Genomic DNA, 121,896 nt, shown 5'->3' with positions numbered 1-121,896 from the left:
GAGGAATCAGAATGGTCCTCTTTTAAAGCCTCATCCCCCCCCCCCCCGCCAAGTATTCATTATTTAACCTAATGGATCACCGGAAGACCTTCCTCCGAAGACTCGTCCTTATTTGAACTGACCAGGAGCTCCTCTAGTGCTAAAAAAAATCTCTTCTTGAGGGCATTGGCCAAAAACACTCACTGGAAAGTGTTTGGGGTGGGGGATGCCTAAGGCAAAAGGTAGCCCTTAGGGAGATTTACCAGATTAACCAAAATGCTTAACAGAATCGGCTGGGCCACCACAGTCCACAGGAGCTTTGAAAAGTTGGGACATATCCCTGTCAATCTAGAAGGCCAAGTACATGCTCAAGAAAGGGTGAGGGAGCCCCAACTTCCCGACTCTGGCTGACCTTGAGGCTAGTGAAGGTTAATACAGACGTGTAAACTGCCTGACTGAATGACGAAAGCCACACACACACTGAGCCTCTCGGAAATGACTGGGACACTGATGTGTTCCAGGCATTGAAGGAAATCTCTGTCCACCATTAGCTGACCACTAACTAAGCGAAGACTTCATTGGCCATCTATGGAAAGCAATAGACTTTGCTGAGTTTATTCAGAGAAGTCCTAAATGAACGGCAACTACAACACGCAGCAACAATGGAGACTGCCAGGAGGGGAATCTAACTTCCAGAGTTGCCACGTTATGATATTCAAACTTTCCGGTTTTTTCAATAAAATTTTACGAGGCACATGAAGAATCTAGAAAGTACGGCCCATGTATGGGGGCGGGAGCAATCAGAACTGTCCCCAAGGAAGCATAGGCATTGGAATTACTAGAGAAAGACTTTTATCAGATATGTCCCAAGAGCTAAAAGGAAACAATGCCTAGAATCCAAAGGAAGGCTTCTATTCTAACACGTAAAGGGCTCGCAAGTCATCACTCCCATCTTCCCAACAAGGAAACACAAAAACCAATGACTCTTTCGGGATACGTCAGAGAACTGAGCTCCTGGGATGAACTGTACCCCAAACCTGGAGGAATCAGGGATTCTAGAGCCCATGGGTTACCGTGAACTCAACAAACCTGAGGCAGGAACTTACATGGCAGCTTCCCTGAGCTGGGAGGGTAGGGGGTGCCGAGCACGGACTGGCTTGAGAGTTAGAAACTCCCGGGGGGGCCCATCTAAGGCAGCCCCTCCCTCCACAATCACCGTGTTTACCCCTAGAATCCTCACCAGGTCTCCTTGGTAATGCTCAGAGCAAAAACTGCCTCCTGGTGGGCCAGGGAGAGACGAGAGGTAACCATTTTGAAGGAAGCCAAAAGCGCTTTCCACAAGAAAGGCCTACCCAGCAAGGGAGAAGCCTTCCTGGACTTGGGGCAAGGGAGATTTCCCAAACTTCAGGCTCCCTGTGGCCTTCCTTCTTCTCATAAGGTGGGGAAGAAAGCTGAGAAACACCGGAGAAGGTCCCAGCCCGGGGGGTTGGGGGGTTGGGTGGGGACAGGTACACCGAACACCTGAGACTAATCCCTGGATTACAGGCTGCTTCTCCTCAGTCCTGACCTGAGCGAACTTTAACAGGGCTCCTGCCTAGTGATGGTGGGTTACTGCTCAGGGAGAGTCAAGGCTCAGACTCTCCTGAAGAAGGGTTTTCTAGGGAAAGGAAAGATATTGGGGGACAAAAACCAAAGACACTCGTGGAAACTGAATCCTCTGACACTACATATGCAGGAAAAGAGTAAATACAGCAGACCTCCTAGCCAGATAAAAATAAACGTCATATGGAAGGCCGGTGTACTTCCTGACACCTGATAATTCTGGACTGGCTTTCAACAACGACAAACGTTACATGACACGAGAAGAGAGAAGAAACGATCTGAAGAGACACAGCAGGCATCAGAACCAGGTTCAGATATGGCAGGAGTGTGAAGTCCTCAGACAGGAAATTAAAAAGAAGTATGATTCATATGCTAAGGGCTTTATGGAAAAACTGGACAACACGCAAGAACGGACAGATAGTGTACTGATAACAGACAGAAACCCCAAGAAAGAATAGAAAGGAAATACCAGAACAGAAAACACTGTAACAGAAATAAAGTCTACATCATCCGATGGACGAGTCAGGCGATTGGAAAAGGGCTGGGGACAGAATCCGAGCACTTGAAGATCTGTCGATAGAAACTTCCCAAACTGGGTTGTAGAGAGAAAAAATAATAAAAATTGGGACAGAATATCTACTAACTGTGAGGTGATCGATCACCAAAAGTATAGCAGATGTGTGAAGACACTGTCAAAAGCAGAAGAAAGAGAAAAGGCAACTATTTGACATAATAATGGCTGGGATTTTTCTAAAATCCATGACAGAAACCACACCACAAACCTAGGAATCTCAGAGAACACCAAGCAGAATAGATGCCGATACACATACACACACACGCATGCGCGCACACACACACACACACACAGGCGCACACGCACTCACACTACGCAGATCATGTTCAAATTGCATAAAGCCAAGGGAAAATCTCTTAAAAAGTCAGAGAAGAAAAACACCTTACTTAGGGAGAAACAAAGGTAAGAATTACGTCGGACTTACTTCAAAAATCATGCAAGCAAGGAGGGTAACGTGAAATATTTAAAGGGTTGAAAACAAAAACCCACCAACCAAGGAGTCTATATCCGGAAAAACCATCCTTCAGAAGTAAGGGAAAATAAAGACTGTTGGTGCAGTAGTTTGCTAGGGCCGCCAAAACAAAACACCACAAACGGGGGACTCAAACAACAACAAAATTAATTTCTCTCGGTTCCGGAGACTGAAAGTCAAAGATCAAGGCGCTTTCAGTGCTGCCTTTTGGAGGCCTCTCCGCTTGGCTTGGAGCTGGCTGTCTTCTCGCGTGGCCTTACCTCCGTGCATGCACGGGCCCGTCCCTGGTGTCTCTTCCTTTTCTTACAAGGACACCAGTCAAACTGCAGCCAGGCCCCACCCTTATCACCATGGTGGACATGCATCACCTCTCTAAAGGCCCCGTCTCCAATTACAGTCATGTCGGGAGTTATGGCTTCAACATATCAACTTTGGAGGGGAACCCAATTCAGTCCGTGACACTCAGGCTAACGGAACAGAGAGAACTGTTGTTGCCAGTAAGTGTTAAAAGCTACTCTTCAGAGACAAGGGACACGGTGTTGGTCAGAAACCTGGATCTACGCAGCGAAAGGAAAGGTGTCACAGAATAAGTGGAGATTAAAGTCGCATATTTTTATTTTTCTTATTCTTATTTAATCTAACGGGCGACTGTTGAAAGGAATACCGGCCACAACGTACTGGGTGCTAACAGCAGGTAGGTCAGTGAGATAAACTGTAGCAGTGTTAGGACAGGATGGGAGTGAGAAGCTGGGAAGTCTGGTACGCTCACACTGCAATGGTATCTGAGGGTGGACCTGGATTGGTTGTGAATTTATGTTGCGCAGTCCAGGTCTAGGGAAACCACCAAAAAGTTAAAGAGAAATATAACTGATACGCTGAGAGAGAAGAGAAAGTGGAATAATAAAAAATGCTCAATTAAGAGAGAAGGCAGAAACAGGAAGATTAAAAAGAACACAAAGAATAAGTGCAGCAGGTACAACACTTTTACGAACATGGTGGATGTAAATCCAACTATGTCAGCGATCACTTAAAAGGGGAGCGGTCTACACACGCCCACTGCAAGAAGAGACTGCAAGGGCAGATGAAAAACGATACCCGGCTATGTGATGTCTATAAGAAACCCAATTTAAACACAAAAACACATAGATTACAATAAAAGAGTGGGGAAAGAAGTACTGGACTGGCACAAATCAAAAGAAAGCTGGAGTAGCTCTGTGAATTTCAGACCAAAAAAGGCATTAGAATAAGGAAACTTACCAGGGGTAAAAGAGGGTATTACATAACAAGGGGGTCAATTCTCCAAGAAGACACAATAATCTCTGAAATATACGCACTTTACAACAAAGCGTCAAAATGCAAGAGGCAAAAACGGATAAAAATGCAGAAGAGAAACAGATAATCCGCTATTAACGTGAAGGATTTCAATACTCCCTCTATTAGTAACTGACAGATCCAGTAGACAGAAAATCAGTAAGGATATAGTTCAACTCAACAGAACCATCAATCGATGGGTCTGACACTGTATTTTTAATTTTTCCCAGCTTTAATTATAACGGACAGATAAAACTGTATACACTCAAAGTGTGCGACACGATTTGATATATGCAGACACTAAAATGATCGCAATTAAGTTAATTTTTATGCATCTGTCACTTCACACAGTTACCTTTTCCGTGTGTAGCAAGAGGGCTTAAGATCTATTCTCTCGGCACCTGTGCCTTGCAGATTCGTTCTTCTCTCCTTCTAGATCCGAGGTGTCCGCTGCCACCACGTTCTGCCAGATCTTTGACAATGTTCCAAGAAGCAGCCAAGCCTGATCCCCCCTATGTATTTAGTGGAGCTAGAGGTACTGGGGCTCCTGTAGGCCTTGCACCTGATATTTATTCAATCCAGAAACCCGGAACACACAGGGTCCCAATAATCAATACAGGTTCCACTCCGTGAACGTCGATTACGGCAAGCTGAAGAAAGAAGGTCCAGACTTCGAAATGAAAGGTTTCACTATAAAGCTAATTAAAGTGAAGGTTTTCCAGAAGACAGCTGCACAATTTTCCACTTATCCAGGAAATATGTCCCCTCTAAATGCACGGAATCCTTAAATATCTGAAACTAGGAAAAAAGAAAAAAATACACTCTCAGCAAATGTCAAGTATATAATACAGTATTATTAACTGTAGTCACAACACCAAACCTTACATCCCCAGAACTTCTTTATCTTTTGACCAACATTCCCTGATTTCCTCCACACCCCCCAGCCCTGGCAATCACCATTCAACTCTGTTTCTGTCAGTTCGACTTAAATTTTTTAGATTCTACATATGAATGAGATCCTATAGTATTTGTCTTTCTCTGTCTGGCTTATTTCACTTGGCATAATATCCTCCAGTTTTATCCATGTTGTCACAGATGACAGCAGATATATATATCTCATGTTACACATCTCTCTTGCGTTATATATGTGTATATATATATATATATATCTCACGTTATACATCTCACATTATATATGTGTATATATATCTCACATCATACATCTTTCTCACTATATATATATAGAGAGAATATATGTATCTATATAGTTCTATCTAAATAACTTCTAAGGGAAGGAAAGCCATTCATGGGAAGATGAAAACGCATAAATGTTTGGGAAACAAATATTTGTGGAGCCATAAAGAAACAACAGGAGGCAGAAAGAAATTTTAACAAACAGGCTTTGCTAGGTTGCTCCCTGCCAGCCACACCTACTTTGCATTACACTGTAATGACAGGGATGGTGGCTCTTTTCCTGGAAGAAGTCCTCTATCTAAAGTCTTTTAGGCGATTAAAAAAAGAGGCAAAAAGAAAAATCTCGTGAGTCTTCTGTGTCTTAAAAATAACCTAAATTACTCCTCATGCCAAAGAGGCACATTTTGGGGTGGCAAATTTTGCTCCCCTAGAAGGTAGTATCTCATTGTGGTTTTGATTTTGCATTTCCCTCATGATGAGCAATGCCGAGAACCCATTCATGCACCTATTAGCCATATGCATGTCTTCTCTGTAAAACTGTCGTTCCAGGTCCTCTGCTTTTTTTTTTTTTTTTTTTGAGAGAGCACACACACAAGCAGGGAAGGGACAGAGAATCCCAAGCAGGTTCTGCCCTGTCAGCACAGAGCCCAACATGGGGCTTGAACTCACAAACTGTGAAATCATGACCTGAGCGGAAATCAAGAGTTGGACGCCAACTGAGCCACCCAGGCACCCCTGCCCAATTTTTAACCAGTTACTTGTTTGCTCGCTTGCATTATGTAAGTTCCTTATATATTTTAGACATTAACCTCTTATCAAGATACACGGTTTGCAAATATTTTCTCCTTTTCATTCTGTTGATGGTTCCCCTCGCTGTGCAGAAGCTTTTTAGTTTGATGTAGTCCCCCTTGTTTATATCGGCCTTGTTGAATGTGATTTTGGTGTTGTGGTAGGGTCCCCTGCCTAAGGAAAGAAAAAAAACCTCAAGGCAACCTGGCTATATACATAGGTGACAACATCCCTCACGACCTTGTAACATGGGACTACTTAATCAGACTGCATGTTTGTGTGTTACCATATATGGGAGACAAAGAAGTAAAAAATATATAAAAACTACGCCATGTGGTGTTTAGGGCTCAGTTCTTCGGGTATGAACCCAACTGAGCAGTGCCGGCCTGAATAAAGTTGCTTCCTGGGAAGAAAAGCCTCAGTGTCACAACTCTGTGCGAGAATCCTGCTACATTACTTGGGGGCTCGTCTGGGATTCAGAGACGGTGTATTTCCACCTCCTTTGCCACAGGGATACGAACCTCAGAGTGCTGGGAGAAGTAACCTCGCCTGGTGCCAGCAGACCCCTTGATCTGCATGAGACAAGCCCTCCCAGCGTGCCGGAGTGAGAACCCCATGTGCGCCAATGGAACCCGTGAGGCCCAGGATACAGCTCAGGGAGCGCTGCCCGTCAGACTGGTAAGAGCCCGGGTTCATTTCTGCAGACCTGATCTAAGGGGCAGAGGGGAGCCTGATCGCCCCCCACCCCCAGAGTTGTCCTAGTAGTTCCACAAGGGACAAGGAACGAAGCTGCAACTCTAAGGCCCTGGGCGGCAGGTTGGAGTCGCTGTGTGACTGTGTGTGGGGACTTGTCTCTCGTTCATTTCCTAGGTCAGTGACTATGATAATTAGAGCCACCTGTCTCTGGCTGCGCTACCTCAGAACAGGGAATTTAAAGAATATTCCCAAGCAGATGCCGAAACTCCCTTTGTTTTGGGGAAATTCCCTGACTTCTCAGACTGACATGGACTGCCTATTTCCACTGGTGGAGAATAAAACAACGCAAAGGAAACCTGGAGTCTGCTCCTCTGTCTGAGCTGACAAGACTGAAAACTGGGAATTGTCTTTCTTTGCCTTCTGCTGGCACCTCACTCTTCTGCCTTCCCTTCCTCCTACTGTTTCTGTACCACCTGGGGGGCGGGGGGCAGCGGCCTGCATAACTGGCTCCTCAAGGCCTAGGGCACCATCAGCTCCTCCTACCCTTGGGGTCCTGGAGGAAGACCACAGACTTCAGATTTCCCCACCAATGTTCCAGGTAAAAACTAACCATGGGGAACAAACTGTCTTAAGTGGACCCAATAAAATGTATTCAGTATTTAAGCTAATTTAAGTTTGTTGAGTTTGAGATAGACAATGTTTATCAACATTAAAAAAAAAAAACATTTTTTCTACCTAGATTTGCTGAAGGTCAAATAAGCTCATGTTCCAACGTGTTAGCAAAAAGATGACTTGGTTAGCTTTGTCTCATAGTTTTCATGGGTAATTGTTAAGATAGCTTTCAAAGTCTTTGGTAACCTAAAATGTTAAAAGTTTTTGCTTGCATAATAAATCAGGATTAAATTCACTGGATATCTAACAAGCTAAGAGGCTAATGCAATAATTAACTGTGCTTTTGAAAAAAACAAGAATATGTGGATGTGTTGAAAAACATGCTTTGTGCTTAATTGATTCATAAGTTTGTACCTAAGAAATTCTAAATGTAACAGTTCACAATTGGTTACTACTTAGTTTTCACTGGAGACTAAGGTTTCTAAGAGTTAAAATTCTATTAAATGTAGTTAAGATTAATAAAACTTAAAAAAACACAACTCTACATGTAAAAGAGTAGATATATTAAAACATATAAGAAATGGAAATACTTTTTTTGTTACAGGTTAAAAAAAAAAGGAGTAACTTTGTCCTAAATGAGACTGGATTGTTAAAAAAAAAAAAAAAAGGCTTAGATAAAAATCTAAAAGCAAAGTTGTAAAAAGTTTGTAAAAAGAATCTTTAAAAAAATTTTATATATGGTCAGGAGGTCTAAGGTTAAGCCTTTAAATTACACTAAATCAGCCACTATCTTACAGACCCAAAGTAAAACCCTGGTGGCCTTCCAGGAAAGTTTAAGGAAGGCTCTCATTTAAATATACGATTATTATTCCCTAACACCCCTGAGGCTGAGATGGTTCTAAAATACAAATTTATCACTAGATTGGGCCCAGATATTCAGAGAAAACTGCAAAAACTGGCTGTTGGTTCGGAAGGGGCCCTAGAGGAGCTCTTACGAACTGTCAATTAGGTATATTACAGCCAAGATCAAGAGGAGAATAAGAATATTAAAAAAAAAAAAAAAAAAAACAGCAGAAAAGGAGGCTTAAAAAAAATCTGAGGCCTTAGTTGTGGCTTTATGTACTATGTCAGACCAGACTTCCCGAGGTCCTGGCACCAAGTGCCATGTATATGGCCGTTCAGAGCACTAAAATGAGAACGTCCTCAGAAGGGACCACTAAAATGAAAACCCCATAAGCCATGCCGCTTATGTGGTGAATCACTGGAGATCTGAATGCCCTCGGACCTCTATGTGTGAGGGCTTAGATAACCCATGTCTCTGGAAGGGACTAGCCAGGGCCTGGGAGCTCTGCATGGTGGCTCCCCTAAACCGACTGTCTATCAGAAACCTCGAGCCTCAGGTAACTGTAAATATAGAAGGAAAACTGGCTGGGGGCGCCTGGGTGGCTTAGTCGGTTAAGCGTCCGACTTTCGCTTGGGTCATGATCTCGCGGTTCGTGGGTTCGAGCCCCGCGTCGGGCTCTGTGCTGACTGCCAGCTCAGAGCCTGGAGCCTGTTTCAGTCTGTGACACCCTCTCTCTCTGACCCTCCCCTACTCATGCTGTCTCTCTCTCTCTCCTAGAAATAAATAAAACATTTAAAAAAAAAAAAAAAGAAGGAAAACTGGCTGATTTCCCTCTTAACACCAGAGCTCCCTTTTCTGTCCTCCTCTCCGCTCCAGGCCAACTATGCAAACGTAGCCTGACAGTCAGAGGCCTCTCGGGAAAACTTCCAATTGAATTTTTCTCTCAGCCCCTGGGACACATATGGAAAAAACTAATTTTTTCTCATTCTTTTTTGATAATACCAGAGAGCCTTACTCCCTGGCTAGGAAGGCACATTATAACTACAGTAGAGACTATAGTGCTACTACCTCCTGAACAAATAAACAGTTGTATGAGTTTTGGAAAATTACTGGATATTGTAGGCTGTCGATACCAAGGCTCAGGAAAATAGTTTGCTGCCATATCAATTATTAAAGGAGACTCAATCCTACCGACTCTCCCCCCCCCAAAATAAACTGGGGTCTGGTTCCTAGACACTGTCTCTAGCCCTTGAAATGGTTACGAACAGAGCAAGGCAATTACTATTACCAAGCTCACAGAGCTTAAACGATCATTAAAACACAACATGAGTCCTTTCATTTAGGGAGGGACAAAACTTCTCAAGTGGCCCAAAGGATGTTTACTAGAAAAAAACTTGTTGGGGCGCCTGGGTGGCTCAGTCGGTTAAGCGTCTGACTTCGGCTCAGGTCATGATCTCACGGTTCATGGGTTCGAGGCCCACACTGGGCTCTGTGCTGACAGCTAGCTCAGAGCATGGAGCCTGTTTCAGATTCTGTGTCTCCCTCTCTCTGACCCTCTCCTGTTCACACTGTCTCTCTCTTAGAAATAAATAAAACATTTAAAAATTTTTGTATAAGAAAAAAACCTTGTCAAGGACAGTTCTGAAAGAGGTATCAGCCTGTGAGGTATGTCTTAGAAATAATCCTTTCAACCACAAACTTACTCTTCCAGACAATCAAGGAACTGGAGGCTGTCCAGGAAAGACTAACCAATAGGTCTCAGATGCCAAGGTCAAAGGAATCCCAACATCTGTGGGTATGGATTGATACTTTTACTAATTGGGTAAAAGTCTCCTCCAAGACAAAAAAGGTACAAAAAGTAATAAAAGTACTGCTTTATAAAATGATACCCAGGTTTGGCTTACCTAAAAAATTGCAAATTAATAATGGTAAATGGCTGTCTTGACTCTTTCTCTTGTAGAACTCCTGACTCTTGGGAAAGTTTTACACCTCAAAATAAATGAGACTGCCTGCTTATACTCAGCAAAACTCACAACCATTAGAGGCTTTAAAATTTTTTTTAATTAAGTTGGGGCCAAACTCTTGGAAAGAAAGCCACCACCGATTACTTACTGCTCCTGCTCCTCTGTCACCTGGGTTATGAGAGATTCCCTGATGTATGCTGATTCAATGTCAGGGTCTCTCCTAGGTTGTTTGACAAGTTTGGAACCTGGGAACATTATCTTAAGATACCATCCTGTTGGTCGGTATAATCTTTATTTCGTATTTTTCTCTGTGTGTCTGCTAATGTCTATGCCGCCTCATGCCTGCCAACCTTCTGGCAGAACCACACTGTGGGCCACTGGCCCGACCCTGGGGTAGACTCTGCCTGCTGTACCCCTGCACCATCCCTTATCAGCATGAAGAAGCCAGAACGGTCATCGTCCCTGCTCCCAAAGAGCAGTTACAGGCCCTGTTCCAGGGGAGAAATAAATAGGAAGAGGGATAACATTAGGCAAGGAGAGATAAGGGACCTCTAAGGAGGCAGACTGCAGCTGCAGGTAGGAGGCTAAGGAAGTAGATAGGGCTCTCCCCTTATGAGATCCTTAATGGGCGCCCTCCCATTATCAAGGGCATAAGGGGGATTTAAATGAGATAGACAGTCTAACCCTAAGACAACAGATGCGGGCCCTTGGCTCTACCCTAACCGCCTTACACCACTGGGTTAGGGAGCGATTGTCTGTGAGTCTGACCACAGCGCTCACTCCTTTAAATCAGGAGACGCTGTATGGGTGAAGGAGTGGAATGTCCGACCCCTCCAACTCCTCTGGAGGGGCCTGTTCACTGTCATTTTGTCCCCCCCTACTGCAGTAAAGGTGGCTGAGGTGGGTCCCCGGATTCACCACAGCAGAGTGAAGCCGGCGTCTGGGAACCGGGAGCGCATTCCTGGTCCGTCCACGCCGGGCGAGCTGCCCACACGGAAGGTGCGATCTGCGACTGCAGAGGCTCTGTGAGACCACGGGCCCTGCCGGAGTCACCCCGGAAGTGGACTCATCTATGCCTGGAAGGAGTTTGAGGACTCGCTGGGCCGGTGGAACAAATGGACTCTCTTTGTTTTCTACATCTGTGTCCTTATTGTGATGCACTGTCACCCCTTGTTTCTCGCCTTTATTGTGATTCTGGCTCTACTCTTTGCTGTAGGATTGGCCGAGGCCGCCCCGGCCGGCTGGGACTGTGGTGAGGGGCTTCTCACACGCACCTTCCCTTTGTGGCCAGAATGCTTCGCTGGTACCAACATGGGGAAACAATGGCCATAAGAGACTAGAAAATTAGATCCCCACAAACTTTATAGTAAAACAAAATACCCCAGTCCTACTCCTGGGGTTTGGCTCCTTCAAAGCTCAATTATTGGGAAGAATGGTCTTGCCCAGTGGGGAAAAAGTTCATCGTCATCTCTGTTAAAAACTTAACATGCCTAGGCCAAAGATTTTTATAACTCAACCACCCGGAAAGCCAAATGGTGGGGGGCCCCAGATCGCCTTGAGCCAGATCCCCACCCATTGTCTAACCTCCCTCATCTCTAAGAGGCCTGGGAGAATGTCGACGCAGCCATCGAATGGCAGGCCCCAGGTGGGCTGTACTGGATATGTGGAAGCACAGCCTATCCAGTGCTCCACCCAGGCTGGTCACGGTCATGTGTGCTAGGAAGTATCTGTCCATCTTTCTTCCTGCTCCCGCTTGCCAGAGGGAAATATCTGGGATTCCAAGTGTATGGGGACAAGGAGACTCAAAAAAAGCGGTGTGCTTACAAATTGGCAATGAAAAAGATGATGAGTGGCCTCCCAAGCATATAATCCAATATTATGGCCCCGTCACCTGGGCAGAGGATGGGTCCTAGGGCCACCGCACTCCCATTTACATGCTAAACCGCATAACCAGGCTGCAAGCAGTTATAAAAATTATAACCAATAAAACCGCCAGGACTCTTACCTTACTAAGCAAGCAGCAAGCCAAAATGCACAATGCTATCTATCAAAATCGCTTCGCCTTAGATTACCTGCTGGCTCCTGAGGGAGGAGTTTGTAAAAACTTTAACTTAAGCAACTGCTGCCAACAGATAGATAATAATTTTTTAAAAAGTCATAGATGAGATCACAAATCAAATGAAAACAACTGCCCATGTCCCCATCCAGAGCTGGAATGGTTAAAACCCCGGGAAGTTATTTGGAAGATGTTTTTCAACTTTTGAGGGGTTCAAAACTCTCATAAAAATTATCCTAATTCTGGGAGGGTGCTTAATCCTACCTTGCTTAGCTCCCCTGGTTGTACAGTCTGTCTCCAGTCTCACTGAGGCTGGAATTTTAAAAAAAAGACGGCCATTCATGTAATGTTATAAAAATATAAACCTCTAAACCAAGATGGTGCTCTTTGACCCAAAATAGAGGGGTCTGAACATCAAAGAGCAGAATGTGGTAGGGCCCTCTCCCTAAGGAAAAAAAACAAACAAACCTCAATGCAACCTGGCTATACGCATATGTGACAACGTCCCTCATGACCTTGTAACATGAGACCACTAAATCAGACTACAGGTTTATATGTTCCCATACGTGGGAGACAACGAAGTAAAAAACATAAAAAATGACACCACCTGGCGTTCGGGGCTCAGTTCTTTGGGTACCAACCCAGCTGAGTGGTGTCAGCAAAATAAAGTTGCTTCCTGGAAAGAAAAGCCTCGGTGTGAGAATCCTGAGACAGCATCGTGTCCAATAAATCACTGTCAGAACCGACATCAAGGAGCTTCTTCCCTATGTCTTCTACAGACAGCAGAGGCAGTCCACACACGTAGGCCCAGTCGAGGATGGTTTCTGATGTGGGGCCAAGGACAGGCCACCGAAAATGTGCCACTTTGGCATATTGATAAATGAGATAAAAGTTAAGAAACAGAGGCGCTTGAGTGGCTCAGTCAGTTAAGCGTCTGACTTCAGCTCAGGTCATGATCTCGCGGTCTATGAGTTCAAGCCCCACATCGGGCTCTGTGCTGACAGCTCAGAGCCTGGAGCCTGCTTCGGATTCTGGGTCTCCCTCTGCCCTTCCCCAGCTCATGCTCTCTCCCTCTCAAAAATAAATAAACATTAAAAAATTTTTTTGAAAAGTTAAGAAACATTCGATGTGAGGACACTCAGACCATCCTGTCCCCAAGAAAGCAGGAAACAAATCTCCCCTATGAAAAATACCCTCCTTGTTCTAAGAGGTAAAAATCAAAACAAAAACAAAAAAACAAAAACAAAAACAAAAAAACATTGTTATGACCTGAGATAGGGACTTCAGAGCAGAGAAAGCTGTAGAAACAAACCTTGGGGTTTCTTCCTAATCTACTACCTCAGCCTAAATTCCACTTGGATTTCCCTACTAATTAAAGCTCCTGAACACCTGCTTTCTTTATCCTGTCAATTCTTCACAAGTTTCTTGTCTCTTTGTCTAAATAGTATAAATACTGCCTGCCTTGGTCATTTCCTGATGTCTCCATTTCATCACTGGGCCTCTGGGCCCACATGACACTGGCTGTTTCTCCTATTAATCTGTCCCATGTAAATTTAGGTTAGTCCCGCTGGAAGACCTTGAAGGGCAGAGAAAGCCTTATTCCTACCCTACACTGAATTCCCTCTTGGCCATCCTCTTGTGGACCCCGGAGGCACATCTGCTCCCTCTGGGGTAAATGAGACACTTCGGCCGCCATGCTTAGTTGACAAGCACAGTCTGCTCCTTTGTGACGTTCCCCTTGTTGGCGTAGGGGACTTTCTGGCAAGCATCCACATGAGTCCCAAGAAGCAGAACTGATTTTTACCCAAATGCCTCGTCCCCACAGGGAGGCTTGTTCCACACGTCAATTTGCGTCTTGCCAGAGGCCTGAAAAAATGTCGAGGCCATTAGCCACCGTCCGTCAGTTGGTGGAAATACCGAAGCCTCCTTTGTTGAGGCGGCCTGAAGCACTGCCCGTTACACTGAGGGCCTCTTACCGCACCTGGCCAGGGGAGAGGTCCCCCTCAGCTGGGGTGGCAGCTGTAGCCTGTTCCTGCTGAGCAGCAGTTAACCAGGAGGAGCGGACAGTGAGCCAGGCCTGTCTGTGGTCCAGGAAGCCTTCATACGTGGGTCCTCACTGGGCCAGTGGCAGCAGCTCCTTGGGCAATACGTCAGGGAATCAGACAGACGCTCATCTGATCTTTTCGTGGAAAGTTAGTGGAGTTAGGAGACCTCATGTGGGCTGAGTTTTGTTCATTCCGGTGTGGACCACTTATATTTTAGTACGGAAGACTCTGGAACCACCTCCACCAGGTGATTTGACACATCTGCAGGATCTGTGATACGAGTAGGATTTCTGATCTTAAGATTACTTCACAGCCACTGATCATGTACTCGGTATCCACCAGAGCCCAATGGCAGGACAGTACTTGTGTCCTGAACTAAGACACTGAGACGCTGGGGCTCTCTGATTCTCACCATTCACCAGGAGAGGCAGAGGGCTATCACCATGCAGACCACAGTGGGGCCATCTATCAAGTCCCCCAGGACCTGGTACCAGCCCAGAGGTCCTTAGTGGGGAGCACACCAATCTCCTCCTTAGAGGACTGAGTGGGGAGCCCTCCTGGAGCCCTCCTTTGAGGACTGAGTGACCGGGCCCAGAGCTGTCTTTGGAAAAAGCTCTTGCTATTTTTGCAGCAGCCACTTTTTCAGTGCCCAGACATTTCTCAGTAAAGATCCAGACTGTGTTGCTGACCAAGTGGCCTAACCACATTTTGAGGTTTAATTGGGTGGAGGGTTTTTTTTAATTAACAAATTAATGTATTGTTTAATTTACATCCAAGTTATGTAGCATATGGTGCAACAATGATGTCAGGAGTAGATGCCTTAATGCCCCTCACCCATTTAGCCCAGCCCTCCTCCCACAACCCCTCCAGCAACCCTCTGTCTGTTCTCCATATTTAAGAGTCTCTTATGTTTTGTCCCCCTTCCTGTTTTTATATTGTTTTTGCTTCCCTTCCCTTATGTTCATCTGTTTTGTGTCTTAAAGTCCTCCTACGAGTGAAGTCATACGATATTTGTATTTCTCTGACTAACTGAAAAAATATGGAACGCTTCACGAATTTGCGTGTCATCCTTGCACAGGGGCCATGCTAGTCTCTGTACAGTTTCGATTTCAGTTTATGTGCTGCCAAAGCGAGCACTGTGTGGGGGTTTAACTGGCTGCAATAACCAGCGGGAGCAACATGAACAAACCTAAAAATCTGTGTCTGGTGAACAATCTCATCATATACCGCTCCTGTACCCTCTGCGAAGCCAGAAACGACCAGGGTGGGTCACAGGGCCTCCACGGCTTCTGCAAGGCTGCTCCCGATGAGTTTATTAACAGAGTACTCATCATGTGTGGGCCAAGTCGGTCAGAGTCCAAAGAGTACCGGCTGAGGAAGAAGAGGGTCTCCGGAATTCCTGCCCTCTTGTCTCTCCCTTCTACTTCCTCTTTAGGCAAAGTGGATACCGGTGCGGCGCTCTGGGGGAAGGGGTCTGTAGTGATGCACCTTGCTACGAGCCACTTCCCCTCATACAGGTTCCCGAGATTACCTCTTTCATCACGGAGCCAAACTGGTTAAGTTACTAAGGTCTCCTCAGGCCACTGGACACAGCAATCTCAAAGAGCTCTTACATTCTTAGTAGAAGACGACGTCTCGACAACACAATGCACAGCGGGTTGTCCGCTGGCACCAGGGCCCTGCTTAGATCTACAGTCACTGGGTGCGACTCGGTTTGCAGGCTCTGACAACTTCTGGTCCCAGCATCAGAGAATAGTGAATGGTAGCGAGGGAACCGCTTCCCCTGCTTTCTCACAGTCCCTCTTTCGGTTTAATTGGACCCACCCACCAATTTCGGCCAGGGTGTTGGGAGCTAAAGAGAAGGACCAGTGGTCCACGTTGGAACCCAAATGCTTCTATAACATGGTCGCAAGTCATCTGCAAGAGTCAGGGGATCCCACGGGGCACCTGGCCCATGTGTTAGGAGGTGGCAGCAGAAGCCACGGGCATTATTGGAGGATGACAGCAAAGTGTTTATACAAGCGTTCTGGTTCCAACGTGGGCTCTTTCCAACGTCCCGGCTTCTTTATGCTGCCTGCTGTGGTCCATCTCTTCACCATCATGACTAGGCGACCTAATGTTTACCAAAGACCCACAGCAAGCCAGCCCTTGTTCTGGGCGCTCGGCACGAATCCATCTTCATTTCACCTTGTTTACAGCCTTGTGAACTCCTATTAAGATCCATGCTACAGGGGCGCCTGGGTGGCTCAGTTGGTTAAGCGTCCGACTTCGGCTCAAGGCATGATCCCACAGTTCATGGGTTCAAGCCCTGCCCTCTGAGCTGTGAGCTCAGAGCCTGAAGCCTGCTTTGGATTCTGTGTCTCCCTCTCTCTCTGTCCCTCCCCAACTCATGCTCTGTTTCTGTCTCAAAAATAAACATTAAAAAAAAAATCTGTGTTATAGAGGACGCCTCAGATTGCTGTAGTCACCGAGCCAGTGGGTGGCAGATCTGTGGTCGGAAACCCTCTGAGTCCCAAGTATGTCTTCGCCCCGGGAAGCCACACTGCCATCCACACTTCCTCCCACTCGCTCCCACGTCTCACCTCTCTAGGCCGCCTCAGCAGCACAGTCTCTGCGCCACGGTCCTGGTCCCGGGGGTGTGTGGCGTCTTCCAGGCAGCAAGCTCAGCACTGCTTCCTGAATAGAGAGGACATTTAGCAAAGTACTCTCCTTTCTTTGTGGGGACCGTGACCAGGCACCTGTTCCACATGAGAACTCCATCGCTCCACATACAAAGCACGGTGGTTAAGGGCAGGGGCTCCCAGCCTTGGAGATTCCACGGACTGAATGATAAACCGGGTTCTGACATAAATCGTGATCTTTTTATTTCGCCAACAAAGACCATTTAAAAGAATATCAGTTATACTCCTACTACTAATACTAACAAACAACAGGAAGAAACATTGAAACCTCAAAGAGAAAGGCTACAATGTACCTGGTACTGTTCTCAATCTTATAATGAATTATTTGATTTAATCCTCAGAAAAATCCTACTCAATAGGCATTACTGCTATCTCCATTTTATAGGCAAGGAAATTTGGGGGGAAAAATAAGCACTACATATGGGGCGCCTGGGTGGCTGGGTCAGTTAAGCGTCTGACTCTTGATCTCAGCTCAGGTCTTGATCTCAGGGTTGTGAGTTCAAGCCCCGCAGTGGGCTCCGTGCTGGGCACGGAATGTACTAAAAAAAAAAAAAAAAGCGCTATGCAAACTACTCCTGATTCTGCACTGATAATCATTACAGTATACTCTCTTCTCCTGTGTTTCATAAAAAGTATCTTTAAGGTTTTTTTAAAAAATAGACTTCACTTTTGGGGGGCACCTAGGTGGCTAATCAGTTAAGTGTCTAACTCTTGATTTCGGCTCAGGTCACAATCTCACGATTTGTGAGATTGAGTCCCACACTGGGCTCTGGGCTGATGGCGCAGAGCCTGCTTGGGATTCTCTCTCTCTCTCTTTCTCAAAATAAATACACATTTTTTAAAAACAGACTTTGTTGTTGTTGTTTTTTAAAGTAGTCTCCGTGCACAACGCAGGGCTTGAACTCATGATCCCAAGGAGCAAGTGTCGCATGCTCTATCAACTGAGCCAGCCAGGTGCCCCCGTCGTTAAAGGAAATGGTCAAGCGTGCAACAGGGGCCCTGATCTCAGAATCTAGGAATAACCAGGCAAAAACACAGAAGCTCTGGGTTCGAGTCTTGGCCAAGTTAGCGCTCTTCATCCCTGTTGTCTGAAATTTAATATGAAGCTACTGATGTCTGTTGTGAGAAGTAAATGGCCTAACACACACTGAGCCCCTAACCCGGTGCCCGGCGAACAGGAAGGACCCTGATACATACCAGCCATGAGGCTGATCCTCTGTCTTCATCTCGGCACAGCCCCACACACTCACCTCCTGCTGGAAAGAAACAGGATATGAATACTGGAGACTGGTCCTGTTACTGAGGTCAGATTCTAGGACTGACCGTCCTCTCACTCCCTCAGCGGTCTCCCATTTTCCCCTCCTCGGCAGAGCGGGAGCAGGCAGAGATGTTTCGGCTCTACTTCCCACTGGCTGAAGCCGGTTCCTACAGCAGCACCCACAGACTCCCCTTCTGCGAAGTCCGGGGAACACAGGCTGAAAGACTTCTTCCAGGGCTCCTGTAGCTGCTCCCAGCAAACATCCGGTCCCTTGGGCATCAGGGACTGTTAGGTCAGGGGTGCGGTGGCGCACAGCAAGGCCCTGCAGTGCCTTCCCCCCACTGATCGCCTGGACCCCAGACTTTGCCACAGCCCTGACGGTCCCTGCCCACTGTGCCCAGCCGGCCCATTGTTAGGGAGGCCAAGGGAGGAAGGGACTGGGAAAGGCCACGGAAAGGGAAACTCAAGAGTGATTTGTCCCCAGTTAGGTGACCATAAAATCCCAGGATTCTCATGATAAAGCACCAGTTTCCGTGAAGTTCTAATAAGGATCTTTCAGTGGATAAAGATGCTGTGTCATTTGCTTGGTGTTAGAAGTCACAGATTGGGCTCCAAGTCAATTCATCGAGAGCCACTGTACCAAAAGCCAAGTCACAGAATGACCAAGTAAACAAGTGGGCCATTCTCTGAAGGATCAACTTACCATAGGATTAATTCACCAAAGCTTAGCAAATGTACCAGTGTACCCAAAACTCTGTTTTCTTTCCTTCAGTTTCACAGAAGTATGTGTAACCATAAAAAATGCACATATTTGAAGTATACATTTTGACGAATTTGGACATATGTATACACTGCAGTGTTGTTTTATTTTTGTTTTTTAAAAATATTTATTTATTTTCGAGATAGAGAGTGCCCATGAGTAAGAGAGGGGCAGAAAGAGGGGGAGAGAGAATCCCAAGCAGACAGATGCTCAGCACAGAGCCCAACTTGGGGCTCAATCTTACAACCCTGGGATCATGACCTGAGCTGAAATCAAGAGTCAGACACTCAGCCAACGGAGCCACCCAGCGGCCTGCAATGTTGTTTTTAAATAGTCTACTGCCGGGGCGCCTGGGTGGCTTAGTCGGTTAAGCATCCGACTTTCGCTTAGGTCATGATCTCGCGGTTCGTGGGTTCGAGCCCCGCGTCGGGCTCTGTGCTGACTGCCAGCTCAGAGCCTGGAGCCTGTTTCAGTCTGTGACTCCCTCTCTCTCTGACCCTCCCCTGCTCACGCTGTCTCTCTCTCTCTCTCTCTCTCTCTCTCCCCTAGAAATAAAATAAAACATTTAAAAAAATATTTAAAATAAAAAAAATAGTCTACTGCCATTTAGTGGTTGTGGAGAGCCAGTTCTAGGTTTTATACCTTTAGACATACCCCTGTCCCTGTTCTTTAGTCTCTCCTCAGCCTGGGAAGACTATTCTACCCCCAGCAGATGACCCCCTCCTCCACCCTCAACTGCCAGCTACAGCAACAGGAGCTTAGCTGAGGGCTGAGGGCTTCCTCACCGTGTCCTTTCTTCCATGTGTGGGTGTGTGTATGTGCCACTGTGTGTGTGTAGAGATCAAACTCTCCCGTGTCTCTCCTTTTTTTAAAAAAAAAAAAGTTTATTCATTTTTGAGAAAGACAGAGATAGCATGAGGATACAAAGTAGGTTCCATGCCACCAGCACAGAGTCTGACATGGAGCTTCAACTCATGAAACCATGAGATCATGACCTGAGCCGAAACCAAGAGTCGGGCGCTTAACCGCCTGAGCCCACGAGGACCCCATCATGTCTCTTCTTATAAAGATAATAATCCTATTGGATCAGGACTCTATCCTTATGACCTCTTTTAACCTATACTAACTCCTTGTAGGCCTTATATCCAAATACAGACCAATTGAGTGTCAGGGCTTACTGTATCCCCTTTAAATTCGTACTTTGAAGCCCTAATCCCCAATGTGATGATATTTGAAGATGAGGCCTTTGGGAAGTAATTAGGTTTAAATGAAGGCATGAGGGTGGGGACCTCACGATGTGATTAGTGCCCTTAAAAAAGAGACACCAGACAGCTCAAGCTCTCTCTCCCTCCATCCCTCTCTCCACCCCTGCACCCTGTGTGGCTAAGCAAGCGGGCAACCACCTACAAGCCACAAGAGAGCATTCACCAGAACCTGCTCACACTCGCACCTTGATCACAGACTTCCCAACTCCAGCAGTGTGAGAAATACGTTTCTCTTGTTGAAGCCACCAAGCCCATGATACAGTGTCGTGGCAGCCCTTGATGATGAGCAAGGCTAGGCTTCAACACAGGAATTCGGGGCAAACACAATCCAGTCCACAGCACACATGTAAACTAACGCCAAGTGATTCAAGGTGGTTGAAAAGTCTGCTTGAAAAGTCTTTGGATGCGTTGAAAATCTAATCATCTGCTTCCCAGAGCGGGAAAATGTGAGTGCAACTCCGACCTTCCCCAACTCCCTGATTTTTTTTCCTTTTTTTTTTTAAGCTTTTCTGAGCATCTCCTGAAACCCAAGAGCTTTAGGGATGGTAGCAGAAGGACAAAAATGGGTGAGCAGGAGTGGATGGAGTGATACTGACTCTACCAAATAGAAGCACCTGATTTTCAGAAAGCTGTCTTCTATGTTTTGGATGTCACCAAGAAAGGGACCAAGCCCAGGCCTCCGAAACTTTATTGGCCTCACAGAAAGTTAGAGGCAGAGTGAAACTAGGTCAGCCTAAAGAGAAGCCTCTGCACAACTTTCACTTAGCCACTGAATGGTACAAAGAGAGTTGAACCCCATTGGTAAAGAAGGATGAGGGGCCACTGAGAGATTTGCAAAATGATCCACCACAGATATGCTCTTGTACGGGAAGACCAGCATATGTGTAACATATGACAATTTGAGACAAATAATTTTCTGATTTTAACACAGTTTCAATTAAAATGGAAAAAATAAGCAAGAAAACAAAAGAGCAGTCTAATAAGTATGTAAGTAGGAGACTCAACTGACCCCATTATTTATTATAGCAAGCTACAAAACACCAATCGTCAAGACTATTGCTGGCTTAAAAGGGAAATACTTATCGGTGAAATGGAGGGGATATATTAGAGTAGCTACTGGCATGCATGACATTAACGAATGCCAAAATGTACCATAAGATGTTGCAGAATTTTTCTTTACTTTTAATATTTTTATCATTTATTATTTTAAAACATTTTTTATTCCAGTATAGTTAACACAGTGTTATAATAGTTTCAGGTGTACAATATAGTGATTCTACAATTCTGTATATAACTCAGTGCTCATCCTAAGTGTACTCTTAACCCCCTTCATCTGTTTTACCCAACCCCTACCCCCCTCCCTTCTTACGACCATCTGTTTATTCTCTATAATTAAGAGTCTGTGTTTTGGTTTGTCTTTTTTATTTTCCTTTGTTCATTTGGTTTCTTAAATTATACATGTGAGTGAAATCCTATGGTGTTTGTGTTTCTCTGATTGAGTTATTTCACTTAGCTTAATTCCTTCTGGTCCCTTTCATGTTGTCACACGTGGCAAGATTTCATTATAGTTTATAGCTGAATAATACTCCATCGTCACACACACACACAAAACATCTTTTTTTTACATTAAAAAACATTTTAAGCTTATTTATTCATTTTGAGATAGAAAGAGAGCATGAGTGGGGAAGGGACAGAGAGAGAGAGGGAGAGAGAGAATCCCAAGCGGGGAAATCAATGCCAGGCTCAACCTCAGGAACCATGAGATCATGACGTGAGCTGAAATCAAGAGTTGGACGCTTAACTGACTGAGCCACCCAGGAGCCCCTATATCATATCTTCTTTACCTATTTATCCATCAATGGACACTTGGGCTGCTTCAGTAATTTGGCTATTATAAATCATGCTGCAATAAACACAGGGGTGCAAGTATCCTTTCAAATAATTGTTTTCATATTCTTTGGGTAAATACCTGTTAGTGTGATTACTGGGTCATATGGTAGTTCTATTTTTAATTCTTTGAGAAACCTCCACATTGTTTTCCACATTGGCTGCACCAGTTTGCATTCAATGGGGAAAATGTTTATTGTTCCTCTTGCTTCAAAAAAGAAAGAACTTCTGAATACAGGTATACAAAATTATAGGAAATACTCTATATTTATTTGTTAAACCATACCAATAAACCGAAACATTCACCAAAATAGGCATACCTTGGAAATATTAAATTCAAATGAGCAGAGATGCTGGCCACATTCAAGTTTTGATCTTGTCTTGCTATTTATTTATTTGAGAGAGACAGAGAAAGAGAGAGAATGAAGCATAAGCAGGGGAGGGGGCAGAGGGAGAGAGGAACTCTTAAGCAGCTCCCACCCCCTGAGATCATGACCTCAGCCAAAATCAAGAGTTGGTCACTCAAACGACTCAGCCACTCAGGGTCCCCTTGTCTTGCTTTTTAGTGTATAAGACTTCTAAACTGCAATGATGTTGTGTGTCCACAGACTGACTACCATTCACTCAGGAAAGGGAGATTGGCTTTCTCTTTTTAACAAAAATTTTCATCTTTCCTTTCTTATTGTATTATGTTTATCTTATATGTTATATGTTCCCTTACATTCTAAGACAGACAATAAATGGATGGGTGACAGTTTCAGAAAGGAAAAAAAGAGCAGCTTGAAGCATGGACAAGGGAATCAATTTTTTTTAACTTTTAATGTGTTTTAAAATTTATTTTTGAGACAGAGACACAAAGAGCTGAGCGGGAGAGGGGCAGAGAGAGCGGGAGACACAGAATCCGAGGCAGGCTCCAGGCTCTGAGCTGTCAGCACAGAGCTCCACATGGGCCTTGAATTCAGGAATAGCGACATAATGACCTGAGCCCAAGTCGGATGCTTAACAGACTGAGCCACCCAGGCGTCCCCAAGGGACTCTATTAAAATGATGTATATAGAAAAACAAAAGAAAAATCTCTAGCACATACCCAATGGTTTATTCTGCTAAATCTTTATCCAGAAATATTGATTTTTTTTCTTTGCTTTACTGCCTTTTGCAGTTGTTGTGTTTTTTGTTTTGTTGGTTTTTGGGGTTTTTTTGGTTTTGTTTTGGTTTTACAAATTAACGGTTTATGGCAACCCTATGTTGAGCAAGTCTATTGGCACCATGTTTCTAACAGCATTTCCTCACTTTTGTCTCTGTGTCACACCTGGGTAATTCTCACAATCGTTCATGCCTTTTTATTACTATTCTTATATCTGCTATAGTGATCTATGAGTAGTGACTGTGACTCGCTGAAAGCTCAGATCACGGTCAGCAGTTTTTCACAAGAAAGTATTTTTTAATTAAGATATGCACATTTTTTAGACATGATGCTACTGCACAGTTAACAGACTACGGTATAGTGTAAACCTACCTTTTATATGCACTGGTAAGCCACGAAATTATTCTTTCTTTATTGTGATAGTTGCTTTACTGCACTGGTCTGGGACTACACCTGCGATATCTCCAAGATACGCTCGCATATTTAAAGTACATCCTTAACCCAATCGAATGCCCCAGAAATAGGTTTATCCTGGCTAATGGAATGTTCCAAAGAACTGAAAATAAACAAGAAAACCATGTTTTCATTTATTTTCTCATTTGCTATTGAAGAGATATGTGAAAACGCGCACGCAGCCAGTTTCTTCTCAAACGGAGGGTCTGGTGGCCTGAATGGAACATGTGATGAATAAATTCCACGGAACCACTTGTCAGCTGCGTGATCTGGGCAAATTACTGACCTCTCCCTGTCTTTGTCTCATCTGGAAAAGAGCAAATACTCCTAAGTCATGCGGAGTGCCCAGCACAGTACCTGGCCCACCATAGGCTTGCCAGAGCTCCGAGCTGTTGCGCTAATCACTGCTTGTTCTTCACTATACGTAGAGCACCACCGCAGCTTCGGTAAGGAAACAAGAAAAGTGGGACGCCCAATCTGAAAAGTCAAGTGCTCCTAGGGCAGGCAGGGAACATCAGAACAACACCCACAAAGCCGGTCTCGGTGGGAAGCCAGAAGTCAGGCCCATAAGGCTGGGCCAGGGGGAGATAACTGGGCAGGTCAGGTTGAAAAAGGGAAGGAAGAGGAAGGAGGTGAGTGAAAGGAGGCAGAAAATGCGAGAGGAAACTAGGCAAGACCTAAATGGTGGAGCCAGATGAGGAAGGGGTGGGGAGGGGAGGAGCGCAAGCAAGATGGAGTGTCAGAAATGAGTGCCGCATGTTCTGAGCTCAAACTTCACTTGCCATGACTGTAGCTGAAAACGATAGACGCTGTGAGACAACGTGTGCTGAGCCCCAGGACTGCCTCTAGACAGATGCGCAAAACACAACACAATGCAAACAGCGGCTTAAAAAAGAAAAACACTCAGCAAAGGAAAAATGATTTTTGTGGCGATTTGCCTTTTCCTGCAATAAGTATATGATCCTGATGAACAGAAGTTCTCTTTGAGTGTGATTCTGTCCAACTGAGGCATCAATGTACAATATTACAAGGCTACCAGTTGTGAGACAGAATAAGCCAGGTTGTGTACAGTGCCTGAAAATATCGAGAGGGTATTAACAGTCATTCAAAATTATATTTTTATTTTGCCTATGGAGTGAGTCTTTCCCATGTTTCACAGGGTGAAGAAGAGGACGGTGAGGTGAATGGACATGACTTACAGCCTTGGCTGTGCTCGCTACTCTTGGATAGCAACTCAGTGACTGTGAAGATGACCTTCTCATCCCTTCCCATCCCACACGTTGACCAGGATTCACAGCTGGTAGCTAGCCTCCTTGCTTCCAGTTCAGAATGAATAAACACTGAACACTCACTTGATTGGAGACATGAGCAAAGCTTTGAGACTATAGAATCTATTCATCTAAGAGTTTGGCCATGGCGAAAGTCCAATGTCTAAATTTCTATATTAAATTTTTTTTTTAACATTTTGAGAGAGAAAGAGAGAGAGACAGAACTTGAAGCAGGCTCCAGGTTCCGAGCTGTGAGCACAGAGCCTGAGACAGGGCTCAAACCTACAAACCCCAAGATCATGATCTGAGCTGAAGTCTGAAGCTTAACCAACTGAGCCACCCAGGGGCCCCTAAGTTTTATATTATTAAATAAATACGAGAAGAACCGATTTAGCCTCTTATAATAATATTTCTGTCTGACTCCCTACAGGAGTTGAGGTTTTGACATGGGTCTATAGAATTCGTGAGATGTCCTTGGGAATTTCTTCTGATTAGGTGAAGAAATAGAACCATCCTTTTTATGTTTCTTGGGGTATTAAGGCTGAGGACCTTGGCCAGGGAAAATCACATTGTAAAACCTCCTCTGAGGGATGTCTGGGTGGCTCAGTCGATTAAGCGTCCAAATTCGGCTCAGGTTATGATCTCCTGGTTTGTGAATTCAAGCCCCACATTGGGCTCTGTGCTCTGTCCCCCTCTCTCTGCCCCTCCCCTGCTCGCATTCTCAGTCTCTCTCAAAAATAAACAAACATTTGGGGCGCCTGGGTGGCTTAGTCAGTTAAGCGTCCGACTTTCGCTTAGGTCATGATCTCGCGGTTCGTGGGTTCGAGCCCCGCGTCCGGCTCTGTGCTGACAGCTCAGAGCCTGGAGCCTGTTTCCAATTCTGTGTCTCCTCTCCCTCTCTCTTCGACCCCTGTCTCTCTCTCTCTCTCTCTCCCTCTCTCTCCTAAAAATAAATAAAACATTTAAAAAATAAACAAACATTTAAAAAAAACCCAACTTCCTCTCAGTCCAGACTTTCCTTCATTCTTCATGTATATTTTAATCCAAATGAAACCTATTTAGGATGACCAGCTGAGCACCCTCTAGCTTGGCTTTCTGATGGGAACTGTGGGAGGGGTGTTAGGGGCTAATTTACATATTAATCTGAATTTACATACAAATCGACAGTTTACATATGAATCTGTTTCCCAGGGCGGGTTTTCCTTCCTAAAGCCCAGCAGACTAGAGCTACCTGCTCCCACCCCACTAGCTTCTTGGGGGGGGGAGGGGGCGGTACCCACCTGTAGGCCCCCACTTACCACCTATGTTCTCACACCTCGAGGCCAGGTCTGGGCTCAGCCACCGCCATGGACTTCTTTCTCCCCTAGGTCTCCACAACCTTCTCTTCCACTCAAAACATCCTTTGTTTCTCCTCCTCCTCCTCCTCCTCCTCCTCCTCCTCCTCCCCCTCCCCCCCCCCTCCTCCTCCTCCTCCTTCTTCTTCTTCTTTTGGTCTCCCTTATTCAAGGGGTACCAGACAGAGACTCCTCCCTGTTCTCTGCCGGATCTCTATTATTTTTCTTAGGCCAAGATTCTTGACCTTGAAATAGAAAATTATGATCCAACTCTGCCATTCTCATAAGGGCCCTAGTTCTTTCTGGTGGCTGCGCTTCAGAGGGGGAGAGGTGTACCAATTATGCCATCTTTACCGGAATCTGAAATCGCTTGTGTCTCTTGTGTAACCAGACCGAACATGCTTTCAGGAGGAGTCTGTTGTTTTTCTGGATTCTAAAATATTAGTACAACAGCTTCCAAGCTATGGGCCTGCTTTTCAAAGAATGTAAATTCACTGTAAGTGCACAGCATAGCTGCTGTGTGCTGTGTAGCCCGTTGGCAGGTGCATGTTTGTAAGAAGATTGGGAGGCAGGAGAGTTGTAATGGAATCACACTTGGCCTTTTGTAAGAAGAGTCTAAACTGTAACGTTCTGTCAAGGCCTGCAAAAACTCCAAGGCCTACAGGCCCTCGCGTAAGCCGTTTAAGTAAAAGAGTTCTGGGCAGGACGGTGTGGGGAGTGCTCAGGGTATGAACCTGGGCTGGTGGACACTGCCCGGAAGTGAACGATCTCGGACACAGAAAAGAGGACAAGGCCACCCGGAGGCCGGCCTTCTCTGGGTTGAGCTCTTGGGGGGATGCTCCCGCTCCACTGCTCTGGGCCTGCATTCCCCATCTGACCAATGAAGGGAACTGTGAGGGCCCCCTGCAGTGCTGTATAAAAGACAGGGTCCAGAGCAGGTCACAGCCACAACTCATTTCAGGGGCATTCAAAGGTACCACCGGCCAAATATCCTGGCCCTCTTTTACAGGCCATTTCTCTACTGTAGTCCTGGGTTCCCTCACTCAGTGAAAGGAATAAACTTGATACCCTCAAAAGTCCTCTCCAGTGCTTGACCGACACTTCCTCCAGGAAGGACTCCCCCGCCAACACAGACAGGATGGGGAAGCAACGCATGGGTTGATCCCCTTAGCTGGCTCTGTGACCGGAAGGCCCGGCCAGAGGACAAGCACGGGGGGTGGGATATGTAAATGAGAAACAGCCTAGGTAAGTGAGCCCGGCCAGGCCTCTAGCAAACCTCTGCCATTCTTTTCCAGCCTCTCCATTCACCAAACCAACCAGCGGCTAAGAACATGGAATTTGTCATCAGATGCCCTTGAGCTCAAATCATGGCCCTGCCGCTGCATCACCTTGGCAGGTCACCCAGAGCAGGTGACACACGTGGCTTACCACATCTCCTCAGCCATATGCACTTGGCCCAACGTCCAACTGCCTCACGTTTCCTCTGCAGTCCGCAGGCCCTCTGCCTGTGTGGGGAAAGCTGGGAGTGCTAGGGAACAGAGGCTCCCGGAACAGCCACAGCCACTGACCATGGGGAGCTGGTGTGCACACGCCCCGCCTGATGCTGTCAAAGAGCCCTCAGAATGCTCCGAGCACCTGCCAACTGAGAATCCTACGGGGAGCAAAGCCCTCTCTCAGACATTAAGGCAAAGATCTTCCCACTTAAACAAAAATGGAGAGAACTGGTTGCTTTCACACTGAGCGTCCCTGGGGCATAACGGCCTCTTTGGTTCTCAGTGCACTTTTCTCGGCAACGAGAAGAAATGTCTCAAGAGCTGGCTCTGATGTCCCCAAGACTGGGGGAGCACGAGGGTGAGGCAAGAGCTTGCTAGAACGTGATGAATTCAGACAGTCACTGCCTCTTTCTGGAACTCAGTTTACTGCTTGTAAAATGAGCGGGTCTGTCCTCCATAAGGACTTCAGACCCCAAGTGCTCAGGGGCCTTATGGGAAGAAGAGGAATCCTTGAGCCTTTCCTAGGACTACTGGAAGATATTAACAGAGTACTGACTACGTGCCAGGCACTGTTTAAGTACTGCACGCTGTCCGCTAGGAGGGAGACCAATTCAACGAGAGGGCAAAGGACCAAACACTGTGGGGGTGAGGGCTTTTAGCTCAGGGGCTCAGAGAGGGCTTTACAGACGGTGGTATCTAAGCAGAGTTATGAAAGCTGTGAAGAAGGCAGCCACATGGAGACCAGGAGGAGAGCATTCCAGGCAGAGAGAACAGCCAGTGAAAAGGACCCAAGATGGCAATAAGCTTGGTGTGTGTTTGTTTGTTTGTTTACTTGTTTACTAAGAAAGAAAGAGTGAGGGAGAGAGGCCAAGGGAAGAAGGGAGAAAGAGAGAGAGAGAGAGAGAGAGAGACTATCTTAAGCAGGCTCCACACTAAGCACAGAGCTTGACACGGGGCTCAATCCCACAACGCTGGGATTATGACCTGAGTTGAAATCAAGAGTCGGATGTTCAACCAACTGAGCCCCCCAGGAGCCCCGAGCTTGGTGTGTTTTGAAGGCCTTTGTGACCAGAACCCAAAGACTGAGTGGTGACCAGGAGCCAATAGAAGTGAAGGCAGAACCGGTCTATAGGGGGTTGTTTGATCCTTGACCCCCAATCCCAGAAATCTAAATGGTAATCAGTTCATTTCCTTGTCTGTCCTGGGGACTAGGCCATCCAGAGGGGTAGGGCCTGGCTGGTCTCACCTCTGCTAACCCCAGTGTCTAGCACAGTTCCTGGCACACAATAGATATGCAAACAATGCCTGATGAATAAATGAATGGATGAATGAGTGAATGCAGGTATCTAGCAGTGTTAACTCACAGTTCGACCTTGACGAAGTGTATTTTCCTATCTGGACTTCAATTTCACTACCTCTACGATGCCCCGTGATGCCTGCTGAGTATTAATTCTCTAAAGTCGGAATTCTCCCACAAATGGGATGGCTGGCACGGAGAAGGCCCTCTTTGAAACCGGCTCATTCTTCTTCCCCACAGACTGCCAGGAAAGCATCAGATCACCTCCTCTGGGCATAATGCAAACACATGTGCACTTCAGTGAGGCAGTCAGCAGCGACCTGGAGTCCCACAAGCTCTGACCACCATGCAGGGCCTCCCAGGAAGTACCCCATATACTCACCTCCCCCATTTCCTCCCTTTTCTTTTCCCTCTACTCTCAATCCTGCAGAACCTATTTGCCCAGATGAGCACCACGCTCCAACCACAGTCCCCGAGACTCTGGCAGCTCAAGGTACGGGGTACTAGGAACCCTCTATGTGCTGGGCAGGTAGCAGCCCCTGGAAGGGGAGTACAAGAGTCCCGACCTAGGCTCCTGACTCCCACAGTGACTGGCCACTGTCAGACCCTGTCCCACCCCATCTGATTCTTCAGGCCCCAAAGGTCCCCAGCAGTCACCTTCTAGCCAAACCCACTGGCTTCCAGTTCCCCACTGTTAAGGGAAGGACCATGTCTGCCCACAGGGTAGGGCACTGGCTTGAGGGAGGAGGGCACTGAGTGGAGGAGGAGGTGAAGAGGCCGAAGAGGCCAAGGCACCGTGTGTCCAGTGTACACGTTGGCTTCACAGCCTCTGCGGATGGAGAAGCAGAAGGATGCCCAGGCCCTTGGCTGCTGGGATACGAGATGAGGACCAACTCGGGGACACTGTGTGGGATGGAAAGGAATCCAGACCCAGGGAGCACCCGGCCTGACGGCCAGTATGAGAAATGAAGTCACGGAAAATTTGGAAGTTTAGTTTCCTCCCCAGCGGCCATCCATGCGGAGGGCCAACTAACCAGCAGTATGGCACCCAGTAGGAGCTTTATAAGGCAGATCTATTTCCAGCCCGAGGGATCTCTGCAAACAGATCCCAGAGAGGCAAAGCCACAGGAGTAGGAGGCACATGGAGTCTGCGCACAAAACGAGCTCTACTACTTAATAACTCACAGCCTGCAGCACCTTACTGAACCTTTTCTTTTTAAAATTGAAGTACAGTTGACACGTAATATTATATTAGCTTTCAATGTACAACACAGTGATTTGACATTTTACAAAATGTTCACCACAGTATTTGTCACCATATGACGTTCTTACAGTGTGATTAACTACATTCCCCATGCTGTGCTTATCATCCCTGTGACATTTCTAACTGGAAGTTTGTATCTCTTTTTTTTTTTTTTAAAGTTTACTTATTTTGAGAGAGAGCACGAGCAGGGGAGAGGCAGAGAGAAAGAGAGAGTGAAAGGGAGAGAGCATCTCCAGCAGGCTCTCTGCTGTCAGCACAGAGCCTGGCATGGGGCTCCAACTCACAAACCATGAGATTATCCAAGAGTCAGACGCTTGACCAACTGAGCCCTGGAATTCTGTACCTCTTAATCCCCTTTACCCATTCCACCCATCCCCCTACAACCTCCTCTCTGGCAACCACCGGTGTGTTCTCAGTATTTATGAGTTTGTTTCTGTTTTGTTTTTTTTAATTGTGTTTGATATCACTCCTGTCTTCTTAAATTTAATGAAACTTGTTTTGTGGCCTAAAATATGAACTATTCTGGGAAGTGTTCCAAGTGTATTTAAAAAGAATGTGCACTCTGCTGCTTTGGGGATGGAATGTTCTGTATGTACCTATTAAGTCTACCTGGTCTTAAGTGTCATTCGAAGACACTGTTTACTTACTGATTTTCTGTCTGGAAGCTCTATCCACTGATGTAAGTGGGGCATTAAAATTCCCTACTATTATTGTCAATTATCCCTCTATATCTGTTAATATTTGCTTTATATATTTAGGTACGCCTATGTTGGGTACACAGATGTTTATAACTGCTACTCCAGCTTTTTTGTTTGTTTCCATTTTCATGAAATATCTTTATCCACCCCTTCACTTTCCTTCTATATGTGTCTTTAGGTCTGAAGTGAGCTCCCCGTAGGCAGCATATAGATGGGTCTTGTTTCTTCTATCCATTCAGGCACCCTATGTCTTTTGATTGGAACATGTAGTCTGTTTACATTTAAAGTAATTATTTTTTAAAATGTTTACTTATTTTGGAGAAAGAGACAGAAAGTGCATGAGCAATGGCGGTGCAGAGAGAGAGGGAGAGACAGGATCCAAAGCTCCACGCTGACAGCAAGGAGCCCGCAAAGAGCCCAATGCGGGGCTCAAACTCACCAACCACGAGATTGTGACCTGAGCCGAGGTTGGACACTTAACCGACTGAGCCACCCAGGTGTCCCATTTAAAGTAATTGTTGCTAGGAGAGAGGGCAAGATGGCGGAGAAGTAAGGAGCTCCGTACTTGCACTCGCGCCCATACATCACACAGAAAAGATCTGAAGCCATTGGAAACCTTACAAAACCTGAGAGATTGGGAGAAAAAAGACGCAGAATCCACTGAGAGAGCCTTCTAACGTAAGTGCGAACCGGGGAAGATAAAATCGGGCCGGGATCGGAGACTCCAGGGTGGGAGGCGATCCCCCTCTACCCTCTACGGGGAGTGAGAGGGGAAAAGGAGAGAGTCCGAAACAGAATAACCTCCGCACGGGGGAGAAAAACCTCCGTTTGAAAGACCGTACTTGCCAAATACCTGCACACCAGGTCCCCTCGCGCCAACTGGTCCTGGAGGGGGCTGAGCAAACAAACTGCTTCTTTGTGCTGCTCCTGGAGGCTAAAGTAATTATTGCTAAGTGTGTACTTATAGTGACTTTGTTCATGTTTTCTGGCTATTTTGTAGTACTTCCGTGTTCCTTTCTTGCTTTCTTCCCTTGTGGTGGGGTGGATTTCTTTAGTGTTATACTTGGATTCCTTTATTTTTTTGTGTATCTATTATAGGTTCTTCGTTTCTGGTTACAAGAGTTTCATCTACAACACCCCATGGATACAGCAGTCTATACGAAGTTGTTACTTACATCTGAACACATTCTAAAAGCACTACATTTTTACACCCCACTCCACGTTCTATGTAAATCATGTCATACTTTACATCATTTTGTGTATCCTTTCACTAATATTTTTTGTAAATTTTTATTTGCAGTAAATAAGGAGACCATTGGGAAGAACTTCCAACGTCATGACTCCTATTTCTTGATTTATTTTTGTAGATAGAATTGATTTTCCTACTTTTGTGCTTTAACCTTCATACTAGCTTTGTAAGTGATTGATCTACTGCCTTGACTACCTTACTCATGTTTGTTTTTACCAATCTTTTCCTCCCATAATTTTCTTACTTCTAGTTATAGCCTTTTCTTTTCTACTTAAACGAGTCCTTTTAACATTTCTTGTAAGGCTGGTTGAGTGGTGATGAATTCTTTAAACTTTTATTTGTCTGGGATTCTCCTTCAATCCTGAATGATGACCTTGCTGGGTAGTGTATTCTTGGCTGTAGGCTTTTCCTTTCAGCACTTTGCAGTCAAATGCTCTTCCCCTAGGCTATGCCCTTACTTGGAGTCTCTATCAGGCCTCTCCCTTCTGGCCTACAAAGTTTCTGCTAAAAAATCAGCTTATGAACTTCTGGGTGTTCTCTTATATGCAACTAATTATTTTTCTTTTCTTCTTTTAAAAAATTTTTAATGCTTATTTATTTTTGAGAGAGACAGACAGACAGAATGTGAACAGGGGGAGGAGCAGAGAAAGAGAGGGAGACACAGAAGCTGAAGCAGGCTCCAGGCTCTGAGCTGTCAGCACAGAGCCTGATGCAGGGCTCGAACCCACGAATCGTGAAATCATGACCTGAGCCAAAGTCAAGCGCTTAACTGACTGAGCCACTCAGGTGCTCCATGCAACTAATTATTTTTCTTTTGCTGCTTTTAAGATTCTCTCATCAGCTTTAATTTCTGGCTTTTTAAAATTTATTTATTTTGAGAGAGAGAGCTTGAGTCGAGGAAGGGCAGAGACAGAGAAAGAAGGGGAGAATCCCAAGCAGGCTCTGCATGATCAGTGCACAGACCCCAACACAGGGTTTCACACCACGAAACCATGAAATCATGACCTGAGCGAAAATCAAGAGTTGGACACTTTACCGACAGTCACCCAAGTGTTCCTAATTTTTGACATTTAACTATCATGTGTCTTGGTGAGGACTCAATATACTTTAAATTAAAATCACATAAAGTATATCTCAGATCACAATGGCATGGAAATGCAAATTAAAAAAAAAGAAATTTGAGCAAACGTATGTGAAAATTAAAGTACACTATAACCAACAGATCAAAGAAAAAAATCACAATGGAAATGAGATGGATTTTGAGATGAAATTTGATCAGAGAAATTTGAGATGAATGAAAATGACAACAAGACATACCAAAACATTAAATGCAGCTAAAGCAGTATTTAGAGGGAAACTTATAGCTGTAAATGCCCACATTAATGGCAAATCAACAATCTATTTTTTAATTTTTTTAAAATTTATTTATTTTGAGAGAAAGACAGAGAGAGCAAGTGTGGGAGGAGCAGAGAGAGAGGGAGAGCAAGAATCCCAAGCAGGCTGTGTGCTGTCAGTGCAGAGCCTGACATGGGGCTCATACTCACAAACTGAACCACCCCGGCACCCCAAGTTAAAAATCTTCTTAAGAAACCAGAGTAAAAAGAGCAAACTCAACCCAGAGAAGCCAGAAAAGGAAATACAGGTTAGAGCAGAAATGAAATAAAAAATTAAAAAACAGAGAAAACCAATAAAACCCAAAGTTGGTTCTCTGAAAATATCAACAAAATTGACATTTAGCTAGACTGAGCCAAAGAGAGAAAGAGAGAGAGAAAACAGGAGTTACCAAAATCAGAAGTGAACAATGGATGATTACTAATAATTTTATAAAAATAAGAAAGAATTGTAAGGGAATAGTATGAACAGCTGTATGCCAACAAATTAGATAACTGAGATGAAACGTACAAATTCCTAGAATGACACAAACTAGTGAAACTGACTCAAGAATAAATAGAGTATGTGAAAGACTATAAGACGTAAAGAGAGTGGGGTGCCTGGGTGGCTACTTAGTAGGTTGAGCATCCAACTCTTGATTTCAACTCAGGTCATGATTGCAGGGTCATGGGATGCAGCCCTACATCGGGCTCCACGCTAAGAGTGGAGCCTGCTTTAGATTCTCCCTCTCTCTCCCTCTCTCCCACTTGTGTGCTCTCTCTCTCTTTCTAACACACACACACACACACACACACACACACACACACACGAAGTAAAGAGAGTGATGGGGTGCCTAGCTGGCTCAGTCAAGAGAGCATCTGACTCTTGATCTCAGGGTGGTGAGTTCAAGCCCCATGTTGGGTGTAGAGATTATTTAAAAAGAGAGAGAGAGAGAGAGAGAGAAAAGAAAACAGTGAATTAAGTGAATTAATAACAAAGAAAGTTTCAATCATGAAAAGCCCAGAACCAGGTCAATTAATACCAAATCTTCACAAATTCTACCATAGAGTAGAAAGGAGGGAACACATTTCAACACATTCTATGAGGACAGTATTCCCTCAACACCAAATGCAGATCAAGGTTTCTAGAGAACACTACCAACCAATATCTCTTATTAATATAGACACAAAAATCCTCATCAAAATGCTAACATGTTGAATCCACCAGTATATAAACAGGGTTGTATACCGTGACCACGTAGGAATCTATCCCAGCAGTAATGTAAGGTTAATAATGCAAAGTTCTTAATGTATTATGCAATGCAAGTTAGCTTAACAACTGTAATGTGAGGTTAGTTTAGCATCTGAAAATTAATGTAATACAGCAAATCAATAGAAAAATGAATAAAAACCACATTTTTTTTAAATTTCTGACAGAAAGACAGCGTGAGCAGGGGAGGGTCAGAGAGAGAGGGAGACACAGAATCCGAAACAGGCTCCAGGCTCTGGGCTGGCTGTCAGCACAGAGCCTGATGCGGGGCTCGAGCCGACGACCTATGAGCTCATGACCCGAGCCCAAGCTGGCCGCCCAACTGACTGAGCCACCCAGGCGCCCCCATATGATTTTCTTTAGTAGATGCAGAAGGAACATTTGACAGAATTCAGCAGCCCTTCATAGTTAAAACATACAACAAACTAGGAATAAAAAAAGAACTTCCTTGAGGTGCCTAGCTGGCTCAAATGGAAGAGCATGCAACTCTTGATCTTGGGGTTTTGAGTCTGAGCCGCATTGTTGGCTTGGGTGTAGAGATTACCTAAAAACAAAAACAAAACAAAACAAAAAAAGGAATTTCTTCAACATGATAAAGGGCATCTACCAAAATCCCACAACAAACATCACACTTACTGGTGAAAGACTGAATGCTTACCCAGTAAGATAAAAAATAAGACAAGGATGCTTACTCTTGCCAACTCTTGCCATTTCTTTTCAACACTGTAATGGAGATGAACAAGAAAGAAGTAAATGGGGTAAGAAAAGAAGTAAAAAGCATCCAGTGGGAAAGGAAGAAGTAAAACTATCTCTACTTGCAGATGACATTATTTTCTAATTTCCTTTGTATTTTCTAATTTGACCCATTGTTCGTTTAACTGTGTGGGTTTTTTTTCCACATGGTAGCAGCCAAGAGTAGGCCACCCCAAGATGTGACTCTTTGGCAGGAAGATTATTTTGCGCTGGAAATAATCAAGACCTAAAACGACACCGGAAGAAAATTTGACCTTCCCCCTAACTGCCTAAAAAAACTTAGATAGAGGACTCTTTCAGAAAGAGAGAATAAGCCATATAGATGACTATATTATGACACACAGGGAGGAACCCAGCAAGACCTGTTTGATCCAAGTCTTCCTGGTGACCCATTCTTTCCAGATGGTCCAGCAAACATTTATTCACCAAACATTTACTCCTTTTCATATTCCTGTGAATTGCTTTCCTTCACTTTCAAGTCCCAGACTCCATCCCCTTCTCCATAGTTCTGGATGACACATCTACCTCTTTCTGCCTGACTATCTGGAATCTTGTGTCTGTGGATTCCCTGGATGTTTGTAATTAAATTTGATTTTTTCCTGTTAATAGGTCTCATGTCAGTTTCATTGTTAGGCCAACTAGAAGGGTAAGAATTTTACCCTTGGCAGAAGCTTCCACTGGATATTTGCTCCCCAAATTCAGCAGCTTAGAGATCTTGGGCATCTGACATACAGCCAGAAGAAGGGAAGATTTCTGAGCATGTCAGCCTTGTAGAATTTCCGTCTGTGGAGGCCAGTGAAGCAAGAGTGATGAGAGCCTTCTATAGATATAGATATAGATACAGATATAGATACAGATATAGATATAGATGTGTGTATATATATGTATGTGTGTGTATAGACACACATATACATACACATTTAGGTTAGCAGGAAAACATATTTGTGGCTTAGGGACTCAGTAAATTTGGTAGAGTACTTATTGATCCATTTCTTCCCAGACGATGGTCTTTGTCTTTCTTTGCCTTTGTTTGTTGTGTCATTTGTCATAAGGAGGAAAAACCAGAGGGTAAGAATGCACGCATAGACCCTAATAAGCCTGCCATTTGAGGCAGGCTCCCAGACCGGCAAGTGCACATGTCTCTTTAAGCCAAACTCTGCTGTGGGTTAATGTGCACATGAGGTAAAGGCAGTTGCTAATGGACATCTTGAAAGTCAAAGCTGCAAAATTAGTGGGCATGGGTAAAGCCCTTTTTATTTTTTTAAAAATTTTTAATGTTTTATTTATTTCTGAGAAAGAGAGAGAGAGACAGCATGAGGTACACATACCGTAAAACGCACCATCCCCAAGACTGCACCACGTACCTCCAAAGTATTAGCTTGGCTCTCAGAGATCCAAGGCTCAGCTAAAACTATTCTGTGCATATGAGAAAAAAACAGAGGAGGTTTTCCTTTCAGCTTTTTCTATGTTCTGAGAGCTTGGCTTTATGACCAGTGAGAATATTCTCTCTGGTCTCTACCGACTGGAAAACGCATATACCAGAGATGCTGTTTTTACAAGATCCTTACCACACGTACGACAAAGGCCTCTGCTTTCTTAGACTAACATTGGGAAGTGAACTTTCTGCAGTTTGTTTAGGCTGCATTTATTTTTTTTACGCTGTCTTTGGGTATGCCTCTTGCATCCCTCGTTAAGCCATAAAAAGAGCTATTGGTTTAAGTCACTATTAAGATTAATAGATCCTACTTGTCAATGACCAGACAATGGATTCTTTAAATTGGTTATATTTGGGGTGCCTGGGTGGCTCAGTCGGCTGGGCAGCCAACTTCGGTTCAGGTCATGATCTCGCGGTCCGTGAGTTTGAGCCCCGCACCAGGCTCTGTGCTGACAGCTCAGAGCCTGGAGCCTGCTTCGGATTCTGGGATTCCCTCTCTCTCTGCCCCTCCCCCACTCAAGCTCTGTCCTCTGTCTCAAAAAAAAAATAAAATAAACATTAAAAAAATTTTAAATTGGTTATATTTGAAAGAAAAAACTAGGGGCACCTAGGGTGGCTCAGTCGGTCAAGCCTCTAACTTTGGCTCAGGTCATGATCTCTTGGTGTAGGAATTTGAGTCTTGTGTCAGACTCTATGCAGACAGCTCAGGGCCTGGAACCTGCTTCGGATTCTGTGCCTCCCTCTCTCTCTGTCCCTCCCCTGCTCATGCTCTGTCTCTCTCAAAAATAAACATTAAAAAATTTAAAAATTTTTAAAGAAAAATGTATAGAGAATGTAGAAACTAATTTGACAATAAACTATTTGTAAAAAAAAAATAAATAAAAAATAAAGTAAAACATATGTTTTATATATATTTAGAATATTGAAATAAAAACATATATTTAAATTTAAAAAAAAAAAAAAAGAAAAATGTATAGAGAATTCTCAATTATCTTATTAGAACAGCTGGCCTTAGGGGCTCCCTTGTCAAGATGAAAGAACAGAAATCAGACCGATAGTAAAAATTAATGTCTACGTCCAACTTAAATTCCCGTTCTTAAAAATCCAGCCCCATCTTCCTATTTTAACTTTCCTTCCCCTGTAAAATTTAGACAGCCACCAGCCTAATGTCAAGACCCAAAGCATACAAGTTGCTCCTGTAAATGCTAAAAGCCAGGAAATGAGTTCAACAAAAGCACTGGAGACTGGCAGTAAGGCTCACTCAGCTCCTGCTTCCAGGGCTCTGTATTCAAGGCCGGCCAGGCTCAGGCACTCCTACATACACAGTATCCTTTGCAGATGCATCCCAGACCCCCACAGAATTTCATATGCCCTGGAAGGCAGCAGATCTTTTAAATTACAAAGCTCTTTAACTTCCACTTTTGAGAAGATTCTACCAAATTTCGAGAGGAATCAGATTAGTGACCATTGACTACCCCCACCCCACGCCATCACAGCAGAACAAAATTTCTCTTAGGTCGGCCTGCAAGTGATCAGCTAAAGGTCAATATTCAGGGGCTAACAGAAGCTGAAGCTGAACTGCATATTCAGAAAGAAGCATTTTATTAACATGCTTTATACAGATATTACGAAGGCATAAATCTTTTAATTCCCATTTTAGTTAAAAATCTCCCAGATGGGAGCAACTTTAGTTAAAAAAGTAGGTCAGCACCCTAGGGAGGCAGTCTGTAATCCAGTTCTTTGGGGGAATTAGAAACTGTCTTTCTCTTGCAAATCTATACAAACCCGGAAATGCTCCTCTTGAAACAAAACCCACATCTCACCTATTCCTCTCAAGATACTTCTAGATAATATAAAGATAGGATATTAGATTAGAACAAAACTGCTCAGTAGTTATGAAAAAAGAATGAAAATATTAAATAGCAATTACCTTCCAACTCTCAGAAAAGAATTTGCAATAGATCTTATTATGATTTTGAAATGTAGACACAGCACAGAATCACCTGAGACTGAAGAATTATGGGGAAGCCTCCCCGTCCCACTCGTACATGCATGCACAAACTCTCTCTCTCAAAAATAAACATTAATGAGAAACTATTTAATTGGCTTATAGGAAATTAAACGCTTATATAGATTTAGTATTCATAAAAATGCCCAACAATAAAATAAAGACCTAATCCAAATGAATTTCAGGTTCGTGTGATCTTGGAAAATATTCAGTACTAAAGCTAATTTAATGTTGTTGGTTTAATTAAAATAGACATGTCTTTAGAGTCAGCATTAAATATAAAACTTTTATTCTGCTTGGGTTTACTTAAAGGGAAATAAATTCAAGTTATCTCTGTGGCAAAATTTGTCAGCAAAAACTAATGGTTGACTTTGTCTCATGTCTAATGATGTTTTTGTGGGTAACCTAAACATGAATGTTAAGAACAAGTAAATTGAGGGCCGCCTGGGTGGCTCAGTCAGTTAAGTGTCCGACTTCAGCTTGGGTCATGATCTCCCAGTCTGTGAGTTCAAGCCCCATGTTGGGCTCTGTGCTGACAGCTAGCTCAGAGCCTGGAGCCTGCTTAGGATTCTGTGTCTCCCTCTCTCTCTGCCCCTCCCTCGCTCATACTCTGTCTCTCTCTTTCTCTCAAAAAATAAACATTAAACAAATTAAGAAAAAAAAGAACAAGTAAATTGAGAGCGGTGTAAATAAAAATAGGTTTGTAGATAAACCTTTTAAATCCACAAATCATTTTGGTAACCTGAAATCTCAAACTTTTGATAAGTGAGGTTAAGTAAGGTGTTCAGTTCATTAAATATCTACATCATTTCTGGAGCACCTGGGTGGCTCAGTTTGTTGGGCGTCCGACTCGATTTCAGCCCAGGTCATGATCTCATGGCTCATGAGTTCAAGCCCTGCATCAGGCTCCACGCCGATAGTCCAGAGTCAGCCTGTGATTCTCTTTCTCGGCCCCTTCAATGCCCTTTCTCTCTCTATCAAAATAAATAAACTTAAAAAAAAATCTACATCATTTCTAAATAAGATAAAATAATAAAACATTCATTACTGAACATAGGTTTATCTACTTTGGTCTCCCAATTACAGAGAAACTAAAGATAAATTTGGGCCTGTTAATGAATATTTTCATGCTTTATTGAAAGGTCATACTATAGAGAAGCACATGTTTATAGAAATTATGAAATGTATTGGTGAATTTGCCAATGTAAAGAATGCTGCTGTACCAAACAGTTCACATTTGCTTACGACTTTGTTTTCACTAGGAATAAAGGTTTCTAAGGGTTAAGAATTCCAATTAACATATGTGGCTAGAGGCACCTTAAGGCTCAGTTTGTTAAGACTCTGACTCTTGATCTCTGCTCAGGTCATGATCTCACCGTCCTAAGATCTAGCCCTGCGTCGGGCACCATGCTGAGTGTGGAGCCTGCTTAAGATCCTCTCCCTCCCTCTCCCTCTCTTCTCCGCTTGCACATGCAAGCACTCTCTCTCACAAAAAATAAAAATAAATAGAGGCACCTGGGTGGCTCAGTCAGTTAAGCGTCTCTTGATTTTGGCTCAGGTCATGATTTCATGGTTCATGAGTTCAAGCCCCACATTGCCCTCTGTGCTGACACTGTGGAGCCTGCTTGGGATTCTCTCTCCCCCTGTCTCATCCCCTCTCCCATGCATGCACACTCTCTCTCAAAATAAATAAACTTAAAAAAATAAATTAATTAAAAGATTTTATTCTTCTTTTTAAGGAATTTTTTCTCCTAAGCAAACTATGACTTAACAACAATTTGATAAATTATATTTTTACAGGAAGAACTGAAACATTTATCCTTTTCTCCTTAATCTCTCCAGAACTTGGAAAGTCTTGGTGAGTATTCTTCTATTTTCATGGCAATATGTTTATTTGCATAAATTAAATAAGAATCTGTTCTTGTAACATTACACAATTGGAAACATCAGTTATACTACCAATGGTTTGACTGGAATGTCCCATTCCAAAGAGATGTACATAGCCTCACATATAACTAGACAACTTCAGGGACTTTATGGACCAATAATAAAGCCCCTTGGAAAAACAGTCTGATACCTTCCTTACAGGGTTTCGCAGCAGCCTTACCAGGTGAAGGTCACTGGTAAGAAGGTCACTTCTTGGCGGGTGTAGGAATCTCGGGGTTTTTGGAGGGCCTTAAGAAGAAAGGAATGACCAAATCTATAGGTACTGCAGGCCTAGTCTGAAGACACATACCCAGCTTGGCTTCATGGCCTCAAGAGGCTTTTAAAAGTCCAATCTGGAGATTCCTTATGAAAAGTTCCATCAAAGTGGATGTAAAAGAGCCTATATCATCCACTGCTATTCTTGCTGTCTTTCTGTAAACAACCAGGCCAGGTTTTACAAACAAATTAGTCTTATTTTGGCTCTCTTTGGCAATGAGGATGATTTTGAGAGAAAAATTATGTTTTGGCAATGCCCCTTTGTGAATGTTAGAATGTAGTTCTGTTCATTGTCTTTGAGGTTTGTTTTTCTACTTGTAAACTAGACTAGATCCTATATTCTTCTAGTTTCCATCGATGTCTGGCTACAGCTCTTCAAGCTAACATTTCCAATTTTTCCCATCCTTTTGTCTTGGGATCATTTGAGAACTAAAATTATCCTTTTTCCTGAAGTCCTGAAAATTGAGTATTAACAACTTGCTATAAACTTCAGAAAATCACCACGATTGCTCATATACAGACCATCTTCATGCCTGTTGCTATGTGGGCCACTCACGAGATCACCAGAGACATTGGAAGTACAAACCAGGAAAATCTATCAGAATGCTACTCCCTGCTTTCGCTCTATATAAAGATGCTTCATCCCTAACATCTAGAAATCTTCTCAACTGGCTACCCTCAGAGCTCAGAAACTGGTTTATAATTTGCTCCAATCATTAACCATTGCTTTTCTTTTATTTCCATAGAAATTCCTCTCATTTCACACATTATTACCTGAACCATAGGCCTAACTGAGAATACATGCATTACTACCTCCTAAAATGACTAACTGAACTGATCCATTGTCAGGACTAAGGAAATGATTCACAGAAATGAAACAATCCACCAGTGGAACTTTTAATGTGTGAAACATCCAGGGACGTTTCAGAGAAGGGGACTGCAGTGACCAAGGGCAGCCCATCCTAAGATGTACCACTTGCGTACAAAGATTATTACAGACTAAAAACAATCAAGATAATTATGAAAAATTATGTGATAAATTTGTAGAAACACAACCTTCCAAGATGGAATGAGAAATTAAAATAGAGAATCTAAACAGAACAATTACAAGTGATAAAATCAGTAATTTGAATCGGTAAAAAAAAAACTTCCCACAAAGTTCAGGACCAGATGGCTTCACAGGCAAATTCTACAAAACATTTAAAGAAGAGTTAATACCCATCTTTCCCAAACCATTCCCCAAAACAGAAGAGGAAAGAACACTTCCAAATTCATTCTACAGAGGAGTTAATTATCCAATACCTGAATGAATAAATAAACAAACTTTAAAAAATTAAACAAACAAACAAACATAGGGGCTCAGTTGGTTAAGCATCTGACTTTGGCTCAGGGCATGATCTCACGGTTTGTCAGTTCAAGCCCCATGTCAGGCTCTATACTGACAGCTCAGAGCCTGGAGCCTGCTTTGGATTCTGTGTCTCTCTCTGTTCTTCCCCCATATGCACTCTGTCTCTCTCTTTCTCTCTCAAAAATAAAGATTAAAAAAATTTTTTTTTAACTTAGGAAGTGGGGTGCCTGCCTGGTTCAATAAGTAGAGTATGCAACTCTTGATTTTGGGGTAGTGAGTTGAAGCCCCATGTTGGGTGGAGAGATCACTTAAAAATAAAATCTTAGAAAAGAAAACAAAGGTAGTAAGCTTTTAGATATTAGTCTTAGCAATATTTTTTGGTTCTGTCTACCTGTGAAGGGAAATAAAGTAAACAATTTGGACTTCATCAAAATGTTTTTTGCACAGCAAAGGGGAACATCAACAAAACAAAAAGGCAATCTAGTTAATCACAGAAGAAGACTGTTTGCAAATGATATATCTGATTAGGGGCTAATTTCCAAAATATATAAAGTACCCATACAACTCAACACGAAAAAAATAATGTGATTAAAAAATGAGAAAAAGACCTGGCGTGCCTAGGGGCTCCTGAGTGGTTTAGTCGGTTGAGTGTCCGGCTTCGGCTCAGTCAGAATATCATGGCTTGGGAGTTCGAGTCCCACGTGGGGCTCTGTGCTGACAGCTCAGAGCCTGGAACTTGCTTCGGATTCCGTGTCTCCCTCTCTCTCTGCCCCTCCCCCACTTGCTCTCTCAAAAATAAATAAAAACATTAAAAATAATAATAAAAAAAAACACCTGGCACGCCTAGTGGGCTCAGTTGGGAGAACATGCGACTCTTCATCTCAGGGTCATGAGTTCAAGCCTCATGTTGGGTGCAGAGATTATTTTTAAAAATTAATTAATAAAAAAGAGAGAAATAGGTAAAAGACCTGAATAAACATGTTTTCCAAAGAAATATAGAGACACATGCAAAGAAACTCAACACCACTCATCACCAGGGAAATCCAAATCAAAACCACAATGAGATCTCACCTCACACCTGTCAAAATGGCTACTATCAGAAAGACAAGGAATTACAAGAGTTAGCGAGAACATGGAGAAAAGGGAACCTTCGAACACTATGAAAATGTAAATTGGTATAACCACTGTGCGAAACAGTATGGAGGTTCCTCAAAAAAAAAAAATAAGTAAAAGCAGAAATGCCATACGAACCAGCAATACCACCTCTGGGCATTTATCCAACAAAAATGAAAAAAGCTAATTTGAAAAGATACTTGAAACCCTATGCTCGTTGCAGTATTATTTACAAAAACCAAAATATAGACACAAACCAAAATATAGACACAACCTACGTGTCCATCAATACCTGAATGGATAAAGAGGATGTGGTATATACACACAAGAGAATATTACTCGGCCACAAAATACAATGACATCTTACCATACACAACCACACAGATGAGAACAGAAGGTAATACGTAAAGTGCAATAAATTAGTCTGAGAAAGACAAATACCGTCTTACACTGCTTCCCTTATATGTGAAATCCAAAAAACAAAACATAGACAACAAAAAAAAAGGCAGAAACAGAGCAATAAATACCGAAAATAAACCAATGAGAGGAAGATGAGAGGAAGGTGGCAGAATGGGCAGAACGGGCGAAGGGAAGTGGGGGTTACAGGCTTCCAGTTATGGAAGGAATAAGTCATGGCAATGAAAGGTGCAACACAGGAAATACAGTCAATGGTGTTCCAATAGCACTGTGCGGGGACAGCTACACTTGCGGTGAACACAGCGTAGCATATAGTGCACAGAATTGTTGAATCCCTCTGCTGTACACCTGAAACTAATGTAATATTGTGTGTCAACTATAACTCCATTTTAAAAAATTTTTAAATGTTTATTTATTTTTGATAGAAAGAGAAAGAGAGACAGAATGCAGGAAGGGGAGGGGCGGAGAGAAAGGGAGACACAGAATCCGAAGCAGGCTCCAGGCTCTGAGTTGTCAGCACAGAGCCCGACACAGGGCTCGAACTCATGGACTGTGTGAGATCATGACCTGAGCTGAAGTTGTATGCTCAACTGACTGAGCCACTCAGGCGCCCCAACTATACCTCAATTTTAAAAATTCAAAAAAACGACACATGTACATACATACGTAGCTCTCTGAAGACCTTGGGGCAATTAGCTCCAGCCTCCGTAAAGGCAAAATCTCAACTGTCAGCAACAGCATAGTAGTTTCCGACAAGTGCACTCTAGCAACGGGAGACCCTTACTTTTTCACTTGCAGCTGGACACTGGCTTTCGGAAGACTAAGCAGTCTCTTCCCAGTACCCACTCTGCTAAAGGCACACCTCAGCTAAGTGTGGGCTTCATACTTTCCACTTTCACGTGCCCGGAACCACAGTGTGTGAATCTATCGTGTATTTGAGTGTGTTTTTTCTTTACTGGCTAATTAAGAGACATTATCCTGTACGCTACTGGCTTGTGAAATTCCCACAGTGAACCTACGTTAAATAAATTGCTGGCAAAGACAAACTAAGTCTCTCAATATTAATTTGTCTCCCAAACAAAAATAATTAGTGTCTTTGGCAACCCAACCCAAAGTAATAAGAGTTAAAATTGGTCAGTACTGTGAAGTATGTCATATTTCATGACAAATTTGAAATAGAGGTTGAGGGGCGTCTGTGTGGCTCAGTTGGTTAAGCATCCAACTTTGGCTCAGGTCATGATCTCACAGTTCATGAGTTTGAGTCCCGCCAGAGCTCTACTCTGTGCACAGCCTGCTTCGGATTCTGTATCTCCCTCTTTCTCTGCTCCTCCCCTGCTCGCTCGCTCTCTCTCTCTCAGAAATAAATAAAACATGAAAAAAAGAACGCAATGGTCCAAACGCTTGAGGATGCTGCAAAAGCAGTTCTCTCTCTCTCTTTTTTTTTTTTTTTTTTAATTTAACCCCAAGTTACTTACATCGTGTAGTAATGGTCTCAGGGTAGAATTTAGCGATTCATCACTTACCTATAAGACCCAATGCTCGTCCCAGCAAGTGCCCCCCTTGATGTCCCTCACCCATTGAGCCCATGTCCCCCTCCTACCTCCCCTCCAGCAACCTGTTTGTTCTCTGTATTTAAGAGTCTCTTCTGGTTTGAGCCAAAGCAGCTCTAAGGGACATTTATACCAATACAGGCCTCCTTCAAGGAGAAAGAAAAATCTCAAACAAACAACCTGACCTTACACCCAAAGGAGCTAGGAAAAGAACAACAAACAAAGCCTAAAACCAGTAAAAGGAAGGAAATAATAAACATTAGAGCAGAAATAAATGATATAGACACTAAAAAAAATAACAGATCAATGAAACCAGGAGCTGGTTCTTTGAAAAAAGAAATCAATGAAATTGATAAACCTCTAGCCACACTTACCAAGAAAAAAAGAAAGGATCCAAATAAATAAAATAACAGAAGAGAGAGGAGAAATAACAACGAATGCCACAAAAACACAAAAGGTTGAAAGAGAGTATTATGAAAAATGATAGGCCACCATATTGGAAAACCTAGAAGAAATGAGTAAATTCTTAGAAACATACAAACAACCAAAATTGAGGGGCGCCTGGGTGGCTCCGCCAGTTAAGTGTCTGACTCTTCATCTTGGCTCAGGTCATGATCTCACAGTTCATGGGTTCAGGCCCCGCGTCAGGCTCCGTGCTGACAGCACAAAGCCTGCTTGGGGTTCTCCCTCTCCCTCTCTCCCTGCCCCTACCCCACTTGTTCGTTCTCTCTCTCCCTCTCTCTCTCTGACTCTTCTCTCTTCTCTCTCTCTCAAAATAAATAAATATTTTAAGAAATTTATTGGGGCGCCTGGGTGGCTTAGTCGGTTAAACGTCCGACTTTCGCTTAGGTCATGATCTCGCGGTTCGTGGGTTCAAGCCCCGCGTCCGGCTCTGTGCTGACTGCCAGCTCGGAGCCTGGAGCCTGTTTCAGTCTGTGACTCCCTCTCTCTCTGACCCTCCCCTGCTCACACTGTCTCTCTCTATCCTAGAAATAAATAAAACATTAAAAAAAAAGAAATTTACCAAAAAAGCTACCAAAACTGAGAGGAAGGAACAGAAAATATGAACAGACCAGTAACCAGCAAAGAAACTGAGTCACATCAAAAAACTCCCAACACACAACATTCCAGTACCAGACAGCTTCACATATGAATTCTACCAAGTATTTGAAGAGTTAATACCTATTCTTCTCAAACTATTTCAAAAATTAGAAAAGGTGGGGCGCCTGGGTGGCTTAGTTGGTTAAGCGTCCGACTTTCGCTTGGGTCATGATCTCGTGGTTCGTGGGTTCGAGCCCCGCGTCGGGCTCTGTGCTGACTGCCAGCTCGGAGCCTGGAGCGTATTTCAGAGTCTGTATCTCCCTCTCTCTCTGACCCTCCCCTGCTCATGCTCTCTCTCTCTCTCTCTCTCCTAGAAATAAATAAAACATTTTTTAAAAAATTAGAAAAGGAAAGAAAACTTCCAAATTCATTCTATGCAGCCAACATTGCTCTGATGTCAACACCGGGTAAAGACACCACAAAAAAGGGAACTACAAGCCAGTATCTCTGCAAAAATCCTCAACAAAATACCACTGAACAGAATCCAAGAGTGCCTTAAAACAATCGTTCACTAGGATCAATTAGGATTCATTCCTGGGTTGCAAGGTTGGTCAAATATATGTAAATCAATTGTGATACATCACATCAATAAGAGAAAGGATAGGAACCATTATGATCATTTCAACAGACACAGAAAAGCACTGGACAAAGCACAACATCCATTCATGATAAAAGCCCTCAACAAAGTAGGTTTAGAGGCAACATACCTCAATGTAATAAAGGCCATATATGAAAAACCCACAGCTAACATCACCCTTAATATGAAAAACTGAGAGCTTGCCCCCTAATATCAGGAACTAGACTAGCACGTCTACTCCCACCACTTTTATTCAACATAGAACTGGAAGTCCCAGTGACAGCAATCAGACCAAAAAAGGAAACCAAAGTCATCCAAATCAGTAAGGAAGAAGTAAATCTTTCACTATCTACAGATGATATTATATATAGAAAAACCTGAAAAACTCCACCAAAAAAACTGCTAGGGGGCACCTGGGTGGCTCAGTCGGTTAAGCGTCCAACCTCAGCTCAGGTCATGATCTCACAGTTCACAAGTTCAAGCCCCGCGTCGGGCTCTGTGCTAACAGCTCAGAGCCTGGAGCCTGCCTTGGATTCTGTGTCTGTCTCTCTCTCTCTGACCCTTCCCTGCTCATTCTCTGTCTCTCTGTCTCTCAAAAATAAAACATTTTTTAAAAATTTTAAAAAACTGCTAGAAATGATAAATTCAGTAAAGTCACAGGAGACAAACCAACGTACAGAAATCTGCTACATTCCTATACACCAATAATAAAGCAGATGAAAGAAAAATTAAGAAAACAATCCCATTTACAAGTGCAGCAAAAATAGTAAGACACCCAGGAATAAACCTAACCAAAGAGGTGAAAGAACTGTACTCTCAAAACTATAAAATACTGATGATATTGTAATAACCTATGGTTACAAATGGTGACAACACTTACCGAGGTGAGCACTGAATATCAACATACAGAACTGTCAGATCACTGTGTAGTACCCCAGAAACTGATATAGCGTGGTATGTGAACTATACTTCAATAACAGATTTTTAAAAAGAAAAAAATGAAGTATATGACCTGAGTTAAATTTGACAGGTTAAGAACAAACATATTTTTGGAGCGCCTGGGTGGCTCAGTCAGTTAAGCATCCAACTCCTGGTTTTGGCCCGGGTCATGATGTCATGGTTTTGTGGGTTCGGGCCCCACGCTGGGCTCTCCACTGCGGAGTCTGCTCAGAATTATCTGTCTCTCTCTCTCTGTCCCTCCTCCACGCCTGCTGTCTCTCTCGAAATAAATAAATAAACTTAAAACAAACATATTTTTGGATAAGTATCAAAAGGGCAGAAAACTTTTCCCTTCTTCCCTTCTAGGTTTTTCAGCTGCTCTAATAATTAAATTGGTATAAGACAGATAAACAGAATAAACCCCCCCCCAAAAAAACATGAGAATCTCTGGCAGTGCAGTACATGAGGCTTGTGGACCATAGCTGACTAAGGACAAGGAGGTAGAGGTCTAGGGTTTCAAATGCGAAAAAGACAATTCACAGGGGGATGAGAAAGACAAACATTTGGTAAACAAATGTTTACCAGAACACGCAGACGAGTCTTTCTGATATTAAAAGTCATCTCTACTCGTAGGCAGCCTCTTCTTACAGGCCACGTATCTAAATCCTTTTAGGCAAAAAAAAGCTCTTCCTTGGTCTACTGGGCCCCGGGGTCTCCAGCTCCAAAGGATCCACATGCCAAAGTGACACTCTCTGAGGTGGGTTCTTCTCCCTCTGCACAAAACAACTTCCCTTTAAGAAGGCTTGCAGAACTTCAAGTTTGTAGAAGTGAGACTACAGTAGCTGCGGCCAGCCAGGCTGAGGGCCAGCCCGATCCGCGAGCCCTCACGCAGCATTGTGGCTCAGCCACGGCAGGCAGGTGCACGCAGCCCACACCGGCGATAACCTCCGGAGCACACGGACTCTAGTGACCAGTAGGAATTCCACTGTCGGGCACCACAGGATGCCTTACACATCAGGCCAATACTTATAAGACCAGGACACATAGCTGACCTACTTACCACATAGGACCAAACACAAAGAGTAGCACAAAATGAGAAGACAGAGGAATGGGTTCCAAAAGAAAGAACAAGAAAAAAAATCACAGGAAAGTATCTTAGTGAAACAAAGATATGAATCTACCTGATAAAGAGTTCAAAGTAATGGTCATAAAGATGCTCACTGGACTTGAGAGAACAATGCATGAACTCAGAAACTCAAAGGGATAGAAAATATAAAAAAGAACCAATCAAGGGCACCTGGGTAGCTCAGTCAGTTAAGGGTCTGACTCTTGATTTCAGCTCAGGTCATGCTCTCATGGTTCGTTAGTTTGGGCCCCACATCAAGCTCTGTGCTGGTGGTGCTGCACATCAAGCTCTGTGCTGGTGGTGCTGAGCCTGCTTGGAATTCTCTCGCCCTCCCGCTCTGTCTGCCTGTCCCCCGCTTACACTGTCTGTCTCTCTCTCACAAAATAAATAAACCAAGTTAAAAAAAAAAAAAGGAACCAATTAGGCCTGAAGAATGCAATAACTGAACTGAAAAATATACTATAGAGGGACCAGGCAGCAAGCTGGAGGATGCAGAAGAATGCATCAGCAAGCTGGAAGACAGGGCAATAGACAGCCCTGTGGCCAAAAGAAAACAGGATTTTGAAAAATGAGGCTAGGTTAAGAAACCTTTGTGACAACATCACACATAGTACCATTTGCACGATGGGACTCCTGGAAGGAGATGAGGGAAAGAAGGCAGAAAACTAATTGGAAGAAATAATCGCTGAAAACTTCATCTGGGGAAGAAAAACAGACATCAAGGTTCAGCAAGCACAGACAGCCCCAAACAAGGGAGTCCACACCAAGACACGCAATTAGTAAGATGTCAAAACTAAAGATAAAGAGAGAAGCTTAAAGCAGCAAGAGAAAAGCGCTTACGTGCAAGGGAAACCCAGTAAGGCCACCAGCTGACTTTTCAGCAGTAACTGCGCAGGCCCAAAGAGGGTGACAAGATGTACCCAAAAATTCTCTCCTGGCAAGGTCATCGTTCAGAATTGAAGGAGAGGCAAAGAGTTTCACAGACAAACAAAACTTAAAACAGCTCGTCACTATGAAAACATCTATATGAGAAATGTTAAATGGACACATTTAAGCAGAAAACACAAAAGGCCATAACTAGAAGAAAATTATGAAAGGAAAAATTTCACTGGTGAAAGCAAACATATAGTAGAGAAAGGAGGTTCGTCATTTATTTAGACAGCATGAAGGATAAAAAATAAAAGTCACAATATCAATTATATCTAAACAATTAGTCAAGGAATACACAAAATGAAAACCTGTAAAATATGACATCCTTCATATAAAACTTGGAAGGTGGGGTACAAATGTTGTGCTTTCAGAATCTATTCAAATTTAAGTAACCACCAACTTAATATAGATTGCTACATGCATAAAAAGTTATGAATGGGGGCACCTGGGTGGCTCAGTCGGTTAAGCTCGGGTCATGATCTTGCAGTCCGTGAGTTCGAGTCCTACATCGGGCTCTGTGCTGACAGCTCAGTGCCTGGAGCCTGCTTTGGATCTGAGTCTCCCTTACGTGCATGCATGTGCATGCACGCACTCTCTCTTCCTCTCTCTATATCAAAAGTAAATAAACATTGAAAAAAATTTTTTAAAGTTATGAATGAACATCATGGTAACGACAAACCAGAAACCTACAATAGACACACAATAAATAAACACAAAGGATTCCAAGCACTAACACTAAAGAAATTCATTAAACATCAAGGGAACAGAGCAAGAACAGAAAGAAAACACAGCTACAGAAACAACCAGAAGACAATAAACAAAATAGCAATAAGTACATACATATCAAGAAGTATTCTGAATGTAAATGAAGTAAATGCTCCAATGAAAAGATATATGGTGGGGGAAAAAAAAGAGTGACTGAATTGATTTAAAGAAAAAAAAGATCCATCTATATGGTGCCTACGAGAGACTCACTTCAGACCTAAAAGGAGACTGGAAGTGAAGGAATAAACAAAGATATTCTATGCAAATGGAAGCAAAAAGTAAGAAACAAAACAAAACAAAAACCTGGGTAGCAATGGTAGCAATGATTATATCAGATGAATTACTATGAAAACAAAGACGGTAGCTCAACATCACTAAATATCAGGAAAATGCAAATCAAAACCACAATGAGATACCACCTCACACCTGTCAGAGTGGCTAACATCAAAAACACAAGAAACAACAGATGTTGGTGAAGATGTGAAGATAAAGGAACCCTCATGCAATGTTGATGGGAATGCAAAGTGGTGCAGCCACTGTGGAAAACAGTATGGAGGTTCCTCAAAAATCTAAAAATAAAATTATCATATGATCCAGAAACTCCACTACTGGGTATTTACCCAAAGAATACAAAAACACTAATTTGAAAAGATATATGTACCCCTTTGTTTACTGCAACATTATTTTTTTAAACAAATAGTTTATTGTCAAGTTGGTTTCCATATAACCCCCAGTGCTCATCCCCACAAGTGCCCTCCTCCATGCCCATCACCCATTTTCCCCTTTCCTCCACCCCCCAATCAACCCTCAGTTTGTTCTCAGTCTTTAAGAGTCTATTATGGTTTGCCTCCCTCCCTCTCCTTAAGTATTTTTTTCCCCTTTCCCTCCCCTACGGTCCTCTGTTAAGTTTCTCCTGTTCCACATATGAGTGAAAACATAACGTTATCTGTCTTTCTCTGCCTGACTTATTTTGCTCAGCATAACACCCTCAAGTTCCATCCACATTGCTACTTTTGGCCAGATTTCATTCTTTCTCATTGTCATGTAGTTTTCCATTGTATAGATAATCCACATCTTCTTGATCCATTTGTCAGTTGATGGACATTTAGGCTCTTTCCATGATTTGGCTATTGTTGAAAATGCTATTGCAGCATTATTTACAATAGTCAAATTATGGAAGCAGCCCAAGGGAACAGCAATGGATGAATGGATTAAAAAGAAGTGGTGTCCAATCCAGATGGCCAACAGACACATGAAATGATGCTCAGCGTCACTCATCATCAGGGAAATACAAATCAAAACCACACTGAGACACCACCCCATGCCAGTCAGAGCGGCTAAAATGAACAAATCAGGAGACTACAGATGCTGACGAGGATGTGGAGAAATGGGCACCCTCCTACTCTGTTGGTGGAAATGTCAACTGGTGCAGCCCCTCTGGAAAACAGTGTGGAGGTTCCTCAAAAAATTAACAATAGAACCCCCCCTAGGACCCAGCAATAGCACTGCTGGGAATTTATCCAAGGGATACAGGAGTGCTGATACAAAGGGGCACATGTACCCCAATGTTCATAGCAGCACTCTCCACAATAGCCAAAACATGGAAAGAGCCTAAGTGTCCCTCAACTGAAGAATAGATCAAGAAGATGTGGTTTATCTCTACAATGGAATACTACATGGCAATGAGAAAGAATGAAATCTGGCCATTTGTAGCAATGTGGATAGAACTCGAGGGTGTTATGCTGAGCAAAATAAGTCAGGCAGAGAAGGACAGATACTGTATGTTCACTCATAAATGGAACAGGAGAAACTTAACAGAGGACCATGGGGGAGGAGAAGGGGAAAAATACTTAAGGAGAGGGAGGGAGGCAAACCATGAGAGACTCTTGAATACTGAGAACAAACTGAGGGCTGATGGGGGGCAGGAAGGGGGGTGATGGGCATGGAGGAGGGCACTTGTGGGGATGAGCACTGGGGGTTATATGGAAACCAACTTGACAATAAACTATAAAAATAAATATATATATAAATAAATAAATAAAAAGAAGTGGTGTCCAGATGCCTGGCCAGCTCAGTCAGTAGAGCATGTGACTCGATCTCCAGCTCATGAGTTCAAGCCCCACACTGGGCGCAAAAATTACTTTAAATATAATAAATATATTATTAAATATATATATTTAAAGTACATATAGAGTAAGTAAGTATATTTATAGTATATAGGGGTGCCTGGGTGGCTCAGTCAGTTGAGCGTCTAACTTCAGCTCAGGCCATGATCTCATGGTTCCTGAGTTCAAGCCCTGCATCAGGCTTGCTGTGGTCAGCACAGAACTGGCTTCTGATCCTCTGTCCCCTTTTCTCTCTGCCCCTCCCCAGCTCATGCTCTCTGTCTCAAAAAAGAAACATTTAAGAAAAAAAATGTGTATGTAAATGCACAAATATAAATATATATAAAGTAGTTTGTATATATACACACACAGAGACACACAATGGAGTATTGCTAGGCCATGAAAAAGCATGAAATAGTACAATTTGCAATACTATGAACGGATCTAGAGAGTACAATGCTAAATGAAATAAGTCAGTAAGAGAAGGACAAATACCACATGATTTAATTCACATATGGAATTGGAAAAACAAAACAAAGAAAAAAAGACAAACCAAAAATCAGACTTTTACCTACAGAGAACAAACTGATGGCTACCAGAGGGGAGGTGGGTGAGAGAGATGGGTAAAATAGGTGAGGGAATTAAGAGTACACTTACCATGATGAGCAATGAGTAATGTATAGAACTGCTGGATCACTATATTGTACACTTGAAACTATACTGGAATTTAAATCAACCAATCAATCAACCAAAGACTGTAATAAGTGAGAAGGAAGGGCATCACATAAATCCAACAGAAAAGATATAACATTTGTAAATATCTATATACCTAATATAGGAGCACCTAATTAAATAAAGCAAATAATAACAGACATAAAGGGAGAAATAGGCAGCAAACAATAATAAAAGTCTTTAACATCCCACTTACATCAATGATGGAATATCCAGACAGAAAAGTGATAATGAAACAGCGGCTTTTTTTTTTTTTAACATTTCTTTTTGAGAGACAGAGAAAGACTGTGAGCGGAGAAGAGGCAGAGAGAGAGGGAGACACAGAATCCAAAGCAGGCTCCAGGCTCTGAGCTGTCAGAACAAAGCCTGACATGGGGCTTAAAAACTCATGAACACGAGAGCACAACCCGAGCCAAAGTAAGACGCTCAACCGACTGAGTCACCCAGGTGCCCCTGAAACAGTGGCTTTCAATGACACACTGAGCAAGATGGACTTAACAGAGATGTATGGAACATTCCGTTCAAAAAGCAGGGGGCACCTGAGTGGGTTAAGCAGCTGACTCTTTGATTTCAGCTCAGGTCATGATCTCACGGTTCAAGGGTTCGAGCCCACGTTGGGCTCTGTAATGACAGTGTGGAGCCTGTTTGAGAGTTCCCTCTCTCTCTCTCCCTCTCTCTCTCTGTCCTCCTCCCCACATGCTCTTGCGTTCTTTGTCTAAATAAACAAACTTAAAAAAAAGAAAGATGAAAACATGGGATCATCTCAACAGATGCAGAAAAAACATTTCACAAAATTCAGCATCCCTTCATGAGAACCACTCCCAACAAAGCTGGTATAAAAGGAACACACCTCCATGCGATAAAGGCCATATATGACAAACAACAAACACTGTACTCAATATTAAAAGGCTGAGAGGTTCTCTTCTAAGATCAGGAAGGCAAGGATACTTTTTTATTTAATATGGTATTGTAAGTTCTAGCACAGAAATCGGACAAAAAGAATACATCAATGGCATCCAAATCGTTAAGGAGGAAGTCAAACGGTCACTATTTGCATATGATGGGACACTATACAATACAGACTACGTATAAAAAGCCCTATACAGTATACTCTGTATAAAAAAACCCAAAAAGCTCCTAGAATAAATAAATTCGGTAAACACGCAAGATACAAAATCAATATACAGAAATCTATTGTGTTTTGACACAATAATGACAAAATATCAGAAAGAAAATTAAGAAAACAATCCCATTTACAATCACATCAGAAAAAAATTGCTTAGGCATAAATTTAACCAAGGAGTTGAAAGGCCTGTAATCTGAAAACCATAAAACACTGATTTAAAAAAAATTGAACACAACAGAAATAAATCGATCAGAAAAATTAATATTGTTAAAATGTCCATTACTACCCAAACCAGTCTACAGATTCTATGCAATGCCTATCAAAATACCAATAGTATTTTTCACAAAATTAGAACAAATGATGCCAACATTTGTATGAACTACAAAAGATCCCAAATAGCCAAAAGCAACCCTGAGCAAGAACAATGCTGGACGTATCACAATCCCAGATTTCAAATGATACTACAAAGCTATTGTAATTCAAACAGTACATTTTTCCAAACAACACATACCGATGGTAAATACTTAGCATCACTAGTTCACAAGAAACGTAAACCAAAACATCAGGGGATATAACCTCACATCAGTCAAAATAGCTAATATCAAAAAGTCAAGAAGCAACTGTTGGTGAGGATATAGAGACAAGGAAACCCACGTGCACTATTTGTGGAAACGTAAATTGGTGCAACCACTGTGTAAAACACTATGAAAGTTCCTCAAGGAATTAAAAACAGAAAATACGGTATGGTCCAGGGGCGCCTGGGTGGCTCAGTCAGTTAAGGGTCTGATTCTTGATTTCGGCTCAGGTCATGATCTCACGGTTTGTGAGATCGAGCCCCACGTCGGGCTCTGCATTGAAGCATGGGGCCTGCTTGGGATTCTCTCTCCTCTCTCCCTGCCTCTCCCCCTACTCATGCTCTCTTCCTCAAAATAAATAAATAAAGATTAAAACAAAAGTAAAGACCGCATAATCCAGTAATTCCATTACTGGGTATACACTCAAAGAATGCAAACCACTCATTTAAGAAGATATATGCATCCCTATCTTTATTCCAGGATTATTTATGGAGGCAAGACATTGAAGCAACCTGTGTCCATTGATAGATGAATAAAGATGTGAAATGTATTCAATGGAACATTACTCAGCCATAAAAAAAGAATGAAATCGGGGGGCCTGGGTGGCTCAGTGGGTTAAACATCTGACTCTTGATTTTGGATCAGGTAATGATCTCATGGTTCAGAAGATCAAGCCCTGAGTCAGGGTACGCATGACAGCGCAGTTTGCTTGGGATTCTCTCTCTCCCCCTCTCTCTGGTCTCCCCGGCTCATGCTCCCCCCTACATTTTCTCTCTCAAAATAAATAAAAATTAAAAAGAATGAAATTTTGCCATTCACAAAAATATGGGTGGACCTTAAGGGTATTATGTTCCATGAGATAAGTCAGACAGAGAAAGACAAATACCATATGATTTCACCAATATGTGGATTCTAAGAAACAAAACAAATTCATAAACAAACCCCCCCCCAAAAACACCAGAAGCAGACTTATAAACACAGAGAACAAACTGGTGGTTGCCAGAAGAAAGGGGGTAAGGGATAGACTAGGCAAAATAGGTGAAGGGAATTAGGAAGAAGCTCCTGGGGCGCCTGGGTGGCTCAACTGGTTAAGCTTCCAACTTCGACTCAGGTCAAGATCTGGTGGTTCATGAGTTTGAGCCCCACGATGAGCACTCTGCTGACAGCTGCGAGCCTGGAACTTGCTTCAGGTTCTGTCTCTCTCTCTCTGCCCCTCCCTGGCTGACACACCATCTCTCTTTCTCTCTCTCAAAAATAAACATTTAACAATTTTTTTAAAAAAGAGGAACAAACTTGCCATTTTAAAATAAATGTCACAGAGATGAAAAGTAGAGCATAGAAAATATAATCAATAATATTGTAGTATGTGTGGCGTCAGATGGTAATTATACTTACGTGATGAGCATTACATAATGCATTAGGTAGAGAAGTCTCCAATCACCAAGCTGTATACCTGAGACTGGTAACATTGTATGTCGACTACTTCAATAAGCGAAATGTAAAAAAAAATTAATTAAAAAAGAAATTGAAGAGGAAACAAATAGCAAGACATACTATGATCAGAGATCGGAAATATTAATATAGTTAAAATGTCAATAATGTTTAACAATCTATATTGTTAAAATGTCTATAACACAAAACAACACACAGGTTTAATGCCATCGCAATGAAAATACCATAGGGTGTTTTGTTAAGTTTTATTTTAATTCCAGTATAGTCAACATGCAGTGTTATGTTAGTTTCAGGTGGACCATATAATGATTCTGCAATTACATACGCCACCCAGTGCTCAACAAAACAAGTGCAGTCTTGGGGCGCCTGGGTGGCTTAGTCGGTTAAGCGTCCGACTTTCGCTTAGGTCATGATCTCGCGGTTTGTGGGTTCGAGCCCCGCATCGGGCTCTGTGCTGACTGCCAGCCTGGAGCCTGTTTCAGTCTGTGACTCCCTCTCTCTCTGACCCTCCCCTGCTTACGCTGTCCCTCTCTCTCTCCTAGAAATAAATAAAACATTAAAAAAAAAAAGTGCAGTCTTTTATCTCCATCACCTATTTCACCCATCCCTCCACCCACCTCGCCTCTGGTGACCAACAGTTTGCTCTTTACACTCAATCGTCCATTTCTTGTTTTTTTTTCCCCCTCTCTCTTTTTTTCATTTGCTCATTTGTTTTGTTTCTTAAATTCTGCATATGAGTATATATATAGCATTATATATATATGTCGTTGTAAATCGATTCAGAATTAGAACAAATGAACCCAAAATTTCCTTGGAACCACAAAAGAATCAGACTAGCCAAAGCAACTTTAAGAACAAATCTGGAGGTATCACAACCCCAGATTTCAAACTACGCTACAAAGCAATGGTAATTAAAGCAAAGCAGTACTGGCAAAAACATAGGCACATCGGTCACAGGGCATAACGGCCCAGAAGTAAATCCAAGCTTAGATGGTCAATTAATCTGTGACAAAGGAGACAAGAATATACAATGGGGGGAAAAACAGTCTCTTCAATAAATGGCTGGGAAAATGAAAAGCTACATGCAAAAGAATGAAACTGGAGCACTTCCTTGCACAATACACAAAAATAAACTAAAAATAAATTAAAGCCCTAGATCTAAGATCTGAAACCATAAAACTCCTAAAAAAAAAAAGTAGTAAATTTACAAACGTTAGCCATAGCAGTATCTTTATGGATATGTCACCTCAGGCACCGGAAATAAAAACAAAAATAAATAAGTGGGACTACATCAAACTGAAAAGCTTTTGTACAGCAATGGAAATCATCAACAACAAAAAAGGCAACCTCCAGAATAGAGAAAATATTTGCAAATTATATATCTCATAAGGGGTTAATATTCAAAATTTATGATCAACGCATACAACCGAACACCAAAGCAAAAATCCAATCAAAAAAGGGGAAGAAACCCTAAATGAACATTTTTCTCAAAAAAAAAAAAACATGACCAAAGGGCACATTAAAAGATGCTCGACATCATTAAATATCAGGAAAATGCAATTAAAACGTCGATATCGCCTGCCACCAGCCAGAATGGCCAGTGTCGCAAACAGAAAAAACAAGCAATACATGGGCATGATTAGGGAAGGGAAGCCTTGTGCAATGTTGGTAGGAATGTAAATTGATGCATCCACTATGGAAAACAGTGTGGAGGTTCCTCAAAACACTAAAAATGCAATACAGTAATTCTACTTCTGGGCATTTACCCAAAAGAAAACAAAAACACTAATAGGAAAAAACATATTCACTATTATGTTTATTGCGTCACTATTTACAATAACGAAGACAAGGAATCAATTTAAGTGTCCCTCTATGGATGCATGGTGAAAGAAAATGTGGTATGTATACACAATGGAATATTTACTGAGCCATACTTAAGAATGAAACCTTACCATTAGAGTCAACATGGATGCATGGAGAGGGTATTATGCTAAGCAAATTCACACAGAGAAACACAAATACCATATGATTTCTTTTATAAGTCAAATCTAAGGGAAAAAAATCCACAAACAAAACAGAAAGAGAACCAAAAATATAGAGAACTAACGAAATTCCTAGAAGGGAAGAAATGGGGGGATGGGCAAAATAGGTGAAGGGGAATAAGGGGTGCAAACTTCTAGGTAAAAATATGAATACGTCTCCAAGATGAAAAGTATAGATTAGGAAATATACTTAATAATATAAAAATAATTTCGTACAGTGACAGATGGTTAACTCCGCTCCCATGGCTGGCATTTGCAAATGCGTATTGCTGTCGACTCACTACGCTCGGTATTTGAAATTAATATTTTAGATCAAGTGTACCTGAATTAAAATTTCTTGAAAAAAAAAAACAAAAATAGACACTCAAAAATTAAAATAATAAATTAAACAAAATAATGATAAAATATAATCTAATACTCACTGCGAAATAAAATTTAATATGCACAAAATATAAGAAATATATAACAAAGGCAAAGAAGGTAACATAGAAAACCGTAGACTATTAAATGAATAAATAAAATTTAAAAAAAATACTCAGGATCCCTCCAGCGTCTGGCACTGTTAAAACGTACAAATAAAAGAAATAGCACGGTACCAATCAAGATACATACCAGAACCGGTTTCAAAACCTGCTATTCACAACACGCCAGGATCCTGGAGTCAGAACCGAAGATGGTACCCAGACCGCTCCCGAAAACACACCTGGACGGGGAGACGTCGGATTGGCCTCCGGAGCCCGGGTGGAGGCCCACAGAGAGAGGCTGAGGCCGTGCGGGTCTCCGCTGGGAGGAAGAAGGTGAGTCACAGCGGTGGCTACGCAGATCGCCCGCGGCTTGGCGGCGCTGGGGGAGGGGCCTGGGGGCGGGGGACCGGCCTCCGAGGGAGGCTACGCTTCCGCCAACCGGAGGCGAGAGCCTGGAACCATCGCTACAGCGGGAGGCTGGGGGGGGGGGGGCACCCGATGTCCAATGCAGGAGATGGGCGACGCCTCGGCTCACAGACCCCGCTGCGGCGCCACAGCCCAAACCTGGGGGACCGGGGGAGACATTTTGGGTGCACCGGCAAAACTCTTCCCCGGGGCTGGGGTCGTCCCGGCAACCAGAAGGGCTGCGTGTGCCAGTGTAAATAACCCGATCGGGCAACAGGTACACGGTCTCGGTTCCGCAGGAGCTCCTCCGCCACCCCAAGGCCGAGGGGACAAAACCCCAGGTCCTTTCTCGGCCGCGGACTGGAAACGACTGCACGCGACGACCGCGGGCCACAGGACCGATTTCGCGGGGACGTGCCGGGCAGCTGCGAGCTGGGGGCCGAGCGATGGCGGGCCCCGCGCCCCTGGGGAGTGGGCGACAGGCGAGAGCGCCAGCCCAGCGCCGGCCTCCAAGGGGGGGTCTCGACTCGCGGTACGAGCGCAGGCGCCGGACTCTCCGGCTGCACGGGCGCGGCCGGGTGGCGTCCGCCCGCGGGGCAGGCACCGGACACCACGTGGAGAGCACCAGATGCGCGCCCGGCTGCCGCTCCTCCGGGAGCCCAGTGAGTAGCCCCTCGCGAGTCTCCCTCCCAGGGCTCGCTGGTGCCCCAGCTGCGCACGGAGGGGGTGGGGTGGGGTCAGCCCCGCCCGGAAGCCCACGGGCCCCTCCTTAGGGGCTGACGCCACCCGGTCCTGCACCTCCGGGCGGTCGGGTTTGGGCGCGGGCCGGGAGGATGCGGTGGCAGAGGAGAGGGTGGGTCTCTGTCAACCTGCCGCGGGCACGTGGGCAGCTTCGGGGATGTGCCTGGCCTGCGGATGGTGGCTCGGGGACAGTACTGCGGGAGGACAGGCGTCCTCGCCCTTCCGTATGAGTGGCGTTGCCCATGCAACTGACCCCACACCACACACAAAACAAATATAGAGAATTCACAAGTTTATTGAAAATGTAAAAAGTGTAAAATAGAAGGTCAGTGAATTTGACTTCTCTTTAATACATTCAGCACATACTTAGTCAACTATTCTTTATGGCGACAAATACAGAAACTTGAATCTGGGTCAAAAGCACCTTGGGGAAAAAAAACTGTCGCAGAACCCATTCTTTGGGAAAAGGGGTTACAGAAGAACCACTGGTGGCCTAGGATGGGCCATAGGAGGAATGGGTGGACGAGGGTAGCCACAGGGAGGGAAAGGTGGAGGATAGCCATGGGGAGGCAAAGGCAGAGGGTAGCCACAGGGAGGGAGATATTGAGGGTAGCCATAGTTAGGGATAGGTGGAGGGCAGCCACAGGGAGCCACAGGGCAGCCACAGGGAGCCACAGGGCAGCCACAGGGAGCCACAGGACAGCCACAGGGAGGGACGGGTGGACGGAACCAGCCAGGAGGAGGCAGGAACATAGGAGGAAAGGGCTGCATGGGCGGGCCAGGTGGCCTCGGCATCGCTGGCATCGCTGGCATCGCTGGCTCCTGAGGCATCTGCACACAACCAGGCTGCCGAACCAAGACTCCACGGTAGGCTCGACCCAAGTTAATGATGACAGGGGGACCCATGGGCATGGGGACCATGTTTCTGAGCCTCAGTGCCCTCTGCTGTCTCCTCAGCTTGGCTCTCTTATTCTTGAACCAAACCTTCAATCAGAGAGAAAAAGGGATCATTTTAGTATGTTGCGCACTGACTGTCATACATGGAAAAAAGCCCAGCAGGATAGTCTCTACGCCCTTACGGTTTTAAACTGCATCAGGGGAGCTACTTCCCTCTTGCTAACATACCTTAGGAGAGTTACCACCACGGGGCCTCCCTTCAGCTCACCCTCAGACAGCACCCACGCTGTGCCAGGCTCTGGGGTGGCTTCTCGCTTTCGCTCCTTCCTCCCACCTTGCGTATTCTTTCTCCCTGCCCTGACAAGCAGGTGTAGCTGAGGAATGGCACTCCATCCCTGCGGTTACTCTTACACCTGGCGGGCCTGTGTCCTGACAGCCGGCCCTCAGCTGTGTAGCTGCCACTAACTCCTAACCACTAGGCAAGTGGCCCCCTGCTCGTGGGGAAGCTCAGCATAAAGTCCTGCTGGGGCAACAACCCCCATTTTGAAAAGCCCATCTTCAATGTACAGCAAATACTCAACAGGAACGTGTTGGATTTTCACACCAAAGCGTTCCTTGAAGGATGACTAAAGCATCACTCATCTTCTGAAACCTCTTCGTAGTTGGAAGGATGGCATGGGGAGCGAGGCTTGGGCTTGGAGGGCCCGGGAGTCTGTGGCTGGTCATGCTGGTCCGCAAGGAAGCTGCAGCACTGGACGCCACCTGAGTGTCTTACACTTCGGGGGTGATGGAGGTTTAGGCTGACTAGGGCCGCATCTACTCAGGGTCTTAAAATCTTGGCCCCACCAACATTTTGGGGGGAAAGAGGCACACCACTGTTGTCAACTCTGCACCCTCCACCCTGCCCCACCCTCCACACTTTCCCGGGATCAGCACCTGGTCATCTCTCTCTGCTCTGGCTACAATTCCAGGACCCTTGACAGGAGCCACTGCTGCCCAGCAGGGCAGGGCCCCCTACACCCCTCTCCTTAACCAGGATAGCCCCATCCCTCCCCTTCTTTTTTTTTTTCCCCAATCACAGCTTAGGTGACATAGAATAGAATAGTAGTTTCAGGTGTACAACATAGTGATTCGTCATTTCTCTACCCTACAAAACGCTCACCACGATGAGTGTAAACACCTTCATCACCATACAAAGTCATTGCTGGATTTTGACTATATTCCTTCTGCTGTACTTTTCATCCCCGTGACTGATGTACTTTATGACTGGAACGTGGTACCTCCTAACCCACGTCGCTTATTTTGCCCATCCCTCTCCCCCCCATCCCCGCAACCTCCAGTTTCTTCTGCGTATTACAGTCTGCTTCTGTTGTTTGTTCGTTTGTTTCAAGATTCCACACATAAGTGAAACCATATGGTATTCCCAAGGCAAGAAGGTGAAACTGATCTTTTAGGAAGACAACTAATAACCATGTGGGAGAGGAGTCTCAAAGTGACTCCTCCCTCCTATCTGCCAACTATGAACAGTACTTATAAAATCTGTCCTTTGGACTCCACTGGCCTCTCCACATCGTAGTCCATGGAATTTTGTTGTATTTAATATTTGTAGACATTCCCATTTGCAAATCTTACTTGAGACTAAGGGCCTCTAGTCTCTCTGTTGCTTCATTTTCCCTCTCCCCATCTTTGTATTTGGTCTTTCTGCTGCTTGAATGTGAAGTCTAGCAAAACCAGTGTTGGGAGCTCATTTTGGGGAATCCAAGTTTACCAGAGGCCAAATCTACCTACATGCAAAGCAGCCTAACTGAGGTATACACTGATACTAGTTCCATATTTCTAATACTGGATTCACAAAACAACTCTTAACTATAGTCACAAAATAGTTGAGGGGACATCCATTAAAATGTTCTTTACACAAATACTTTATGATCTCAGCTATATGTGGAATCTAAAAGAATAACAACAACAACAAACTCAGGGGAAAAAGATCAGATTCGGGAGTACTAGAGGGGTGGATGGAGTGGAGGACGTGCCTGGAGTTGGTCAAAAGGTAAAAACTTCCAGTTTTAAGATAAATGCGTGCCAGGAAGGTAATGTAACATAACGGCTAGACTTAACACTGCCACGTGGTACCTATGACAGTGAGGAGATTCAATTTTTTAATGTTTATTTTATACTTGAGAGAGCGTGAGCAGGGAAGGTGGGGGGGCAGACAGAGAGGGAGACAGAGGATCCCAAGAGGGCTCCATGCTGACAGGGCAGGCTGGGAGCCCCTCTCCTGCTCTTGTGCCCTTCCTCTCACCCTCTCCCCAAATAATAAAGAAACTTAAAAAAAGGGAAGATAAAAAGCTCAGGTGTTAGACATTCCTCAAAAGAATGTTCACTAATGCATTAGGTGCTCTCACAAACTTGAAGGCGAGCGATCTCCCCAAGGCAGAATTCTCCCCTTATCCTTCCACCTGGGTAGATTGGCTTCCACCCTTGTTGCATCGATAGAATCTTGTTTGAAATTGTTGTTTTAGTTTATCTGGGCTGAGGCAGGCTTCAAAGGTTGTGACTACCCCCCCACGTTTATAATAGTGCACAATCTACTATTTAATACTGTTTTCAGACAGACAGATCAAAGAATTCTGGAAAATTAAAATGGAGGCCTGTCACTCTCCACACCTCCTTACCAAACACTTAAACATAATCGCTCCAAAACGGAATTAATTAGATTTAGAAGTGTTCAAATAAAATAAATTTTTAAATTAAAATATAATGTTGCCTTACTCTGAATCCCAAAGCAACAAGTCATATATATGAAAAACAAAAAACAAAAACCAAAACCCAACAGCAAGAAACTCAGGCACTTTAACGAAAAGCAATAGCAGTGAAAATAAAAATATTTTTGAAATTGTTAAATAAAATTTTAAAAATAAATCAAAATAATCTTTTAGAATTAAAAATTAAAATTACATTAGTCTGAATCCTAGAACAAAAGATCATATTCAAAAGGAAAACCATCACATGGGGCGCCTGGGTGGCTCAGCTGGTTAAGTGTCTGGCTCTACATTTCCGCTCAGGTCATTATCTCAGGGTTCGGGGGATGGAGTCCCCATGTCAGGGCCTGTGCTGACAGCTTACCACCTGCCTAGGATTCTCTCTCTGCCTCTCCGCGCTCACACACCCTCTCTCTCTCTCACAAAATAAATAAACCTAAGAAAAGAATATACTTTTAATATAATACATATTTGTTATATGTAATTTATATATTAAATATAGATTCTACATTAGATAAATATCATATAAGCATTATTCTATGAATTAAATGCATTTTATATATTATATAAATTATATTTATCTTTACTACATTACACATATATTTTTATATTTATAATACATATAAAATACATATATAATTATGTTAGCATCTAAGTATATATTACATATAAAAATAATACATATACTAGATATGTGATATATAATTATAGCTATGTAAATATATGTATTATAGGTCTAATTCAGTGACCTGTGAAAGTACGTATATAAAGCATAGTTTACACAAAGGTGTATAATATATATGTATACAAGGGACACTATACTATACTAATTTTTTCACTCCCTTAGGAAATCATGTTCCCTCTGGGAATGGGCAATTTCCAACATCTGGGCTTTATGTAGCCCACCTTCCCCTCCCCGAAACCCAAAAGTTCATCACTTATTTCCCAAACCTAGAAAAGGCAACAGAAACACAGAAACGTGAGAAAGTAAGTCTATGACAAAGGTGTCCCAAGCCCAGAAACAGGCATAAAATGGCTTGCGCCCAAATTGTCTTTTTCAGTTTTACTGACCTGCACTCTGGCTACAGGCACATCCATGAATCTCGCGAGTTCCTGGCTGAGGGGAGAAAATGGCAAGTACTCAGTGTACGGAGTTGGCGGTGAGTTAAAATACAGGATTTTTCATCCATCTTCTGAAAAATTGTTTTCAGAGAAATGTCAGTGACATTGTATGAACCAGTTTCTGCACTTGGAAAAGTCCACCATTTCAGGATTTACGGTCAGGTTCGGTTGACAAAGAATTTAAGGAAAGCCAAGTCTCGTGGGTAAAGGAGGCACACGGTCCCCCAAAACACATGACCTTCTAACTCAGTTTCTTTTAGTGTTATCAACTTCAAAATGAAAGAGAATCTGACTGAGGAACTATCTGTATGGACTTTCAGTCATTGCTCTTACCCATTTTATGGGTTAAATTAGAGCTCTAAAACATGCTGTCTCTCTCTTTCTGCCCCCCAACCCCTCCCTTCCCACCCCACCCCGTATCTCTCTTTATCTATCAGTAATGAACAAGTTGGAGTGCATTCCTACTAGAGGCTAAAGGATGACACAGACTGCTGTTTATTCCCTGGTCATGGTTTTTTATATTTTTCTATCATTAATTTCCCCCTGCCATCCACCATCCACTATCCACCCCCCAACACACACCCATGGACACCCCTCCTCCCTCCCTCCTCCCACTAGTCTGTGAGGGCTAGCTTGAGCCTTCCATTGGGGGCAGTTTTTCCGCCAGCACGATTTAATTTTAATTTTTTTTACAATTTTATTATTTTTTCTTTTTTTTTAAATGTCTATTTATATTTGAGACAGAGCAGAGGCAGGCAAGCGTGGAAGGGGCAGGCAGGGGGAGAGACAGAATCCAAAACGCTGTCAGGCAAAGCCAGAGGTGGGTCTGGAACCCAAGAACCCTGAGATCTTGACCTGATCCGAAGTGGGACGCTCAATCCACTGAGCCCCCAGGCTCATTTACAGTTTTAATAAGTGGGCTATTCACCCCAAATGGGGCTTGAACTCAGACTCCAAGATCAAAAGTCACATGCTCTACCCACTGAGCCAGCCGCATCCCTTTTCTTCTTTTTTAAATTTTAATTTATTTAGAATGACCTCCAGCAAAGTTTAAGGGAATGCAGAACATTTCACTAATCGAGATCATTTTCCAGTGCAGTATTTAAAAATATAAAAATCAGTGCAGAGCCACCTGGCAGATTCGGTTGGATGAGCCTGCGACTCTTGTTCTTGGGGTTTTTGAGCTCCAGCCCTACGTTGGGTGCACTTAAAATACACAAACTGGGCTTACTTAAAGTGAATTGGGATTACATAAGATACATAATTTTTTTTAATTTTTATTTTTTAATGTTTTTTTTTTAATTTCTAGGAGACAGAGAGAGAGCGTGAGCAGGGGAGGGTCAGAGAGAGAGGGAGTCACAGACTGAAACAGGCTCCAGGCTCTGAGGTGGCAGTCAGCACAGAGCCCGACGCGGGGCTCGAACCCACGAACCGCGAGATCATGACCTAAGCGAAAGTCGGACGCTTAACCAACTAAGCCACCCAGGCGCCCCTATAGTTTTAAAATAACACTAAACATCGGTGCCGAAATCATCCACGACTAGCAGATTTCTGACGATTTTAAACAAAGGTAGGATCCTACTAGCCCCCGGGATCCTACTGGACGCGGGTTGCTCCCGCTTCTCAGACCTCTCGTCCTCGCCCCCGCCCACCGCGCTTCCAGTAGGACTTTTTTCAGGTAGCGGCAGCGGACAGTTTCCAGGCTCCAGGCATTCGATCCACCTGCAAGTTCTCCTTGGTCCCCACCCGCAGAGCCCTCAGCTCCCACCTAAACCTAAAGTGTGGCCTGCGACCCGGAGCCTACACGGCCTGGTGGCTTTTTTACTTTGGCCAAGAGGAGAAAGAAGCCTGAGAAAAGCCACTACCCCTCCCCCGCCACCATCGTCCCCCCCCCTTCCTGCCTCGCCAATCGTCCCCGGCCCCCCTCCCCCCCACCCCACCCCCACCCGCGCGGTCCCCGCCGCTGCCAGCCCCACTCACTACCCCCGAACCCGGGCACTGGCTCCTGGCGCAGCGGCCTACTTACCGCGTGGTGGCGTTGGGATACGGAGTGCGCTGGAACAAGCTCTCCAGATGGTACACCTGCAGCTGGTTGAACACCATGCGGGGGCCCGCATACTGCCTCCGCTGCGCGGGACCCTGGACTGCGACTTCAGGCATCTGTCCCTCCTGCCTCGGCACCTGTGGCTCCAACTGACGTGGGCTGCGGCCGCAGCACACATCGCGGGTTTCGGGACCCGCGGGCCACAGATATCCAGCACCCAAGTCGCCGGCCCTCTCCTCGCCGATTTTGTGGTCTTCGCTGTCGCTGTTTCCTTCCACCTTGACTTGTATGCCTATCTCCGCCTGCTCAGGTGCGAACTCGGCCCCCACGTCTCCCGCCGCTCCGTCTCTGGTAGGCGACATCTCCTCTTGCTTGGGTTCTGCAAAATAAGAAATCCAGAGACAATTATTGGCCTCAGAGCCCGACTGTGGGGAGGAGGCGAGGGGAGGCGCCTGAGGGGTGGCCAGACAATTCCCCTCGCCCAGAGGCCGTTCATTTCTGGGACGTGGCCAGGACGCTCGTCTCAAGGGGCACAGACCACGCGGCTCTTTCGGGTCCTCTTCGTTTCTCGTGCTGGGGGAGCCCGTGACCTCGCGCTTGAAAGGCTCCATGGTATCCGCCTGTCGCCTTGGGTGGATTCTGCGTCGGGACCTGCTGGATCGCTGGGTCACGCACAAGTGGCTGCCGGCATTCGTGCTCCCACAGCGCGGTCCCGCAGTCGAGTTCTGTGAGGAGCAGCTGGCTGGGCGCTCTATATATACCACCCGCGACGGAGGTTGGGCTCGCCCGCCGAAGTACCAGGTGCGCATGCGGCTGGGCTTTGCTGGGCTAATGTCTCAATCGGGCGCGTGGGCAGGTACTACTGCAGAGAGGGCTCGGGTGGGGAGCGCCTGTCGGAAGACATCGGAAGGGACTATGGGTAACCAGAGCTGGCTGCTAGGGTTGTAACTTAGTTCACGCCCCCCAAACTGGCGGCGTGTCTCCCCCGCTCTGCGAGGAAGGGACTGTGCCCATTGTGTATGCCGATTTCCGTAGGGTGGGAGACAGACCTCCCCCTAGCTCTGGAGACCTGCCAGAAATGTTGGGACAGTCTCTCTTGGGCCGCCCCCCACCCCCGCAACCCCCGGATCCTGCAGCTAGTACTAAGCAGGGAATAGCCGTCAAACGAATGCGATCAGCTCTGAGGTGGCACACTCCGAGTTTTTTGAACGAGATGCTGACCTCATAGCCCGCCAAATCCCCGGTTCCCCGGGAACAGGAGCTTGCGCTTGGGGTTGCTGACCGTGCCTGGTGCTCAGATGCACCATGCAGATAAATCCAAACGTGCCCCTGTGAAAGTCCCGTGCCTCCAGAATTGTAGTGATGTAGCCACATCTCAGTACCGGGCTGCAAACCAGCACAGTGCGTCCAAGACTGCGTCAGGTGCACAAAGCTCCCGCTTGTTTGTTTTTTTCCCAATTTTTCTTGTTCACATATTTGTTTCTTTGTCTCATTATAACCACGTATCCTGAAAACACATGCCTGCACAGCGCCTATGCCTCTGGCTATAGATTCTCTATACAAGCATGCGTGTCCATTAATGGTTGGGACCTTTCGGACCTGGGTAATCTCCTGCCGCCATTTCTCCCTTACTTCCCTCAGCCTCTTGGTTTTTCTAGAAAGATCTTTCGGAGCCCTGCTGAGGAATAAATAAAGGTTTTATTCTTTTCTTTTTAAGCTTATTTATTTTGAGAGACAGCGAAAGCGGGGGAGTGACGAGGGCGGGACTGACAGAGGATCTCAAGCGGGCTCTGTGCCCAAGGCAGAGAGCCTGATGGGGGACTGGAACTCACGAACCCAGAGATCATGAAGTGAGCCAAACCCAGACGCTTACTGACTGAGCCACCAGGCACCCCTAAATAAATTTTGTTTCTTGTTGGTTGTTTTCTTTTCCTTTTTTTTTTTTTTCTTATAGCAGGGGTACATTTTTATTGGTTGCAGACTTTGGTTTATTGGTTGGAGGCTTTATTTGGTTTCTTCAGATGAGTACAATAAAGAGACAAGGGAGATGAGATTTGGGGTACAGCTAGGAATCCATGATAAAAGGTGACTGTAGAGTTTTACATAGGTTGCCAACACTCAAGAAATGTATATTTGAGATTTGTGCATCCTTCTGTATGTCACTTTTACATCCACAGACGGAAAGTGTAAGCAAATACTGATCTCCACTTAATGGTATGCACGCTTATTTCTTGTCAAATAGAAGGGAGCAGATCAGATCCAAGGCTCTGTGGTGTTTTCCCTTCCAGAACTGTTTTATTGATGTTCCAAGACTCGTTAATATCCTAAATATTGAAAGCAGTTTCCCACAATGGGCCTTAGGCTCGACAATGTGCTCGATTTATCCCTTGTTTACCCCACTGCCATTCTCATCAGCCGCATTTGAATTCAGACACTGCGTCGTTTCCATGGGCTCCTGACTGCACCGAGGGCCCCAGTCAGCTCACTCAGCGCGTCTGCGGGGTCGGGACCCCTGCCTCAGGCTCCCGGAGGATGCGTAGGAAAGTAACTATGATAGGGCTGTGGACCGATTCACCTTCAAGGAGGTGGTAAGGGATGCAAGGTGACTATGTCCTCCTGACTTTAACCACATGTTTCCTCCTGGGGTGGCCCTTGTTGAATGCAGCAGGCACCTCCCCCGCCTCAGCAGGATACCCCGTGCCCAGTTTTGGCTTGAGATTCATTATGGCGTGAGAGACCTACAAGGGCCTTCATCTGTGTTAGACTATTTGTGTTAGGCTGGCTGCCATGGTCTGTGACCGCTCAGGTGTCGTGTTCTCTCGTGTCCCCCGTTTCCGGAGAGCATCCCTGCTTACTCTGTTTCAGCCCCTCCTGTGACCCGAGACAAATATCGCCCTGCCCTGGCATCAGTTGTGGTAGTGTTCATTCAACACTTTTTCTTCAATACCTTCACACTTTGCAAACTTTGAGAACTGAATGGAGCCTCGGCCTAAGCACACACAGCCCCGGCTCCTAGTTCGGGGCGCCAGGTTCATGGCAGTGGGGGCTCTGGAGCCAGCGAGCCGGGGTCTGTATCCCGGCCTCCTCAGCCCCCGCTGGCTGGCTAACCTGTTGAGTTGCTTCTTCTCACGTCGCCCAGGTGTCCTCATCTGTATCATGAGGACAGCAGTAGCTGCTCCCTCACCAGGGTGCTTGCGGGAGTGATTGTGATGACAACGATGAAATATTTCCGGTGGCTGCACCGCGTAGTCTTGCATCTCTGATTTCAAGTTTGTGTTTCTTCATTCACAAGGGTCCGTGAGAGAAGAGGGTGCTGGTTATTCTCTGGCAGTTGACCATGAGGACAGAAGGTTTTCTTGTGACCATCAGGTCTCCATGTCACTTGGGGGTTTTGTTTTGTTAACTCTTTTTTTCAGTGATCTCTACACCCAACCGTGGGGCTCCAATCCATGACCCTGAGATCAAGAGTCACACGCTCCCCCAACTGAGCCGGCCGGGCCCCCCGCTACACGTCTTTGTGCACCCACCTAGGCGCGGGTCACTAAACCTCGTGGGCTGCCGTGTTTACAGGGCCCTATGCCACGTAGTGTGGGCAGTGTCTCCAGTCCAGCCTCAGCCGTTATGGCCTGGGTTCTCCCAGTCTGAGCAGAGGGATCAGCCCCCGTGAGAGAAAGAAACCAAAAATGATGGCGCCGCACCCCCACTGAATTGCTCTGTGGCCCAGGTGAATCCGTGACATCCCCGCACCTCCCGTGCCGCTTCTGTAGAATGGGGACCACCATGGTACCCTCTCTCCTGGGCTGTGAAATTTACACACAGTAATAGAGGCCAGGCCCAGCGGATGGGCTCAGAGGACCGCAGCTGATGCTGGGCATAAGTTGTCAGGGCTGCATGGGTTCAGGCTGTACTCGGACCCTCACTGTGATTGAAGGTGCCAGACATGGAGCCTGACCCCTGCTCCTGGGTGGACGTGCGAGCCTGTCGAGTAAACGGGGCTGTGCTTGCTCCTGCTGGTGACCTCCTGTGGGTGCTCGCTGTGCATCAGGGCCCGGCTGATGAGCGTTGCACTGTCCAGGGGGCCGAGTCTGGGGAGAGTGGTGGGAGGCCTCACTATTTCTTTCTTAACCAAGACAGTGGAGGCCTGGAGAGGTTTGGTGACTTTCCCAAGGTTACACAGCTTGGTGGAAGTGGGCCAGCATCCAAACTCTGAAGACTGTTCTAGCAGCCCATGGTGGAAGCAGAGTTGGCTTTTTGGGAGTAGTGGGGTTTCCTTTACACCTCAGAGTGAGCCAAAGGTTGGTAAATGCTAACAGGCAGTGCACGGAACTCCAGTTAAAGGTGGGAGTAGAAGGGGCGCTTGGGCGGACTCTAAGCGACGGACTCGATACAGGCTCAGGTCATGATCTCATGGTTGGGAGACCAAGCCCCGTATGGGGCTCCAGCTCAGCTTGGGTCCTGCTTGGGATTCTCTCTCTCCTGCTCTCTGCCCCTACCCCACTCATGCATGCATGCTCTCTAAATTCATAAACAAACATACAAACAAAGAAATACAGAGAGGGCATTATGAGCAACCCCAGGAAGGAGGAAGTATAGAGCTGATCTCAGGGAACTCGGACACAGCCAGGGTGGCTGTGGAGTGTGGCCTGGAAGGGGAGCTAGAGAGGAGTCTGCGGAGTACTCTGTATTCACCAGGGAAATAAAGTTGAGCTATTCCATCGGGTTTGAACTCAAGGAAGGTGTTGGTCTATGTGCATTTAGAATGATAGAAGCCTGTATGTTTGCAGCAAGCGAAACTCATGACAACAGGGTTTTAGGAGCGCACGCCTCTGGTTTCAGGGCACAGCCGTGTTCTTCTGCTTCCATGGTATATTCTCACTACACGACACGGGCGAGCCTTCCTGTCTCTGTGCCTCGGTTTCCCCATCTGGAAATAGGGCTACTCTTCCTATTCCTACCACTGTTTACTAAACTGATGATAGCTCACAGAATTCTTATGAAGTCAGAATGATGTATGGAAAAATAGTTTTATTCTTTCTCCTTCCTTCTCTCCTGCCCTCTCCTTCCCTCTCTCCTGCCCTCTCTTCCCACCCTCCTTCCCCTCCCCTACTTCCATTCCATCTTCCTTTTCTTCCTACCTCTCTTCCTTTCTCTTTCCTTCCTCCAGCTTCTCCTCCCTCCCTCCCTATGTCCATTCTTTCCTTTTATTCTCCTCTCCTCCGTTCATTCTTCTCTTCTTGCTGTGATAATTTAAAAGAAACTCAAGGGGCACCCAGCTGACTCAGTTGGTGAAGCATGCGACTTGATCTCAGGGTTGTGAGTTCTAGCTCCACATTGGGTGTAGAGATTACTTTAAAATTTTTTTATAAATCTTAAAAAAAAATAAGGTCTCCTGGGTGGCTCAGTCAGTTAGGAGTCTGACTTCGACTGTGGCTCTGGCCATGATCTCGCAGTTCATGAGTTCGAGCCCCGTGACGGGCTCATTGCTGACAGCCCAGAACCTGGAGCCTGCTTTGGATTCTGTGTCTCCCTCTCTCTCTGCCCCTCCCTGCTCATGCCCTGTTTCAAAAATAAATAAACATTTTAAAAAAGGGGCGCCTGAGTGGCTCAGTCATTTAAGCAACCAACTGAGGCTCAGGTCATGATCTCACAGTTTGTGATTTCAAGCTCCATGTTGGGCTCTGTGTAGACAGCTCAGAGCCTGTAGTCTGCTTTAGATTCTGTGTGTCTCTCTCTCCCCTGCTCATTTTCTGTCTCTCTCTCTCTCTCTCAAAAATAGATAAATATTAAAAGGAAAATAAATTTATTTAACAAAAAAGTTTTTAAAAATCTTTTAAAAACATAAGAGAAACTCAAGACAATATGTGTTTTCACTTCTATATCTTTATGTGCATGGACTTTCCAAAAAATCATAGGCAATTCTCCTACATATGCACAGTGCCACCCAAGCCCCTGAATGGCCACAATAATTTCTTGGGACCATAGCCCAGTTGCCTACATTGAGATTTCCCTGATTGCCTGGAAAAGTTTAGAACTTACACTTTGTTGTGTCTGCAGTGATGAAATAAAGAACTCATGGGAGCTATTTGCATGTAGAATTCTTATGTAGAATTCTAGCCTTAGAGAGAGGAGGAGGAGGGGCACCTGACTGACTCAGTGGGAAGAGCATGTGACTCTGGATCTCGGGGTCACGAGTTGGAGCCCCACATGGGGTGTAGAGATTACTAAAAAAAAATAAACTTGAAAATAAAAAAAAAAGAATGAAGAGGAGGACATTATAGACAGACCCAGGGAATATGGGTGGCTGAGTCGGCTCAGCCTCTGGCTCTTGATTGTGGCTCATGATCCCAGGGTCATGGGATCCAGCTCTGAGATGGGCTCAGCACTGAGCATGGAGCCTTCTTCAGATTCTCTCTCTCTCTCCCTTGCTTCCTCTCTCCCTGTCCTCCGCTGCCCCGCTCACACATGCGCTCTCTCTAAAGAAATAAATATGAAATAAACAAATAATACTAAAAATAATTATTTAAAAAATAATTTTAAAATAACTTTAAAAAATAAGACAGACCCCACCCAGTTAACTATTACTGCTGATGGCTGCATGTGACAATAATAGCATGGCAGGAGCTCCTGGGTGGCTCAGGTTTGTGAGTTGGAGCCCTGCATTTGCATTTGGCTCTCTGCTGTCAGCATAGAGCAGGCTTGAGATCCTCTGTCTCCCTCTCTCTCTGCCCCCTCCCCCACTTATTCTGTCTCAAAAATAAAGATTTTTTTTATTTATTTTTTTTAAATGTTTTATTTATTTCTAGGAGAGAGAGAGAGAGACAGCGTGAGCAGGGGAGAGTCAGAGAGAGATGGAGTCACAGACTGAAACAGACTCCAGGCTCCGAGCTGGCAGTCAGCACAGAGCCCGACGCGGGGCTCAAACCCACAAACCACGAGATCATGACCTAAGCGAAAGTCGGACGCTTAACCGACTAAGCCACCCACGCGCCCCATATTTTTTTTAAAAAGCTATGCAGATTTTGTGTTCACTGCCCTAAGGGACACCATGGGCTCTTGAGGTTTGTTCCAGGAAGCTGTATCATTTGCACACTAATTTCCAGCCTAGTGCTTGGTACACATGTCCCTCTGCTGTAATCTGATGTTAAGAGTAAAATTCCATGATTTTTCTTTAAATTGTGTCTGATATATTAGACCATTATGACCCGGAAACTTGTAGAACAACCACTGTTCATGACTCCATGCGGTGAAATTAATACATGTGTGTGTATGTGTATTTACATATATATGTAAATGTGTGTATAAAAATATATGTGTGTATAAAAATATATGTGTATCTTACATAAAAATATGAGGTGTACCACTTAGCCTTAAAAAATTAGGGAAAGCCATTTGCAACAACTTGGATGAAACTAGAGGGCATTATGCTAAATGAAATAATCCAGGGGGCACCTGGGGGGGCTCTGTCAGGTAAGCATCTGACTCCAGCTCAGGTCATGATCTCACAGTTCCCGAGTTCCAGCCCCCCCATGGGACTTGGTGCTGTCAACACAGAGCCCACTTTGGATACTGTTTTCCTTTCTCTCTGCCTCTTCCCTGCTGGTTCTCTTTCTCTATCTCAAAATAAATAAATAAACTTAAGAAAGAAAGAAGAGAAGAAAGAAAGAAGTCAAACACAGAAAGATAAATACTACATGATCTCACTTATATGTGGAACCTAAAAGACTTCAACTCATAGAAACAGACATTAGAATGGGGGTTTTCCAAAGCTGGGGTTTGGGGAAATGGGGAGACATTGGACAAAGGGTGCAAAATTTTAACTATGCAAGATTAATAAGTTCTGGAGACTGTACAGCATGGTGAGTACATTAACAACATCATATTGATACTTGAAATTTGGTAAGAAGATAGGTTTTTTTTAAGATACAAATGTCAGGGGCACCTGGGTGGCTCAGTCAGTTAAGCATCAGACTCTGGATTTCAGCTCAGGTCATGATATCCCAGTTCCTGAGTTTGAGCCCCACGTCGGGCTCTGTGCTGACGGTACAGAGGCTGCTTGGATTTCCTCTCTATCTCCCTCTCTCTCTGCCCCTTCCCTGCTCATGTTCTCTCTCTGTCTCTCAAAATAAATAAATAAACATTAAAAAAAATCATAAGGGTGCCTGGGTGGCTCAGTCAGTTATGAGTCCAGCTTCGGCTCAGGTCATGATCTCAAGGTTCATGGTTTTGAGCCCTGCATCGGGCTCTGCGCTGACAGTTCAGAACCTAGAGCCTGTTTTGGATTCCATGTCTCTCTCTCTCTCTGCCTCTCCCCCGCTCACACTCTTTCTGTCTGTCTGTCTGTCTCTCTCAAAAATAAACATTAAAATTTTTTAAATAAATAAATAGAAATGTCAAATCCTTTTTTTAAAATGTTTATTTTTGAGAGAGAGAGAACAGGGGAGGGGCAGAGAGAGAGGGGGACAGCGGACCCAAAGCGGGCTCTGCATGGACAACAGAGCTCATCTTGGGGCTCGAACCCATGAACTGAGCCAAAATCAAGAGTCTGACCCTTAACCGACTGAGCCACCCAGGCACCCCAAGAAGGTAGACTTTAAGTGTTCTTATCAGAAATAAAAGGCAACTATGTGAGATAACGGATATGTTAATTACCTTGATTTTGGCAATCATTTCACAATGTACACACACATATATCAGAATATCAAATAGTAAAAAACAATCAAGTTGTACTTCTTATATGTATGGAATCTTTACTTGTCCATTATACCTCAATAAAGCTGAAAAACCTAAGGTAGAATAAAACAGACACAAATAGAAGAGCAGGAAGAAGAAACTGGTAAAGAACACCAGGTAAGGACATTTAAAAGAGCAGCATCTGCAACGACAATAATAGGAAAATAATTCACCATCATATCGGAACAATAGCCAAGTATTAAAGAGCACTTAGGATGGTCTTTTTGTTTTCCTCTCCTACTTTTAACCCTTTTTCTCCACTCTCCCCAACTCCCAACAAAGAACTTGCACTTACAGATCCTGTTATTATCTCAAACTAAAGCTGTTTGTCATCCCAAAAGCAGTGATTGAATGCCTACTGAGTGTCAGGCCCTCAGAATTCTGTGGTGAATAAACCAGGGCTCCTAGAGTATGCTCCCCATGGTGAGCACCCAATAATGTATAGAATTGTCGAACTGCCATATTGTACACCTGAAACTAACATAGCACCGTATGTTAACTATACTGGAATTAAATTTAAAACTTAAGAAAAAAATAGGGCTCCTTCCTAACATGCAGGAATCTAATGGGGAATAAAACATGCTGTCAAAAGGTAACAAAACAAATACATTCCAAAAAAAAAAGAGGGGGGAGATGCCTGGGTGGCTCAGTCGGTTAAGCGTCTGACATGATTTCATGGTTCGTGGGTTTGAGCCCCGCGTCGGGCTCTGTGCTGAGAGCTAGCTCAGAGCCTGGAGCCTGCTTCCGATTCTGTATCTCCCTCTCTCTCTGACCCTTCCCTGCTCACACTGTCTCTCTCTCAGAAATAAATAAAAAACATTTAAAAATATAAAATAAAACAAGTACATTCCGATCTGCCCCCCCACCCCACCGCCTCTGTCACCCCATTGATCCCCAGGGCTGATTCGCCTAATCTGGATGGAAAAATATTAAATAAAGTAAACTAAAATGAAAATAAACAGGTAAATTCCAGTAAGAGATGCTTGGCTTTCTCAACCCCAAGCAGGGAGGTGGAAAGGTGAGCGGGAGGCCCGGGCACCATATGAAGGGACTTGAGTAAGTGTGAGAATGTGAGGCAGTAGGATTTATAAGGGCCTTGACGTGGAGGGATTGAAGACAAGGATGAAAATGGGTGCCAGGAAGCCAGAAAATGCTTAAATGGGATCGTTCCAGAGCGGGATGAACAATGAAGGCTTGTTCCTGCACCCGGCGAGGACGGGGGGGGGGGGGGGGGGTGTGGAAGGAGCGGGGAGCAGACGCAACAGATGAGAAGGGGGTGCCCCATGGCGCAGAGGGCCACTCTCGGGTGTATGATCAGAAGCGAGATGGTTTCGAGAGCCGTGGTCAAGGCCACCACGCTAATGGCTCAGACCATTCCAGTTACTGGATGGAGAGCAAGGGTGCGAGCGGGAGCGGCTGCCCCGTGGGGAGCGGGAGGCTTTGCAGGGCTCCAGACTCTTTGACTAACTGCGACACTCCCCCCCCAACCCTGGAGCCTCAGGCCTCTTACTCCTAAGTGTGTGAGCCCGCCACTGGAGCCACTAGAGCCACTGTTGCCACGAGTGGTGCCTTGGCTTCTATAACGCAATGCCATGCACCTGCCCAGATAGGAGACTTGGAAGCAGGGAAGTCGGCAAAGCCCTTCCCGTGCCCACGACGGAACAGACTGTGTGCATCCAAGGAAATGAGCTTCGGAGAGTAACCAGTTCCCTGTATCCTTCCGGTTCCTCGGGGATTGGAGCCTAAGCTGAACAAGAGACCATGTCCTTTCTCAGCCCAGCGCCTGAAGTGAGGAAGGGAAAGGCGATGGGCCAGAAGACATTTGCCGGTTTGACACTACAGTCAATTCAGCTTGCATTAGGGTGTGTGTGTGTGTGTGTGTGTGACATAGTATATAATATAGGTTGTGTACTGTGCCATATATCTCTATGTATAGATGTGTATATATAATACATGTGCAATAATATAGAAATGGCTCAAATCAAAGTACACATATATATATTTTAAATGTTATTTATTTATTTTGAGAGAGAGAGCAAGCAGGGGAGAGGCGGGGGCGGGGGGGGGGTGAGAATCCCAGGCAGGCTCCATGCTCACCACAAGCCTAACACAGTACTCAATCTCACCAATCTTGATATCATGACCTGAGCCAAAATCAATAGTCTTATGCTTAACCAACCAAGTCCCCCAGGCATCCCTCAAAGTATATATTTTCTAATCTCTCTTGAATTAAAAGAAAAATGTGAATGGAATGGGGAAAAAAGTACAAAGTACTCAAAGTATTTTCTATAGAAATGGCAATATGTTTATATTACTGCTGCATTATTTAGTATAAAAAATACAGGAGACTGAATAACATTTTAATTACTGATAAACAACAATATATTTTTCAATGAGAATCTCCCATGGAATATTTGGGACATACTTATACTAAAACATTATTTGTTGTTTATTCAAAATTCAAATGTAAATGAAAGTTCTGCACTTTATCTTCCAGGGCAAATTTACTTTCCAATTTTGAAAATCAACAAGATTGAAATATTGATGCACTTAAAATCTTTTGAATTTCTGTTCTTTTGCTCTTTTATATAATACTTTATTTTTGTCATAAGTGATCACTGGCATTATGGAAATTCGAGGAATTCATAAAAGTCCAAAAGAGAAAGAACAAATCTACTCACATCTCATGAAGAAGAAATAATCAGGGTTGGTATTGGTGATATTCAATATTGCTTGATATTCTTACAGATATCCCTACACACACAGGGATAAAGAAGAAAGGGTACACGGATGTGTGTATGCAGAGTGAATCTAATAAGACTGGAATCATACTACATATGTGGTTTAAAAAAAGTATTAAATTTAAATTTTACTTCATTTAAGAGAAGAAAAAGAAACACAGGAGATTGAAGGAACTGCGGAACTTCAGGAAATTGTTTATGACCACAAGAGATATAAGTTTCATAAAATCTCATTTTTCTTCTCCAGAGCACTCTGAACTTCCCAGCCTGTTACCTTGTCTCTGAGGCACAATATTTCCTGAGACTCTCCCAAAGATGCCCACTTATCATTAGAAATAGCTACAAAATGTTCCTGCAAATATGATCAGGTCACCTGGGGTCTGATTTATTACCGTAGGGCCTCCTGTCCTGGACACTCAGATGTCTTGGTCCTCAGTGGTCAGAAATTTGAGATCAGAAAGAGGTAAGCAAAGTGAGGGATCAAGTGAGAGAAACTCACAGATGCGGACAGGGAAGGGAGAGGAAAAGCATGCGGGGGAGCAGGGCTTATAAACTGAAGAGGCTAGAACAACGGCATCCTGGATTGTTAGCTTTAGGGGTGCTTTCAGTTACATTCTTCTGCTCCAGAGAAGGAAAGTTGTTTGATGTCAGCTTCTCAGGCCAAGGTTGCACATTGGCAGCTACAGCCTGAATCTATTCTGCAAGCCTTGTTTAGATGGCCAGCACACTTCTTGATAAAACAGATTTCAGTTAATTGCCAACATTAAAAAAAATTTTTTTAACATGCGTTTTTGAGAGACAGAGTGTGAGTGGGGAGGGGCAGAGAGAGGGAGAGACAGAATTCGAAGTAGGCTCCAGGCTCTGAGCTGTCAGCACAGAGCCCGTTGCAGGGCTCAAACCCACAGACCGCAAGATCATGATGACCTGAGCTGAAGTCGGATGTTCAACCGAATGAGCTACCCAGGCGCCCCTAGAGCATGAGACTTTTGATCTTGGGGTCATGAGTTCAAGCCTCATGTTGGGTGCAGAGATTACTTAAGTAAATAAAACTTTTAAAAAAAAACTGCAAAAACCTGTTTTTTATTATGTGAAATGTCAAGCATACACAAAAGCAGAGAGAATCACAAGATGAACCTTACGGACTAATCTCTCAGTCTTGACAATGATTCACAGCCAGCCTTGTCTCATCAATACCCTAACCGGTTCAACACAATTATTTTGATGCAAATAGAAACACCACATTGTTCCGTGTGTAGCTATTTCAGTGTCTCTAAAAGAATGAGAATGTGTCATTTCTTTTTTGTAATTTTTAATTTTTCAATGTTTATTTATTTTGAGAGAGAGAGGGAGTGCATGAGTGTGCGGGCGCATACATACGCACAGGGGAGAAGCAGAGGGAAAGGGAGAGAGAATCCCAAATGGGCTCTTCCCTGTCAGCATAGAGCCCGATCTCCCCGACTGTGAGATCATGACGTGAGCCGAAATCAGGAGTCAGACGCTCAACCACCTGAACCACCAAGGTGCCTAGAGAAGGTGTAATTTCTGATCATGCCTTTTTCCATTACGCCACTACGCCACAGGTTATACTGTGACGATAGGACATATTAGGCAGTAATAGTAGTGAACCTTTTGGAGGGCTTCTTCTGTGGCTAGACATTGTGCCAGGTACTTACATACGTTATGCCCTCTCGTCAATGTGGCAGGGACATTGCTATTATTCCCATCTTATAGAGAGTTTCCACACAGAACTCCACCCTAATATATATACATACATATGCATATGAGAATACTTAGTGTGGGGACACCCGTGTGGCTCAGTTGGTTAAGCATCTGACTCTTGATCTCAGCTCAGGTCTTGATCAGGGTCGTGAGTTCAAGTCCCACGTTGGGCTGCACGCTGAGTGTGAAGCCTACAAAACAAAAAAAAGGAGAAAATATATATTTACATATAACATTTTTATGTCATTAATATATTATCCTTATCCATATATAAATATAAGCAAATTAAATTTACATATTAAATAGTAAATATTAAATATAAATATTAAAGTAAATAAATATCAAAGTAAATATAAATATAAGAAATATAAGTTGCATGCTCTTTCAACTGAGCCAGCCAGGTGCCCCTCATTATTATTATTTTTTAAAAGAAGTCATATTCCCTCTGGTAATGGGAAATTCCCATAAACTGGGGATTATATATCCCATTTTCCACTCACAAAGACCCAAAGTTCAAAATTTATTTTCCAGGGGCGCCTGGCTGGGTCAGCCTAAGAAGCATGCGACTCTTGATCTCAGGTTTGTGGGTTTGAGCCCCACATTTGGTGTAGAGATTCCTGAAAAATAAACTCTTTTTAAAAAGAAAACAAAAAGCCTACTTTCCAAACATAGCCAATTATTTCTCACCAAAGAATTTTTTGCAGATATATTAGCCTGAGTGCTGGCTTTAGTCACATGCATATGCATCTTGCAAGCTCCTTTCTGAGGTAAGCGAATCACAAATATTCTGTATTAGGAGTTGTAGAGGAAATGAAATACATCACGTTCAGTTCATGCATGGTTTTAAATACCTATTCCAGGGGTGCCTGGGTGGCTCAGCTCGTTAAGCCTCCGACTCTTGGTTTTGGCTCAGGTCATGATTTCATAGTTTGTGGGCTCAAGCCCCAAATCTGGCTCCTCGCTGACAGTGTGGAGCCTGCTTGGGATTCTCTCTCTGCCCCTCCCCCCATGCTCGCTCACTCTCCCTCAAAATAAATAAACTTAAAAAAAAATTTTTTAAAAGAAAGAATTAAAATCCTTGTTAAAACTACATACATACAGGGGCGCCTGGGTGGCTTAGTCGGTTGAGCGTCCGACTTTTGCTTAGGTCATGATCTCGCGGTTCGTGGGTTCGAGCCCCATGTCGGGCTCTGTGCTGACTGCCAGCTCAGAGCCTGGAGCCTGTTTCAGAGTCTGTGACTCCTTCTCTCTCTGGCCCTCCCCTGCTCATGCTGTCTCTCTCTCTCTCTCTCTCCTAGAAATAAATAAAAAATAATTTAAAAATAAATAAATAAATAATAAAACTACATACATACAGGGGCACCTGGGTGGCTCAGCTGGTTAAGCATCTCACTTTGGCTCAGGTCATGATCTCACGGTTTGTGGGTTCGAGCCCCACATCGGGCTCTATGCTGTCAACTCAGAGCCTGGAGCCTGCTTCGAACCCTCTGTCTTCCTCTCTTTCTGCCCCTCCCTGCCTCTAGCTCTCTCTCTCTGTCTCAAAAATAAATAAACATTAAAAAAAACCCTACATACATACATACCTATTCCACAACAGCTCTCCCCCAATACATCTGTAAGATTCAGATCGAGGCCTTGCTTTAGGGATTTTTTTTTTCTCCACACTAAATTTAAGGGGCATCAAAAACTCAGGATTCCTGGTAAATGTACCTTTTGCACAATTAAAAAAATAAAAACATAAAAATTATTTTAAAAGTATCAAAATGTTAAAGAAAGACAGAATCTGACCTTTCGGTTACACCACTGACCACCCCTTACTCTCTGCAGCCTGATTTCACTCAGAGACTGTTTACAAAAATCTAGCTAGCATCATGCTAAACATTTCCCTGCTTGCCTCATTTTTATTTTATTTTATTTTTTTAAAGAGAGAAAGAGAGTGTGAGTTGGGGAGAGGGGCAGAGAGAGAGAGAGGGAGAATCTTGAGCAGGCTCCACGCTCACTGGGATCATAACCCGAGCTGAAACTGAGAGTTGGATGCTCAACTGACTGAGCCGCCCAGGTGCCCCCTAGGCTGCTTGATTCATTTTAATGCTGCCTGAAAATATTTACCTCGGTGCCCAGGAAGCACTGCCTCTACCCTCGTGCCCAAGGTCAGGAGAGCTCTCGTGGCCTTGGCTCCCCTAACCTTTGGCTAAGGAAGGAAGAGCTGAGGCTCCCTGAGAGAGAATGGGGCTGGCTCCAGCCAGTGCTCCCTGCAAAGCAGATGCTGCCTGTGCATGCTGGTTACCGTGGTAACATGTCCAACTAGGGAATTCATTGTAAAATGCCCTCCTGCTCCTGCAGCTGCAACAGGTTCAACGCAGTGTGGTAGTGGGGCTGCTCCCTGTCCCCAAGCTGCCTGAACTTCAGCCCTCCACCCTCCACATTCTCTTTGTCCATGGGGCCAGGAGCTCCTGCATGAATATGGCCTGTTACTGGCGCTGCTGCTCTTTCCTTAGGTTCAGAACGTACTTCTTCCCCGTCTTCTGATGCAATCACCAGGATCACAGAAGGGTTCACATCTGGAAAGGAGGAAAGGCAAAGAGAGAGATTGTGACATGGAATGCCAGGTTTCAAGGGCAGGAGGAGGCCCAGGGCCCCAAACTAAGAGCAGCAGATACAGCTCAGTACCCCCTGCTGTCCCAGAGAAAGTTCGTTTCTCAGCGTTTGCTGAAGCACATGTCACCATCCAGGCACTGACCGTGCCGTCCTTCCTGGTCCTCCCTGACTCCCAAACCAGTTTCATCCTGGCTGCAGCTGGGTGGAGGCTCCTCGCCCCCAGTGCTGTTGATGTAGTTGTGCATCTCTGCAGACTGTGCCGGGGTCCCCAGGGATCCATGGTATGGTGGAGGCATAACTAGCAGCCGAGTAGGGTCCTCTTGGAGTGTCTGGCCTCAGTGACAGTGTGTCAGCTTCAGGTTCAGGTTCAAAGCCTATGTACTAACACGTAAGACACTGGCTGTTGACTTCTTCACCACCAGTTGTGGCAGATGGGGCCTGCTGGTGTGCAGATGCGCTAGTATGTGGCCATAAAATTATATAAAATATTTATAAATATAAATTTTACGCAGTATTTGATGGTGAAGAATTTATTTGCCATTAGAACCGTGAGCACTCTGGGCGCCTGGGTGGCTCAGTTGGTTAAGCATCCAACTCTTGATATCAGCCCAAGCCATGATCCCGTGGTTGTGGGTTCGAGCCCCAAGTCAGGCTCTGTGTTAACAGTGAGGAGCCTGCTTTGGATTGCCCCTCCCCCACTCGTGTGCGCTTTCTCTCTCTGTCTCTCTCAAAACAAATAAATAAACGTTAAAAAAAAGAATTGTGTGTACTAATAAGATATATTATAAAGGGAATGCATTTTGGGGCACATGGGTAGCTCAGTCGGCTAAGCACCTTACTCTTAATTTCAGCTCGGGTCATGATCTCATGGTTCATGAGTTCCAGCCCCACATCAGGCTCTGTGCTGACAGTGCAGAGCCTGCTTGGGATTCTCTCTCTCTCTCTCTCTCTCTCTCCCCTTCCCCTGCTCTGTCAAAGCAAATAAACTTCAAAAAAAGGGAATGCCTTTAATAAATCTTGTCAGCTTCTGGATTGACCTAGAGAGTATTAATGGTAAGTGAAATAAGTCAGGCACGGGAAGACAATTACCACATGATTTCACTTATATGTGGGATCTGAAAAACAAACGAACAAAATCAGACTCTTAAATACAGAGTACAAGTTAGTGTTTGCCAGAGGGGAGGTGGGTGAGGAGATGGGTGAACTACTTAAAGGGGATTAAGAAGTACAAACTTCCATTATAAAATCAATAAGAAGAAAAGAAAAGCACAGCATAGGAAATACACTTAATAATATTGTAATAATGTTCTATGGTGACTATACTTATGGTGAGCATTGAATAATGTATAGAATTGTCAAATCACGTATAGGAGGATTAGGAGGAACTTGACGGGGGAACAAGGGGGAGAAGAAGGGCGGAAATGGTGGGGGAAAGGGAGAGAGGCAAACCATGAGAGACTCTTGAATGCTGACAAAAACTGAGGACTGATGGATGTTGGGGGGAGGGGGAGATGGGCATGGAGGAGGGCACTTGTGGGGATGAGCACTGAGTGTTATGTGGAAACTAATTTGACAATAAACTATTTGTAAAAAAATAAATAAATAAATAAAAGCAGTCAAAAAAAAAAGAATTGTCAAATCAATACTTTGTACACTTGAAACTAACATAGTGTTGTATGTTAATTACGTATCAATTTAAAAAAATCTTAGGGCACCTGGGTGGCTAAGTTCATTAAGTGTCTCACTCTTGGTTTCGGCTCAGGTCATGATCTCTCAGTTTGTGGGTTCAAGCCCCACACTGGCCCCTGTGTCGGGGAAGTGCAGAGCCTGCCTGGGGTTCTCTCTCTGCCTCTCTCTCTCTGCCCCTCCCCAGCTCGTGCTCTCTCCCAAAATAAATAAGTAAACATTTTAAAAAGCTTGTTACCTTAAAAAGCTTTTTACGGGGCGCCTGGGTGGCTTAGTCGGTTAAGCATCCGACTTTTGCTTAGGTCATGATCTCGCGGTTCGTGGGTTCGAGCCCTGCGTCGGGCTCTGTGCTGACTGGCCGCTCAGAGCCTGGAGCCTGTTTCAATTTTAGTATATGTGCTGCCGAAGCGAGCACACCTGGAGCCTGTTTCAGTCTGTGACTCCCTCTCTCTCTGACCCTCCCCTGCTCACGCTGTCTCTCTCTCTCTCCTGGAAATAAATAAAACATTAAAAAAAAGTGTTTTACTATTTTTATATTTTATGTTTAAACAATAAACTAAATATTTACATATATTATATACTTTTATATAGTATTCTATATTTATATCTAAATATGTGTTTATAAATATTTTATTTTACATAAGACAAATATATAAGTATGTAATATATAATTACTAAATTACTAAAATATATAAATTCTAAAAATCATAAATATATGAATAATTGAAATATATTATATAATATAATCACACAATGTACTAACATAATTTTATAATAATTTTATATTATTTTATTTTTCTTGAGAGAGAGAACACACACACACGCATGCATGGGCGTGTGAGCAGGGGAAGGGCAGAGAGAGAGTGAGACAGGATCCAAAGTGGGCTCTGTGCTGACAGCAAAGAAAAGGCATTCTCTTTATAGCATTTCTTATTAGTGCACATGATTCTAAGAACAATGAAAATGGTATTTTTCACCATTTATTCAAGTACTGTGTAATGACCTACCTGAGTATTAAAACACACACACACACACACACACAATTTTACAAAGGCACTAAAAGGCATCTGACCAGTGAATTCATGACCAATGAATTCCTGAGTGTAGACTGAGTGGGGGACCTGCGGCTGTGTGCATGCACACTGAATGTGGCATCTATATGCCAGCTCAACTGAGTACTCCTGCCTTAGGACTGTGCCTGCTCGGAGGAAGGGCTTTTCCTTGACAAGCTGATTTGGGTGCGGAGAGAAAAGAGAGGAGACCTCACAAATTTGGAGATGTCTTTTGAGGCGGCCCTCCCTATCTGGCAGCCAGTAAACCCTAAGGGGCTGGTGATTAAACTGAAGTGATTTGCTGGAGGCTGCTTGCTTTAAGGATTTGTAATGATGATTGGACGCCTGGGTGGTCCAGTTAAGCGTTAAGTGTCCTACTTCAGCTCAGGTCACGATCTTGCGGTTTGCAAGTTCGAGCCCCACATCGGGCTCTGAGCCTGGCTCCTGCTTCGGATTCCATGTCTCCCTCTCTCTCTGCCCCTCCCCCGTGTGTGCTCTGTGCCTCTCTCTGTGTCTCAAAAACAAATAAACATTAAAAAAATTTTTTTAAAGTATTTGTAATGATGCTGAAGTCAAAGCCCTCCATGCTACTTGGAGCTCTGGGGGTAGGTAGAATCACGGGGCTGGGCTGGGCTGGCACTCTGGGTGGCCATATGCACTCTGCAAGACATGCAGTCTGCCCCTTGAGAAGGCATGAGGGCCCCAGAGTCTTAGTAACAAGTTCACGTCAGAGTACAGTACAGACTCCCACCCAGTGCTTAGTGCATCCAAAAATGCTTACACTGCATGGGGTCCTTCGCAGTTGCTGTTACAGCCAAGAAAAATATGTTGTTACTATTTGGAAAGCATTTACAATAATGCCTCCTACATAATATGCATGAATGTTAAAGAACTATATGTGAAATGAACATTTGGTCTCAGAGTATTTTCAAAGATTTATCACTCTGGACAAAAGGCATTTTAAATTCTTCTTTTATATTTTATTTTTATTTTTAAAAAGCTTATTTATTTATTTTGAGACAGAGAGCAAGCATGACCTGGGGAGGATAGAGAGAGAGAGAACAAGAGAGAAAATGCAGAGTAGGCTCCACGCTGTCAGTACAGAGCCTGACACAGGGCTGTACCTTATCACGAACCACAGAGTCTGACACTTAACTAACTGAACTGCCCAGGGCCATTTTTTAATTAATTAATAAATTAATTTTAATTTTTTTTAAATTTATTTTTGAGAGAGAGAGAGCCCACGAGCAGGGTAAGGGTTGGGGGGGATTGGGTAGGACAGAGGATTCAAAGCAGGCTCTGCACTGACAGCAGTGAGCCCTATGTGGTACTCGAACTCACAAACCATGAGATGATGGCCTGAGCCAAAGTCGGACACTAAACTGACTGACCCACCCAGGCACCCCTCTTTTTTTTTTAATTTGAGAGAGGGAGAGAGCACAAGTGGGGGTGAGGGGCAGAGGGAAAGAGAGAGACTTAAGCAAGCTCCACGCTCAGTGTGGAGCCCCATGCAGGGCTTGATCCCACAACCCTGGGATCATGACCTGAGCCAAAATCAAGAGTGAGCCACCCGACCATCCCAGGACAAAAGAAATTTTAATGATCTATGGGGAACAGTGTTAATAGGATGTAGAAAAGCTATTGTTTGGGTTGGGTTTTTTGTTTTTAATTTTTTTTAATGTTTTATTTATTTCTAGGAGAGAGAGAGAGACAGCGTGAGCAGGGGAGGGCCAGAGAGAGAGGGTGTCACAGACTGAAACAGGCTCCAGGCTCCGAGCTGGCAGTCAGCACAGAGCCCGAAGCGGGGCTCGAACCCACGAACCGCGAGATCATGACCTAAGCGAAAGTCGGACGCTTAACCGACTAAGCCACCCAGGCGCCCCTGTTTTTAATTTTTTTAATGTTTATTTTTTTTTTTGAGAGAGAGAGAGAGAGACAGACAGAGCACGAGTGGGGGAGGGGCAGAGAGAGGAGACACAGATTCCGAAGCAGGCTCCAGGCTCTGAGCCGTCAGCACAGAGCCCGATGCAGAGTTCAAACCCACGAACCGTGAGATCATGACCTGAGCCAAAGTCAGTCGCTTAACCGGCTAAGCCACCCAGGAGCCCTTGGGTTTGTTTTTTTTTTTAAGGGAGCAAACTCATAGAAGCTTGATAAGCTTCTTGATAAGCATAGGTTGATAGAATTGTGGAACTACACGACTGCCTGGCAGGGGCGCCTAGGTGGCTCAGTCGGTTAGGCGTCCAACTTCAGCTCAGGTCATGGTCTCATGGCTTGTGGGTTCGAGCCCTGCGTCGGGCTCTGTGCTGACATGCTAGCTCAGAGCCTGGAGCCTATTTCAGATTCTGTGTCTCCTCTCTCTCTGACCCTCCCCTACTCACGCTGTCTCTCTCTCAGAAATAAATAAAAACATTAAAAAATTTTTTTAAAAAAAGGCTGCCTGGCAGATTGGTAAGAACTAATCTTCATATCTGAATACCCTAAATCCAAATATCTCATCTTACAGATGTGGGCCAATGTCCAGAAAAATAAAGGACTTGTCCAATACTCACAGCTAGTTGCTGCCTAACCCAGGCCTGCTGGTTTTCAGAAAGTCCATCTTTGATTACATATGATGTTGGAGGCTTTTAAATAAGTGAGAAGAAACTTCAGGTGGAAATAAACACGAGGAAGGATCTGAGAGCCTGAGACCGAATATCTTTGCCTAAGCAGGAGAGACCTATACTCATGGTACAACAGAGCGCTATTAGGGCAGGCAAACAGGGCTTCGAGCAGAAGATTGGAGCTAGTGAAAAAGATGGCAGAGGCGGCAGTACAAGGAGAGTTACGGTAAGGGCACACCCCCTGCAAATCTCCACTCAGGATTCAGGATATCTATGAATATGCCGCTTCCTCCACTCGGGTCCCCCTTTGGCACGATACAAACTCCAAATGATGTAGCCTCCCCCACTCCTGCCCCCGATTGGCCAAATCACAAAGAAAAACCCTAGAGTCTGTCACAATAAAGGACATGGAGACCCTTTCTGAGGGTCAACAGCTCACTAATCCTTTCTTTTCCTTTTTTTTTTTTTAATTTTTTTCCTTCTTTTCAGGAACTGGCATTTATTATCAAAGTCATACTCGATACCAACAAGATGTTACAAGTACAAAAAAAAATTGCGCACATTGCAATCTCAGTGCAAACAGTAAATGGAACCCCAGTCATTAAAAAAAGTAATTCAAATTACCCCAAAAAGCAACTGAATTTTTGAAACATCTTTATACATCCAGCCAACAAACTAAAATGGTTAACAAGAAAAAATACAAATTCAGAGGTCTGGTACTGATGTTTAAAAAAGGCAACTGCTTAAATTGCCTTTCTTTAAGCAATCTCTACACCCAACGTGGGGCTCAAACTCATGACGCCAGGATCAAGAGCCGCATGCTCCTCAGACTGAGCCAGCCAGGTGCCCCATGAATCCTTTCTTTTTCTGAAAATTGTGTGAGTGTGCTCTGACGTGATGGTATATTCTCTTTTACACTTTCCTTATGGGGGGCACCTGGGTGGCCCAGTGGGTTGAGCATCTGGCTCTTGATTTCGGCTCAGGTCGTGATCCCAGGTCGTGGGATTGAGCCCCATGTTGGGCTCCGCATGGAGCCGGCTTGGGATTCTCTCTCTCTCTCTCTCTCTCCCTCTGCTCCTCTCCCCCACATGCACTCTCTCTCTAAAATAAATAATAATAATAATAATTAAAAACTTAAGTTTTCTGGGGCGCCTGGGTGGCTTAGTCGGTTGAGCGTCCGACTTTCGCTTAGGTCATGATCTCGCGGTTCGTGGGTTCGAGCCCCGCGTCGGGCTCTGTGCTGACTGCCAGCTCAGAGCCTGGAGCCTGTTTCAGTCTGTGACTCCCTCTCTCTCTGACCCTCCCCTGCTCACGCTGTCTCTCTCTCTCTCCTAGAAATAAATAAAACATTAAAAAAAAAACTTAAGTTTTCTGTATGTATTTACAACTATTGGTTATTTGTTTTGTTTCAGTTTATGTTTTTGGCACATTAACCAGAGAGATAGACCCACTGAGTCTGTAGCTGCCTACGCGGTCTTTGTGGTGATTCAGAACACAGAAAGGCCCTCAGCCCTTTGCTGCATCTAGGGAATCCACAGGACGGGACTCGCTCACTTGCATCTGTAACTAACTGGCACTCACTGGTGTCAGTGAGATCCTTGGGTTTTATCCTCAGTAAGGGAGAAAGGAGGCGGAAAAAAGACTGAAATAGCATAAAGAAAAAAAGGAAAGAGGGAAAGATGTACATTGTGGGCAGCAGGAAAAGGCCAGTAATAATCGGGAAGAGACAGGTAAGAGTGCAGGTCCAATGCATGGCTCACCGTGTGTCCTGGGCCAATGTGTGAACCCTCTCTCGGCGTCCTCATCTGAGAAATGGGGATAATGACAGTGCCTACACCACTGGGTTTTCATGAAGGTTCAATGAGGGAATGCATGTGGCCTCTTTCTTCCACTCCAAGCATCCAACCCGTCAGCAAATCCTCTGGACTCCACCTCAAACACACGTCCCCAAACCTTTCACTTTTGCCGCATGCCTTAAACCTACCCACCATTATCTTAAAGTGTAATGTTGCATTAGCCTCCTGGCTTCCTGCTTTCACCTTTCCTCTCCTATATGACCATTCTATATGAGGAGGCCGGAGCAATCTGATGCTAACATGTGAATTCGATCCTGTTGTGCTGGTGACTATAACTTTTATAGTGCTTGTCCCTCTGTTTGGCCTAGAATAGGCATTTAATACATGGTCACTATTATTACATGATTCTTTTTTTTAATGTTTATTTATTTTTGAGAGAGAGCACGTGCAGGTAGGGGATGTGCAGAGAGAGTGAGACAGAGGATTCGAAGCTGGCTCCACGCTGACAGCCCAGAGCCCGCTGTGGGGTCGAACGAATGAACCACAGGATCATGACCTGAGCTGAAGTCAGACACTTAACCGACTGAGCCACCCAGGCGCCCCTACACTATTATCTTCTGACTTCTAGGAATCAAATGCATTCGGCCTAGAAGGAGAATCTGTCGAGTGAAACAAACACTCTACTGAAACTCTTCCTGACACAGAGTGAAAACATGAAGCAGCCAACATAGGCGTATGGACTGAACCATATACATCTGCAACAAGACATGATACAAGTGTTATTTCCACTCGAAGATGTCCTCTTTTCATTGCGCACTGCCCAAGTATAACAACCTCTCCTTCTCCCCTCTTGGACTCATGTGGATAAAAATAGAGGAATATGGCTACAGTGGAAACATGAGCTTACACGGTGAATGTCATTTGTGAAATTTTGTGATTATCACCTCACTTACTCCTCACAACATCCCATTACAGTTGGAAGTTACAATTGTTATTCCCATTTTTTTAAATTTTTTATTTACTTGTTTTTGAGAGAGAGATGGAGAGAGAGAGCATCCCAAGTAGGCTACATGGGGCCTGACCCCACAGCCACAAGGACATGACCTGAGCCGATATCAAGAGTCAGACGCTTAACCAAGTGAGCCACCCAGGTACCCCTGTTATTCCCATTTTAAAGATGGTTAAACCGAGGCAAGGTAAGAAGACGCAGCTCACCAGATTAGCCAGAGAACGAGTGGGGAGCAAAGCCAGGATTTAAACCCCTGCAGTCTGTCTCCAGAGTTTTTGCTCTCATAAACCTGTCACACCAGACCATGATTCCTGCTACTTTTTGTTAGGATAGGGCCCCACTTGGGCTCCTGGGTGGCTCAGTCAGTCGAGTGCCTGGCTTCCACTCAGGTCATGTTCTTGAGGTTCATGGGTTCGAGCCTCGCACTGGGTTCTGTGCTGACAGCTTGGAGCCTGGAGCCTGCTACGGATTCTGTGTCTCCTCTCTCTGCCCCTCCCCGGCTTGCACTCTGTCTCTTTCTTTCTCAAAAATAAACATTAAGGGCACCTGGGTGGCTCGGTTGGTTAGGCGTCCGACTTCGGCTCAGGTCATGATCTCGTAGTTCGCGAGTTTGAGCCTCACGTCAGGCTCTGGGCTGACAACTCAGAGCCTGGAGCCTGCTTCAGCTTCTGTCTCTGTCTCTCTCTCTCTGCCTCTCCCATGCTCATGCACTTTCTCTCTTTTTCTCTCAAATATAAACATTTAAAAATTTAATAAACATTAAAGAAGTTAAAAAAAGAATAGGGCTCCACTTCAAGTTTAAAATAGAAAGTAAATTAAATTTAGCTTTAAAATTGTCAGTAAATACTAGGGTGGGTGGTATGGAGTTCGGGCAACGCTCCCCGAGGGTACACGAGGGACTGGAGGTTAGGTGACACGGGAGTCCACTGCAGAAAGAGGGAATGTGCGATGCCACAGCTGCTCTAGCTAGTCTCATGCAAGCCGCGAAGAAAACTCTTGTATTTTTCCCACATTAACAACTGATCCAAGACTGAAAATTCATCATCGGGGTCCTAGCCAAGGGAGGGAGAGGCCTGCGTAATCCGGAAGAGCCAGCCTGAGGATAACACCTCTTGGTTAAAGTCAGAGAGGCTGTGTGATCGCCATTCTTTGACATCTTTTCTTTCTTTTTTTAAATTTTTTAAAAAATATTTTATTTTATTTTGGGGGGAGAGAAGGAATTCCAATGAGCTGGAGCCTGACTCGAGGCTCAAACTCACAAACCATGCGATCATGACCTGAGCCAAAATCAAGAGTCAGCCATTCGACCGACTGAGCCATCCAGGTGCCCTCTGACCTTGACATCTTTTCTAAATGTGAATTGGTCAATCACCATGTTTCAGCTGATTTCTTAGCCATTCTGCAGAGATGCTTATCCATTAGGCACAGTAGGCAAGGTGCATACGTCTTACAAAAGCCCACAAAAGTGTTTGATTTCTTTCATAGGATGATGCTGAGGACAGTGATTGGGGCCAGAGTACAAATAAGATAAACCATATGTAACATGAAGCGTAGGTCTTATTATTAGAAATCACTTTTAATATTCGGGATATTAACACCTCCCAAATCATCTCCAAAACACATATTTTTTTAAAGTCTATTTATTTTGAGAGAGACAGAAGCAGTGTGAGTCAGGGAGGAACCCAGAGAGAGGGAGAGAATCCCAAGCAGGCTCCACACTGACAGCACAGAGCCCGACGCAGGGCTCCAACCCATCAGCCGTGAGATCATGACCTGAGCTGAAATCAAGACCTGGACATTTGACCAACTGAGCCATGCATACACCCCATTACAACACACATCTTGAAGGGAGAACCATAGAGCCCTCAATCTGGTATAGGGGCCAAGGGCAGACCACGCCAAAATGTGCCACTTTGGAAGATTGATTACTTCATTTTATTTATTTATTTACTTACTTATTTATTTTTAAATGTTTATTTTGATAGAGAGAGAGCACTAGTGGGGAAAGGACAGAGACAGAGCAAGAGAAAAAGAGGGGCTTCAGGGTGGCTCAGTCGGTTAAGCATCCAACTTCAGCTCAGGTCACGATCTCACGGTTCGTGGGTTTGAGCGCCTTGTCGGGGTCTGCACTGACAGCTGCAAGCCTAGAGCCTGCTTTGGATTCTGTCTCCCTCTCTCTCTGCCCTCCCCCCACTTGCCCTCTGTCTCTGTCTCTGTCTCTCTCTGTCAAAAATAAATAAGTGTTAAAAAAATTTTTTTGAAAGAGAGAGAGAGAGAATCCCAAGCAGGCTCTGAGCTCTCAGTGCAGAGCCCGATGCCAGGCTCGATCTCACAAACCATGAGATCATCATCTGAACTGAATTCAGGGGTCAGATGTTTAACTGACTGAGCCACCCAGGTGCCCTGGCATATTGATAATTTTAAATAAAAGTTATTTAAGAAACACCCAATGCACAAAGAACACCCTGAGCCCCCTTCGTCTCCAAAACAGCAAGAAATAAGTGGTGAAAGTTACCCTCCCTGTACCAGGAAGTAAAGAGACATCCTTAAAATCAGAAATGGGAAATACAGAGCAGAGAGGGCTGTGTAAACACTCCTTGTCATTCTTTCCTAATTTGCTTATTTCTTGGTTATTTCTTGAGGTGTCATTATTGGGCCTCTGTGTGCACGTAGTAAAACTTTGTTTTCTCTCCCATCAAACTGTCTCATGTCAATTTAATTCCTAAACCAGCTAGAAGACCTTGAAGGACGGATGGAAAATTTTTTCCTCCCTTACACTGGCCTGGATCTCTTTTATTTGACAATAAATATAATTTTATTTTTTCCTGAGCAAGAGATTGGGATGATTTTTTTAAGGGGTGGGGGGAAGGCAGGGCCGGTGGCTGAGGGAGCAGGAGCGGGAAAGGTGGAAACTGACCTGAGTTCATGACAGGATCCCAGCGCAGAGAATGGATGAGCTTGTATAGGAGACCTGCTACCGCAGATGCTGGAGTGTAGCACTATCGAAGACGCATACTGCACCGTGGCATCCAAAGCCGGCAAAACGCAAGAGTTCTTGGGTGCACTAAGCCCTGGGCTGGGGTCTACACTTGCACTCTGATGTGGATTCATTACTAAAAATCTGGAGTACTTGAACTTTCTCATCGGGCACATTGTATTTCCCGTAGGGAGCATCTTACCCAGAATGCTCTGCAAACCCCACCCCAAGACCCGACTCTGGGCACCCGGGGAACATGGGGGGTGGGGGTGGGGCTCTGCTTTCTGTGTCCTTGCAGAGACCCGGTTCATCATTTCGGCTTAATTATTAGCCTGGGGTGTGCACAGAGGGTTGGGCCATGAGACTTTCTCAAAACTTTTCCAAAAAGGCTCCTGTAGGTAGTGTGATGTCTCGAGCCCCCATCTCCCCCGTCCCCGACTTGCCCACCAAATCAGTTTGCGTAATCCAGTACAGCCCGGTCCTCAGACCAGACACTCTGCTCAAGTGCGGAGTGGTAAACCGAACTTTAAATTAGAGCCCCCAAACTTTAAATTAGAGCCCCCCGGGGCGCCTGGGTGGCTTAGTTGGTTGGGCGTCCCACTTTAGCTCAGGTCACGATCTCACAGCTCATGGGTTCGAGCCCCGCGTGGGGCTCTGTGCTGAGAGCTCGGAGCCTGGAGCCTGCTTCTGATACTATGTCTCCCTCTCTCTCTGCCCCTCCCCCACTGGCACTCTGTCTCGCGCTCTCAGAATAAACATTTAAAAAATTTTTTTAAAAATAAATAGAATAGAGACCCTAAGCTTCCGCCTTTCCTTCGGCGCCCTTATTTTTTGGCCACGCCCCGGCCTCAGCAAGTCCCACCTACCACAGTTGGTGGAAAAGTAAAGCCAATAGCAATTGGCTAAAGGGGAGTGCCTAAGTGTTGGACCTGCGCCAACCATTCGAACTGGGTCGAGGCGCCAAAAGAGGACCACTCAGCTCTCAGTCACCTCAGGGCTTGCGGAGGCGGTGGTCGTCCACTTCACTACCGCCATGGATCCGCTGCCCATTGGCGACTGCTATGACCCGGGCGACTACTACAATCCCGACTACCGCTGGCTGGGAATGCAAGAAGTGGAAGTAAGATCTGAGGCTGTGGAGGGGGCAGCCTTCGAAGCCGAAGAATACGGCCTCTTTGCTGAAGGCATTCCAGGCCCCATGGGCGACGTTAACTACCAGGGCAACGTCGACTATGAAGAACTCTTGAATTATGTCAACTATCAAGGCATCGTCAACCATGAAGGTGACGTCAACCGTGAAGGCAACATCAACGGTGAAGGCGACATCAACCCTGAGAGCGACATCAACCGTGAAGGTGTGGTGAACCATGACGGCGAAGGGAACCAGGAGGTCGATGGTGGCATTCAGGAGCTGGGGCAACAGCACCCTGAACCGCCACCCCAAGTGGCAGCCGCAGCGGCTCCGCGGGCCCAGGGCAGGCCACACGGAGTCCCGCGCTGTAAATTCACCGCGTTTCAGGTGCGGGAGCTGGAAAACGTTTTCGAGCGCACTCAATATCCTGATGCTAACACAAGGTAAGATGCTTGCTCCAGCCGGGGCCCAGTTATCCAGGGACCCTGACCTCATTTCGAGGTATCTTTGTTTCCCCACCCCCGTCTCTCCTTCCCCCCTCCCCCCCCCCGTACCTCCACCCTTAACTCTCAACCCTCGCCCCCACCTCCTTCTCCTTCTAAACCAAAAGGGACGGGCTGGGGAGAATGCCTTCTGTGCATCAAGGGAAATATCTTTATACAGTAATTATATGAAATAAGTCTGGAAATTGTGGTGGCTGGTCTTTTTGTGTTTTAAATTGTGGTAGGGGCGCCAGGCTGGCTCAGTTGGGAGAGCGCGGGTTTCTTGATCTCTGGGGGTCGTGAGTTCTTCAGTTCGAGCCCCGGGTAGGCATAGAGATTCCATAAACAAACGTAAAGAGAAAAGACTTCAGGGGAGCCTGGGCGGCCCAGTCGCTGAAGCGGTTAAGCGTCCAACTTTTGATTTGAGCTCAGGGCATGATCTCCCGGTTCGTGAGTTCGAGCCCATTCGAGCCCGCATCGGGCTCTGCGCCGAAGTGTTCTCTCGCTCGCTTGCTCGCTCGCTCTCAAAAAAAAAAAAAATTTTTTTTAAAGAAAAGAAAAAAAACATTTTTTTAAAAAAAAAATGGCAAAACAGGGAGTCGTGGCTGGCTCAGAGGAGCGTGCAGCTCTTGATCTCCGAGTCCTAAATTTGAGCCATTTACCGGGTGTAGAGATTACTAAAAAAAAAAAAAAAAAAAAAACTTTAAAAACAAGAAATCGTGGTAAAATATATGTAAAGATAAAATATACAATCTTAACTATTTTTAAGTGTCTAGTTCAGTAAAGCACATTCATATTTTTTTACAACGAATCTCCAGAACTCTTTTCACCTTGCACAACTGAAAGGACGCACGGTGAACCACTCTCTCTTCCCCCGACAGCCCCACCCCTAGCGGTCTTACTACTTTGCATTCTGATGAATTTCACTACCGTAGTTGCCTCGTGTAGTGGAGTTTTTCTTTTTATGACTGGAGTTTTTCACTTACCTAATGTTCTCAGGGTTCGTCCATGATACAGCAGGTCTCAGAATTCTCTTCCTTTTCAGGGTTGAGTAATATTCCATGGTTTGTAAATACAGAATGTCGTTGATCTATTCACTTATTGATGGGCATTTGAGTGGGTTCTACCTTTTGGCTCTTTGTGAATAGTGCTGTTGTGAACATGGGTGTGCAAATAGCAGTTGGAGTCACTGTTTTCAATTATTTGGGGTATTTATCCAGAATTGCTGGATCATTCGGTAACCCTGTTTTTAATTTTCCCAGCCGTGGCTGTGCTGTGTCCAATAGTGGCTGCACCATTTTACATTCCCAGGAGCAGCACACAGGCGCACAAGGAGTCCAATTTCTTCACATTCTTGTTAACACTTGTTGTTGTTGTTTTTTTAAGATTTTATTTTGAAGTAATCTCTACACCCAAAGTGAAGCTTGAACTCACAAGCCTGAGAACAAGAGTCTCACGCTCAGGGGCCAGACACCCCTGTTTTTAATATTAGCCACCTCAGTGGATATGAGGTGGAATCTCATTGTGGTTTTGATTTGCATTTCCCTATTGATTAGTGATGTTGAGCATCTTTTCATGTGCATATTCAAGTCCTTCACTCATTTTTATTCTTTATAAGACTAATTTACTAATTTTTTCCTGATTTTTTTTATGTTGGTAAAATACTCGTAAAATGTGCTTTTACCATTTTTAAGTGTACAGTTGTAGGGGCATTACATACATTTTTATTATGCCACCATCACCACCATTCATTTTCAGAAATCTTTTCATATTGCAAACCTGAAACTCTACTACCATTATACAATGATACCCCTCCTCCCCCTGGGCCCCTGTCCCTGGTAACCACAATTCTGCTTCCTTTCTGTGATTTTGTCTTTTTGTGACTGGTTTATTTTACACAGCATACAGTCTTTTAATTGTTTGTAAGGCTTTTTGGCTTTTTTTTTTTAATTTTTTTTTTTTTATTTCCAGGAGAGAGAGAGAGACAGCGTGAGCAGGGGAGGGTCAGAGAGAGAGGGAGATACAGACTCTGAAATTGGCTCCAGGCTCTGAGCTGGCGGTCAGCACAGAGCCCGACGCGGGGCTCCAACCCACGAACCGCGAGATCATGGCCTAAGCGAAAGTCGGACGCTTAACCGACTAAGCCACCCAGGCGCCCCGCTTTTTGGCTTTTTTATTGGAGTATAATTGACGTACAGTGTTATATTAGTTTTGGGTGTACAACATAATGATTCAACGACTTTATACCTTACTCAGTGCTCATCATGATAAGTGTTGTCACCATCTGTCACCATAAAATATTATTACAATATTATTGACGATATTCCCTATGTTGTATTTTCACTTTCATGACTTACTTATTTTATAACTAGATGTTTATACTTCTTAATCCCCTCTATTTCACCTGTCCCCTGACCCAATTCCCCTCTGGGAACCATCAGTTTCTTCTCTGTATTAGAGTCTGGTTTTTGGTTGTTGTTTTTTTCAGTCTATCTCTGTTTTGTGTTTTACATTCCACCTGTAAGGGACCCTGGGTGTCTCAGTGGGTTAAGCCTCTGGCTCTTTTTTTTTTTTTTTAATGTTTTATTTACTTTTGAGAGAGAGATAGAGACAGCGTGAGCAGGGGACGGTCAGAGAGAGAGGGAGTTACAGAATCCGAAGACAGACTCCAGGCTCCGAGCTAGCTGTCAGCACAGAGCCCGACGTGGGGCTCGAACCCACAAACTGTGAGATCATGACCTGAGCTGAAGTCGGACACCTAACCGACTGAGCCACCCAAGTGCCCCTAAGCCTCTGACTCTTGGTCTCAGCTCAGATCTTGATCTCAGGATCGTGAGTTCAAGCCCTGCTGTGGGCTCTGCGCTGGCATTAAGCCAACTTAAAAAAAAATTAAGTTCTGCATATAAGTGAAATCATACAGTATTTGTCTTTCTCTGACTTATTTTAAGACTGAATAATATTCCATTGCGTGTATATACTGTATTTTATTTATCCATTTATTATTAATGAGCACTTGGGTTGCTTCCACGTTTTGGCTCTCGTGAATTACACTGCTGTGCACAAAGGTGTGAAAACATCTTTCCAAGGCCCTGTTTTCAGGTGTTTCAGGTATATACTCAGAAATGGAATTGTTGGATCATTTGGTAATTCTGTGTTTCAGTTTTTGAGCAGTTATTCTACTGTTTACCTTAGTGGCTGCACAGGGGTTCCCATTTCTCCACATCCTTACCAGCACTTGTTATTTTGTTTCATTTGGTTTTTGGTTTTTGGTTTTTATAGCATCCTTTCTAATGGTATGAGGTGGTAGCAGTTTGGTTGTGATTTGCATTTCCTTAATGATTAATTAGCGATGTTGAGCATCTTTTCATGACCATTTGATATCATTTTTGGAGAAATGTCTATCCAAGGCCTTTGCTTATTTCTTTTTTTTTTAATGTTTTTTTTATTTATTTCTAGGAGAGAGAGAGAGACACAGCGTGAGGAGGGGAGGGTCAGAGAGAGAGGGAGTCACAGACTGAAACAGGCTCTAGGCTCTGAGCTGGCAGTCAGCACAGAGCACGACGCGGGGCCCGAACCCACGAACCGCGGGATCATGACCTAAGTGAAAGTCGGACGCTCAACCGACTAAGCCACCCAGGCGCCCCAACCTTTGCTTATTTCTTAACTAGATGCTTGTTTATTTATTGAGTTGTAGCCCTTAATATATTGGGGATATTAACTCCTTGTCAGACATATGATTTGCAAATATTTTCTCCCATTGGATGGGTTGCCTTTTTACTCTATTGATTTTTTTTAAGTTTTTAAAGTTATTTTAAGAGAGAGAGCCCACGTGCACGTGGGTGCATACGTGCGAGTTGGGGAGGGAGCAAAGGGAGAGGGGGAGGGAGAGGATCCTAAGCAGAATCCACACTCAGCGCAGAGCCTGACGTGGGACTCAATCCCACAAACCATGAGATCAGAACCTGAGCCTAAATCAAGAGTCAGGCACTTAACAGACTAAGCCACCCAGGTCCCCCTCACTTTATTGATTTTGTACTTTGGTCTACAGAAGTTTTTAATTTTGATGTAGTCTAATTTATACATTTTTTATTGTGTTGGTAGCTTTTTGTAAATAAAATTTTATTGGCATCAGGGTAAGGAGAATAAGGTACTCTCCTGCAGCTGTACTGCTGGATCCTTTCATTTAAAATTTTGAAGGGGACACTAGGGTGGCTCAGTTAAGTGTCCCACTTAAGCTCAGGTCATGATCTAGTTTGTGGGTTCAAGCCCTTCGTTGGGTTCTGTGCTGACAGCTCGGAGCCTGGAGCCTGCCTCAGATTCTGTGTTTCTCTCTCTCTCAAAAATAATTTTAAAAATAAACATTAAAAATTTTTTATAAATAAGTAAAATTTTGAAGGAGGGAGTCACCTGTGCAGCTCAGTCAGAAGAGTGTGACTCTTGATCTCAGGGTCAAGAGTTTGAGCCCCACTTAGGGCATAGAGCTTACTTTAAAAAAAATTTTAATAAATAAAAAAAAAAAATTGGAGGGGCACCTGGCTGTCTCAGCCAGCAGAGCATGTGACTCTTGATCTCAGGGTTGTGAGTTCAAACCCCACGTTGGGTGTAGAGCTTACTTAAAAAATAAAAATAAATAAATAAATAAATAGAATTGTGATAATTGGTTCATCATAGATTTGTTTGCATTACTTTTTATTTTATTTTTTATTTAAAATTTTTTTCAGTGTTTATTTATTTTTGAGAGAGAAAGAGAGACAAAGTGTGAGCGGGGAAGGGGCAGAGAGAGAGGGAAACACAGAATCCGAAGCAGGCTCCAGGCTCAGAGCTGTCAGCACAGAGCCCGACACGGGACTCAAACTCACAAACCACGAGATTATGACCTGAACCAAAGTCAGATGCTTAACCAACTGAACCATTCAGGCACCCCTAATTTTTTTATTTAAATAGTGCATTAAAATTATTTATCTTGCCTACCAAGTTGCTAGTGCCACCTTCCATTTTGAAGGGAAACCATCTATATAGCGAGTCTGGAACTGGGAAAGGCAGAAAAGTTTACTTGAGGGGTAGGCTCATGAGGGGAGGGTACATATTTTTTTAAATGTTTTTATTTATTTGTGTGAGAGAGAGAGACAGCGTGAGCAGGGGAGGATCAGAGAAAGGGAGACACAGAATCTAAAGCAGACTCCAGGCTCCGAGCTGTCAGCACAGAGACCGACGCGGGGCTCAAACTCACGAACTGTGAGATCATGGCCTGAGCTGAAGTCGGACGCTTAACCGACTGAGCCACCCAGGCACCCCGGGGAGGCTACATATTTTAAATCAAGCATACAATGTAAATCTGTACATTTCCCTTTATCCACAGCTCCAAATACTAAACATTTGTGGTTTTCTCCCCTCAGAAGAGAACTTGCGAGGTGCATGGATGTGACCGAAACCAGAGTGCAGGTGAGTAAACCTGAATGGCCGGGCACCCGCTCTGAAACCGGCCGTAGACCACCCACCAGCTGTTCTCAAGTTGGTGTGTTTCAGTTGTTGCCAACGTGGGCAAATAAGTCGACTTTAGGAGTCTTTGTGGGTGAAAAATGGGATACGTGAACTCCAGCTTACAGATATTTCCCATTACCAGAGGGAACACGATTTCTTTTTTTTTTTAATGTTTATTTATTTTTGAGAGAGAGAGCAGGAGAGGGGCAGAGAGAGAGAGAGAGAGGGAAACACAGAATCCGAGGCAGGCTCCAGGCTCTGAGCTGTCAACACAAAGCCCGACATGGGGCTCGAACTCACAAACCATGAGATCATGACCTGAGCCAAAGTCAGATGCTTAACCAACTGAGCCACCCAGGCGCCCCTATTTCTTAAAGGAAAAGAAAAAAGGAATTGCTTCTCCTATTCCATATACAAAGTCACATATATATATTTTTTGCAAACACATAGATATGTGTATGGATATATCTACATATAGCGAGTATATACACTTATGTGTAGATATATCAATCCACATATAGAGTAGATATGTACACAGATATCCTTTATTTTATTTTATTTTTTAATGTTTATTTGATTTTGAGAGAGAGAGACAGAGAGCACAAGTGGGAGAGGGACAGAGAGACAGAGAGAGACAAAGATTCCAAAGTAGACTCCAGGCTCCGAGCTGCCAGCACAGAGCCAGATGTGGGGCCCAAACCCACCATCCAAAATACGGATATCCTTTAAAGAGTCCTTCTGTGTCGAGTCATATTGAGGCTCAGGCTGACTGTGGAAGTATTCAAATTCATGCACAGAGGAGCAGTTTATGAGAGGGTTCAGTTATACTAAGTTAAAGCTGTGTGTAAGCTCTTAGCTGGTGGGTGAATTATAAACATTGGAGTGGGGGCGCCTGGGAGGCTCTGTCGGTTGAGCATCTGACTTTGGCTCAGGTCATGATCTTGTGCTTCATAGGTTCGAGCCTCGCGTCGGGCTCTGTGTTGACAGCTCAGAGCCTGGAGCCTGCTTCCGATTCTGTGTCTCCCTCTCTCTCTCTGTCCCTCCCCCACTATTGCTCATCTCTCTCTCTCAAAAATAAACATTAAAAATAGGCCTTCCGGAAACTACACAAATTCTACAAATGTACTAAACATGTAAGCAGATATTCTCTTGAGGATTTCTAACATTTAAGGATTTTTTTTTTCATGTTGGTGATGCTATTTTGAAGAGTTGTGTTTCGTGGAATTTGGTTGGTTGGGGGTTGGGTGCCCCTTATTTTGGGATAGAGTCATTGTGTTAATTTTAAATACTTTCATTCCCTCAGGCACCGTTGACTAATTTGGAGGTCATGCAATAAAAAGGTGACCCCCCCCAAAAAAAAAACACATTTAAGTTACAGCAAAGTGATATTTGCCCAAAAAAGAAAGGAAAGGAGATCAGGATGGGTGCATTGGCTTCGCCACAGAGTGCATGTGTGAGTGCATTGATGAGAAGGTGTTGCCAGGGTGCCTGGCTGGCTCAGTAGGAGGAGCATGTAACTCTTGATCTCGGGGTTGCGGGTTTGAGACCCACGCTGGGTGTAGAAATTACTAAAAAATGTAAATAAACTTTAAATTTTTTTTTAAAAAAAGAACAGTAGCAGATCTGGTGGTGGGAGTATCTAAAAGCAGCCCAACAGAGCTGACCATTGAGTACTGGCATCCCAACACCGCAGACTGGGGCCCCGGGCCTGGCTCAGATTGGAAAGGTTGGGAGAGGACTGGGAGCTCTTTTTCAAGCTGACAAGGCATATGCAGAGGAAAAGAAAAACGTAAGGTTTGGTGACTAGCTCTTTCTCCTTCCTGGGTTTCCTAATGCACTCTCCAGGGCATTCTGAAGGGGAAATAAGCCAGAAGAAACGGATCAGGGGAAAAACAATCTTCTCACAGATTTCCACACCAGACAGTATGAATTTTCTACAAGAAACTTAATACATGGGTTTCCTCCTTTCTTTTGCAAATAGGTTTTATAAAGCCAATATTGAGAATATAGCCCATATCGGGGCGCCTGGGTGGCTCAGTTGATTTAGCCTCTGACTCTCGGTTTCAGCTCAGGTCACGATCTTACCGTTTGTGAGTTCGAGCCTTGCATCAGGCTCTGCGGCGACAGCATGGAGACTGCTAGAGATTCTCTCTCCCTCTTTCTCTGCCCCTCCCTCACTTTCTCTCTATCTCTCTCTCTCTCAAAATAAATACGTAAACATTTAAAAACATTTTTAAAAAGAGAGAATACAGCCCATACAACAGTCAGCTTTAGTTATTTATGTTTATGTTTGTGGATATTTGACCACTGCTACGTTGGGATCCCCCCCACAATGAGCTCTATTACACTCGCCTTGTTGAAACTGCATTTATACAACAGAAATACCACAAATCTTAAAATAGGAGCACAAGCATGAGGCCTCAGGGAGGGAGAGAAAGCCTTTTGTGCCACTTAAAATGTGTAGTTTGGAAACTTTTGAAGGGATTTCAATATAATGTTAACCCCATTATCTAGGACACGAGAAGACGGTCAAGTCTAACTGACCATTTTGTTTGTTTGCAAAAATATTTGGCAGATATGTAGGAAAAAACCATGTTATGACCCCCTTAACCCTCACTGTTGTCAACTATCTTCCTAAAGTGCCTGTGTCACCTTGCCTCACGACTAAGGGATGGGATTGGGACTTCCCGGTTGTGTCACAGCACCGAGGGGCCCTGCCCTGCCGGACACCAGTGGCTTGGGTCCAGGATCCCGGGACTGTGGCCAGGCACAGTGAGCTGACCTGGTTCTGAGCCCGGGAAGGTTTGTAGCATGGGGCAGGGCGGAGCATGCAGAATTGACGACGGTGACAATGGTCTGCCTCTCTCCCCCAAACTCTCGGGTGGCCAAAAAGTTTCGAGCATTTTAGTTTATTTGGGTCAAGTTGGTCTCCACTCTCCTTACCCCTACAGGCTGGAGTATCAAGGCGGTGTGCGTCGCCTCCCCAACTCTCACGCCCCAACCAGACGAGCCACACACTCCGTGGGACCCCAGGAGGAGACCTTCCTTGCCAGACTGCTTCTTAACTCTCAAGAGAGTTCAGAGGAATAATGACCCCTTAGACATCCTTGAAGGAAACCTGTCTAAAAACCCAACACGTTTCTTCCTATTAATTATTTACTTTGCACCAAAGATAGGCTTTTCAAATAGGGAGCTGTGTCCCTCCATGTGCCCTTAAGTAGGGCCCGCTATTGACAATGCCCACATCGCCCCCAAAACAAGGTGACACTGTCTCTAGTGAGGAGATGGCAGGATGTAACTGGACAGCTGGTCATCAGCCGTCAGGAGACCAGTTCCCAGGTAGTGGGTCGGCAAGAACCCGGTGCAACTTATAACTAGATCTGCATCCAATACCTGAAAAAACCACTTGAATCTTAAAATTGGGAAGAGAGAGACAAAGTGATAAGCCTATTCCAGAATTGGGCACAGAGCTGGTGCTCCTAAGGGGGGAGCGAAAGGAAGGGGGCTGTGGGGTTAACTTCCCTGAGGAAATGGCTTCTCCCAGCGCAGCACGAAATCGCAGAGGTACATACACTAGCGTGTAGTGGCTTTTGTCTGAGGCCGTTGACTGTTCGACGTACTAAACCGATCCCTTTCTCCCTCTGATTGCAGGTTTGGTTTAAGAATAGGAGAGCCAAGATGAGGAGAAATGAGAGGGCATCAATGCTCAGAAACACCGCACCCACTAACCTGGACCGCCTGTTCATCCTAATGTTGGACCAGTCCTAGAATGCCGTCTTGGTCCTGGAGCCGGGTTGGAGATGGGTTCTGGAGCCCGTGACACCTGGGCCACCCTCGCTGCCTCTGCCACCCTTTTCTTCTCAGCAGCTGTGTTATCAATAAAGAGTTAAGTGCACCATGTCTTTGCCTTTGCATACCAAATGGGAGCAAGTAGGGTGCGTCTGTAAATTGTGAAGGAAATGTCATTTACACAGAATGACAAGGAGGCCTCCCTGAGTCACCGTGTGGAGGCCCCGCATGTCACAGAGGCTCCCTGAGTGCCCCTCATGACCTGGCACCGACCTGTATTTTGTCTACCATCCCGCCCTCCGCCACCCCATCATCATCCCCACCTTGCTCCTTTAGGACCACAGATAGGTGCAAAATGGGGTGGGGGGAGCCCCTAGTGAGAGAACAGCGTGGTTTCCAGAGATGAGCTCCATCCATGGTGAACTTGTCAGACCGGACTCTGGGGAAACCTCCTAAGAGGTTACTTACAGGGATTTATGGGAAGGCGGCCATTGAACATACGTGCGTTATGTTTCCAATTCTGGTCACTACTCCCCTTTGCGTGGAGGAGCCTGCAGAGTAGAAGCCACGCTGGCACGCGGTTCCTGCGGCTTCCAAAGAAAAATGAGAAGTGATTCCATCAAGGCCAGAAAGAGGCTCATCTCCCTTTTGCCCCTCTCCCCACCAGCCGAGAAAGCACATTACCTATCCTTCCCCAGCTCAGAAGCTCACTATGATGCCTTCAAAAGCATTTCGTCCCCTTCAGCCCCCTTGAGAGCACCCCAATTCTTGCTGTCAGACACTAAAAGGGGACCTGTTGCTTTCCTGTGCTGCTCAAAGCAAGAGTGAGGAGACGGTCTGAGCCGTGTTCTAGAACAATCCCTCGTTATAAAGGAGCAGTCATACCTTTGCTTTGTCTGTCTGTCTTTGGTGCGAATGCCAGTGTAGAAGAAAAGCACAAGTAAGGGTTGGTGAAGTGAAGAGGGCAAACCCACTATTTTTTTAAAAATATGACATGATTCACAGATTGGCATGACATGCTTGTACAGAGACCTTGTTCATCTTCTCTGCACTGTTCCCATTTTAGTTTAGGCGCTGCTGAAGCGCACGCAGCCCTGCTTTTTATTTATTTTTTTAATTTTTTAAATGTTTTTTATTTATTTCTGAGAGAGAGGGACAGCGTGAGCAGGGGAGGGTCAGAGAAAGAGGGAGATACAGACTCTGAAACAGGCTCCAGGCTCTGAGCTAGCTGTCAGCACAGAGCCTGACCCGGGACCCAAACCCACGAACCATGAGATCATGACCTGAGCCGAAGTCAGACGCTTAACCGACTGAGCCACCCAGGCGCCCCAACAACCCTGCTTTTTAAAAAGCATTGAATTCTCTGCAGTTCAGCCTTTGTTTCTGAGGAAGCTTTAGCAATGTGAGGCTCCTTTGATGGCGCTCTGCATGAAAAGTGATTGACCGTGGACACCTCTGTCCTGTAAAGTGACTGCGGTAATTACAAACAGGGTGCCATGGTTACATCAGAAGTTCCTCTTGTGGGAGTTTCTTTTTTAAATGCTAAGTTTCTCACTGCTCTACATACCTTCAGAACGACAAGGTCTGTGCCAATAAGCTCCAGGCACTGTCAGACCCGAGATGGAGCCACTCCCCAAGGAATGTGGTGAAAACCTCAAGACAGGGGAGGGTAATGAGACTGCGTGCACAGGTATGTGACGTTCCTCACAACTCTAACAGACCACTCAAACAGACTGTATGTCTGCATGTTACCACGTATGGGAGACAAAGAAGTAGAAATCATATAAAAGGCCACAGCCAGCTGTGCTTGGGGCTCAGTTTTTCAGGTACAAACCCACTGAGACCGGGAGGGCATGAATAACGTTACTTCCTAGAAAGGAAAGTCTTGGTGTCGTGACTCGCCGTCTACAAACCTCAGTCTCATTACAGTATGTGGGGGCTCGTCCAGGATTTGGAGACGATGCGTTTCCACCTCTCTTGTCGCCAGGGGTACCATCCTTGGGGTACCGGGAGAAGTGACCTAGTCTAGCACCAGCAGACCACTTGATCCATATGAGACTAGCCCCTCCCAGCTCACCGGGGCGAGGGCCCCAGATGCACAAGGAACCCGGTGAGGCCCAGGAACCAGCTCAGGGAGCGGCGCCCGACAGACTGGTAAAAACCTGGGGTTCGTTTTGGTAGACTTGCCTCTAGAAGGCAGAAAGGGAGCCGGATCACCCCCAGAGTACCAGAGTTGCCTCAGTGGTTCCATAAGGAAAAAAGAATGAAACCGCAACTCTAAGGCATTAGGCGCTGGGCAGCAGGTTGGAGTCGCTGTGTGACTGTGTGAAATAGAGGACAGTGGAAAGGTTCTGACCTGACCAAGGGTGAAGCCCGTGTTGAGTCCCGATCCGTGGTTCTGTGGCGACCTCAAGTGGCTTAAGGCGGCGTAAGTCTTGCTCAGGAGTCTGATCCGGGTCAGAGATTGATACTAAACCTGCTAATGCTAACAGGTTCCTCAAATATCTCCGAGAGGAGAGCAGCTGGAAATGGACAAAGCAGTGTGTGTCCTCTCCAAATTAGCCCCCGCTTCCCCCTTTTTCTCTCCTGTGCATGAAAGTTGTCTGTTAGGGAGAGGAAATGGGTGGAAAGCAGAGTAAACCGACTCCCCTAGAGTGTATGTTGAGGAATTTCAAAAAGGGATATTCAAGAGATTATGGTGTGAAATTAACTCCCAGAAAGCTCCTGACATACTGTGAAATTGATTGGCCATTGTTTAGGGGGAAGAGAGGCTGGCCCTCCTGAGGGCGCACTTGGTAACAAACTAGTTGGCTGAGCATTCAGGGTCATTGCGAGGGACCCAGGCCACCCTGACCAATTCCCTTATAGTGACTATTGGCAAGACCTGGTCCTATCCTGGCCACCTTGGCTAAAAGTCTGTATTGAAGAGAACTATAAAGTTATGGCGGCTCGCGTCACGGCTTCCTCCAAATGCTGGCCAGAAACTGGAAAACCCATATTGTGGGGACAGCCTAAGGAAACCCACCACCATGTGCCCCACTGCACCCCTCACTGCCACCTGCCACTCCAGCCACCCCAGCTGCCAAAACCCCACTGGAGCCTGCCCCTCATCCCGAAGCCTTGCCACCTCTAGCACCACCGGCCTCTCTGAATGTGACCAGTGAGCTCACCCAGACCACCGGTCCTATCCCCGTACACCCCTCCCAGAAGGTGACTAGAAGAATATCAGGCCAGTAGAGACAGTCCATCCTTGCAGCCACACCAGTGATCCCTACAGATGCCACTGAGGAAAACTAGGGGACCCATCTATTATGATCGGGAATGCCAGATCCGAGGAGGCCAGTGTGTTTTTGTGTACCAACCCTTTACCACTCTGGACCTCCTAAATTGGAAGCACCAGACTCCCTCCTATATGGAGAAGTCCCAGGCTATGATTGACCTCATGCAGTCCATAATCCAGACCCGTAAACCTGCCTTGACGGACTGCCATCAACTCCTCCTGACCCTCTTCTACACAGAGGAGTGTCGTTGGGTTACCCAGGTGGCCTTAAAATGCTTAGAGGAGAATGCCCCGGCTGGGACGCTAGACACCCAGGCTTATGCTCAGGCTCACTTCCCTGGGGAGGATCCCAAATGGGACCCAGATGACTCAAGTGTAGGTGGAGGGCTCACAAGGACTGAATGGTATCAAGAAGCCCTTCTAAATGGCATGAAGGAAGGGTGTGGGGAGGAAGGCCATAAATATGAGTAAAACATCAGAAGTGCTCCAGGGACCAGAGGAGAGCCCAAGCCAGTTCTATGAGAGACTATGGGAGGCATTTCGCCTCTACACCCCTTTTGATCCAGAGGCGCCTGTTAACCAGTGGAGGGTCAATGTGACTTTCGTAGGTCAGGCCTGAGGGGACATCTGGTGCAAGCTGCAAGAGCTACAGGGTTTCACTGGCGTGAATGCCAGTCATTTGTTGGAAGTAGCAACTAAACTGTTTGTTAACCGTGGCCAGGTGGCATGGAGGGAAGAACGCTGGAAGACACAGAAAAAGGCAGACTTGTTGGCTGCTGCCTTGGTGGAGTGGTTGGAACACTCCTGGAAGGAGTTCCAACTAAGCCACCCAGGCGCTCCCCTTGTGATTTTCTTAATAACTTTTTTTTTCTAGCTCACTGTATTGTAAGAACCTGGTATATATTATATACACATACATACATTTTATGTATTAATTGACTGTTATCAGTGAGCCTTCCAGTCAACAATAGGCGATTAGTAGTTAAATTTGGGGGGAAACAAAAGTTATGCCTGCATTTGGGGCACATGGGTGGCTCCGTCGGTTGAGCGTCTGACTTCAGCTCAGGTCATGATCTCGCGGTCCGTGAGTTCGAGCCCCGCGTTGGGCTCTGTGCTGACTGCCAGCTCAGAGCCTGGAGCCTGCTTTGGATTCTATGTCTCTCTCTCTCTGACCCTCCTCTGCTCATGCTGTATCTCTCTCTCTCTCTCTCTCTCAGAAATAAATAAAAACAAAAAAAAAATAAAAAAAGAAAATCACAAGGAAAAGAAATTACATTTACAGTACTGCATGTATGTTTATTGGAGAGAAAAAAAAAAAAAACCTCCGCATGTAGCAGGCCTGGCAGCCTGGCCTGGGAGGCCAGGGCTGGCCTGCTGTCCATATGGTGATGTTCTGCAGCTTAGTGGCCTTGGTTGTGCTGGGGAAGCCACCAAACAGGGGAGCCCACCGGAGGCAAGGGCGGCATCGATGCACAGCATGGCAGCGCATCTGCCTGCAGGTGCACCATCAGCCTGCGGCCAGTAGCAGCTACAGCCACATGGGAACGCACTTGGACTCAGGGAGGATGTGGGCCCAGGCGCCATCGCTGGGTTGTACTGAGCCCCGCCAGTGGGGCCGGAGGTGCCCCGGCACCGGATGCAGCCCCAAAGCTTGATGCAAACCCCAGCCAGTCGCTGCCTGGAGCTCTGCGCGTTGAGGACTCTAGAGGCATGCTCCAGCAGTGGGGGCGCCTGGGGGCTGAGGACTCCCTGCTAGCAGCTGGGCTTGCCCCCTGGGTGCTTTCAGCCCCTCAAGTCCGGCTTCCTGCCCTCCAGTCTCCGACGCTGGGCCCGACAACCCAGTTAGCCCTGGCGGAGCCCTCAGCCCTGCCTGCTTCCTGGGCACCCCAGGGCTGAGGGCGACCGTGGCGGGTCTCCCTGTGTACTCAGAGTGCAGCAGGTGTGACCGCTGCATGAGTAGCCTCACATTAAGTCCATGGAGAGCAGGATGGGCAGTTGTAAATAAATGGCTTGTGGCTTTTGCTGTCAACCCATTAAAAGCAAGAAGAAAAACAAAACACACGTATGAGTGAACCTGTACAGCTAAAACCCTGTTGTTCAAGAGTCAAGCGTAGGGGTGACTGGGTGGCTCAGTCGGTTAAGCCTCTGACTTCGGCTCAGGTCATGATCTCCCAGTTCGTGGGTTTGAGCCCGCTTCGGGCTCTGTGTTGACAGCCAGCTCAGAGCCTGAAGCCTGTTTCGGATTCTGTGTCTCCCTCTCTCTCTAACCCTCTCCTGCGTATGCTGTCTCTCTCTCTCTCAGAAATAAATAAAACATTTAAAAAAAGAGTCAAGTGTAGACATCATTTTGCCTGTCTTTGAAATCTCTCGTGTTTATGTGGATTCCCTATAGGTACGTAATTAAATGTGTTTTCTCCTGTTCTTCTGTCTCATGTCAATTTAATTCTTGGACCAGCCAGAAACAAATTTTGAAAGGTAGAGAAAACTTTTTCTTCACCAGGAGCTGATGCCCCGTGTAATAAAAATAAACAAAAGTTTAATAACATGCATGCCTCCTGTATACATTGGGGGGACCCCCAAAAAACTGAGTAACTCACCAAAATGGTGCCAGTCACACTTTAAGTTACCGTCTCAGCTAAAGGCAAAAAATGCTGTTTGGGGAATGAGGGAAGCCAGTTTTGTAAGGTTTTCAGGCAAAGCGCTGTAATCTGATTACAGTTGTTAATCTGATTTAAACTGGCACCTTTCCTGCTGATTAGTTTCTAGTGATTGGGACATGCCACCTCCTCCAGCTATGGTGAGGGAGACATCCTTACAAATGGAGATTTCCCTGAATACACAGAACCGGCTCTTACAAAAAAGCAGCTTCTGTTCAGGTTTCTGATTTTTTTCCTGTGTCTGCAGTCTCTTTACAATAATCCTTATGCCGAAGAGGCATATTTTGGGGCAGTGAATTCTCGTCCCCTTTCATCCCCTAAGTACCCAGTTTGACCATAGGAACTTCCTCCACTTGAGCGCATTACCAGGTCAGAGTCAGCCTGCCCTCGGGACACAGGTTGTGCTCTGCCTTGTTTTCTATTTAGGCCCACAGGTCTCGCAATGTCTAGCACCTGCCTAGAAGGGGAACCAGCCAGTCAGGCCAACCTCCTTCACCAGCTGCCACGTGCCTCAGACTCCAATGGTCATTTCCAGTGTCCTGTGTTCACTCAGATCCGTGCACTACAGCTTGGCCAGGTTATTGGGGTGCAGGACGAGACCATGAGGAACATGGAGAATAACAGCACAGGGAAACGCAATGCCAAACTGAGGCCGAAGCATTTCACTTTTGGAGCCCCAACCTAGACCATTTTGCCAGTTGACTGTCCCATTGACTGGGTGTACCTCATATCCGGTTCTTGATCATCTCCCGAATCCTTCCTTTTCCTTGCCACCGTTTGGTAGTGACTTGGAGTCTAGGGCTGGGCAAGGAAAGAACTATGGCAGTGAAGTGGAAAAAGCACACATGAGCCTCATTTGGACAATGGCTTGCCCAGTTTACGTGCAGGGCAATTCCCTTAATAGCACATGGTCTCCCAGAGGCTAAGGCGTGGGTATAGCAGGATTCTCCCACAGAGAGACGGGACCCCAAGGCTTTCTTTGTCCAGGAAGCAACTTTATTTGTTGTGCTGACATGGGCTCAGGGGGTTTGGATCCAAAAAAACTGAGCCCCCAAGCGCAGCAGGGTGTAGCCTTTTCTGCAATTTCTACTTCTTTTCTCCCGTACATGGTGACACATTTAGTCTTATTGGACATGGTCCCAGTTACAGAGTTGTGTCAGGGCAATGCATACATGCATAGGTGCTGATTGGGCCAGGTTACCTTGCTTTGTTCTAAAGAGGCTTCCACCACATTCTTTGGGGGGGGGGCTCTAGCTCTACCACTGTCCCCCCTTTGATGCTCAGGCACTCCTATTTTGGGCCAAAGAACATCATCTTGGTTTAGAGGTTTATATTTCCATAACATCATCACAGGAGTGGCCATTTTCCTTTTGAACCTTGCCTCAATGAGGCTGGAGACAGACCATATAGGAGAGCGAGGCAAGATAGGATCAACAAGCTCCCAAAATCAAAAGAAGAATACCTGTGAGGGTTTTGAATCCCCCGAGATTTGAAAACCATCCTCCAAATAACTCTCCAGGGCTCCAACCTTTCCAGGTCTGGTTGGGACATGAGCAGCCTTTCTCATTTGATCTGTGAGCTCCTCTAGGGCTTTTCTTTCGTCAGTTATCTGTAGGCAGCAGTGGCTCAGGTTAAACCTTCCACAAACTTCACAAGCAGGTAATCTAAGGCCAAGTGATTTTGATAGCATTGCATATTTTGGTATGCTACTTGGCAGGTAATTAAGAGCGCTGGCAGTTTTATTGGTTATAGTTTCTATAACTGGTTGCAGTCTGATTATGTGGCTTAGCATGTAAATGGGAGTGTGGTGGCCCCAGGACCCATTGTCGCCCCAGGTGGCAGGGCCATAATATTGGATTATATGCTCGGTAGGCCACTCATCATTTTTCCAATAGCCAATCTGTAGGGCACATCGTTTCCTGTGAGTCTCCCTGTCCCCATACCATTGGACTCCCAAATATTCCCCTCTGGCAAGTAGGAGCAGGAAAAATGAAGGGCAAATACTTCCCAGCACACATGACCATGACCTGCCTGGGGGAAGCACTATATAGGCTGTCCTTCCACATATCCAATACAGCCCACCCATCTGGCTGCATCAATGTTGTCCCAGGCCTGTCGGAGATGAGAGAAGATAAGGGATGAGGGTCTGGCTCAAGGTGACCTGGGGCCCCCCACCACTGGGTTTCCCAGGCAGTTGAACTACAAAACCTTTGGCCCAGGCACGTTAAGTGTCCAACACGGATGGTGAACTTTCTTCCCCATTGGGCAAGACAGTTCTTCCCAATGATTGAGGTTTTGAGGATCCAAACCTCAGTAGCGGAACTGGGGCGTTTTCTTCCATCATAAAGCTCGAGGGGATCTAATTCTTTGGCCTCCCATGACCATTGATCCCCCATGTCAGTTCCCTGGCATACATAGCAAGAAGACCTTGACGGTCTGGACTATGGTCTCTGCCAGGGCTAGAGACAAGTTCCTTGCTGTGACTGAAATGGGAGGGGGGCTACTTCTTATTTCTTCATAGAAGGAGTGGAAGACTTGATGGGATGTGGTTGGGTGGGTGGCAGTGACCCTCTTGAAATGTAGCATAGTCCCTAGGTCTCTGCCTCGCACATAGATGCGGATGCCAATCCAGGTGCCCCATTGCCACTTGTAGTCTCCTGGGTTAATGGTGGTGAAATTTACAGGCTTACAGGCCTCAGATTGACAACCTGATGTAGCAGCCCCCTGTAGAAGGAGTGCTGTTGTCACTTTTTCTCCCAAGTGGCCCATGAAACACAGCCCCAGCTGGGGCATAAAACTTCAGGCATATAGGCACACAAACTGTTTTCCTTATATATGTATTTGTCATTGAGTCGGTATTTTCGCTCCCAATCTAAGCCTCTGCATGGGATATCAAGAGTCCTCGGGCCCTCCATGACAAGTGCCTGCTTTTCTCGGATGACAGATGCCTCTGGGCCTATACCTGTAACTGCACATACATCAAACAGTATTGACACGGGACGCTTGAGGTTGGTGATTTGTGTTTGGCTGATCAAGCCCCCCCCTTCTGCCCCCTCCTGGTAGGAATGGACTTTTAACCAATCTCCATTTGGGGGGAATCGTGGGTTAAAGCAAGTGTATTGGCAGATAGAATACGTGGTCTTATTGTGTCTGCAGGTCCCCAGGACTTCTCCCTGGCATGAGACGTGAGTATGGTACAATAAGGTCCAGGTGACTCCCTGGCCTGATCTGGTTATACAAATATATGAGTCACATGATGAGGAATCGAGGTCTACAGAGGGGTCCAGATTAGAAGCAACCAATACCAATGAAGCATCCTAGCCACAAAGGGAAGGTCCGTGCTAACAGAAGCCCCTCACCACACTCCCAACCAGCTGGGGCGGCCTCGGCCAATCCTACGGCAAAGAGTAGAGCCAGAATCACAATAAAGGCGAGAAACAAGGGGTGACAGTGCATCACAGTAAGGACACAGATGTAGAAAACAAGGAGAGTCCATTTGTTCCACCGGCCCAGCGAGTCCTCAGGCTCCTGCCGGGTGTAGATGAGTCCACTTCCGGGGTGACTCCAGCAGGGCCGCCGTCTCCTGGAGCCTCTGCAGTCGCAGATCGCTCCTTCCGTGTGGGCAGTTTGCCTGGCGTGGACGGACCAGGAATGCGCTCCCAGTTCCCAGATGCCGGCTTCACTCTGCTGTGGTGAATCCGGGGACCCACCTCGGCCACCTTTACTGCAGTAGAGGGGGACAAAATGACAGTGAACGGGCCCCTCCAGAGGAGTTGGAGGGGTTGGACATTCCACTCCTTCACCCATACAGCGTCTCCTAGTTTAAAGGGGTGAGCGCTGTGGTCAGACTCACAGACAATCGCTCCCTAACCCAGTGGTGTAAGGTGGTTAGGATAGAGCCAAGGGCCCGCATCTGTTGTTTTAGGGTTAGACTGTCTATCTCATTTAGATCCCCCTTATGCCCTTGATAATGGGGGGAGGACACCCATAAAGGATCTCATAAGGGGAGAGCCCCGTTTGCTTAGGGGGGCTGCACCTGATTCTTAACAAGGCTATTGGCAACATCTGGTCCCAGTGCAGGTGGGTTTCCTGGCACAGTTTACTCAATTGTAGCTTCAGGGTTCAGTTCATTCATTCAACCTTCCTGGAGCTCTGGGGTTGGTGTGCCGTGTGTACCTTCCAGGTGATCTTTAACCCCTTTGCCACCAGCCGCATCACCTCAGCCATGAATGCTGGCCGTTATCTGATCCCATAGTGATAGGGATCCCACATCAGGGATCTTTTAGAAGAAGTTTCTTTTAGAAGAAGTCGGGCCACTTTATGCACTTTTTCTGTGCGAGTGGGGAAGGCTTCCACCGGGCCTGAGAAAGGGCACACAAAGACCAACAGTTATTTATGGGCCCGAGCCCGGGGGAGCTCCATGAAGTCCACCATCACATTTTCAAATGGGGCGCCCCCCAACACTCTGCACGCCAGGAGCGGCCTTGGGTCCTTGACATGGGTTATTCCGGGTGCACGTCTCACATTGCTCACATCCTGCCCGGGCTATGCTGGGGAGTTGAGGAATGTAGAAATATCGGCTCAATGTTGTCTCAAGGGCTGTCCGGCCCATGTGAGTTTCCTGATGGAACTGCTTGACACGGGCTGGTGCCAGGGCCTCAGGAACTGCTACTCGGCCGTCTTCACATTTCCACCAGCCACCTGGCAGGTAGCTTCCATTTTCAGTCTTAAACCAGGTATTCTCACGGTGTGAGTACTTAGGGTCCCCTTCTGCCGGTGGACTAGGGAACAGTGCGGTGGTTAAAGCCGCTGGTTCCGCTGCTCCTTTGGAGGCCGCTAGCTGTGCCTCTCGGTCTGCCTTACGGTTTCCCCGTGCAGCCGTGGCGTCTCCCGTTGTCCCCGGCAATGCATGACTGCCACTCTTTTAGGGGCCCACACAGTGTGTAAGAGTTCAAGGATTTTCTTACCATATTTTATGTCTTTTCCTCCTGAGTTTATTAGACCCTTCTCTTTGTATGAGGCCCCATGAACGTGGAGGGGGGTGAAGGCATACTTAAAGTCTGTGTATATCTTAACACATATCCCTGCTGCCAGTTGGAGGGCTCGGCTTAGAGCAATTAGCTCTGCCTTCTATGCCGAAGTCTCCTTTGGCAGAGGCTCTACCTCAATGACAGAGTTCAGGGTCATTACGGAATAACCTGCAAGATGCTCTCCCCTCTTTCACAACACTGCTACCGTCGGTGAAATACTCAGCGTCGGGGTCCTTGAGGGTCTGGTCCCTCAAGTCTGGTCGGCTGGGGGACACCTCATCCAAGACTTCAATGCAGTCATGGTCTGGCTGGCCTGGCCCAATAGGCAATAAGGTTGCGGAGTTCAGGGCCCACACTACTTCTAGGTGAATGCACGGGTTCTCACCTAGCATTTCCTGATGTCTGACCATCCGACCATTGGTTAGCCAGTATTGTCCCTCGCAGTCCATTAATGTCAATACTGAATGTGGCACCCGGACCGTCAATTCCTGTCCCATAGTTAACTTGTCAGCCTCAGACACTACGAGGGCGGTGGCTGCCAGTGCCTGTAGGCAGAGGGGCAGCTTTGGGCCACAGAGTCAAGTTACTTGGAGAGATATACCACCGGACGATGCCATTTCCCCAACATCTGAGTCGGGAATCCCACTTCAGTACCAGTGTGCTCATGGACGTGCAGAAAGGCTTGGTTGTGTCTGGGAGCCCTAAACCAGGCGCATTAGTGAGGGCTCGCTTTATTTCCTTGAAGACCTTCTTCTGGGCCGATTCCCACATCAGGGGTTCTGCTCCCCCCCTTTGTAGCTTCAACTAGGGGGTTCACCAGGACTGAATAGTCGTGTATCCAGATTCTACAGAAACCTGTGCCCCAAGAAACTCCCGTACCTGGTGTCAAGTTGACGGGACCGGGATTGAACAAAAGTCCTGTTTCCTCTGTGGACCAAGTTTGCGCTGCCCCTGGGACAGGTGGAAGCCACGATATTTAACCTTTTCCTGACAGATTTGGGCCTTTTAATTTCTGGCCAGTATTTGGAGGAAGCGATGACACGAGCCATCATAACTTTACAGCTCTCTTCAATACAGACTTTCAGCCAAGGTGGCCAGGATAGGACCAGGTCTTGCCAACAGTCGATGTAAGGAAATTGGTCAGGGTGGCCTGCGTCTCCCTCAATGACCCTGAACATTTGGCCAACTAGTTCCTTATCAAGTGAGACTTTGGAGGGCCAGCCCACCCCAAATGATGGCCAATCAATTTCACAGAATGTCCGAAGCTTTTCAGGAGTTAATTTCACACCATAATCTCCTGAATATCCCTTTTTGAAATTCCTCAACATACACTCTAGGGGAGTCAGTTTACTCTGCTTTCCACCCATTTCCTCCCCCTAAGGGAGGACTTTCACGTACACGAAGGGGGAAAAAGGAAGGAGGGGGACTAGTTTGGAGAGGACACACACTCTCTGTATCCATTTCCGGCCACTCTCAGAGATATTTCAGGTGCCTCTTAGCACTGGTGTATTCAGTTTCAATCCCTGACCCAGATCAGACTCCTGAGGAAGTCTGATGCCGCCTTAAGCCATATGAGGTTGCCACGGAACCGCGGATCGGGACTCAACACTCCCTTCAGCCCTTGGTCAGGTCGGAACCTTCCCGCTGTCCATCTCAGTCACACAGTCACATAATGACTCCAACATACTTCCCAACATTCAGTGCCTTAGAGTTGCAGCTTCGTTCCTCATCCCTTTTGGAACTACTAGGGCAGCTCTGGGAGGTGATCAGACTCCCCTTCTGTCTCTTAGGGGCAGGTCTGCCAAAACGAACCCAGGTTCTTACCAGACTGATGGGCGGTGCTTCTTAAGCCGGTTCCTGGGCCTCATGGGTTCTGTTAGCGCACACGGGGCCCTTGCCCCTGCACGCCGGAATAGGCTAATCTCCTACGGATAAAGTGGTCCTGTGGCGCCAAGCAAGGTCACTTCTCCCACGGCTCAGGCTCTACCCCGGTCACAAAGGTGGTAGAAATGCACCGTCTCCAAATCCTGGACGCCAGCCCCTAAGTAATGTAGCAGGATTCTCACACAGAGAGTCATGACACTGAGGCTTTTAAATTTCCAGGAAGCAACTTTATTTGGGCCAGCACCGCTCAGTTGGGTTCATACCTGAAGAACTGAGCCCCAAATGTCACGTGGCATAGTTTTTTTTAATACGTTTTCTATTTCTTCCTTTCTTATGTATAGTAACACACACAAATATGTAGTCTGATTAAGTGTCTCAGTTTACAAGGTCATGTTGTCACATAGGCGCATAGCCAGGTTACACTGAAGTTTTTCCTCCCTTTTTTTCTCTCTCCTTAAGGAGGAGATCCTACCACACTGAGGATATGAAATACAACATGCTTGTAAGCAACTGTGCTATAGGAAAATATGGAAGCTGTCCAGAGAGTCAGTCCTAATAATTGTCATTACAAAGAAAAGAACTTTGCTCCTTTTTCTTTGTTGTATCTATATGAAGTGATGGCTGTTAGCTAAACATATCATGGTGACCACTTCACAACATACATAAGTCAGATTATTATGCTGAACTCCTTAAACTTACACAGGGCTGCGTGTCAATTGTATCTTAATAAAACGGGGGGCGGGGAGTTTTTCTTCAACAATTCATGCGTCGAGTTTGGAGATGGTAAAGAACATTATGCCTTTTTCCTCATTTGTTTCCTGTGGCTCCTTTTCCCTTCAGAACCCTGTTGAAAGAGTACTAGGCGAGCCTGGGAGGGAAAATCAACTCAGCCACATTCACCAAGTGGAAGGGTTTCTTTTCCTGAGCTTTGCTTTGTCCGCCTGACAAAGCAGAGGGGCCCGGAGCCTCCCAAGCCCTGGCCAGAGCTACCTGGAAGCCCCACACCCGGTCTCCGGTGCCCCCTTGGTCGGGCTGCCTGTCTGGCCTCGCCAGGGCCACCTCTGCAGGACCTTTCCACCTCACACCTACTCACAACCTCCGCAGCAAGGCTTATTAGCTTTATTTTCTCATTATTCTACTTCATTTTTTTTTTCGAAATTATCCTTTGATACAATTTAGGGTTTTCTATGGTCACAAGCAATCCTCTCTTGATCCACTGACCCACAGATCAGCCGTCACTGACTGAGCCAATGAACAAGCATGTGGAATTAACACACGGAAGAATCCAGCCTGAGGTAATAGCCAGACCCTACCAGCGACCAATTCCACACAATGTCTTCAGAACAGGAACATAAAAATGAGGATGAAAAATCTCGGGCTTTAGAAATTCCTCAATAGGCTATTCACCAGTGCAGCTGGCAGATGCTAAACATTGAACTTGGTCTCCCCAGTGCATAACGCTCACTGACCACTTCTGCCTTTGTGACGTGGCTGAAATTTTGCTTGAAATTGCTCTTTGAGGGGCACCTGCCTGGCTCAGTCGGTAGAGCATGCAACGGTTGATATTGGCGTCAAGAGTTGAAGCCCCAGGTTGGGTGTAGAGATTACTGTAAAAATGAAATAAAATAGTAATAAGAGGAGTTCTTTTACTTTGTTTAATATTATTGGCGTATCTCAAAGGTTGCAATCCCCCCCCATCTCTACTATAATGCACGCCTTCTATGTTAACCATGTTTTCCAGCTGGCTTATGAAAAAATTCCAGAAAACTAAAATTGTGGCCTGCCTCTCTCTGTACACCTCTTTACCAGACACCTAGAAACAACAGTAGGATGGTTTCCATAATTGTGCAAAAGCTTTTTATGTTAATGTAATCTCACAGTCCATTTTTGTTTTTAACCTTGCCTAAGACGACAGATCCTGAAAAATATTGCTAAGGCCAATGCTTTTTTTTTTTTTTTCTTTTTAAAATGTTTTTATTTTTTCAGAGAGAGAGAGAGAGACAGGGCGCAAGCAAGGGGAAGGGCAGAGAGAGAGGGAGACACAGAATCCAAAGCAGGCTCCAGGCTCTGAGCTGTCAGCACAGGGTGCTCAGGCCAAGGTTTAAGAGATTACTGCTAAAGGGAGAGAAAATTTTTTAAAGTTTTTTTTAATGTTTTATTTATTTCTAGGAGAGAGAGAGAGATAGCGTGAGCAGGGGAGGGTCAGAGAGAGAGGGAGTCACAGACTGAAACAGGCTCCAGGCTCTGAGCTGGCAGTCAGTACAGAGCCCGACGCGGGGCCCGAACCCACGAACCGCGAGATCATGACCCAAGCGAAAGTCAGACGCTTAACCGACTAAGCCACTCAGGCGCCCCAAGGGAGAGAAAATTTTTTTCTATCCTTCAAGTTCTTCTAGCTGGACTGAGAATTAAATTTACTGGAGAGAGATTCACAGGAGAAAAAAAACTAAAAGTTTTATAACATGTGCACAAAGGCCCAATAGTGAAATTGACACCCAAAGAAATGACCAAAGCAGGTCGTTTCTATCCACTTTAGATAAAGAGAAAATAAACCTGTGAAGAATTGACAGGACCAGGAAACATGTGTTTGGGTGATTGAATTTGTAAGGAATTCTAAACAGAATTTGGGCTAGGGGGTAAATTAGTAAAAAAGTAACAAGTGTTGTTTATGCAGCTAACTTGGCTGTAAATTTCCCATCTCTGGTCTTAAGGCTGTCTTGTTACCTCCCAGTACAGGGAAAGTACCTTTCACATGGGAAATTTATTTCCAGCTTCCAAGGGGACAGAGGAGGGTCCGCATGCCTTCCTGCATGGGCTCGGTTTCAAGCAGCTTTAGGGGCACCCGGCTGGCTCAGTGGGTAGACCATGTGATTCTTGATCTCGAGGTTGTGAGTTCAAGCCCTGTGTTGGGCATAAAGATGTCCTAAAAAGCAAAAAACAAACCAAAAAAAAAAAAAAACAAAAAAAACAAAAACAAAAACAAAAGGCAAAAAATAGGGACACCTGGGTGGCTCAGTTGGTTAAGCACCCAACTCTTGATTTCGGGTCAGGTCAGGATCTCACAGTTTGTGGGATTGAGCCCCGCGTCAGGCTCTGCGCCGACAGCAAGGAGCCTGCATGAGAGTCTCTCTCTCCCTCTGTGTCTCTCTCTCTGCCCCTCCCCTGCTTGTGCTCTCTCTCTCTCTCTCCCGCTCTCTCAAAATAAATAAATAACATTTTAAAAAAAAAAAAAAAAGCAAGGAGCTTTAATCCCAAATAATCAATGTGCCACTTTGGTATATTTTGGGGTGGCTTGCCCTGGGTCCCTTGCGAACAACGTGGTGGTGAGTGGGGGGTGGGTTCCATAGTTGAAGAGGATTAAGAGGCTCAAACTTCCAGCTATAAAATACTTGACAATTTCATAGGGGCAAAAAGTACAGCGTAGGAAATATGGTCATTAGTATCTTGCTGATGTTGCGTGGCGACAGGTGACAACTACGCTTATCACAGTGACCATGTTGAAATGTATAGAATTGCGGAATCACAAGGTTGTACACACGAAAACAACCCAATAGTATTGTCAACCATACTTCCAAAGAAAAGCACAACTGCAGCAAGAGAGGGCTTTGGTCTCATGGGACTCTGCTGCGGGTGGTGGGGTGCCTTTTCTCCTCAGCCAGGGCTGGAGGCCAAGATCAGCTCTTGAGCATG

At 45.1% G+C, this 121,896-nt stretch overlaps 2 protein-coding genes, 1 long non-coding RNA gene and 3 other non-coding genes across 6 annotated transcripts in view; 2 read left to right on the top strand and 4 right to left on the bottom strand.

Moving 5' to 3' along the window:
* Positions 1 to 3,559: 3,559 nt before the first annotated feature.
* On the bottom strand, positions 3,560 to 59,874 carry LOC120226214. Its single transcript, XR_005526965.1, has 4 exons — positions 59,738 to 59,874; positions 18,017 to 18,075; positions 16,721 to 16,814; positions 3,560 to 4,736 (listed from the first exon to the last, which is right to left on the bottom strand). It is a non-coding gene; the product is annotated as an uncharacterized LOC120226214 (long non-coding RNA).
* LOC120226215 lies at positions 15,172 to 15,275 on the bottom strand. Its single transcript, XR_005526966.1, has one exon. It is a non-coding gene; the product is annotated as a U6 spliceosomal RNA (small nuclear RNA).
* A 1,192-nt stretch (positions 59,875 to 61,066) lies between the features above and the next one.
* Positions 61,067 to 68,171, bottom strand: LOC120226208 (homeobox protein ESX1-like). Its single transcript, XM_039224405.1, has 4 exons — positions 68,099 to 68,171; positions 67,543 to 67,939; positions 65,466 to 65,511; positions 61,067 to 61,719 (listed from the first exon to the last, which is right to left on the bottom strand). Exons 1-4 carry the CDS (start codon positions 68,169 to 68,171, stop codon positions 61,207 to 61,209), a joined length of 1,029 nt encoding a protein of 342 aa, XP_039080336.1. The 3' UTR covers positions 61,067 to 61,206.
* Positions 68,172 to 95,477: 27,306 nt separating this feature from the next.
* On the top strand, positions 95,478 to 105,451 carry RHOXF1 (Rhox homeobox family member 1). Its single transcript, XM_039224410.1, has 3 exons — positions 95,478 to 96,046; positions 101,482 to 101,527; positions 105,218 to 105,451. Exons 1-3 carry the CDS (start codon positions 95,505 to 95,507, stop codon positions 105,332 to 105,334), a joined length of 705 nt encoding a protein of 234 aa, XP_039080341.1. The 5' UTR covers positions 95,478 to 95,504; the 3' UTR covers positions 105,335 to 105,451.
* An 887-nt stretch (positions 105,452 to 106,338) lies between these two features.
* LOC120226216 lies at positions 106,339 to 106,441 on the bottom strand. Its single transcript, XR_005526967.1, has one exon. It is a non-coding gene; the product is annotated as a U6 spliceosomal RNA (small nuclear RNA).
* Positions 106,442 to 121,822: 15,381 nt separating this feature from the next.
* Positions 121,823 to 121,896, top strand: part of LOC120226218 — a 127-nt gene continuing 53 nt past the window's right edge. The window contains exon 1 of the transcript XR_005526969.1: positions 121,823 to 121,896. This exon is cut by the window's right edge and continues 53 nt beyond it. This is a non-coding gene — a non-coding RNA (small Cajal body-specific RNA 20).

This window comes from Hyaena hyaena, unplaced genomic scaffold (genome assembly GCF_003009895.1).
Source record: "Hyaena hyaena isolate Hyena2069 unplaced genomic scaffold, ASM300989v1 scaffold_1629, whole genome shotgun sequence".
Taxonomy (NCBI): domain Eukaryota; kingdom Metazoa; phylum Chordata; class Mammalia; order Carnivora; family Hyaenidae; genus Hyaena; species Hyaena hyaena.
This window is presented reverse-complemented; position numbering and strand designations above follow the sequence as displayed.

Coding starts and splice junctions, on each gene's coding strand:
- LOC120226208 (XM_039224405.1), bottom strand. CDS start 68,171: ATGGAGCCTTTCAAGCGCGAGGTCACGGGCTCCCCCAGCACGAGAAAC. Junction 67,940..68,098: donor GGACCCGAAAGAGCCGCGTG/GTCTGTGCCCCT, acceptor CTTATTTTGCAG/AACCCAAGCAAGAGGAGATG. Junction 65,512..67,542: donor TATCCCAACGCCACCACGCG/GTAAGTAGGCCG, acceptor TTCTCCCCTCAG/CCAGGAACTCGCGAGATTCA.
- RHOXF1 (XM_039224410.1), top strand. CDS start 95,505: ATGGATCCGCTGCCCATTGGCGACTGCTATGACCCGGGCGACTACTAC. Junction 96,047..101,481: donor TATCCTGATGCTAACACAAG/GTAAGATGCTTG, acceptor TTCTCCCCTCAG/AAGAGAACTTGCGAGGTGCA. Junction 101,528..105,217: donor TGACCGAAACCAGAGTGCAG/GTGAGTAAACCT, acceptor CTCTGATTGCAG/GTTTGGTTTAAGAATAGGAG.